The following is a 121,896-nucleotide window of genomic DNA, read 5'->3' as shown; positions in this document are numbered from 1 at the left end:
TGAGGAAATTAGTAGAGTTTTTTTGGGAATACAGCTCCCTTTATGGTTTCTGTGTGCGTGGGCCAGTGCTGGTTAAGAGATCATCCCCAGTGTGGAGGCTGCCGAGTTCTGGTGATGGGGGGAAAGTCAGTGCTGCAGGTATGAACCACCCCACTTCAGGCAGCTCTTTTCCTTTAGGTCCTGCTGCTGGAGAGGGTGGGAGCTGTACAGCGAACTGCAGGAATGTCTCGTGGCTGGGAGAGGCAGGAGCTGGGGCATCACTGGTCCCGTTCCCAACGCAGGCAGCTGGAGAGCGAGCGGAGCTGGGGGTGGAAATTGCTTAATTCCAAAGTTCAGTGAAAGCAGTGAAAGCAACAAACCAGCTCTTCAGGCTGACCCGTTCCTGTCGTTCAGCCTGTCCCTTTAAGCTCCGCCGCGAATTCCCCCAGTGCCTCCCACCGCCCCCGCCGGCGCCCCGCAGGCCGGGGCGGGTGAGCTGCCGGGGAAGGCACCTGGTGGCAACGGGAAAAGCAAAGCAGGTGAGTCCCTGCTCCTTCTTAGGAGCCCTTTTTACTTCCTTCAAGGTGCCGGGCTTTCTTGGCTCGGATGGGAAGACAAAAACCTGCACCTTTCCCGACAGCTGCACCCACCCCTGGATGCTCCTCGCCCCGCGGTCCCACCGCCCAGCGCGATCCCTCCTGCCTGGCTGGGGCTCAGGCAGCCCTCCTCTCCTCCTGCTCTTTTTTTCACCTCCTCCTCCTTCTGTTCTTCCTCATTGCTTCTCCATCAGGGTCAGACAGGTTTGCTGCCTGCACCCGCAGATTTTCAGTCAAGCTGGAGTTTGCTTCTCCACGCTGGATCTTCCCCCATGCTTGGGGAAATCCCTCGTGCTTTGCTGGCTCTGAGGAAACAGCCTGTTTCTGAATTTAATGCCTGTGGGGAAAACAGCTCAACTCACCTTTTACTGAAAGTGGAAAAAAAAGATTGAAAGATGAAAAAAACTTCTTCCTTTTAGTCGCTTATGGCTAAGTAGTTTTCCTTATGTAATGCTGGATTGCTTTTTAGTGCTTTTCGATTCCATGTAACTCTAACATGATTCAGTGACCTCTAGATCCTCTTCTCTGAAAGTACTGGTTAAGAGAAATATCTTAGTTACTTAAACACTTTGGAAAACAAATGCAGAGAATGGTCTATATTATTTGAAAGCTATAACAAATTAGGAAATATCCTAGAAAGAAAACTCAGGGTACTTCATGGGAAACAAAAAGTGCAATTTTGACCTAAATGCTGGAAAAAATCAATATTATCAGTGTAGGAAATATAAGCGTGAAACAGCCGTGGCAGCGAGCAGCTTCGACCTAGGCATGGGACAAACTCTTATAAACAACCTCTATGGGCTTATAATAGCACCATCATTGAGCCGGATGGTTCTTTTTTCCCCATGGTTGAAGGGAAGGCCTTGAGAGTCGCTGCTTCACATCCCCTTGTCTTGCTGCCCTGCAAAGAGCTCCGGCACAGCCCCCGATCCTGCCTGATCCTGCTCGAGGGAGGTCCCTATAAGCGAGGTGTCCATGCGGGGACACCGCCCAGTGCGGGGCTTGAGCAGCCGCTCTGTGCCAGCGTCCTGCGGCCTCTGCCCGCGGATGCCGCCCCAGGCAGGAGGTCTGGCCGAAGCTGTGCATAGGCACACAGCTTCGGCGCTGGAGGTCAGCGTGTGGCACTGTCCCGTATCGATACACGGAGAGTTTCACTCTGCGGCCTCTAATTGACTCAGGTGCTGTGAGTGCACTGCTTGACTGATAGCGTTCATCACTTACTGGTTTCTCTGTGTGAATTCTTCCTTTGAGGGAGCATGCATTGCAGGTAACTGATTTCAGGGTAGCTTGGGGGTTTCATATCTATGAACACTAATGCCTACCTGACAATCAGTAATAACAGCTGAAGCTAGGTAAAAATGTATTTTACACATTTCTTCTTATGTATGTAAGCTGGTAAGAAAGAATAAAATGTGATTATTTGCAAAATGAAGACCTCTGCTTTAGCCCCTGTTCCTCCAAGAGCCTCTGGTCCCAGTATGTCCATCAGCTTCATTGGCACCAAGATTTCTCCCACACCCTCTGCACTGGGCCAGGCGGTGTTCAAGGGAGGTGAGTGAATGTCAGTGAAGGAAATGCCATGAGTTAAGCATGTGAGTTTTTCTTGGCCATTCATGAGCTGAAAAGTATCAAATTATGTAGTGCTCCTATTGTGGAAAGTAACAGACAAACATGGACTTCCTGGCTTACTGGATACTCCCTATGTGTATTCAGTATTTACTATCTGTACTGAGTTTGCAAGCCAGCACAATTGCGGGGGGGGTAAGGGGGCAAGGCTGCCTTTATTTTATTGTGTAATCCATGGCTACAAGTTTAAGAAGCAATTGCAGGTACAAATCTGCCCAGTACTTTGTTACCAGAGAGAGAGCTCAGGACTGAGTGTCTCCAAGGTGGAAGTGATGTTAGAGCCTTTGTTACCCATGATAATACGAGCACTGGGGAGCTCAGCTTGTCTGTCATGCCCCAGCTGAGACTGCTGGGCTGGCAGGCAGGGAGAGGATCTTCTTACTTGTAAATTGAGAGACATTTGTAGACCAAGAGGGACAATAAACAAGGCCAGCACAGTGTCATTTGGCTTTCTGGGAGCAGGACTACACCTGAACCAGATGCATTCATGAGTGGTGCAGGTGAGCAGGGATGCAGGATCCTCACTGCTCTGAGTGGCAGGGGCTTTCAGATTTGCTCACTTGCATGATCTGGGAGCTTGCAGTGTCAGGGCTTTTCATTCACCTTAATAATAAGAGGTGTCCTCAGCTCAATCTGCACTCTCTTAAGTGACAAGAGCTTCTTTCTGCTTGAAAGTAGGGTTTAGCCTTTTAAATGCAGCACAACTGCTTCTAAATGTTAACCTGCAGAGAGATGGAACATGGATATGCTCAATACCTCAATTACAGAAACTGGAGATGAGTTAAAGTAAAATGATTAGAGAAATGCCCTGTTGGCACCTACCAGTGCTGTGATAGGTGAAGTTCATGTCACCCAAAACAAAAGACCACGTGGCCAAGCCTGTGTCTGCTGGTCATGGGAAGGTTTGACTTTGATGCTGAGAGCTCTGTCCTCTTATCTGTTTGACCAGTTGCTGCTGTCTCTGCATAGGCTTTTTTTTTCATGGCATAAGATCATCTCATCAGAAGGTTTAAGGGGAAATATATGGGCTCACCAGGAAGCAACAGTGTTGAGATAAATTCCAACACTCCCTTCACTGGAGCCCCACTCAGAGAGTGAGCCATAAGGAGGAACTGGCACACAGTTTTCGGCTTCTCCAGACCAACGTGACCTCACACTGCACCACCACCCAATAGATACCACTGGTTATAAATCCACTCCCCCACTAAAGTATTCTACCGTTCTCAGTACCTGCTGACACAAGTTCTGAGCTTCATTTCAATACAACAAAATTCCCAGCTGTAAGGATAAAATCACTAGGCTTGACCCATTTTAACAGAGATATTTGAGGCTGGCTGTTCCCACCACCTTGCTCTGCCAGCAGACCTGTTTGCACACCCACATCTCTTATCTCCTGTGGTCATGCTTCTCATTTCACTTACAGCAAATGAGTGTCTTCTCTCCTGCTCAGGCTCAGGGTTTGGTGTCATATATATGTCACCAAAAGTTTATTGTTTTGGCAGCTGTGATTTTTGGATGGTGAACCTACTAAGTGAGGCATATTGGAGTCTGCTTTCTGATTTTGGGGTACCTCCTTCTGGAGAAATATCCTGCTTCTGCTGTATTCCCCCTCTGAAGTGCCACAAGTCTTATCTTGGTGATAAAATCAATAGTCCTTACTTGCCTTTGGCCACAGACTCATTACTTGCTGAGGCTGCAGGCAGATCTGCTGCTGAGTTTGTGGTCTGCCTTGAGCAAGTGGCTTGTTTTTCATACCTGTGCCATCATTTTGAAAGGCTCTGTCTGGGTGAGGGTTTACAGGTCACAATGAGACAGTTTTACAACCCCTGTGTCTGAAAGCTCAGTAGACACCATATTGCTGTGTTAAAAGCCACACTACCCCATTATGGGATGAAGCAAATATTCCATTAACATTTGGTTATTCAAATGGTTGCAGCATATTGGCTGCCCTTTATCAACACAGTGTGGGAGAAACCAACCATGCTAGAATACAGAAATGCAGCACAGAGACCCCAGAGCAGCCCAGAGTCACCATCAGGGGGTTGTGTGGGGATGGGGGAGTGGTTTTCTTGCATCATCCCTTGAGGGACATCAGGGTTTCCTTGCATCTGTTATGTCTAAGTGAAGCTGACTTTTGAAAACATGAGTACCACTATTTCTTTCCTGTCTTTCTTTCCTCTGGCCAACAGTTCAGAGCAGGGCACCTCAGCTTGTGTCCCCATGGTCAAGGGCTGCTGGTAGGGGCTGGCAGACTGGGAATGGGAGAAGCTGGAGAAGAGCAGGAGGAAGCCTGGGGCAGTGCAGTGCAAGACAGGAGTGTAAACACGCCTGATGGGAGAGAGACTGGAGAAGGCTGGGAAGGCAGAAGAAAATGTCTCAGGAGGTGAAAACATGAAGGCGAAGACATGCTGAGGTGAAGGAAGAGATGTACCAAGCAGTGGAAGAAAGGTCAGGGTGTGTGGAGGTGAATGAAGAAAACCATTCACCAGCACAGTACTGGGAGGTCACCACTGTGCTTTAGACTCAGGAGCTGTGGCATTTTGCAGGAAGACAGTTTGTACCTGAAAACAGGAACCAGCACCATTTGTGCTGGAGACTGGGCCAGTCCTGCAGGTGTGTGTGGGATCCCCTGAGCTGGAGGGACACCTGGCACAGGGAGGCTGGGACTGCGGCCAGCGCACGAGCAAACAACCACGGGGCCTCTCCTGGGGCCCTGCCCTGTCCCTCTGCTGCTCCTGCAGGTGATATTCCCCCAGCATGACCATGCGTGTTCTCACACACACTGTGCATGCACAGAGACACACGAGAGCTCACACACACATGAGTTCACACACACTCACACACATGTTCACACTTACACACACACACTAACACACATGTTCACAGTCACACTCACATGTTCACACTCACACACACACTAACACATGTCCACATTCACACACACACACTAACACACATGTTCACACTCACACTCACATGCTCACACTCACACTCACACACTAACACACATGTTCACACTCACACTCACATGTTCACACTCACACTCACACACTAACACACATGTTCACACTCACACTCACACTCACACACACATACTCACAGGTTCACACTCACACACATGTGCTACTTGTCCTCTTTGACGAGAAGAGTAGGTGTTGGTGACAGTTTAGCTAATTGGGTAAAGGAATATTTTTACAATATTGCTTTATATTTTACAATTTCCCTACTTGAACTAGCTAAGAAATAAAAGCCATCTTCCAAGGAAATCCTATGGAATGACTCAAGGCTGCCCTAGAGAAAAATTCAGACTTCTGTGGAGAAAACAAACCCTGGGCTGCTGAGCAGCAGCAGAACAGGGGTGGTAACCAACTCCCTGCACCGTGGCAGATCCTCAGGGACAACCAGAGATGGTGACAGTCTGCAGGACAGTTCTTGCTGACTCTGCTGCACATCAGACATGCCTTCTCTGCTAAAATGTAGCAGTGAAGAGACACCCCACTGGTGTGGGGACTTTCTTAGCCCTGCTGACAAGGGCATCATATTTTATAACCACTCAGAATTTATAAGCTGACAAAAAACCCATAAATGTCCTTTTACTTCTCAATATTCTTATTCGAAACTCATGACAGTTAATACTCTCCCAATTTCTGCCCCACTAATGAAATCTACTTTTCACTCATCTGATTTTATGTCACAATATTTTTCACTGCATACAGCTTCTTGCCACAGATCTCCACTATGCATTTATAGATGATCCTTTTTATCTTTCAGGAAAAAAAAATTGCAATCTCTATTTTGCTACTGCAAAATGGGCTTTCCATTTACATGTTCTTTTAATTCTTTTTAAACTCACAGCACTGACACTAAAAGAAAATAAACTTTCCTTATGCTAAAAGGGAGAGCAAAGACAAGTTTTGACTGTTTTGAGAAGTGGAAAGTTTCTCTAAATAGTCTATTTTCTAGTTAAAATGCCTCTGCAATCACTAATACAAACTTTTTTCTAGGGTTCCAAGTATTTTTATTGTAGTATGACTTTTACATGCAACTAAGATTGTATTATCAAAAAAAAACCCAATAAGCCAGAGCCAGTTTTGTCTGCAATCTTTATTTTTTCCCTCAGATGTGTCTGTCCTACCTTTGAGGTCCACTGAAGTCCACTGTTGCACTAGTCAGCACACCTGAACTAGATTTCTGAGTGCCCACATTCATCACACTGCAAGAGGGACAGTGACTCCAAAACCTACCGAGAGAGGGAAGGAGAGATTCCTCATCTGTATGTATTCAGTGTATTCAGGCCACAAGGACCACTGGAAAAAAAGGTTCCCTACTTGTCTCCCCTTAGCCAGAGCTGAATTGTCAAACAGAGATGCTGTTAGCAGAACCTGGCGGCCACAGTGCTGATCTGTGCCAGGCTCAGTTACAGCTGAAAAAGAATATTTGGATGTCTGCTAGAAAAAAAGAGGCATCTTGGACAGACTCTCCCTTCCTCTCTCCTTTCTCTCTGTCTGCTGCCTCACAAAGAAGTGACCTTCTAAAATCTCTTATCTAGAAGCTTCGGTTTAAAGAGCTGCTGACGCCTCTTGGAAAACACTGAAAAGCTCTTCTGAAACAGGGAGCTGCTTCTCCGGGTATCCCTTTCCTCCCCTCTTCCTTTCATTGCTGGATGCATTTACATTAGAAAAGGCTGTTCCTCTGCAGCTTCTCTGAAGTCACAGTCTGATTTACAGTGGAAGGGAATTGTTGCTGTGGCTGCCCGACCTCTCACAGCACAGAGAGGATAGGAAGTGACTACATGAGATGTCCCTCAGCAGGACAGACTTTGGAACTGAAGAGGGAAGAGCTGTGTGGGTTTTGTACTCTTGACACTGTCGATACCGAGAATAAGTTTGAGAGATGATTGTGCCTTGCCTAGGCTTTTCTGGTGTCCCCTGTAAATCTGAGTTTCCCAGCAGTTAGAGGCTAAGTCCTCAAAAAACTCACTCTGCAGCTGAGAGCTCTGGACCCTTGGCCAAGAGGGATGGACTTCTGTGGATTTCCACTCTGACCACACAAATTGTGTGAGACTACTTCAACCTGCCAGTTTGAACAGCAGCATTATGCGTCTTCTTCATGCCTATGAGGGAGAAATATTAATACAGTAATTTAATACATTTTAAGACCACAGGAAATCAGTGTCCCTCCTTGTCTCATCAGGCTTGTTGCAGATACTAACCTGTCTGAATGATGTTATAACTATGTATGTTACAGGCTGTTTTCATTCCTAGTGATACCCAATTGTTGATGATGTGCAAATAAAGGCCAGATATAGTCTGGCTTGTACTAGCAAGACTGCAGAGGGAAAAAAAAACCCAAGAGAGATATTATTGCTATTTTTGGCATTTTTGAATTCACACTTGGAACACCATATCCCATCTGAGCATCTTCAGTGCATGAAAAACATTGACATACTGAAACCAGTCAAGCAAAGGAAAATGTGGAGGTAGAAAAGGTGACATGAAGGGGCTTTGCTTCTGGTGCAGGACCACTTGGGACAAAATACTGGAAGCACCTGTGCTAATGCTGGCCACAGGGAAGGAGAATCTGCTCATCAGGGTAGCAGCAAAGCTGTAAGCAAAGGACATATTAATCGTGCCACATTACTAGGCATTGGGAGCTCTCAGCTAAATGCTGTAAAGTGGTGGTGGGGGGGGAATCACCCACTGTGATTTTATAATTCCTCCAGAATTACTGCAAAAAATGTGGAATAGCATTGGGCTATATGAAACTTCACCCTGGAATCTGCCTTATGAACAACTGCAGGGTGAGGTTTATTACTTAAAGACTTTTAATCCATATAACATGCACCTTGGGGATATAAGTAGTCTAATGCCTAGACTTCCACAGCCAGGTCGGAATGGTCCAGCAGGAGCAGACAATGATGCTTCTGGGGTAACCTTAAGTGGCATGACAGATTTCATCCCAGTCTTGTCATTTTCCTTCTCTTCTTTTTAATCACAGAACCCATCTGTAGAGCTGCTCAGAAAGCATGGACCAGATAAAGCCAGGGCAAGGCACCCAGAGGAGGAGACTGGGGGCCTGCTGCTGGAAGGTAACCGCTGCTGCTGCCGTGGCAGGCAGCGCAACAGCCCTCTGCCTGGGGATCCTGCTGGGTGAGTGTGCAGCCAGGTACATTCCTTCAGTTTATCAGCTCCAAAAGAGAAGTGGTCTGCACTGCTTATAGCAAAAATCCTCCTACTGAGGACAAAATGCAGACACCTTTCTGCACAATGCACAAAAACTACAAGGGCTGTAGTCAGCTCATGTTCTCAATATGTGACTTTGGAGCACTTGTCTCATGACACATGTGCTCTATTCCTTTCCTGCTTGACCAATCTGATGTCTTTCTATCACAACATGACCTGCCTAGTAGATGAGGGAAAGGGTCTGAATCTGGTCTACCTCAACTTCAGTAAAGCCTTTGACACCATTTCCCATAAACATTTTCTTGGAGAAACTGGCTGCTTATGGCTTGGATGGGTGTGCTCTTTAAGGGGTAAAAACTAGCAGGACGACCAGGCCCAGAGAGTGGTAGTGAATGGAGTCACATCCAGCTGGAGACTGGTGACCAGTGGTATTCCTCAGGGCCACTTTGAAGCCAGCTCTGTGAAATACCTTTTTCAGTGGGGATCAAGGGCACTCTCAGTCAGTTCACAGACAACCCAAGCTGGGTGGGATGTTGATCTGCTGAAGCAATAGTGTGGCCATCAGGATCAGGCACAGGTTGCCCAGAGCAGTGGTGGAATCCCCATCCCTGCAATTTAAGCAATTTAAGAAACATGTAGATGTGGCATTAGGGGACAAGGGTTAATGGTGGCCTTGGCAGTGCTGGTGAAATGATTGGACTCAATGATCTCAGAGGTCTTTTCCAACCTAAACAATTCCATGATTCTATGATTCTGTCCTGTAATCTCTCTCAGTGACTTTGAATTTTTTTGCACTGTACCTTGCTGCTTCTGCCATTTCCTATCACGACCACTTGCAGCCACTGAGCACTACCTGTTTTACTGTCCCACTCCAGAGCATGGCCACCATCTCCCTCCCTCTTCCACCTCCCTCCTGCTGCTTCTGCTGCCCTATGGCCAGATGCCACCTCAGGCCAGCACCCCAGTGAGGACCCCAGCATGACATGACACATGCCACCTGTACAGTTACATTTTCTGAGGTGGCTTCAGTACCCAGCAGAACCTTCCCGAAGCTGTTTCTGCAAGGAAAGGGCCAGTCTCAGGTTGCCAGGCTATAACCATCTGTTCATGAATTTCCATCTCAGGCTTGACAAAAGTCCACTGTTTTCGAGTTCAAACAAGTTCAGTACAAAATGCTGTTACTGCACATGCGCAGGGTACCCCCATCCCATTATGGGGCACCCCTGAGGCAGCTGGGATGCTCAGGGACAGTCAAGCTGCTGAAAACAGGGGGTTTGAAGGACATGACGATATTAATGTTGCAAAGCTGTGAGGAAAGCTGCCTCTGACAGACACCTTCCCTTTCTGGCAGCCTGCCGTTCTGTGGAAGAGGCCAGCTTTGAGCACACAGTGGAGCTGCAAGGAATCACGTTCAATAGCAGCTTACAGACTGAGAACTCAGACTACTACAGGGTGCTGACACCTGCTCTTGAGAGGCTGGTGAGTTGATCTGGGCCTTCTGGAAAAACGCTTGTGAAATACTCCAGTGGTAGCACCAGCAGAATCTCTATGCCAAGGGCAGGAGTAAAACTAGGAATTCTTAAACATCAGCAGGGTACACTGTGGGGCTGAACTGCACTTTGAGAGGCCCTGTCAGGGCCCTGAGAGACATTCACGGAATGGGAAATGTGTGTTCAGGCCTATTCCTTGCATAAAAAAAAGATGTACTACCTCATGCCCTAAAAGCCAGGGTGGGAAAAAATTTACATATGAGCTGGACATGGGTGCTTCTGCTTACAGAGACAAGAGACCATGCATCAACAGCTCCACATTCCAGCAAAATCCCAGGCATCATCTATTCCCACCTCCTTGGGGTCCAGTAAGTGTGTGACCATCGCTCTTTGCTTTGCAGTTTCTGTCCAGTCTCCAAGACTCCCAGCTAAACTGGAGTTGCACTGGTTGCACCATCCTGGGCTACAGGTGAGTGTAGGCAGATCCTCTGCAGACCCTGCAGCTCATGTTTCAGACCATTCTGACAAGCCTCACCATGAAAGTGAATTCACACCTGTGCTCTTGTTCAAAGCTAATACAAAGAGAAACTGTTTTTTGGTCAAGGCTGTATTTTCATCTGGGATTGCAACAATGTTCTGGATTTTTTTAATTTCAAAATGCAGTTCAGAAAGGCAGAGGAAAACAATTTTGTTCAACCACAGCGCTGGGCCAAAGGGAAAAAAAATTCAAATGACCGCTTCAACCCAGAGCCCATCTCCAGAGAAACCTTAAATTATTAAGAATCAAAATATTAAGAATAAGATTTGTTTCCTTTGAGTTCCCCGTAGACAGCTAGCACAGGAACCTGACCCTTGTACTGATCATGAAGCCAAGGTCCCCCTTAATTCTCTGTCTCCCAATAGGAATGGAAACTCCAGTGTGATCGTCCATTTCCGCCTCCTCTTCACCCCCCAGGATTCCCAACCCCTGAGCTCTACCTTGGAGGAGGAAGCTTTCAGACATGGGCTGGCGGCTGCCCTGCACAAGCAGGGTTTCTCCCTGGCTGCCTACGGGACCATCTCCTCAGCTTCTCTCGCAGGTATGGCCCTCCTGCCACTGCGGCCAGGCAGAGCAGGGTGCCCTCTGCTGGGGTTTCTGCCACCCTGCTGCCACAGCTAAGCCACCATTAGGTTCAGCCAAAGTGCTGCGGGGTTTTAGCTCTGGATATCCAGTCAAGGCTTTGTGCCCAGCAGCAGTGTTAGAAATTGGAGTGCTGGCAGGCACCCAGCAAACTGATAAAATGATCTGCCTGGCTCCCAGCTGCTCCAGCTTCACCAGACAGCAGCAGAAACCAGCCTAGATCTTGTCAGCTTAAGGGACATTTGTGGGGTCCCCAGATACCCCTCCAACACTATTGCTGTCCAGCTGCTCTGCACTGCAAGAGCAGGTTGAGGGGCCCACAGCAACGACAGAACCTAAAGCATAAATTGCAACTGCTTTGGCTTTTCTTGCAGCACCTGGAAACAGTCTGAGGGACAGGGAATGAAGCTCCAGGAGGTTAATGGCTGGGTTATCTGTACCTACCTGTGCACAGCAGCCCTTAGGCAGACCTCAGAGCTGTAGCAATAACTACAGCTCAGGTTGCTATTTCTCATAGTTGAATTACTCTCTGAAACCACCTGACAAGAAATTCTCCTTTCCTTCTGTGACTGTGGAGTTGCATGTGACCATAGGACTCCAGATCCAGCCAATTAACAAAAACCCATAAGCCTGGGAAACAAGAAGGTGTGGGCTCCTCTGCAGCTCCCTCTGCACCCTCTGCCAGAGTGGGCAGGATCCCTGAATCTTTGGGAGCCTTGTGCTGTCCAAATGGAAGGTGCTGAGAGTCCCCTTGGCTTTAGGCAAACAGCATTCCATAGGTTCAGCCCCAGTCTACTCCTGAGAGGCAGCTCACTGCCACAGCTTTTGGGAATTTCTCTCTGCACGTGGAGTCACTCCAAAGCCTGCAGGGCAGTAGGGTGCTGCTTCTCCCCTGCCTCGTGGCAGAGCAGGGGTCCCCAGCAGGGACCTGGACCCTGCCTCACACTGGCCACGGGTGGGCAAAGAGATCACCAGGCAGGAAAGGAAGATGCAGCAGTGCCTGTGGCAGCCCCAGCCCAGGAACACAGCTCCAGGACCTGAGGCTGGGCTGCCCTGCCCTTGCTGATCCTGATTCCTTCCTCTTTGTCCCAGGTCCCAACAAAGTTTCTTCCCACAGACCTGGACTGAAATCAGGTAAGAGCCAGGCAGCAGGAATAATCACCTGCACTCTGCAACCTCCTTCTCTTCTTTCTCACCAGCAGCCTAGATACAGATACAGGCTTGGGCCCCATCTTGTTCATAGCCTGGTGGCCCAGGGGCCGGTAAGCTCAAAACAAGCTGCAGCTCTGCTCCCAGCGCAATCCTGCAGGGACTCTGGGGCAGCCAGGGAGCAGAAGGACAAGGATACAGTGGTGGTTGCCCCTGGGGAAGCCAGGGGAGGGTTGTTGTGTGGACTGCAGAAGACATGAGTGACTCAAGCCTCGCTGTCCCCAGGGAGCTGCCCTTGGGACACAGGCAATCACTTGCTCCAACATCCAGTATGTGAAAAGAAAGCCCTGAATGTGAGAGCCAAACAGGCTGTGCTGATGCCTCTGATGGAAGGGGCTGTGCTGAATCTCCCACAGCAGGTCTCCTGGACATAGAGGCCAGCCACAACCCACTGTTGGAGACCTTGACAGGCGGGACACCAGTGGCTTTCAGGCACTGAAGACAGCCAAGGATATGACATGACTTTTCAAGCCAATAGTAAATGGCTGCATTGGGATGAGGGACACTGTGCCCTGGAAACACCTTGGTCCCATCAACTGTGATGGGTCGTGACAAGGTCTACCTTCCTGGTGGGCTGGCACAATGGACAAGAGCCACATGTCCATGAGCTGCTGGAAGCTTATTACAAGGCAGTAGCTAAGCTCATCAAACTAGTCAGGATGCTGCTCTGCAGTTTCTTGCTCTAGAAAAGTTTCAGGGAGGATGCTGTGATGGCCCAGTGCTTTGCAGTGCTCTTCCCAAGCCTGCAGGTTAAAGGCTGTTCTGTGACATCCCAAGTACCACCCTGCTGCTTGAGCATATGCCAACAGCACACACAAAGCTGAAGCAGCTTTTCCCACTTGCCCCCAAGAGCATGTTGCTGGGGTGCAGTAGCAGGATCCTGATGCACTGACTTTCTCCTCCCTTTCAGACTGTGGGAGTCGCCCTGCCATGCAGACTGCCAGCAGGATAGTCGGAGGCTCAGAGGCATCCAGAGGGGAGTTCCCATGGCAAGTCAGCCTTCGAGAGAACAATGAGCACTTTTGTGGTGCTGCAATCCTCACAGAGAAGTGGCTGGTGTCTGCCGCTCACTGCTTTACTGAGTAAGTTTCAGTCACACCACTTTCCACCCTCCATCCCTGTTCCAAAAGCTGCCGTATCTGCTCAAGCTCCCATTGCACCTCTCTGCCCCACCACAGGGAGGATGAGGAGTTTCCATCACTCCCGGAGTGGATGGCAGGATGGGCAGTAGGCAGCTTGGGTTTGCAGGACAATGTTGTGGCTGCAGGCTCACGTGGACCCCACTGTCTCTCCTCTAGGTTTCAGGACCCAGCCATGTGGGCAGCTTACACAGGGACCACTTCCCTCAGAGGCTCTGATGGCAGTGCAGTGAAAATGGACATTTCACAGATCATCCCACACCCCTCTTACAATGCTGACACAGCTGACTATGATGTGGCTGTGCTGGAGCTGAAGAGACCTGTGACCTTCACTAAGTACATCCAGCCTGTGTGCCTGCCAGATGCTGGCCATCACTTCCCCACGAGCAAGAAGTGCCTTATCTCTGGCTGGGGCTACCTCAAGGAGGATTTCTGTAAGCAAAGCATGGCAGGCAGCAGAGGAGACATGGTGGGGTGTGAGTGGGGCAGAAGGCATCAGGGAAGGGAACTCGGACCTTGCTCTGGCCAGCTGAGGTGGGTTGTACCCTGAGCTGCTGATCCTGTGCAGGGCTTCCTGCACTGAGCTCACAATTGTCTTTTTCTCATTCAGTGGTGAAGCCTGAGTTCCTGCAGAAAGCAACAGTGGAGCTCTTAGACCAGAACCTATGTTCCAGTCTCTACAGCCATGTCCTCACAGACAGGATGATGTGTGCTGGCTACCTGGAGGGGAAAGTTGACTCCTGCCAGGTAAGCTTTGCCCAGAGAAGATGGCACACCTGCCCGCATAAGGCTTTTCCCTCCCAGTATGCACCAAGTGACACTTCAAGAAGCAGAACTGACACTATCGTCACTGTTTCCCATTGAGGTTTGAGGCCCTGCCTTGGACCCAAGCACGGATCTGTGACTGCAGAAGACACAAATGAGGATATGTTCTCTACTGCTTAGAGCAGGGCACTATTGTTTAAGGGGCTCTTTCAGCTAACTACTTTTCTCATCTTCCTGAGCTGTCATTAGTTCTGGCCCTACCAATATTCCACACAGGTCTTCAGATAAAAATCCAGATGGGCAAAGGGCAGCAGTGGAAACTAAAACATACACAACAGTTTTTGGTGAACAACAGAGTGGTTTTTTAGTTAGCCTTTATCCATCCTGGAACTGCAAGTGGTCAGCTGGAAGCAGACCTGCCTTTGATAGTATGGAGAGAGGAGAACTGTGATGCTGGAGGAGGACTGTGATTTCCAGGTCTGTCTCTGTGGTTTGGCAGGAACATTCAAACCAAAAGAAACCAGCTAAACAAATCTGCACTTTTCTGGTGGTAGTGCTTCGTATTTCTGCACCAAATACAGCACAAACACCAGAGAAGAGGCCAAGAATTGAAGATTCAAGGTTGGGTGATGACCGTGACCCATCTGGTTATTGATTACTGATCTAGAGCAATCTCATCCCCAGAAGGCATTACCAGCTTCACAGACACCACATGTCCATCATGATAGTCACAGGGCCCCACAAGAACCAAGAACTGACCAGGGAACCATAGGCCAAATCAAGAAAACCTGATGCAAACATTAATGTGGTCTCCCTGGGTTGTGTATCAGGCAATGAACACTCATCATCTGGCTGTGTACAGGCTTCTAGGATTAACCTTTATGAGGTTTAACAAATTATTAAAGCAGTAGAAATGCTTAATCCTAGATTTTACAGATTGTGTCCTTTGTTCTTCTGGCATATAAAGGGCACAAGGCTTCTGTGTAATAGCAGGACAGCGTGCCCACATGGAGAAACACCCAAAGGCCAGCACAAAGGTGCTCCACTCATCACTAGGCTGGAGCAAATATGAAGTGAGTTAGGATACACAGGGACAGAGAGACCCCAGCTGTTAGAGGGATGCTGAGGGTGGCCAGAGCAAGCTCAGTGCATCCCCAAGGAGAGCTCATCATCTGTTTTCTCTTGCAGGGTGACTCTGGTGGGCCTCTGGTTTGCCAAGAACCATCTGGCAGGTTTTTTCTGGCGGGAATTGTGAGTTGGGGTATTGGATGTGCTGAAGCCAGGCGGCCTGGGGTTTACACACGTGTTACCAAACTCAGAGACTGGATCTTGGATGCTATTTCAGCCTTCCCTACCTCCATAGCCCGTACTGTTCCTCCAATGCACTTCAGGACTAGCAGTAACATGATCAGTGCTGAAGAGGTCAACACCACCACCAGAGCAACTCCGACCACCTTAGCAGCCCCAGCTGGCAGCAGGCCAGTGCCTGCAGCAGGACCACAAGGTATGAGCACCCACAGCGGGTGTACCTTGGCAGGCAGACTGGCAGGTACTGGTCTAAACATCAGGTTCATTCCTCTGCTGACCTAAGCTGACCTTTCGTAGGGTGAGCCACACAACTTTGCCGAAGTGCTAAGGCACAAATGACACTATATGGCTGCCCTGGCTCAGTCCAGAGCAACCTTGCAAAGTCACTCAGTACCTCTGCAGTTCCATGCGCTCCTTTGCTTTTGTGACTGTGTAATCTTGCTGTGTAACTGGTCTGCTCTGGCAGGCCCAGAACAGGTCACTAAAGCACAGCAGCATCTGACAGTATTTAACCTGTTGATCACTTACTTTTGTTGGCCATCTAAGGAGCTCCCAGCAGTTCAGCACTGATGGCTGCCCCTTCACAGCAGCCATGCTTCCTGAAGGGAAGGAGGGCAAGTGTCTGCAGGATGACCTTTCCACTCCAAGGAGCGCTCCCAGCAGCTTTGCAAGGAGATGCAAATGAAGGGTATTTTTCTAAATCTAGAATAAACTTTTTATCTGGAATGGCAAGGCTGAGGCATGGAGCTACTGATTACTCTGCCTTCGAGAAAGGCCCAGGATTCACAACTTGCCAAGAGCAAGATGCAGAACAGCAGTTTGTGTGAAAGTCCGGCTGTATATGGCCACCATCAGGCACTGCCACTATCAGCCATCAGGGCGTGGGTAGATGTCTTACACTCAGGCCTAGCCTGTCCCTGCTAAGGCTTACTGGTTAAAGAGAGCAAAGTCTTTCCTTGCTTGTCTTCTGCTAGGAATACTCACAAGTCATGCTTTGACTTTTGTTCAGAGTGTGGAGGACGACCCGGGTTCTCTAAACCCAGTAGGATTGTGGGAGGAACAGATGCTTCCAGAGGAGAGATCCCTTGGCAAGTCAGCCTGAAAGAAGACTCCAGACATTTTTGTGGAGCCACCATCATTGGGGACCGCTGGCTGCTGTCAGCAGCTCACTGCTTCAATGAGTAAGAGCCCATCCCTGTCCCTGCTCCAGCTCACCTGCCCACTGGCACAGAGCTGTGCAACCAAATCCAGTGTGGCACTGGAGTCAAGAAATGGAAATCAAGAACACATGTTGGACATTAATTTTTGCTATAACCAGACATTCATAGCAAAAATAAGTTTGTGGGGAGGTTGGAATGAGGCAGAGAAAGGTTAAAGCAGCCTGATCAGGGAGAAAGGACAACATATTTAAGAGGAGTGGAAGAAAGTGCCACAAGAGAGTTTCTTTAATAAACTTAACCTTAAAAATTTGTCTGTAATATGTGAAATAGAGACACATGGTCAGTTGGTAAAGGGAAAGTGCTCAGTTCAATCCTGCAATAACCTGCAATAACCCAAGCCTAGGTTTATAAGTAGCCTAAAGTAGTGAGTAGCAAGAAGATAATGCTTGTCCAGAATAGATTCGTGAAAGCGGAAAAGGTGGCTTACTAACTCTGAAGGATTTTAAGACAACCTCATGCATTAAATAGCTGGGTAATAAAGGAGCAAGTGAAATGCAAGGTAGGCAAGTGTGAAATGAGGTACACTGCAAAACCAGCAGTGCTGTCTGTCTGTGAATGAGGATGTCTCCATCAGCTGTTGCAATTAAAAACAAGAGGTCAGAAACATGTGGATATTGCCCTGACAGCAGTGGTCCTGTGGCAGGGGCAGTGAATGAGCACAGGAATGCAGTAAAAAACAAGGGAGATGAGCGGGATGTTGCTGGTAATGCACAGCACACCAATTGCTCCAACATCACAGGGAGGGCAAGAGTAACACTGTGTGAATGTGTACACAAGGCTCAGGGGTGAGCAGGGTGTGGAGCAGCATCATAACAAGCACAACAAAATAGATCAGACTAGACATGGGAAAAAAAAAACAACTAATGGGAAGGCAGTGTTTGATGGGACTGTACAATAATGAAGGGTACAAAGTGTTTAGGGAATGTCTTCTGACTGTATTTTTAAGATCAAATCACCAAAAGTAGGTGGAAAACAATCAAAAGGAAGCAGTTTTTAAAACAAATGTCATTAAGCTGAATATTAAAAATTCACCAGGGGTAAAAAAAAAAAAGAATAAAACACAACTTTAGGAAAATCCAAATAAAACAAAAAAAATCCAGCAAGACCTACTGAATACAGAGACACCACCTGTGTGCTAGAACACTCCTGAAATCACAAATTTCTGGAGGTGAAGAGACGATTATTATTATTATATGTTTATTTGATCTTCAGGTAATATCCAACAGGTGCCACTGCTGGAAACAGTTCTTTGGGCCTGACTTAGCAGGACTGCTCTGCTGCATGCTGATCATGTAAAGCTGTCTGTAATTTCAATATCAGAATTCATGCCAGGGATAAGTGTGTGAGTATGCACATTTAGGTTTATGTATTTGCAGGACAATGCCAGAAGAGATTGAAGCCTATGTGGGAACAACATCAATAAATGGAACAGACGAGAATGCAGTGAAAGTCAATGTAACAAGAGTGATCCCACATCCCCTCTTCAACCCCATGATTCTGGACTTTGATATTGCGGTACTTGAACTGGCAAGACCTCTTGTCTTCAACAAATACATACAGCCTGTGTGCCTCCCACTTGCCATGCAGAAGTTTCCTGTTGGCAAGAAATGCCTCATTTCTGGATGGGGTGACCTCCAGGAAGGGAATGGTAAGCAGTAATGCATTACCTGCTGATTTGCCTTAGAGCAGTGATACCCTGAGCAGCAAAGCCTGTGCCACTGTGACCCACAGTCCTGGGAATGTACAGAACAGGGGTCAGTAACAGGGACAGTCAGGAACTGACAGAAACACAAGAATAAGCAAGAATAAAGGCACACAGAGCACTACCTTAAGCCACAGTTACCTAGGAGTCACCAGCAAAGAAGAAAATGGAGAGAGCAGCTTGGTGGGAACCAGAAGAAACCTGCTGGACTGCCCTCAGTAGCTCTACCGTGCTAAGCAAGGGCCAGGTGCTTGCCTCAGAGCCTGCTGCAGCTCTGGCAGGATGGTATGTCAGCCACAGCAGCCACTCTCAGTCACAGAGATGAGATAAGCAAAGATCCCACTATAGCGAGAAGGCCTGAGAGTGGCACATGTGATACCAAAGAAATCCAGCTGACAAGAAGCCCACAAACTCTCAGGAGCATGGGACACAAACTGTGTGCAGAATCCTTAGCACAGACACGAAATTGCACCCTGGGGGGAGCCACAAGCTTCAGAGCTGCAGAGAAACGCGTTATATAGGACTCAATTCCCATGTAGGATTAGAGCCTGTTTTCCAAAAATATGTGTTGAGTCAATCTAAAAGCCATTAGCTAGCTCCTTCTCTCTGCTGCAGTCACTAATTCTGTGGTTTTCATGCAGACACTAAGCCCGAGATCCTGCAGAAAGCATCTGTGGGCATCATAGAACAGAACACCTGCAACTTCCTCTACAACTTCTCCCTCACTGACCGAATGATCTGTGCTGGCTTCATGGAGGGGATGGTAGACTCATGCCAGGTAAAAGTGTGGGATTTCTCTACTCTGTAGATTGTTCTATAAAGCTGGGCTAACTCTGCCTTCAGCAGATCCTTGTGAAATATTTACTGAGCTGCTGTAATCTGGTTGTGTAATTCACATGTACTTGAGCACAAAAAACCCCAGCCCACTACTTTGGAGATTTAGACAAGTAAAAAAAGCTCCACCAAGTTGAGAATGACTTAAACCCAACATCCCACCACTCTGTCTGACAAATCCTGGATGAAGTAGGTCTCCTCCTGTGGCAGTGAGTCAGTGGCAGTTGGTGGCAGCTGTGGAAAGGTGCTGACAGGAGCCAGGTTGAGCCACTGACCCTAACTTCAATTTCTCCACACTCATGCCCTGCATACACACTGCATGACAGCAGACAGGCCCACAAGGCTGGAGAAAGAAGAGTTGGGGGTAGTTAAGTCCTTCTGGTGTGTCTGAGGGGCAGACCTGATTGGACTGAGCAGCCATTGCCTTGCTTCTTCTGCAGGGAGATTCAGGTGGGCCCTTGGCCTGTGAGGTGACCCCGGGAGTGTTTTATCTTGCTGGCATCGTGAGCTGGGGATTTGGTTGTGCCCAGGCTATGAGACCTGGTGTGTATTCCAGAATTACCAAACTCACAGACTGGATCCTGGACACCATCTCCCAGTTGCCCAGTGGTGGCACAAGCATCCCTCCCAGTTCAGCCATTCCTAGAACTTCCACCACAGCCATTTTTATCTGGCCCAGCACAGTGGCTGCAGGTCCAGCCAGCAGAACCACCCTGGGAACAAAGCTGACTACTACCATGAGTGAAACCTCCACAGCTCTGAGATCGACCGAGACTGCCAAGTCTACCCAAACCCCAGGTAAAACTGATAACTGATGCATTGACGTGTTAGCAGGAGGCCTCCAGCATAAAGGGTACTGAGCAGGTCATGGGTTATTGCCTTCCAGTGGTGCCTTGTACCAGCCTCACTTTCAAGTGCTCCAGCAAGGTGTGTATTGGAAAAGAAAATCCTGAATGTGATGGTGTTGTGGACTGCAGCAACGGCTTCGATGAGCACAACTGTGGTGAGTTCTCCTCTGTAGCCTGTGGCTGCTGCCAGCTATGCTCTACATGACCCGGACTCCACAGTGGTACCCACCGTATTCACACTGGCTGTCTTGGGCCCACACACTGGGGGCCTAGGTCAGCCCACTGTGGTCCAGATCGTACTTGCTCTGCCAGACCCTACACCAAGATAAAGCTGGATGAGCTGGATCCAAATTTACTGCCAGAAAGTACAGCCTCTTCTACTCTGCTACAGACATTAGAACCTATTTCCCAGCACACAGGCCTTTTGGCCAGTCAGTCTGGTAGCACAAGGTGGCAAGACAGCTCTGCACAACAGGGCAGCCCAGAAAGTGTCTTGGCGTCCCTGGGACTGCACTTCGGGCTGCACATTTTTTGCCATTTGATAGCTGAGCCAGTCCATCCAAACATCCGCTCCTTGCATACCACATCTCTGGAAGGTGTGATCTGTGATAACAAGTCTGCAAAATATACCCTGTCTGTCAAGCCTTGCCTCAGCTGGATGAACTAATTCATCAGATCCTACTGTCCTGTACATGCTCCCCCAGAAGACTGTCACACAGCACAGGTTAGGGAAGGCAGGAAGCCATTCCTTTCATTTATAGTTACTTAAAACCATGGTGCTTCTTCCTGTGTTCCAGACTGTGGCTCAACAACCGCTCTGGCCTTTAGCAAGATTGTGGGTGGCAGCAGTGCGGCTCGAGGAGAATGGCCTTGGCAAGTCAGTCTCTGGCTTCGGCGGAAGGAGCACAAGTGTGGGGCTGTCCTCATTGCTGATCGCTGGCTGCTCTCTGCAGCTCATTGCTTTGACATGTAAGTCTGAGATAAGCTAGTTAAGTCAGCTGGTTCTTGCCTCAGTCCCATCAGCCAACCTGCCCTTCCCTTCCCTTGTGGTCCAGCACCTGGCTGGCATGCTGTGCCCCACAGGAAGCACACACCCCCTATCAGAGAAATGCCCCTATAGGTAAGTGTGGAAAGGAATGGGTGGAACAAAGCCTGAGTACACCCACTGTTCTGGAGACAGGGGTCCTGACCTCCCAAGGTGTGGCCAACCCTGCAAGTGGAGGTATGGCCCTCCTTGTGAGGCTATGCTCCTAACAGCCAGGTTTGCTGTCTTTCTGCAGTTACAGTGACCCCAAAATGTGGGTGGCCTTTCTAGGAACACCCTTCCTGAGTGGCATCGATGGCAAAATGGAGAAAATATTTCGTATCTACAAACACCCTTTTTACAACATCTACAGCCTAGACTATGATGTGGCACTACTGGAACTGAGCACACCTGTCACGTTCAGCAGCACCATCAGACCTATATGTCTCCCAGACAATTCTCACATCTTCCATGAAGGGGCCAGATGCTTCATCACAGGCTGGGGCTCCACAAAGGAAGGAGGTACTGGCTAAGAGGGCCCTCCCACAACCATGATGGCCAAGCTCAATGCTTGGCCACCTACACTGCAACACTGCAACCCCAAACATCTAAGTTCCCACACCACTATCCCAAGCACTCCCATCCTAGGCCATATGCTTCAGAGGATACCAAGCTGGGCAAGGCCTGGTGTCACCATCATCTCCTCCCCAGCTACCATGCACACTACTCCTCCATTTTATCACACCTCTTCCCTCCTGAAGCTTTCCCAAGCTTTCTACATGCCAGCCACTGTGCTCTCCACCCCCACAGCAGCTGCTCCAGCTATGCTCCTGCAGTACAAGGACCAACCCAGTATCATTTGTGTCTGGTCAGCCAAGCTGCCTGACAAATGATATACCCAAGGGACCTTCCAGAGTTTGCTCTGCTGAACCAGGTGACTCACTTTCCCAGAACAGGTCTCTCCCTCAGGCAAGGAAGTAAGGCTGCAGAGACCCCACTTCACATGCTGCTGTTTCTCATGTGCTCTTTACCCAGCTAACAGCAATACTTGTCTCCTCAGGTCTCATGTCAAAGCACCTGCAAAAAGCAGCAGTGAACATGATCGGAGACCAGGCCTGCAAAAAGTTCTACCCTGTCCAGATCAGCAGCAGGATGCTGTGTGCTGGTTTCCCACAGGGCACCGTCGACAGCTGCTCAGTGAGTGCAAGAGCAGCAAATGCTGTGGCTGGGACAGAGCAAACTCATGACAAATCTGTAGACTATATTCTCTCAGGAGGGCCTTGCCCTGCCTCCCCTAGCTCAGATGTCTGTCCATTCATCAACTGGCTGCTGCTTTTATCCACGTCCATCCTGCATACACCTCGTGCTGTGCATGCCCCACCAACCTGTGACAGGTCAGGGAAATACACAGAGAGGTAATGCTAAGCAAGAGACCACATGGAGCCTGTTCCATGACCCTACTGTACCTCTGAACACATTCTTCTATGTTCCAGAACCCCAGGTTCAGATTGTTCATGCAGGTACATCACTGAGCAGTCCTCCAGCTTGGAATGGGGCTCCTGGGGAAGTGGGGAATAGGAGAGCAAATGCCCATACCCCAGAGAGAAAGAAGACTTCTTTCACAGCTGGGGGAGCTGCACTGCTTGTGGTTTGATACTGGATCCTTTTCCTCTCTCTGCAGGGTGATGCAGGTGGGCCCCTGGCATGTAAAGAACCTTCAGGGAAGTGGTTTCTAGCAGGAATCACAAGCTGGGGCTATGGCTGTGCCAGACCATACTTCCCTGGTGTCTACACCAAAGTCACAGCTGTCCAAGGCTGGATTGTGCAGAACCTCAAGCTCTGAAACTGCATTTCACCACTCAGGGAAGGCGATGAAGCTGAGGAATAACTGCCAGAGGATGCACTAACCCCGCAGCTACTGTACATATTTCTGATGTTGCAAAGGGGTGAAGACTGCCTTGCAGGTATTGAGCAAATGCCAGTGTTGTGTGACCTGCTGGTTGTTACACCAAGGCATTTGATAACTGCTTTGCATAGAAGGGTACAAATTCTAAACCTTTTCTATAAATAAATGAAGCCTGTCCCATCTTAAGACCTGGCCAAACACACTGCGCATTTAAACGTGACCTTCCTAGTTGGATGGGTGCTGGAAACATCTGCCAAAGATTCATAGAGTTTGGCTGACCTCTGCCTATGAGCTGTCATCCCAGCAACAGACTTGTGACCTTTGCCCCATCCCAAAGTTATGCCCTTGCAGAAGCTTCAGACCTCACTGATTTGATGGAGCTGTTGTGCTGTGCAGTGGCTTTTGGCAAGGGTGTGATGCTGTTTCCAATTAGTGTGTGGTACTGGAGAGCTCAGTGATGACCTCCTGGCTCACCATTTGATCCTAAGAGAATGCAGGACTAGAACACTTGGGAGTTCAGACTGCACAAACGCTGACCTGCACTAGAGTATAAGGAGGGGCTTTTCACACACCCCCCCGCACCTCCTTCTGCATTAGGTAACAGGTGATTAAACTGGCAAAGATTAAGGAATGGCCACACAGACCACTGTCTGTCTAAGCTAGGTGGGAAAAATTTAAATTGCTGAGATAGCAATGCAAAGTACACTTGTCAGGTCCTACCAGCCAGGATAAGACACATAGACAAATTTGTTCACAAGCAAAGAACTGCAGCAGAGTTCATGTGCCGAGTCTTGGGCAAAGCAGACTTAGACACATCCCCATCGATTCAGCCACCAAAACTGAACAGCTGCTTGTACCCCAAACCCCTTCCTCATTTTTGGCGCGCCAAGTTCTGCATCTGGGCATAACAAGAGGTTTCCTCCATCCCAAGCCCACTGACAGCAAGATCTGCAAATTTCTGAGACAGAGCAGCAGCTAGGTGGGAGACCTGGCTTCCAGGCATGGCTCAGCTCCAGATGGGTTCAGATTCATGGCTAGAACACCTGTGGGATGCTCCCATGAATGAAATGGGACTGCTGCACAGCCAGTACCACAGAATTCATACAGCCTTAAAGAAAAGTAAAAAGCTCCCTAAGCAAACATATCTGAAAGCACTTTTTTTTTCAAGTAGTCATTCTTAAGTGTAGAAAGGAAACTCCAGTTTCAGTAAGTCCAAATACTCAAATATATCCTCATATTATACCTGGTGTGAGGACACTTTAGGTTCTATGATATCCCTGTGAATGTCCTAGCAGGTACAGAGATGTCATTCTTCCAGTCTGTCTCTGTGTCCAGCAAACCATGAAATCTTTTATAAAATACAAAAGAGCTTCAAAAGAAAGGATTAAAAAAAAAACCAAAAAACCTCACTACATGGGCGCTGTTGATCTCCAACACTCTCCTCTTCCAGCTGTTGTAAGCACTGCTGACCAGACAGCATGAACCCACCTTTTCAGGAGCACTGTGGAAGCACAAAAATAGATTTGTGCTCCAAAGCAGACCGACATTCTCTGTTGCAGACATGCTCCTCCATCAAAAAAATTATGCTTAGGATATAGGCTCCAAGATGGAATATCTGTGCCAGAGCCAAACCAGAAACCACAGAGTATCACAGCCACACAACACACTTTATTCTATAAAGAAAAGAATCTAAGTACTTCCCAACCCTGCATCCCTAGCTGTGCTCATACAACTATTTGTGAGGCTGTCCTGCTCCCCAACACTGTGCTTGAGCTGAGTCAAAGCCTATGAGCCCAAAGACAGCCCCACAAAGCGCTATACACATCTAAGCGATGAAAGAGCCAAGGTGGCATGTGGACCATCTTCTGTCAGTTTTTCCACTTATGAAAAGGGACAGAGTAACAACCTTATGGATGGGTCCATGCTGGAATCCCAAGCAAGGGTACTGTGTTGCTGGCTTGGCCTGGCCCCTGTTTTCCACAGAAGGCTCCTTGCCTGTCACAGCCCTTTCAGCAGGGATTTATCAATTGATACAATGCCTTGGGCCAGTCTGGACACTTAGAAAGGTCAAGAAGTAAACCAAGCAGCTCATGGAGAAAAAAAAAAAAAATCACTCTCTCCTGCAGCTGGTACTAATAAAAGCCAATGGATGCAAAAGGTTCAGCGAGGTTTTATTGCTCTGCCATGGCAGGGGCTGGGAAGGCAGCAGGATTCACCCCTAACCACCTGGACTGGCCGCTGTCCCTTCCCCACATGGTCCCTCTCGGCCCGCAGGCCGGCAGGCGTCACATGTTGGCTCTCTCCCGCTGCAGCCGAGAATTGTAGGCTCGCGAAACTGTGTTCCAGGAGTCCATGTACCGGTCCATGCACATTGCGATGCACTTCTGCGGGACACAGAGCCTCAGCAGCAGCCCCGAGCTAAGGGGCCGCGGGTGCCCAGTTCTCCCGCCCGTCCTCACCTGCTCGGAGTTGTCCAAGGCGCCGCCGGGCTTCCCGATGCACTTCCGAAAGCACTTGTCCGTCATCCGCTGCGGAGAGAGCCCGTGAGTGGCAGCGCGGTCCAGGGCCTCCGGCTGCAGCCGCCGCCCCTGCTGCGAGGGGAGCGGGGCGGCCTGGCCGTCCCCCGCGACCTGCACCGGGACCGAGACAGCCCCCGCCCGGCCCCGCCGCCCCTTCTGACCTGCAAGAGCTCCTGTGCGTTGGCCACGGCGATCTGCACCTTCACCTGCTCCATGATGAGTCCCGGGTCTAGCTTGCCCCCGCCGCCTCCTCCGGAGCCGAAGTCGGAGCCGAAGCCGCTCTCCATGCCCAGAGTCACCGCGGCCGAGGCCCCTGCGCTGCCGGCGGGAGAAATGGCGGCGCCCGGCCTGCGGTTCCCGGCGGGCCCCGCGCTTCCTCCGCCTCCCGCCGGGCGGGACTGAGCGCTCCGGCTGCCTCTGCGGCCCGGGGCCGCCCGTCCCGCTGCCGCTCGTGGCCCGTGTCCCCGAGCGCTGCTGTCACCGCCGGCCGCGGAGGAGGCGGCCCCGAGCGAGCTCCCAGGGGACTCCACGGGACCGAGCTGGGCCCGGGTCAGACAGCAGGGTTCGAGTACCAGGGGTCAGCGCAGCCCCACGAACTGAGGGCAACAGGAAGGGGCTTTAAACCGGTATCACCAGAGACACAAACGCTGCCCAGCTGCACCCCGTGGTGAAACACCAGCTCTGCTGAGATCCCTGCAGAGAGAAACTCCCCTATGGGTTCTCTCTGGAATTCATCCTTCTGTTCTTCGAGGCTTTCCTCTGCTTTAGGTGACTCGGGTGAGAGGCCCATGCCCTTAAAGTCAGCTTCATTACACTTCCTTCCATTAAATAAGAATGCTGTGGGTCGAAGTAGAAGCGAATGGGAGAAGACCACGCTACGGAGCTCTTTCTCATGGGTGAGATGTGATGTGCAGGTAGGAGATGGCATGAGGGCACTGAGTACCACAGCAAAGCTGAAGCCAAAACTGTGCTCATCGTCAGTAGCCCGAGCCCACACTCAAGAGTATTGCAAACCATATCATCCTGTCTTTGGATCTACCCACTTCAAACAGAAGGCAATCCTACCACTCTGCAAGAAGCATCAGCAGCTAGTGCTAACAATGGGGCAGCCACCTAAGGTACAAGTTTAAAATGAAATGAGTTTAAGGTACAAGTTTAAAATTAAATTAGTTTAAGTTACAAGTTTAAAATTAATTTAAAATGCAATTTTAAAATGAATTTGCCAGTCTGGTTCAGCTTCCAGCCAACCTTTGAGTCCATCCTCAAAAGTGGGCTGGAAGCTGAGCCAGGCTGACAAATGCATCAGCCCGTGGCAATGCTTCTGTCCATCCCTAAGAATCCATCCCTGCCAGGGACTGGTTTCTACTCTCATTCTTTTTTAGCGTCAAGTAGGTTAAATTGAAAAACCCCTTCAGTGCAGTGGTGATGAGAAAGCAAGGGAAGGTTTATCTGCTCCAGCCCCAGATATTCTTCCCCCTGCTTTTGTTGGTACTGATCAGAGGGGACAGCAGGTTCCACCAGCACTCCGTCATGTTTAAGGAAAACGTTCGTTTGCTTCTGGAGCGCATCCTGAGATCCCTGCTGGGCCACAATTCAGCTGATCACTGTTAGGAGCACAGACAGCAGCTCTTTGTGTCCTCTCTCCACACTTAAAGGCCTCCTTGGATGAATCATCTAAAATAGCCCATGCTACCTGTGTGTTGGGTAATAGACAGAAGGAAACCAATAAAATGCAAAACATTTATTCGAGTGTGTTGTACAAAAAGTTTCCAGTCATAAAATGTATATTACAAATCATTGAAAAAGACAAGACATTTGGCATGCATATTCTAAAAAGAAAAGAAACAAACCACTTTGAAATGATAAAGTCTAGGTCATGATGTAGTTTTTCTAAGTTTCAAGTGAACACTTTCATTGTTTTGTCTTTGTGTTTCTGTTAACAGCCTTTTTCATAATTCCCTATTTAAAAAACTTGAACCTTCCAAAAACCCGTCTGCAGGAGCTGACTGGAGGCGGTTACTGCAGTGCTCTCAAGCCAGATCTGTCTAAATCAAAATTTTGTTAAAAAAAATTTAAAAATAAAAATCACAATTCAAGTCACAAGGCATCACTCTATGAAAATAAAGAGATCAACTGTATTTTGTGCCCAAATGGAAAGCATTTCAGCTTAAACTTGCTCAAAATAGATTATTGCTTGTAATTTTAGTGTAATGATCTGGGTAGCTGAATATATAGTAACATCTGCCTTACCAAGATGGACTTGGCACTTCAGTAATAGCTAACTAGAAAATCTGGAAGTTCAATAAACAACATCTTTTCTGGAACTCCAAGTCAATTCACTACTTGTGCTATTCTGAATGGAGTCTTTTGCATCTTTTTCACTCTAGACCTTAGCATTTCAAGAAAAGCATTTGTTTACAAATAATAATTGCATGTAAATATGGTGTTGTATAAAAAAAAAAAACAAACACCTTTAAATAATTTTAAACTGGTTTAAAGCTAAGCATATTGAAGGGAAAATAAAAATTCTGTTTCCCAGGCCAATATAATGAGAAAACAATCTCTCCAATATAATTTGTCCCGACATTCAGCTAAAACAGTGCTTTGAAAAATGCAATCACTATCTCACCTTCCACTCACTGGTTCACAAGGTTTTGCTCACACAGAGTTTAGACCCAACAGTGTCAGTAAAATGCAGGATAAAATATGGATATGCCTTTGTTTAGAGATAAGACTTTCAAAAGAAGATACAGAAAGAAGAGATAAAATGGTTTTAACAGTGAAGACATGAGAGAAGTGGCTACAAGAGATCTAGAACATACAGCACACATATTTTCCTGCAGCATCAAAACCTTTCTGATGTGCATAAAGGTAACAGATTCTCCAAGGTCCTGGGGTGTAGAGAGGATTTTTACAGGTCTCTTCTAACCTGCAACCTATGTTAAGATTGCAGTTAAAGGGCCTTTATACAGAATGAGCATAAAAAAGAAAAAGGATGTATAAAACCCAGTAAGATCCCTGAACTGAACATGAAGTGTCCCATTGCTCGAGGACACCACACAGTGATCTCCTTTCACACTACAGTACAATTCCCACACTGCTGTCAGCTTGCACACATACTCAGCTGGCTTTTACATCACAGGAAGCAGATATTTATATTCTTCCTGAGACTTTTGATTCCTGCTACAAACACAGACTATGCAGCCAACTGCTCTTCTAAGGGTAACACAGAGCTGAAGATAAGTGAGCAACATGTCAGTGCAAATGATGGGTTCTGTCAGAGCCAAGCTGGAGCCCCATGTAGGCATAAAGAGACCTGCTTGGAAACAGAGCTGTGAAGCAATAAAGGGAACAGGAAATACACCTGTGGCAGCAAAGGAATCACGGGAAATCCGGATGTTCAGGAAAAAGGGAATCCCAGCCACTCCACTCCTTGGAGTACATCACTGCAATGCAACAGTTAAAGCAACAAATGAGAAGCAAGGGAAAGAAAATGGCATGAAATGCCAGGGACTCTGAGACCACACCTCACTCCAGAAGGCACCACATTCCTGACAGGCCTGCAGATGGATGGACTTGTTCTGAGACAATCATTTTCATGTGGCAGGATGTGCTTATTGCATTTTATATGATATTCTGTTATGAGCTACACATAGGAAAAACTATTTACTATTTCATTCAGAGTAAGGTTATATTTCTGGAATAAGAACATCCATATGGATAGTTATGCTCAAGTAACTACTCTGACAAAAGCTTTGTTTAATCATTTTTCTCCAGACAAGTAAAATCTATTTCTCCTTCAAGCTTTATGCCAGGTACCAGCACTGAAGTAGAACTGCTGTCCACGTTCTAATTTCGTCAACACTGGTTCATATACAGGATCAAAGAGAAAAAGGGGGCACGGAGACACTGGATTTTATTTGAAAAAAAAAAAAACAAAACCTTTAAATATCCTGAAAATGGAAAGAAATCTTGGAAAGACAGAAAAAACAAACAAACAAACAAAAAAAAAAAACCCTATGCTTTTTGGAGCAGTAAACCCACAAAACTGCCTTCCAGTCTGGCTGGAACAGCACTGTTAGACTGAAGCTCAGCATCAAAAGCAAGAAGCCGGGATGGTGTCTGGAGAAGGCAACACAAAAAACAAAGTACATAGAATACAGTAGTTCTTCTGTGTCTTGTAATTTACAGCCAGGAGTTATTTATCATATTTGTAGTAGCCTATTAAAAAGCACTGTGGTAACAGAATCATCCACATTCAGACTTGGCTTTTCCCACAGCGTCAACACAGGTTTATTTGACCTGTATACACCTAAGCATGGTCCCAAAGAATCAAATAAGCTGTTTCCAAAGTTAAAGGACACAGTTCCAATTCTAAGGACAAATTCTGCAGACTGTTACTCAAGGGCACAGTGCTCATTACAAGAGATCTGCAAGCACCAGTTCTTAAGACTACAAGAAGACACATTCCTCATACAGTAGCTGTTAGGAAAACTATGGCTCAGGTAGCAAGAGGTTTTTCTTCATTTGAGCTGCCTTTCTGAGGCCATTCTTTACGGGAAACAAACAAACCAAAAACCACAGAAAAAAAAAGTAAATTAACTACATATTCATTACTTTAGTATTTAAGATTACAAAATAATCTTAAATTTACAGGACATCTTAAAGGAATAAGCAGTCTGAAAACTGGCCCATGTAAAAAAAAAATATATAGGAAATATATTTAGGGGAAAAAAAAAAGCCCTCAAACACTATGTCAGTATCTTATAGAAGCTGTGGGTCAAAAAGGGGAAATGGTGTCCAGTGGTTGGAAGGTGTGTTGCAAAAATAACTTTATATTGATTGCATTCATTTGCATAACAATGAATTTAGAAAAGGTAATTGTAACAGTATGTCTGAGAAACATAATTTCACTAGATACATCTTACAGAGAGAGAGAGAGAGAGACATGATTTACTACATATTTAACCTTCTACACAAGCAGAGTGGGAAAATTACATTAGAAAGATGGCCAAGTACATTAATGCAGTTATCCCATCAGCCCAAACAGCCCAATACTTATCCCGTTTTTTTGTAATGGGTCTTCTGATAATGGATTAAAACGTAATTCTAAATGTCTATTAGCTTAACTTCAGCAACTCAGTTATCTCACTCAAGGAGAGAAAAGTAGCATCTTTATTTTTAAATGACAAAATAAATCCTGAAGCTTAAAGCCCCTTTTGTTCCCACTCTGCTTGCATAACAAAGCCATCAATCCGAGCCACTAAACCAACTTTCTAGGTTATATCTGTCAGTCTCGATACTGTTCAGAGAACATAATGTCCAAAAGCCACCAAAAACATCCACACTTTGTCACTTGTCTGATGAGTTTTAACATTTTGAATGACACGATCAGAATTCAAGAGTGCAGGTAAAAACAGGATTCTATGCTGGAATCAAATGGTGTCCAAATTTTGTATCCAAACTACTAAGTTTGTTTTTCAGCTAGTAGTTGAAAAAACATTTGCATTCTTTGGAACAGTCAAGTATTTTTCCTCGTGCTTAGAGATGAACACTAGCCCTTATGGGATTCAGAGTTATCTCCAGAGAAATGCAGTGGCAGAAACCTTAAGCTAAATGGACACTATCAGATAAAAAATGCATCCTATTAAAATAAAAATCACCTGCTACCCATACAATGCATTTTTTATAAAAAACATCATTCTCCCTTCACTCCTTGTTAGACTTTGCTTTGAGCACTTGAACTGCTGCGTTGCTTACATCCTTTACAGAGGCAGTTCCTTTGAACTGTTTAAAAATCATTCAACTATTTCTGCTCTATTTTGCAAATATTGCTCCTTGGGATACCTGATAATGCCCCTTTGAAACTAAGAGAAGTATGAACAAGCTATATCTAACTCTGATTAAAAAGGTCAACATTTACATTGGTTAACCTTTATCACTGCCAAAAGTATAAATATGTTTTACTTCTAAAATCTTAATCAAACATTTAAAAAGTTGAATATGTCAAAAGGATTAAATTATAAATACTGAATACCACAATCTGTGTCCATGATTTAACTTGTGACAATGGCAAAATCCCCTAAAAATCAAACAGTTCATCCTCTGGGTTTGACACTTCCAACTTACGATGGTGTGTATATTCAGGAAGCAGAACCCACCATTCAACTTCTGAAATGATGACATGGAGCTCAGGTGTGACAGACCCAGATGTTTTACCATTAGGCTGTCAAATGTTCGAGAAAGACACAATGGCATGGTCCTGAGTCAAAAATGCCTAAAATGAAGCTTCCCTGTGTCATTGCAGTTGTGGAGCAGCACTTTGAATGAATCTGTGGTCTAATTTTCCTAAGCTGGGAATTGCTGAGGATACCAGGCAAAATACTAGCTTTTCTACAACTGCTGAGGAAACACTCTGTGAATCTTTCCCAGGGACACTTCATTAAACTTTTTTTCTGGGGGTATTATACTGGTTATCTATGTAATTCTAGATTTACCGTACACTCAAGGAGTCTCATCTCATTTTAGCTAAAAATCTCTTTTCTGCTTTAGGTTTCTATGTAAGACTTTAAATTCTGTATGGGGAAAAAATATTGTATTCCAATACAGTGTTTCAACAAAGAGGGAAAAATAAAGAAATCTATTAAAAATCCTGGCAGTTTTGTTCAGTAAAGTTTTTTTGAATTTTTTTATAAAAATGTACCAAGGAGTAAATGTCAAAGAAATCAGGTGATGCATATAAAAATAGTTTTCAGTGGCTCTGGAAGGAAAAAATAGCAAAAATAAAAGGAAATAAATGAAGGGGGAAAAGCGTAAATAATAGTTTCTTTCTTCTTTCTTCACATCACTGAGCATCCTCTAGAGGTTGTTCTGGGATCACCCTAAAATAAGATAGACAGAGTTGAATTCAGTTCTTACCAGCTATTCAGATTGCAAGCCTAAACTCTGGTTATCATCTCAGTTGCCAAAAGCACTTTTTTAGTAGTTTAGTTACATTAAGGGAACATCACTCCATAAGAGGAAGTAGAGTACATGCCCCAGTCTGCTGCCAGGACTGACACATTGCTCGTCTGGTTGTGGTTTCCTGCAACGGGTTGACTGGTTAGTCTCCATATTTCCAACAATGATACAGATGACAAATGAAAATGGTGATGTCATTAGCTAGAGACCAGCAAGTTTCTGTATTTCAAATGCTGATTTTGTTTGAGAGCGATCTCTGCTGTATAGCTGGTTTTTTTGGGGTAAGAAAAATCAGTTGTTTTATACTACAAATATGCTGCTTAATCTTCGGGACCAAAAAAACTTTGAGAACTCACCTGCAAACCTGCGCAGAATGGGTTATTTGTGAGAAGACCTACTAATGGCCATTGATCAGAAGAACAAATCCCTTAAGTTTAAAATTTAAAATATTTTCTGGTATCACCTATATATCTTTCTCCTTTTTTTGCTCTGTCAACTGCTGGTCGCTTATTTAACATTATTAAACCAAAGGTTATCAAAATATAAATGTGATATTATTAAGAAAAAACAAGTTTTTTTCAGATGTAGAAGCTATATAGCGTCAGAAAATAAACCAATAAACTGAAGCTTGCAGCAAGAGAAGCACCCCCATCCCTGGTTTCCAGTGGTTATCTGGTAATATCCTGCTTCCAGTAAGAGTGCCCCAGTTCTGTTGCACAAGGCAGCAGATACTGGGAGGAACACTGCCTGCTAATGCTGAAACTGTGTGATCTGAAGCACAGATACCCTGAGCTGGCATCAGCCACTGCCTGAGCTGTACCAGGATGGATCCCAGCAGTAATTCCTGGCAGCACAGCTCACATTGTCCTCTCTTGGTGCACTGCAATGTTGCAAGCAACCACTGGAAGAAAGGAAGAAAGGACTAGGAAGCTCAGAGTTGACAAAAGTTGAAGGGGGATCCCCCCACTAAATCTTATGCCTGATTGATCCAACTAATGAGGCACAAGTTAAACATCTGGTTTGTATCTTATTACCTGTTGGTTGAAAAGGTCTTCCTCTCCATATTCTGCTTCGTCTTCTTCCTCTTCATTCTCTCGCACGACTACTGATTTAGTAACACTTCTCACTGCAACTTCCTACACAAAATGACAGATAAGGAGATGGCCAGGAGTCTTTATCTATCTGTTAAGTTTTTGCTATATCATCAATATAATATCCTTATTAAATTTTGAAGAGTTTAAAGCAACTCGGCCTAGATTTAACCACTAGCTATGCAAGCAAATACCAGCAATATCCTGCAAACCACAACAACATCATTCCTATTTCTGTGCACTAAAAGGCATGGTAATGTAATTCAGTCGCTTTATTTTTTTTCATTTTTTTTCATGGGATTTAAGAGGAAGCAGACATGGTTCAGGTGATTGTAGTCAATTTTACACAAGGTCACAGCAGACACAGGTAGGAGCTGTCTGAGATACAGTGTAATGTGAGAAACGAAACTTTCTCAGTATGATTACACAACATAAAAGAATATTCCCAGTTTCTAATAAATATCCAGTGTTAATTGCATACATTGGTTATCAGCATGGTTTTACAAGCCAGGCACTAAAGAAACTCCAGGAAGCTTCCTTTATTACTAAATTATTTTTAACACTTCTAAATAGTAAAAAATTCTTCTGCCTACTTGCACCATAGAAATCACAGGTGAAAATCTCTAATTGTGGAAAAAGTTGCCCTCAACATACACTCCTAAGCACGGAATGAAAACAGACATGGATTTGAAACTTTTTCAGATACTGGTTTGACCACACAGTTTGAATATGGAAAGCATTAGCTTTCTATTTGTACAAATTACCCCCCTTCTGCCTCATCCTGCTCACAAAGTTCTTCCTGAAAACTGCGAGAAAGGCAACACAAAAACTGATACAACTGTGGTCTGTTTCCTTTTCCTACTGTTATCAGATTGTTGGGATAATGGTATGGTTATGAGTAACAGTCAAGGCATGATTCTCCCTTGCAAAAGTCATCTGCAGAGATGGTTTTAAAAAAATTAACTGTGGGCAGATGTAGGACAATGCAGAATGCTCAGGAACCTCTGCCAAATGAGAACTTATGATATGTTTCTAACATGGATAGGACAATTATCTTCTTACATTAATATTTACATTGCACCTCAGAACATCATAGGGACTATATAATGGAACTGTGAATTGTCAGAAATGGTTCTTTTCTTTTATTCTTCTGAAAGATTATTCTTCTACTCAAATTCCAAACAAATTCTATACTAGCAGGGTATTCTTCTAAACAGGAAATAAGTGTCTATGGGCATAATCATGATGATCACAGTTTTCAAAAATATCCCAAAAATGCCAGAGATATGTACATAAATAATATGTAATTATTTCAGTGTTATAAACTGTCATATTAGAAGACAACAGCAGAGATCTTACAATTGGGATTTTGTCATTGTGTCATGTCACCCCACCCTCAAATTAAGAGTTTGGGAGATAATCCAACCCATGGACACAGCCTACCTCTCCTTCAGAGTTGACGAGGTAAGTGCGTATATTTCCACCAGTGCCCCAGCTGCCTTGATTCTTCCACACGAGAACAGAAGGGGGACTATGAGATACACCTGCATCTGCACCCCAGATCTAGAGAGGATGACAATCTGCAATTAGCTGTTTATCCAATTTTTTCTTTTAAATATATATATCCCCCTAATTCTCCTACTTCTCTCTACGTACTAGGTTTCTTTTCTGAATTCCAATGGCAGTTTTACCCTAATTTTAACTACACTATTACTTGTAGTAAGGTATTAAAAAAAACTAATATTGCAGTCATGAATTCTTTTCTGAACAAACTTATCCTACCACTGTCTCAGTAACCATACTGTATGGAGGCAAGGCCAAAAGCAGCATGTAGTGCATCAACTTAATCTTTTATCCCTATCTGAACAATTGATACTTAAGTAGAAATAGCTGCAAGTGATTAAAAGATACATTTGTTTCTTCCTAATGAACTTCTGTTGCAGACTGAAAATAAAATGCAAAATTATTGAAAAGCAGCTGTTCTACAGCATTAACTACAGTTAATGCTAAGAATGTCCAGTCTTACCTACAGTTTGGATGAACGCTCTGAACTGTTCTCAATTCTTTAAGAGGTTGAGCAGGATTAGGGTTCTAAACCTGGGCAAAGGTGTTTAGCAACAAATAGTTCTTGACTAATCCCCCAAAATACCTTTTTCTTCTACTTTCTATGTGCCCAAAAAATAGTCTTAAATACTGAAGTACTAATATAGAAATTCATTTTTTTGTTTTGTGTTTTTATAACTGAAATCCTGCTCCTCTAGAGTGAGACCCATGAAATCAAATCAAGCTGTACCAGAGTTCAAGATTTCCAACTGCCACATCATCAACAGAAGAATATGTTGTTGACATACTGTAAATGCAACTTACTGTAACAGTCTGCCCAGCTCTGAGGACATACTTAGGAGTAAATTTGTAAGCAATTTCGTCTCCATCTCCAATTTGTCTTTTCAGTCTCCAGTTACCCAAAGACTGATCCTAATGGAGAGAGTCAGAAAGTTATTCAGAGTGAAGAAAACAGAACAAATAGGCATCAGAATCTAGGTCTTTGTTATTAAAATAATGGGAATATAAATTTATCTATATGGTTGTTAAACATTTGCAGTCTACCTTGAAAGTATTTGCCTATATCCAGTCAGAGTCTGAAGTGTAAATCCGTACGATCACTCAGCAAGATTTTAAAAGACAGCCATTTCACACAACAAAGTTCTGCTAGACAACAGGCTGTTTCTGTGAGAAATGTCCCAGCACACATTTATACATCTGGGACACAAATTGTATTATCTTCCTGCAGCATGTTAGCCCACCATTATGTTCAACTTTTCAAAGCCCACATTAATTCCTGCAGGATGCTGCACCTTGAGATGCTGCTCCTGCTCTCCACGTGGCCAAACCGACTCATGCTGCAAAGGGCTGTGTATCATCTCAATTTAGTTCCTGCTTGTTTTCTATGAGTTCTGCTGATGCTCACCTTCTCTGAGTTGTTCTTAAGCTGAACATACTTGCCCTCCAGGTCTATCTCTTCTATGCTGATACTTCCTGTAGCTGAAGCTTGCTGGGACATTTGAAAGCTACTGCTACTGCTGCTGCCACTGATACTTCCAGTGCCGATCCCACTAGTTCCACTGCCGGAAAGCTCCTCTGCTTCTATGCGTTTTCTCTTGCCTCGGGAAGAGCGAACAAGTGAAGTGCTGCTGCTGCTGCTGCTGGAGGTAGCCCGAGAGACTGTGACACGGGAGGAGGGACTTGGAGAGAGCTTCAACCTTAACACAACAAAGAAAGCATTTGAATTAACTCACCCAGAGAACCAAAAACCTACAATATCCTCAAGTAACCAGACTGTAATGCACTCCAAGGCTGACAGCATTCTCACTCTGTATGTCAAGAGGACTGCATACATGAGGAGGAGGGGGCTAAAACAATCCTGAGGAATGTTCTGGCAGTATGTCCATGTGACATGGAAAGCAGTGCTACTGAGAGCAACACAGAACCCTTAACCCTTCCCTCCAGTACAGCTACTACTGAACACACTATTCTTGAGCCTCATGATTTAAAACCATAGAAGTACAAGCATTTAAGTAAAAAGATGATATGAAGATCAAGCACAGAATGATATATTTCACTGTACTCCAAGACCTTTACAAAAAACCCAAAATAACCACAGTGTTCAGTTGAGAACAAGTGTTCCATGCAACAGCATTGTGGTGTGAAACCAATATAATTTCAGTGAAACGTAATCTGGGCATTCCTGTTCAAGTGGTAAAAAAATAAGGGCAAGAAATGAAAGTAACACTTAAGAGTCCTTAGAAAAGAAAGTGGAATCTTTACACACCTTTCCTCTTCTCCTTCCAGGAGTTTTCGGTAAGCACTGATCTCCATGTCCAGGGCTAATTTAACATCAAGCAGCTCTTGGTACTCCGTAAGCTGAAGCTGCATCTGGTCCCTCATGTCTGTCATTTCCCTCTCCTTTGCATCCAGCATCTTCCTAAACTTCTCCCGCTCGCCAGCCATCATTTCCTCCAGTTCCCGAATGCGATCTTCTGCTGCACTGGCCTGGGCACACAGCACAAGAAAAGGCCACCTGGCATCCATGCAGGTCCACTCAAAAAGTTAAAACCCTTCTCCCTCCCAAATGAACTTAACAAAGATTTCTCTGTGCAAAATTCAGAAAATATGAAGGGTCAGAAATGTTAATATATTCACACAAAACAGCTGTGTGTTTGAGATGAAAGCCAGTTTAGTCCCTTTACCTGTTTCTGAAGACCGGAAAGCTGGTAGCTGAGAGCTTCTATCCTCATGCGAGCCTCCTTCAGCTCCTCTCGAGCTGCACCAGCAGCTTTGTCATTTTGGTCAGAGGACAATTTGGCATTCTCCAGCTGGAATGAAAGCTTTATATAGCTCACATGTACTGAGTTAGAAATCCTGAAATATCCTTTTGGTAAAAAAATAGCATCTATTTAATTTTAGAAAATTTTAAATGGTCTGGTAAGTTTAGGATAAGCACTGCATAACATTAAGGAATGCCCTAAGGACTGAAGGAAAATGTATTTCAGGATTCACTTATGCTATTAAAAAAATACTCTATTAGCCCTCCCATTATACAAGCAACCTTAATTTCCAAAAAAGCTGACCATGTGCTCTGCTTGTTTGTCCTAAGGCAAATCACACTGGGTGACAGCAAAGGCTGCCTACCTAATTCATGTCCTGGTCCAACAGTTCCCTGGAGGCCCAGAGACAAACTCAATAAAATATTTCACGGGTATTATGTCTCTGCTGGCTATGTGCAACTCAGGGACTTTCTCAGTCAGGGACAATATTTTACTGCTTACTATCTCTCAGTGGATTTCTCAGGCAGGAATTTGTCTCTGCTTTTTGAATTTTTGGGGCAATGAGTTTAGGTCTATATTAAAGAACAATACTTTCTGTTTCTTCTCTATCTGGACATTCTCACTGGACATTCACTGCCCCTGCTCCTACTGGAAAAATAACAACCACTCCTCATTCACCTTCCCCCATGCTATTTATCCCTTTACAGACATCCACTGTATCTTTCACTTCTCTCAATGTATCTCTTTTCTAGGTGAAGTTTTACTTAAAATTTTCTCATGCATGACTTGTTTCCCACTCTAAATTGTCTCTGTCAACTCTGTAGTACCTTTGCAAATAAAACTACTCATGGCACTCCAGGTGACATCCTGTCCCAGAGGCAAAACAATGGGTTTGGTTTTATTCTCTTTTCGTAATAGTTGCCAATAAACTATTTGGTTTTAATTTTTTGTTAAATTCACCTAGTGAACAAGCTTAATTTCTAGTGGTTAATTTTAACCAAAGCAGAGCAAAACCAGAACTCTTACATGGTAAGTTTCATGAAAGCAGAGAGCTAGAAAAGCCATCCTTTGCATGCCTCAGAGCTGGATTTCAACAATTTTGCCACACCATGGAATCCATTCAAAAACTAAACTGATCTAATTCTAAGAACAGTTACAGGCAGAAGATGTTCTTTAGCCACACAGCACAAAGATTTACAAAATCAATCTTCACTAGCTCTGCTGTTCACTAGGTTCTGAGCAGCACACACAGAGCCTTCTTTAGGCTACAGATTTTGAAGGAACTTCAACTACACACTCCATTACTTCTTGTAAAGTTTAAAACTAAAAAAATATTTGAAGTCTGACAACCATTCACTACCTTACAGTCATGCTGGCATACTGCCAAGTACGCATACTTAGGATTTCTATTGCTTAATATCACAGACCATAATGATCTTTCTTAGAAGCCGTTTTTAAGTATTGAAAAGTCACAATAAGGTCTCCCTGGAGAATTCTCTTGTTCAAGCTGAACACCCCAGCTTTCTCCATAAGAGGTGCTCCAGTACTCAGGATGACTTTTGTGGTCTCGTTTGGACTTTCTCCAGCCACTCCAAAACCGCCCTGTGCAAGAAGTGAGCTTTTACCCAAGACCATCTCATCCTCTAGTTGCTCAGTAGCTAAACCTAATGATTTGCTTTGACATAATAATCCTCCCCAGCTCTGGCTCTCTAACAGGGACACGTCTTTGTTCAGAAATCACAGAATTAAGTTCACAGCTAAACCCCTTACCCTCCATACTCCAACTTCACTGATAACAACCACCTCTATGCAGGGAAAAAGCAGCTTAATTTGTTCATTCCCCTGTTCAAAGCTTAGCACTTTTTCATTCTATAAGTCTGTATATTGCATCCTTTTATTTTTTTTTTTTTCTACTAAGCATCTTCTATCCTGGACCTCCTTCAGACTGTGACAAGTCAATCCAAATAGCTCCTTGTATTAAGTATTACATGTTCCAGAGTTCTGTGAATAATTCCAACCCTGTCAATTGTGTTGGGTGTTTTAATTTTAATTTTGGGGTTTTAGTATCTATTATCTCTAGGGTTGCTGCTGTAAGTAATAGTTAAATATTTGTAGATCAGTATTTCTCAAACCAAATCATCAACCCAAAGAATTCAAAGGGAGTCTCAGGGAAGGCTGGGAGAGAACAATGTAAGCAGTACCATCATTCTTCCAGCAAAAGAGAACAAGAAGTGACTGTAACTATTGACAAGTACTTTCAACAACAAGAATTGCCAGGATGGGGCTCTGAGCAACCTGGTCTAGTTTAAAGACATTCCTGTTCAAGGCAAGGGGCTGGACTAGATGGCTTTTAAAGGTCCCTTCTAGCTCAAACCACTCTACAATTCTGTGATTTCCAAATTACATACCATGGTTTTCATCATCAAAGCTGGTCAAGAAAGATCTGATATCTTGCCTGAAGTTTCCCTGTCACCAAAGAATTCACAGCTGCATCTAGTAATTTTCCAGTTCAGAACTATCTTAGACCATTGAAATGTTGCAAGGCTTAGACATTTTTAAAAGTGTATTGGCATGATTAAGAACACTGCAACAGCCACAGTAAGAGCAAAGTGACAATGCACCCTTAGATAAGAAGCCCCTTTCCAGTGTGTCTGTATTAGTTTGCAAGCTCACTGCATCCAAGCAAAAGCCCATACTGAGACACATCCACTTCCAAGCTCTCCAATCCCCCCCTCCAGCTTCTTATGCACAACATATTGCACGTATTGCAAGTTTTCCCAACCCCCTCCATTTGTGAAGAAAAACTGGATCTACTGATGTAAGAAAAGAACCCTTATAGCAGAAGACATTGTCTAATCAGCTACTGTGTGACATCCACTATTCCCACTGTGTCTTCTGCAGAGACCAACAACAGCTCCACATGTTTTCTCACTAACTGACCTCTCTTGGCTAAAGCTATTGCTTGCTGGCTATAACCTCCCTGGAAATGCACCTTCACACAAGTCCCACGAAAAGCATTTGAACACTAAGACAAACTTCCTCAAATTATAGTTACTTGTCTCCTTAAGACCAGTAGAGCTGGTAAAAATGGTTTCTATCTCAAAAACTGGGCTTCCAGTCTGACAGTGCTGTGGACAGCAGTTGTTACCTTAGCCTGATATGTCTGCTCCAGCTCCATCTTATACAGTTTGACTTGTTCATCATGTTGATTTCGCAGATCCTCCAGAGCCTGAGTCATTTTGGATTCATACTCCTGTTGGCGGCTTGTGTCCACCTCAATCAAACGATGTTCATGTCGTTTTCTTGTTTCCCTTATTTCCTACATACACACAAAAGAAGAGGGACAAATTCCCACACTAAGGTAAACAGTACAAGCAGTTACATTCAGACAACAATTAACTACTGCAGTACTAACTATTTAGCAGAATGGAGCTACAGTATTACAGGCATTTAAGCCTGGGAATTGCTGCTTGCACTAACAGATTCAAGTTACTGTTCTCATTTGTCAGGATGTAATTCTTCAAAGTGATCCAACTTAACACCAGCTTCAAAAACAACCATATACTGTCTAAGTAAGGGGCTGGTTTATGCTGCAAAAGTCAACATGGGGGGAAGGGAGGTGAAAACACCATCAATTTTTACATAGCAAAGAGATTCCATATGCTTCACTACAAACCCTGTGCTTCTCAATAAGCATCCTGACATTACAACAGCAGTCTACAAAGAATCAAATGAAAATTAACACCATTTGTGAACATCATATATATTAAAAAAATTATAGAGGAAGAACGGCATCTTCAAATTTCACTCTTGAGCATATGTGGGTCTCATCCATGTTCTATATACTTGATGACACTTTCTTACTAGATTTTGATTACAGTGTTAATAAAGCAGCAATCTAAGAAATCCTGAAGACATAATTTTTTATGATCAGAGTTTGCACTAAGAAATTCTCATTTTTAGAATTGTATGAGTTTTCTGTGCTTAAGAACACTGGTTGCAAACTAGTAAGGTAAGACTTACTCATGCACTTATTCATGCAGAGACCTGGCCAAGTCTGAATGTGTGGTATGAGAAAAATAATTTCTTCCTTCAGGGCATGACAAACAACCAAGGAGTGGTTCTGGGTACTGGGAGGAGGCCTGAAGTTAGCAGCAGGGCCATGAGGAACAATAGCAAGTGAAGCAAGGCTTAATTCTGCTAGACTGGAGTCATAGCAGGCTAACACATACTCAAAACAACTTTACTAGTTGTTTTGTAGAAATGCTCTACATCTAAAATAGATCCCCAGAAACGTGTCTTTTTACTAGCAGTAATGTGCCCTGAGGTGATTTGGAATAAACTTTTCTTTCTGTGGTAAATTTTTACACCAAGAAAACTAGCAAGCAGCAGTCTCTCAGTAACTGTAGGCAATGACAGCTCAGAAGCTAAAGGAATGTCGTGGGGGACTACAAAGGATCAGGTGAAGGGCTGAGCTGATCCAGCAGTTCAACACCACTAGAATAAGCAGGCCTCACTTGCCACACTCCCAGTCACGATGACTCAATTCTAATGGAGATTTGGACCCTTCAGTAAACCAAATAAATTCACTAACGTAAAGGAAATCAATTTATTGCTTCATGTGTTGAATTGGTGCATACAAGAATCAAAGAGCTTCAGGGATGGCTAAAGAACATACCCTTGAGCACAGCAAGCTTTAGGATTAGCTTCTGCTGTCTCATTTAGTTTCACCTTCAGTCAATAGCAACACATTCTTCCCAAGAAGAAAAGTTATTTTAAGGTCCTACAACCAAATAAGGATCTGTCACTGCAGTCAGTGTACCAATCCAACCACTCCAGGGCAAGGAAGTGAGACAATGGTCAGTACATCTCAGGCTGATCTCCCTGGTTGGTTTGTTTGCCCTGCTCCAGCCCCTGTCTCCTGTCCTTAGCCACACAGTTCTGTCACATCCCTTAAACCAGTCAGAGCACTCATTTGGATTCTGTGGTAAATCAACTCAGCCAGTAAGCAGTCAAAAATTAAACTCAACCAAGAAAACTTTAGTATGTTTCTAGTTAATCTGGTTGAAATGGTTAGGTGAATGGTGAGCCAAGCATCACACCTAGAGCAGGTGAAATGAACAGTGGAAGCAGGTGACGACTGCTCAGCAGCCAGTCATTGAATGAGCTAGCAGAACCACCAGAGATGGAATAAACAGACATAAGGGTTTGCATTGGGTACAGAGAGAAAGTCATGCTTTCCTCTCCCAACTCCCACTATTACAAAAATTTTGGTCTTTACTAGAACCATTCACTTAACAGGTGGAAAACTACCTCTGCAATAAGCAAGGCAGTTGCATACTATTCTAGTCAATAAAAACAGGTTATAATCAGGTCCAGCAACCAAAGCTGGTGTAAGTAAAGAGCAGGGTCATGCAACCAGGTCCAGAGAGAGGGAAAAAGATTTTCCCTTTCCCACAGCAGTTAGCTGGCTCCAGTTCACCTGCCCATGCTCTTGTCACCTGGTTCTCATACTGATTCCACCACTGATTTACCATGTAAAAAGATATAAAACCTTCACCTATTTTATTACTCAACCCATTTATAGGAAGGATAATACTGATTTTCTCTACCTGGACTAGTTAGTAGTTGCTCATAGTCAATTTGATTAAAAGCTACATTTGGACAGTGGCAAGATTACTAGATTGATAATACCTCCTCAAATACGTTCTTCCTGAAATCCAGATCCTCTTGCAAACTCTGGCACCGATTTTCCAGGTCCACACGCATGAGTGTCTCCTTCTCCAACTGCTTCTTTGCCACAGCATGACCATCTTCAGCCTTGTAAAGAATTTTAAAGATAATTTTGTCTGGATTCCTATCTTCCATCCATAAACCTTTTATGGTCTTCATCTGATGTTTTTGGAGGAGTTACTCACAACAACAAAACTAATGTCAAGCCACTGATTTAAAGAAAACCAATCCACACCACTGCCAGAAATAAACACAATAAATAAATAAAAGCCCCACAAAAAAAAAAAAAGAACAAGCGTGTTCATGTGTGTTAATTGGTATTTAAACCAAGCTTATATGTTTGCATACCAACTATTTAAAATGTAGGATTAGTTCAATACATTCTGATACAGGGGCCGACGATTATTAATTCCTCAAGCACAATACACTGCACTTTCTTTTTCTTGCTAGCATGGTCCCACTGGGTACTCCAGCACAAGTGTAAAATTATGCAGGACCTTACAAAGGACAACATTTAATGACTCAAGGTATAGAAACATTAGGAATTTTAAAGCAAAAGCTTCTGACAACCAAAATGTCTAAAACACTGTCTTGCTTTGGTTGTTTTACATAGATTTTTTTAGAATTTAGTTTTTTATCCAAGAGGGGCAGCCAAAGATTCACCAGTAAGCAAGGTGCATCACTGATGTTCAGACTATAAACTAACTACAAAGAAAAAAGGGAATTTATCTTACACAGCCTGTCCTGTGCTGAAGCAAGAGAGCATTCCCTACCATACCTTAGCAAGCTGGGCACGCAGGTCAGCCACCTCTGCTTCCAGACTGCGTTTCTCATTCAGGACAGTATTGAGTTCTGCTTCACTTCTATGGAAGAGAACTTCCAGATCCTTGATACGACCCTGAGCCACAGACAAATCTGCATCTTTCTTCTTGTAGCTGGAAAAACAAAAGTACGTTATACTTATATATAGGTGCACACCCACCCTGAGCATGTCCTGGTTACAGCCACAGGTATCTTGTTATCAGACACCTTTTATCAAGCCCAGCTCACCACTATATGGCTCCTGCAGTAACATGCAAATGCTGCTGGTCATTGACCTGAAACACCCACAAAACGTGGAGGTGGTACCATGTTCTGTAAATGCATGGCACAGTAAAAAACACGTCATGGACAGACAGAAAAACGAGAAGGCAACTCTGGCAGCTAAGAGATGGCAACACACACAAAGTGTAAACAGTACTTTTTCACCTGGCAGCTACACAGCTGATATCTTTTACTTTGGAGGACAGCTCACAAAGCAAAGAGCATGCAATTGTGGTGTTACATTTTAGTTAAATGGTATGCTCTGTCTCAGCCCTCGAAAATGTACGGTTTATTCCAAGCCTGTAATGCTCCCCTAAAGCATCATGTACCTGTACTCTCATTGGCCCAAATCTTATTCCGTGCCCACTTTGAATCTCCCTGTTAAGTGTGCCGGGGAGACCAGGCTCTCTCTTTGGTTTATTCCAAGCCTGTAATGCTCCCCTAAAGCATCATGTACCTGTATTCTCATTGGCCCAAATCTTATTCTGTGCCCACTTTGAATCTCCCTGTTAAGTGTGCCGGGGAGACCAGGCTCTCTCTTTGGCCCTTTGCTCCCTAGCTTCTCCCTCTCTCCCCCTCCCTCCCTCAGAAACCATGCTGCCTCCCGGGGGCAGGACCCCCAGTAAACCCTCATCTAATGAGCACCCTCAGAAGCCGTGTGGAGTCTCCTTGCCTGCCTGCTGCTACCAGTGAACTCACAGCTTGGGGGGGGTCCCCCGGGGACCACAAACGCACCGCAACACGCAATGGCCAAAGAGGCCTGAACATCCCCAAGGGTTTGCATCTCATGTGGTCAAGCGTATTCCTTATGATGTATTCCCACAAGAAGTAGTAAAATACAATAATCCACTATGGAAATGTGGTCACCTTTCAGGAACAAACCAGTATTTCTTCAGCAGTATTCATTACAGGCAAAGCATGTCCAACTGCTTTAAATATCATTATTTGAGCTATATCCAACTTGCAGATATGCTCAAGATAATCTTCCTTCTGCCCACCAAGTAATTTTCACTCTTTTCATCTAACATAGTGACTTTCTGCAGCTTTTCTCAGCATGTATCATTAATGTTATTAAAAAATGGATCTGTTATGTGCTATAATCCTTCCTTGTTGCTGCTTAAGCTCGCTGTTCTAGTCTCACACCACATGGGATGGAGGGAACAATTTATTTTTTTCTCTTTAGTCATCGTAGACACTTTTTCTCCTTTCCTTTCTTCACACTTCTAATCTATAGATCTGTAGTTTGCACTTGTGGTCCATAAGCTGCTTTAAGGGACCACAGAAATAACTTTGAAGAGAATTCCTACTACATACAGGCTTTTAAAAGCTCTGTATTTAATCTGCATCTCCAAACATGGAAAAAAACTATTATGTTTTATGTTTGCAAAGAGAAAAAAAAAAAAAAAAAAAAAGCTGAAAACCACTGTTCTAGATTAATACAAACCTTGCTGCCCAGCCCAGATCCTGAAGCTTGGTTCCCAAAATCCTCATCACTTGTACTGTCTTCTTGAATTTCTGATTCGCCTGAACTGGCCAGAACTACTTTACAAAAATCCTCCATTATTGGGTATTGATGTGCCCTACAGACAATGCTTTACCTTTGGCTCATACAGTGGTTTACCAATGGTTTACATGGTTCAGCATGATGTGCAGCTTTTTCTAAGCTGACATCTTTATTTTGTGATGCATTCAGCTTTTGTTTTCTCTCTGCATTTCATGGTGTAGATCTTGGAATTTGTTTTTATTTAACTGTAACCAATTTTTCTTATCATCAGTCCTATCTGTCACTGTGAATTCTGTTCTGCAACATATGTGCAGTGTCTTCACACTCAGCAGCTTGCTGGAGGCACAGACAAAACATGGCTTCTATTTAAAAGACAGTTATTTAGCAGTAGTCAAAGTTACAAGCACTATGTTACACATGTGTTGTAAAACAAGCCACTGTGCCTGTGTCACAACCAATCAGACCTGGGAGCCTTCTGCCTGTGCAGGACTCAAAGAGCAAATGTCACTTCACTCTGATCATGAACAGCAGTATGTGCTCACACAGCCTCCTGCTTCCTCCCACCTGCAGAAGCCAGGCAGCAAGCGAGTGCTTCCAGGGATGGGAATGAATAGAAGTGTTTGATGTACAGCTTGAACCATAGAGAATTCTTGACAGTGGTAAGTAACTCTGGCCCCCTCAAGGACACTGACAACACAGCAAGCCATTTTAACTTTTATTTTCACTTATAATTTCAGTCTGGTTTATTGCCTTCATGCAAAAACGCAACAGAGGTTTTACAAAGGTACAACTGCTTTTGGGGGGTCTCTGAGATTTTAAAAAGTTCCCCCAAGTAGTCAATCCACCTGGTGAGATGTGTCAATGCTTCAAGGAACACCAAGTTAGGGTAACTTTTGAGAGCTCTTTTTTCCCAGAAAGAGCCAAGTTTGCTCCAGGGAAATGTTTCAGTGACCACAGAATCACAGCATTGTTTGGGTTGGAAGGGACCTTAAAGCCCATCTCATTCCAATCCTGTCATGCTCCAAGCCCTGTCCAACTTGGCCTTGAACACTTCCAGGATGGGGCAGCCACAACTGCTCTGGGCAACCCATTCCAGGCCTTCATCCCCCTCACAGGGAAGAATTTGTTCCTAATAGCAAAGCTAAACCTAGTGTGTTTCAGTCTGAAGCCACGCCCAGTTGTTCTGTCCCTACTTGTGGGGTAAGTAGCAGGCAGAGGAAGCCACAGCATGACATTCACCCCTCTCAAAGCCAGGAGCATGCAGCTCCAGCAGGATTGCTAAAACAAGCAGAATGATGGAACCTGACAGATACTGAGCTTCAGATCTGGCTTGACCTGGGCAAAAGTGACGCCAGTAAAGATATGACCCGACACTTCATGAACAACAGGACAGGAGACTTTCTTTAACCATGCCATCAGAGTTACCTCTGCTATCAATGAATGGACCTTATTCACTTCACCAGGTCTGGTTCAACAGTCTTGTGGGAGGCTGGTTTTCTACCCAAGCAGAAGTCTTGTGCACCTCACCAGTAAATTAATTATTCCCATCCATACCTCCGCCACTTATCCCCTCCCTCCAGTAGTCAAAAGTTTTGTCAAACAGCTGAAGATGAAAACAAAAACACTGGAAGCCATTACACAGCATATAGGATAGAACCATACACGCTACAGAATTATATGAGACTGGCTATTTTTACAACAATATTTTAATTCTAGATTTAAAAATATGTCCCTACTCCTGATACAAACATCTTTAAACTAAAAGTTAAGCTGTTCCTTACATCATATAAATGGTGTTTGAATATCCTAAAGATATTTAACTTTCTATAAAGTGAAACTAGCCAACTGCTTTATGAACTTGGTTCAAAAGAAAAAAAATTACATTCATGAGTTGAATTCAAGTACAAATAGTACATTCATATATGTATGGTAGATGTTGTAAAATACACAGAATCACAGAATGGATGGAAAGGACCTTAAATCTCATCTAGTTTCACCCCTCCCATGGGCAGGGACACCTTCCATTGACCGGGCTGGCTCACAGCCCCATGCAGCCTGGCCTTGAAAACTTCCACACAGATAGGGCAGCCATAGCAGGTTGGATATTATGTTCTTCCCCCAGAGGGTGCTGGGGCATTGAACAGGCTCCCCCAGGGAATGATCACACCCCAAGGCTTCCAGAGCTCAAGGAGAGTTTGAACAAGACTCTCAGGCACAGGGTAGGATTTTTGGGGGTCTGTGCACAGCCAGGAGTTCATTTGATGTTTTTTTTTTTGTGGGTCTATTCCAGCTCAGGATATTCCATGATCCTATGACTGAGTGCCTCACCACCCCCACATGGAAGAATTTCTTTCCAGCATCCCCTCTAATGCTGCTCTGTGTCAGTATGAAGCCATTCACCCTTGTCCTATCACTACTGCCTTGTCCTAAGTCCCTCTCCCTCTCTTGGAGCCCCTTTAGGCATTGGAAGGGACTCTGAGGTTTCTCTGGAGCCTTCTCTTCTCCAGGTGAACACCCCCAGCTCTCCCAGCCTGGCTCCAGTGCAGTGGGGCTTCAGCCCTTAAAACAGCAGAACATGTAGCCTCCTCTGGACTCACTCCAGTAGCTTCACATTATTCTGATGTTGGGTCCCCAGAACAGAATGCAGTACTCCAGGTGGGCTTGAAGGGGCAAATCACCTCCCTTGACCTGCTGACCACACTTTTGATGCAGTACAGGGTTTGATCAGCTTTCAGGGCTGCAAGTGCACATTGTTAGCTCAAATTCAGTCTTTCATCCATTGATACTTGTTATCTCCTCAGGGCTGCTCTTGATCCATTCTCCACCCAGCCTGTGTCTGTGATGGGAATGACCAAACACATATGCAAGACCTTATACTTGGCCTTGGTGAAATTCATAATGTTCACACAGGCCCACTTCTCCAGCCTGTTCTCATCTCTTTAGATGGCATCCCTTCCCTTCAGTGCATCAACTGCACCACACATGTTTTAGTTGGCTGCTCTTTCTCGTTAGAAGGAAGTGCTTCCAGCCTCTTTCCCCCCTCATGCCCTAGTTTCACATTCAGTTTCAGGGTACTCTGGAAGTCTTAGAGATGATAAGCTGGTGGCTCCTGAGATAATAGGAGCCAACAGGGAAACACATGTGAAATACCGCCAAGCAATTAAGGGGCATTCATCTAAGAAGACGATATAGCCAACAGTCCAGCTGTTTCTCTATACCAATGTATGCAGGGTGGACAATAAATAAGAGGAGCTGGAAGCCACTGTGCTGCTGGAAAGCTGCAAACTAGTTGCTGGTGAAACTTGGTGGGATGAATCACATGACTGGACTTCAACTATCAACAGCTACAGGCTATCAAGAAGGGACAGGTGAGGAAGGAGGGGTGGAGGGGTTACACTCCCCCGGAAGTGGACTGAATGTGAAGGGCTGTCTCTAAAGAACAGCCATAAGCATTTGAAAGCCTATGGGTAAGAATCAGAGACTGAGGCAACAATGGGAACCCTTGTGGTTGGCATCTACTCCTGGCTGACTGATCAACTGGAGCCTTTTTGCTCCAGCTACAGGAGGCATTGCACTCATAGACTCATCCTACTGTGGGACCTCAATCATCCCAGCATCTGCTGGAAAAGTAGCAGGGCAAGCTGTAGGCAATCGAGGAGGCTGCTGGAGAGCACTGAGGATAGCTTGTCAAGCCAGGTAATAAACAGCTCTACCAGATGGGATGACATACTGGACCTGATGGTCACCAACACAAATGAGCCAATCAGTTATGTCAAGACAGGAGGCAGCCTGAGTTGCAGTGATCATGCAGTCCAGGAGTCTGCAGTCCTCAGAGACATGGGTCAAGTAAAGAGTGATGAAGAATTAATTTGAGGAAAGCAAACTGCCTACTGTTGAAGGAGTTGGTCAATAGCACCCCCTGGGAAACTGCCCTCAGGGACAAGGGAGAAGATCTTTTAGGAAATTTTCTAGATCACAAGAGCTCTTGATCCTCAGGACTGGAAGGTAAGAGAACAGCATGGATGAGTTGAGACCAGCAGGTGAAACTAAAAGGCAAGAAGATAATGAAGAGGCAGTATTAGTACGGGCTGGTATCCTGGCAAGAGTATGGAGACATTGCCTAGTTGTGTAGGGATAGGGTCGGTAAGGCCAAGATGCAGCTGAACTTGGCAAGGGACACCAAGAATAACAAGAAGATCTTCTACAGGTATGTTAGTCAGAAAAGGAAGGTCAAAGCAAGTTACTTCTTTGATGAACAAGACTGGCAAAGTGGTAATAACAGACGAGAAGAAGGCTGATGTACTCAACAACTGTTTTGCCTCAGTCTTCAATGGCAACCTCTCCACTAGATGGACCACAAAACAGGAACTGGGAAGGTAAAATAGCTCAAACTATAAGAGAAGGTTAGGTCTGTGACCACCTGAGAAACCTGAGTCCCAGTCTATGGGACCTGACAAGATGCACCCCAGAGTCCTGAGGAATTGGCTAATGTAGCTGCCAAGCCACCCTCCATGACATTTGAAAACTCACAGCAGTGAGATGAAAGCCCAGGTAAAAGGGAAACATTGCACACATTTTTCAAAAGGATGGGGAGGAGGACTTCAGGAGTTACTGACCTGCCAGCCACACCTCCATACCTGGGAACATCATGGAACAGATCCTCCCAGAAGCTCTGCAAAGGCATACAGAGCACAGGGAAGTAATTAAAGACATCCAGTACAGCTTCTCCGAGTTCTTGTTGACCAGCCTAGTGGCCTTCCCTTGCCCACTGACGGAGTCACTTCATCATGGAAGGGCTATGAATATTGTCTGTCTGAACTTCTGTAAGGCCTTTGATAAAGTCCCCCCACAAAATCCTCTGATAATTGCACAGCTAAAATTAGAAAAAGGCATCAATGAAGAACAGTAATGGGTACATGTATAAACATAAAAGAATTTGAAAATTCAGAGCTAATTTGGCTTTGGTAAAGGAAGGCAAGGAGCATAAGCAGGGGTAGAAACCCTGCACAGAAGGTCTCTGAGAGGGCCTTACTTCACCTCTGCCTAAAGAGGCCATAGCAAATCTGGTTACCCCAAAACACTTCTGAGTTCTGTAGCATTCCTGCCACTCACTGGGGTCTTGGGAGACATCTCTGAGTCTGATGTAAAATACTACCTGGAGCTTACCCTTCTTCGTACATCAGCAGCTCAGAAGCACTCAAAATGCAACTGTGTTTGAGAAACTACTCATAAATAAAATACAGTACAAGACATAGAACATTGTTATGGTACAACAGCATCTCGAATGCTGGCTGAAGTTCCAAGCCTGCAGCTTTCCTTCCCAAGAGGATACAGTAAAACAGTAAAAATGACAGAGAGGATAAAATGTTGATTGAAAGCACAAAGCAGCTTCAGAAGTAGAAGCAACTAAGGAGTAAGATGTTTCCACTTGAAAAAAGAGATCATTAAAGAGAGAATCTTAGGAGATATGAAGGAGAACACAAAAATAAAGGGATAAATGAACAAATTAAACTGGGCATGCAGATTGAATAACATGTTTATACAATACGTAAGTAAACTCAGAATCCCCTTGCTATGTCTAAGAACTCCACAAACAGCTGGTCTCAGAATACTGGTCACACTATGAAATGCAAACTCATGATGGCTATTACACAGAATCCAGCCGGACATCAGAAGTCTCTTAGCTGAAGGGAATTGTTGAAGACTGGAAGAGTATTCCAGAGAACTGCTGCTTTGCATGTTACATTCCTCTCTTCTCTAGACAAATAGCTTTTAACAGAGATCAATTAATGGGCTAAGTAGACCTTTGGTCAATTCAATACAAACTACTCTAGAAAAAGCCTTCAGATGCTTCTTGTTGACTTAGTAGGGAAAATTACATCCAATTATCTCAAACACTAAAAATCCCCCAGAAAATGTTACAACATTGGTAACACGGTAAGAGAAAAAAAATCTAAACTAAACAAATATGTGCCCCAGAATCCAAATCCTGTGAGTTGAAGTTGCACTCATGCGGAACCCTGGGGTAGTGTTACCAGTCAGTATCTGAACAAGGCACAGAAAGACATGCAGAAGTTCTTCCTCTGAAGTCCATTCCATCTACAGAAAAACCTTGTTCTTTCCTAGACCACAGGCCCTGTCCCAAATCCTTGTGGCCTATTCCAAGGTTCTTGATGCAGGTTGGTCAGCTGCTTCGCAAGTTGAAATTGTGCAAGTAGACAGCCCAGGAAGGAACTAAAAAGCAGGGTAAGCCTCAGGCTCCTTTGGGCACAAACTAGGCCTGATGTTACCACCTCCAACCATACCCTGTGGCTTCCCTGGAGTATCTTCAGTGCCTTCAGGGCTTTCCAGGCTCACAAACCCAGGCTTTGGGAGAAAAAAAAAAAATGGGGAATCTGCTAATAAACCAGGAGGTTGACTGTGATCCTATGTTGCGAGGGAAGTCTATTATCTCCTGTCCCAGCAACCCAACCTATTCCAAGCAAACAACAGAATGGCAGCATTTGGGATCACTCCTGGCCAGACTTTTCTGGCATCCTTAAATCTCTCCTCTGTTATGAGCTTGAAAGATAGAGGCAATAGTAGTGAATATAAACTTATGCAGTAAGGTACTCTTCCATTACACAGTTCTCAAAGCAAGTTTGGTCTGAGAGAAGCATCATCTGACTGTCAGCATAGACAGGGAAGCTTCAGTAATGAGCTAGATGTCAAGTGAACACTGCAAACCAGAGTAAAAATTGAAAGTTGCACTTACAAGAATCATATTTAAAATCTGGCCACATCACAAGCTAGACACTCCACGAACACTCCAAGAACATTACAAGCATCTCAATGGACTAGAAGGAATTAAGTAGAAGAAACTCTGAAGCTGAGGAATTCAATTCTACTGCTATGAACTATAAACACAGAGAGAAACCCAGAAAACCAGGTATTTTTTCCCTCATCTATCGCAGAAGACAAGCAAACAAAAAGATTAAATTAGTTTGGTAGAATTGATCAGTGAAGTGACTGGTAAGGGGCAACTCAGTTGTCCAGACAATGGATGAGGGAGTGATCCAAGGGAAAACACCATCTCCATCACTTTACATGCACAATTTTCCACAACAAGGTATTTGTAAAATCTCTTAGGGTTATCAAAAGTCTAAAGAACAGGAATCAACTGGATTCTCACTACCTGCCAAGTGAAGATACTTCTAAGGATACCTTAATCAAAACAGAGAAATACCATCTTGCAGAACACGAGAGGTAAACCAAATTCCCAGTTACTACTGTTGCTCTCTTATAGAGTTTGCTTTAAAAGCCAAGCAAGAAGAGTACATGCTGTCACAAGACGAGAGAGACAACCTTAAAGTCCATGTGATGCCAACTGCCATGCAAAATATACTAGCCAAAATAAATGCCAAGACTGCTGGCCTGAGGCTTTGAAGAGGAAAAACAGTCCCAACAGGAACATCCCAGTATGGCCAGATGGGATTCACCTCACTGCACTTCAGGTGTTTTACAGCTGACCTAGTTACCGAAGGGGTTTTTCATGGTTAACAAAAGCTGAGTCAACCAAGTCCACAAATACCAGCACACAGCTTGCCTGACCACGTGCAGGCCTATGATATTAGCCATGCTTCAACAGACTTTACACCGACTCACTCAACTGCAGATGCTTACACTATTGCTATTTCATGTTTGGACAGTTGTTTTAGGACAAATTCCAAAAATATCTCCAATGGCTGACTTTAAAAAGAGGGCCCAGCAGAGAAAATGAGTATCCAGTGATACAGCAAAATTTACAGAGAAAACATGAAATACATTATCATAAATCAACTAGCTAGTCAGAAAAAAAAATAAAAGACAGGAGAGGGAAACACTTAAGTCCTTTTATAACCACTTAGCTGCAAATGAAGAGAGACGAGAAACTTAAAGTAGGCCTTAATGGCACTGCCAGATTAAAACCTATTTTATGGCTGACAACATTGATAAACAGGTGATGTACATAATGACCTGCTCAGGAAAAAATCTGTAATTCACAAATCTTATATATTAAAATAGGTAGCAAAATTTAATTAGAAGCAAAAATTTATTTTTCCACTACATATATTAACTTTTAAATGAAGTTTCTACTGCTAAACAGTATTTGATTACAAATAATTCCCATGGGAATTGAAATAATGGATTCTACTTGGCTTCAGGAACTAGTTTATTATGCCAATACTCTGTGATGCAAACTGAACAGCAGTTTAAAAAAATTTAGTCAGTACAAGGTCTTCTCCCAGCACATTTACATTGTAGTTTCATGTCTTTTCAAGGCAACGCTGCTTCCATATTCCCAAACTGCTCAGGGCCAACCTTTTCCCTTTTCTTCCACTTCTCCCATCAGTCATACAGTGAACCAGACAATAAAAATCATTAACCCTCCTTGAATGGATCAATTTTAATCTAGACCTCTTTCTCAATCCAGTTTACCAAGCAGCTGCACACATGCACGTTCACATAAGGGGAGGACAGGACAAAGCAGGCACAGCCATTTGCTCGAGTCTCATATCACATGACATTCATCTTACATTTACAAATACACTTGTGTATATACTGCTGGAATTACCTGTTCTGACCAGTTGTACCAACAAGCTGAAAGATTTTCCCTCTGACAAACCTGTATCTTCTCATGGATCTGCTTCCAAAAGGCGTTTTAAGAAGCATCATTAATATAATTTCCACAGCAAATATTGCCCACTCTAATTGAAAGAAAAGAAATTGAATACTCTCCTTACCTTTTATTGAACTCCTCAAGTTCTGCTCTCAGTTTTCCTATTTCAATTTGTAATCTAGCCCTCTCTTTGGCAGTTTCATCCAGAACTCTTCGAGCATCAGCCAGTTCAGACTCATAGAGACTCTTGATTCCACTCACCTAAGGCGAAAAAAAAAGTATTTGGGTATGAGAACATCACAACAACTACCAAAGAACTGAAACATAGGACCAGGTTACACACAAGTTTCTTTGAAAAAGGGTGCATGATATGATTTCTGCCATTTAAGAACATTCTATATTGAACATTTTCCATTAACGAGCAACCCAAAGATTTAGTTTTTATTACCACTACAACAAAGCATACTATGTTTGAAATGTGCAAACCTTCCCAAGAGATAAACTGAACTAGATCAGTGCACCTTACAATCTTAACTTCAATTACTTGCCCTTATTCCCAATACTGCTGCTTTGGGAGATTTTTTTTTAAACACGTGAAGACATTTTGTGGAATAAAAGCCCAAGGTCCCATTTTTACTCTGCTGTTCTTCCACTACAAAGCTATAAAAGGTCTGAAACCAGATGAACTACAGAAATGTGAACTGTTCGGAAATGAGCTTCCACTCTTGTTCTCTATCTCAGAGGGTAAAGAACTACAGACTTCTCCCTGTCCCAAAATAATCTATCATATAATCAGCAATACAGACTGCATGAGGCACCATGAAATCTTCTATACCTTTATATTTTTTATAAGGCATGATTATTTCAAAGTTATACCAGACAGTTAAAATGTACAGACCATGTAAGATTGCTACTTTTGCTTCTGTGAAAGGATACCAGAACAACTTTCATAGAATCATAAAATATGCTGAGTTAGACCTGTCAGGAGCATCGAGTCCTACTCCTGGCACTGCATAGGGTACCCCAACAATCCTACACTGTGACTGAGAGTGTTGCCCAAATGCTCCTTGAGCTCTGGCAGCCTTGGTGCTCTGAGCACTTTCCCAGGGAGCCTGTCCAGTGCCCAACCACCTCCTGGGAAAAAACCTTCTGATATCCAAGCTAAACCTCCCCTGACTCAGCTCCATGCTGTTTCCTCAAGCTCTCTCATTGGTCATGAAAGTGTACAGACTGGTACCTGCCTCTCATGAGCAGGCTGAAGACTGCATTGAGATCTCCCCTCAGTCTCCTCCAGACTGAACAAACCAAGTGCCCTCAGCAGCTCCTCATACAACTTCCCCTCTAGACCCTTCCCCATCCTTGTGGCCCTTCTTTGGACACTTCTCTATTAGCTTAATGTCTTTCTTATACTGTGGTACCCAAAACTGCCCCCAGAACTCAAGGTGAGGCTGCTCCTATGCAGAGAAGAGAGACAAAATCCCCTCCCTCACCCAGTTGGCCTGATGCCCCTAAGGACATGGTTGGCCCTCCTGGCTCCAGGGCACTGCTGACTCAGATCCAAGTTGCCATCAACCAGAACCCTGAGGCCCCTTTCTGTAGCCCCTCTTCAGCTTCTTGTTCCCCAGTCCATCCACACAACCATGGCTGCCCCATCCTAGGGGCAGCATCTAGCACTTGCCCTTGTAAACTTCCCATGGTTGGTGATTTCCCATCTCTCTGACTGGTCAGCATTTCTCTGGAGGGCCTCTCTGCCCTTGCAGGTGTTGACAGCTCCTCCCAATTTAGTGTCACTGCCAAACTTTCATAGAATCCCTCTGAGTCCTGCATCCAAGGATCACTGATGAAGATGTAGATGGGCTAAGGTTGGAGACCCATGGAACTCCACTTGTGATCAATGTCAGCCTGATGTCCCTCCATCACTATAACCCATTGTGCCCAACTCACGAGCCAGGTCCTCACCCAGCATGTGACAGGGTTATCCAGCTGTACGCTGAACATTTAGTCAGGTGGATCCTGTCTCTCTGAAGCAGTTGTAAATCCTGAAAGACAGTTCCACAGTCAAAGAATCAAAGAACGAGTTGGGTTGGAAAAGACCTTAAAAACCATTTCATTCCATCCCCTGCGATGTGCAGGGTCACTATCCCCAGTTGTTCCAAGCCTCAATCTGGCCTGCACACTTCCAGGGATGGGGCAGGCACAGCTTCTCTGAACAGAGGAGAGGTGCAGAATCCCCCTCCCCTGCTGCCCACACTAGGGGCTCAGCCCATCACAGAGGGGGTTTGTAGGGGCTAGTGCCCATGGTCAGGGCAGGTTGAGCCTCTCACCCACCAACACCCCCAAGTCCTTCCCAGATTTGACTCTCAATCCATTCTCCACCCAGCCTAAATTTGCACTTGGGGTTTTTGTAGAATCCAAAACTCTGCTGCCAACAGCAGTTGTGTAATCCAGAGTTGCTCTGCAGGATCTGCTTGGCTATCCTCAAGCCCTTCACTCTCCCCACACCACCTTGGCTCTGATGCCACTGACAATCACTGTCTTGATTTGAAAGACAGGTGTCTGCCAAGGAAGGCAGAAACCTCCCTAGGGATGGAAAATGTGACCCCATTCTCCCCAAATTATTATAATTTTGAAATTATGGGACTTTCAGGCAAAGATGGGAAAATGAATAACAGCTCTTTACTAGTATGTGTATCTATAACAAGGCAAACAAACAACAGCAGCAGCAGCAACAACAAACAGACGCAGTGCCGGCCCGAAGCACAGACCCAGTCCCGGCCTGAAGCACAGACCCAGTGCCGGCCTCTCCCGGCCACAGGCACTTTCTCCTTTGGTGCAGTTCCGGGCACAGCCGGCAGGGGCGCCGGTGGCTCCCGGTCGGGCGGGGCAGGTGCGATGATTCCCCCGCGGCTGCAGGGGGCGCTGTGGCGCGGGCTCAGCCACCTCTCCACACGGCAATGGCTGGCGAGAGAGGGAGAAGGGGCTTCGTTTGCAAGCCCTCAGTGGGCAGCCGGTCTCAGCGCCACTTGGGAAGCTGAATGGCCTGCAGCAGGGACCTCAGGGCAGCAAGCTGGAACAACAGTGGCAGGCTGGAACAGCAGTTGCCACCCAGGGTGGCAAACACAGTGTAGCAAAAACTCAGGAGCTGTGCCAGGAGAGGCCGGGGTCAGGGAGACCCAGGGAGTGTAGCAAAAAGCCGGAAGCAGACCCCGAAAACAGCGAGGCTGGGCAGTGGCAGCTGGGAGACACTCCTTCCCAGGAGCTCAGGGTTCCAGGTTTTCCCCTGGGGCACCCGAGTAGATGAGGGTCCTTCCCAGTGAGGTTAGTGTTGAAAAAGGTCACAGTTCAATGGCTGCTCTTATAAGCAAAGGCTTATACATGGCAGCAGAAGCAGTACAGGACAGAACTCCACGGTGGCAGCAAATTCCCCATGCAATAGCAGCAGCCCAACTGCCTGCCTTCCGACCCCGAGAGCGAGTGAGGAGCTGAGCCCAGCCCCTGAACCTCCAGCCAAAATCTCATAATGTCTCTGCACTTCTCAAGAGAAAGCCCTCCACCTTAGGTACTGCAGCGAGCTGCAGCCCTTCTGCACATCTTGACCCTTGTCTTTCTCAAGTATCTATAGTTCCAGTCTCTTAGGTAACAAATGGGAGAAAAATTCCATAAGAGAAAGAAAAGGGAAAAAACCCAACAACAACAAAATCCAAAACCAAACCAAACAAAAAAAAAACCCTCCAAAAAAAACAAACAAGCAAAAAAAACCCAACAACAACAAAATCAAAAACAAAACAAAAAAAAAAACAAAAAAAAAAACAAACAAAACAAAACAAAAAAAAAAAAAAAAAAAAAAAAAAAAAAAAAAAAAAAAAAACAACAAAAAAAAACCAACAAACCAAAACCAAAAAAAGCCAAACCAAAAAAAACCCAAACAAAACCCACCCCTAACCTCCAACAATCACCTGGAGCCATGCAATTGTGTCTGATACTCTTCAGGTCCCTCTTGTCACTAGCACTGGTCCCTTTGTTGAAGAGCAGAAGGGATAAACTCATGGCCACGTGAGCTTCAGCAGACTCTACAATGCCCAGAATACAAACCCTGGGAAGCAGCAATGAACATTCCCAGATGACAGGTTAGGCCAGCAAATGGGTCCCTCAACTGAGAAAATGGAAACCCCATCTGAAGGCAATGGAAAAAAGCCCAAAATGTTCAGCAGAAAACAAAAGGACATCCTGCAGCCCAATCCACTTCATGTCCATGTGCGCCCAAGCGTAAATCTTCCTGCATAGAGGCAAACCTAGACACCCTTATTGCACTACAAATGTGCTTTCATTTTTTTACCCCTTCTTTTGCTGGCAAAAGAGCCTGTGAGTTTGTAATTGGGCAACACAGGAACAAGGAAATAGAAAAAGAAAACAGAGATGCTTCCATAGCAGCCTCTGAAAGATACAACTGCTGGATGCTCTCACCTACCTCTGCTGGGAGCATTCAAAGCTCAGCAGGCAGTGGGTCAAGGGCAGACACACCAACACAGACCCTCTCAAAGCAACCCCACTCGAAACAAGCTGCAAGATGTCACTCAGTGAAGACTTGAAACGCGTCAAGAAGGCACTGAACCAACATACTAGGCAAGAAATATGTTCCAGCCAACCACAAGTGACTCCAGACAAATTTGGTGATGAAACATTAATCTCATAAGAATACATTAATGTGCAAAACACAAGTGTATTCCCACCAGGTGTAGCTTAGTTTGTTCTTATTTAGCCAGTTATAGATTGACAAAGGACTGCCAGTCAGCTATGGCTCAGGCCCACCAAGAACATCAGTCAAGTTCTCAAGAACAATGAAGATGTGCATTACGTCACCTCACAGATGACATCTACAGTGCCAGAAAACCATTTAACTCAATATTTCAGAGGATGCAACTTGAGCGACCCAATGTCCACAGGCAGCATCTAAGCATGTATTTTACAGGTGACGACTAGGCAACACCAGGCCCTCATATCCTGGTCATGACAGTAGCTCTGGTCACCACACATGATGCACACAGAGGGCATGGTAGCTCTAACACTGGCAGGTAAGAGGAAACCATGTGAGATTGCAGCCATCTGCACTCACACCCACAGAGATGGAAAGACATGGATGAAGAGGGAACCCCATAGATCCTGCTTTTGTTACAAGGGCAATCGCCATCAGCAGCTGAGGTTCCCAAGGATCTTATTTTTCTAATTCTCCTTTAAGGGAGTGAGCACAGTGGGGTGTCCTCAGAACAGTGCAGTAATCCCTCCTGTCCCCATCAAAACATCTGTTCAAGAAGGCTACAACCATAAGCACTGCAGGAGAGGGCACGGAGTTAGTAAAAGGGAATTGAGGAGAGCTCCAGGACTGTTCTCTTACTTCTTCCAGTATGTCCCCTCCCAGCCTCACAAATTATGTTATTGCAACAGTGACCCCAACACAGTGACAACAGCATCAGTCATGTACTAAGGATGTAGAAAAACAAGGGGATAAGCTCAATTTCTCTTCTTTCACAGGCTAACTTACACAAGGACAGTGATGGAGGAAAGCAGAGAAGGAATGAGGACAGAGGTTCCCTCAGCCACAACATCTACATTTGTCTGAGGGCTTACAGCATATACTTTTTATCTGTCTAGATGCCTACTGCATACAAGTAAAGCAGCATTGGACAAGGTTAGGAAAAAGGCTATAATTAATAAAGAACTAAAGATGAATCAACTGCAAAGCTCCTTTTCTCTGCTGTTAAAAGATGGCAGCCCTGTGTTCATCAAAAAGAACAGGAATGAAATTTTTCTACGACCATGCTGAGACTGCCACACAAACAGCTGCTTTCTGCAATCTTGTTCAAATTGGTGATTGAAACAATGAGGAAGAAGAACATCCTGATCAGCTGATGATTAAAGAATCTCTGGCAGAAGAATGACTACAGTCCTTGCCTGATCAGCGTTAGTAGAACTTCTCTCATCCAGAAGACACTACCCTAAACCAGAACTTTGAGCACAGATCAAAACTATTCCCACACATGCAGGGTGGGGGCAGGGGGTGTCAGGAACGGTCACCCATTACCAAGGACATGTCATGTCAGTAAATAAGTCTCACCCAGCTCAGGTATGGTCCCTGTGGGACACTGGAGTGACAAGCAAAGAACAAACATCTCTCTCATGATAACCACGGTTCTGTATACTGCTTGCCATAGCTATCCTTAACCTTGAGAAATCCACCTTTGATCATGGACCCCATCATCTGCTCTCTAGGCAAAAGTCTCAGGTAGTAACCAATAGCCCACTGGTGACCAGTTCTTCCTGTCTGCCTCCCACAATGTGCAGGATACCACCTACGACAGTGGCAGGTGATTTCTGCCATTACCAAAGAAAAGCCAAAAATAATAGAATATTCAATTAGGTTTTATAAATAATAAATAAGATCAGACTCAAATTTACACACAGTTGAGGACAACAAACACGAACTTTCATTTTGAACGCTGTGGAAAAAGAAAATAGTCTCCTATAAGCATGCAGAGTGTAGATGCTTACATATATAAAGATTTAATAATGCAGAGAGAACAGTATGCAAATTTCACTGGACTACGTTTCACTGTGCTTCTACACAGAAGTTAAGAGCTGCTTTGGGGTTTGTTTGGGGGGGGTGTGGGATTTGGAGGGTTTATTTTATTAATATCTTATTTCACACTAAGCCTAATCATTTTATGAATGCAAATTCCAACAGTTAATAATTGTTAGAATTTGCTGAATTGTCAGCAGAAAATCCAATTTACTAGGTTAGTCCCAAAAGTGAAAGGACAGGATTCTTTCAATCCAATAAATTGAAAATCTGACAACTATGTGAAGGCTTACTGCTTCCACAGTCCTAAACCAATGTCCACTACCCAGTACTAAAACAATAAAACTATAAAGTTTCCTTTTGTGCACATATACAAAGAATAAATAGAACTTCCTAAAGGGATGAGGAAACTATTTAACAAAGGTGGTCCAGAAAAAAGCCAAAGCATCAGTGCAAAAGAAGAGCCTGATGATTCCTGAAGAAGTTTATTATGTCTAAGGATTAAGACCTTTTTGAATCTGGATGAAAAAATTGGAGACAGAAAGCTCAAAGTAACCAAAAGGTTAAAAACTAACCAAATATTCTCCAGTTTACTTTCTGATTACCGCATCAGAATACTTTTCAGAATTGCTCACACAGAACTCTGTTACAAGCTGGGTTACACTCATGTTAAAAGTCGAATGAAATTATATCTACATTGTCTGCTTGTCCTCTTACTCTTGCTACATGTGTGCTGTCAGTAGAATTACAGTCTGCCTCTCGCATTTCAAAGGGATACACCTTCTAGCCTCCGGCGATGTACAGCTTAGAAGTTCCCTAAATTAGATACGTTTATTTTGTTTATAGTATGATTTCACACGGCAAGTGAAGTTTCATGCTTAGCGATTTTGAAAACATGGAAGTTACAATATATCATTAAGTGATACAAAAGGACTTTAAAGGTACTTCGGTTTTGGGCATATATGCGCTGATTGCAGGTACTCCAAACCATCTCCAAGTAAGACACTATAGTACCTGCTCTGCTTAAACTAAATTAAATCAAACCCTCCTCCCAACACCCCGAGCACCATTAAATCAGCATCTCAAGGGGTGAAAAAAGGAAAAAAAAAATTTAAAAGCTACACAGTGGCACAGCGATCCATCACATCCCAGAAGTTATAATCCAGGCTGTTTATTGATAGGCTTTCCACAGCATCTTAACATGATCTCAGTGGTGGGAAGCCGCACCTTGCTGAGACGCTTTGGGCTTGCACAGGACGGGACTGTCCCCAATGTGTCACCGACTACATCCTTCCGCCATAAGGGAACGAGAGTACCGCGGAAAACAGACACCACAGAATAGGAAAAGGCAAGGTTTAGAGAAAAAAAAAAAATCACGCAGTTTTGCTGCCAAAATTCGAGGAAAAATCAGAGTCGCTTACACGGACCTGATTCCGAGTATTTAGGGAGTCTGTAAAAGATTTCCTACTGTCAGAGGCGAAGCCAGTTTAAACCCTTTCAAATCTCCCATCCCATTGCATCAGCCATCACAGGGGCCGTAGGGGACACCCGACACACCAGTACCAGAGTACGCGTGTGCTGTGGGCGCAGGACATTGGAGGGCTCGGACGGCCCGCGACCCCGGCCGAGCCCCGCCCGTGGCCAAGGGACCCGCAGCGGCTCCGCGCTGCAGCCCGGTCGGCGCGGGAGCCGCCAATACCGCCCACAGCGCCGCGTCCGCCCCGCTCCACTCCCGCCACCTGCACGGGCTCCTCCCCGTGCCGAATCCCGGCCTGAGCCGCCTTGAATGTGTCGCCAGTGGCCCCTCAGCGCGACACCGCAGCCAGAGAGCCCCCGGCCGCCCCGAGGGGCCGCGCGGGTAGGGGCTGGGTCTCCATAGCCCCGCTCCCCGCGCGGCGGACGGGCATGGCGCGGCGGCCACACGGAGCCGCCACAGCGCACCCCGCGCCGCGCAGAGAACGGGCGGGAACTGGCCGGGCGAGACCTGGGCCGCGGACCTGCCCTGGGACGGAGGCGGGAGGCGCCCCACGATCAGTCGCTGCTGGCCCCCAACTGCGGCCGTACCTCCCGGGTGGTGACCTCCTCCTTCTCCGATATCTTCAGCAGCAGACGGTCGTTCTCCAGCTCCAGCGCCCGCACACGGTCAATGTAAACGGCCAGGCGGTCATTGAGCTGCCGCAGTTCCTCCTTCTCCTGCAGCCGGGAGATGCGGGTCGGCGACAGCGGGGTCCCGCCGGGGGTGCCGCGGCTCGGAGTGCCTGACATGGCGCTGGGCTGGCAGGCGGGCGGGCAGCGACTCATTCAATCCCGCCGCACCGGGGGAGGGAGCGCTAAGATGGCGGGCGGGCGGCCCCTTGCGCCGCGGTGCCGCCTGGGACATGCAGTCCCGGCGCAAAGATGGCCGCGAGTGCAGCGCTGCCCACCGTTCTGCGCCCGATCAAGGCTCGCGGTTGCCGTTTGGACTGCGCGTCAAGGACAAAACCGAGCGTGGGGTCGGCTCTGAAGCGAAGAGGTTTTGGTGGCAACTGCGGAAGGGGCCGGAGCGACCAACAGGACTGACCCTCACCCGCTCCTGCTGGAGCAGCAGCCCGGATCCCTCACGGGGCTCAGGCCCGTGGGCTGATGGGTTCCCTGAAACGGTGTATTTGTGTGTTTTCACTGTAGTTCCCTAAAATATCGTCCACAGCCGCCTGTGCGCTGTGTGATTTTGCTCTTCTCTGCTGTCGGCTCTGCACAGGATAGGGTCCAGTGCTGAAATGGAGAAAACATGGATTGGACGTCCCCAAGGTTGATGTTTTTAGGAGTACCTAAAGAGTGATGGTTTTTGGCTACGTAGTCAAACTTTGTACAAACTAAAATTCACTGAGAAGTTTTCTGTTCTTGAATATTTGGAGTTGTATTTTTCCCCAAAACCCCAAATTCTGTCAGTTCTTGTGCATTAACTAGTATAAACTGGATTACCATTCCCAAAAGCTGTTCCTGGTCTTGTGTCTTTCAGCTAAAAGGGAGGGCTGAGAAAAAGAAGTTGAAAAAACAGATTGAAAAGATAGACTGTCATCTGTATGAAGAGCAAAAAGAAAAAGTAGCAAGAGCATTATACAAAGATGGGAGTATAGGTCTGGATAAAGAAACAGAAAAGACAGCAAGAAAATACAACATACAATGTGAAAACTTAGGGACCCAGGGCGAAAAAGTAGGTAATAGTTATTTGGTCTCAAAATAGAACTAAAACTATCCTCATGTGAAATCCTGGTATCAAGTACACCTCAAACTGGAAAACTTTGGAATAAAAACAGGAATTCTGGACGCTTAATATCCGTGTGGGCAAATAGCTGTAAGTCTCTCTAGCAATCACTACGTAAATCACAGTTTTTCACCTGAATGCATTTGCCTCAAAATGTGCATGTGATAAAAAACTGGCTGTCTTGGCTGTGTGAGACAGCAGAGTGCCTGTCCCACCAGCTCAGGCATCACCTCTCCGGGGACAGTGCTGAGCTCACCTCTGTCTCCTACAGAGAGCCAAGGGTGGGAATTTCCACACCAGTCTGTGGAGTTGTGGGTATCAGTGGGTTCCCCGGAGGGTGTTTATGAGTGACAGCTAAAATGCAAGCAAGACCATTCCCCATGTACTTTCTGAAAGGCACAACCTCTCTACATGAAGGTCACTGCCGGCAGGGCGCTGCCAGTGAGATCTGATGATATGATGAGCGAGTTAGCGTGAAATTCAGCTTTCTGCCTGAATCGGGAAAGGAAGCAGAGAGCAGAGACTACAAATCCCAGGATGCTGTGGTTGCTACTCGCAGGGAGGTCGGATCCTGCCCCATCCGCCTCCTGCGCCTTGTTCCGGCCTCACTTGGGAGTTGCAGTACAGTACCGTGCGTGTTTTGAATTTTGGCGCCTGTCTGCAAACTGTGACCGAACTGCTGCTGGACCGACTCCAGCCCCAGCCCCAGCCCCGGCCCCTCCTCCTGCCTCACGGTCATCTCTAACCCCACTGTCTTCCCCCGAGCAAACCTAAAACAGACCCCTGAGCATCGAGCCCTGCACTTAGAGTGACCTTTTTCTCTCTTTAACATTCAGTTTCCAACACTACCAAATTTGTGGAATACCAGCTATAAACTCTGTTTGTGTTAAGACAGGAAAAAATATTTTAAGAATGCTGAAAACCTCTGTATAAGCATTTTTGGGTTAGTTAATTTCTCTTCTTATTTGATGTGATCATCTGTGCATCTTTCATATTTTAGAAATTATTTTAAGCTTTTTGCCTAATTTTGATTGATAATGTAAACCAGATGTAAATCGCCTTTGTTCATGAAGTTGAGAAAATGGCTTAGAAACTTTGTTACAAGAGTTTGTGCGCTTTGGAATTTGTTGGGGTTTTTTGTTTGGTTTTGGTTTTTTTTGTTTGTTTGTTTGGTTTGTTTTTTTTTTGTTGTTGTTGTTTGGTTGTTTTTTTGTGGTTTGTTTGGTTTTGGGCTGGGGGTTTTTGTGTGTGTTTTTTGTTTGTTTTGGTTTTTTCTGTTTGTTTTTTTTTTTTCCTTCTAGTGTTACTGGGTATTTTCATAGTGTTGCTATCAACAGTATTGCAATAAGGATTTTTTTCAAAATATACTTCCTGAAATATGCATTGATAATTACACCTGATATTTTCTACATTTTTTTAGAAAGTCCCTTTCTTTAGCAGTAACCTGGACACTTGCACAATTTCATCTTTGACACCAATCTCCACTTGTTAACAGAATATGTATGTTCACTTTTCCTATCTCTTCTAAAATGAAGAGAATGGTTTGGGGGTGAGATGGGGAGAGGAAGCATCAAGGAAGAAAGGGAAGTGGAAAAGCTGAGTGGCCACTCACCAGCTGTGTTTCAGTGCAACACATGTTTCAGTTGTGGTTTTGGCATCTGTTTAATTACTGGTCCTCTTGGATCCCTCCTATGACAGGGATTTAGTATTGAACCATAGTCAATATGGTGACTCATCTCTTAATATTTAGCAATTAGTTTTTCATTAGAGACCTTGACAGGTCTCCGCTACCCAAAACAATTTTACAATAAACTCCTTCTGGTTTGAGCAGGTAGAATGGATTTGTTACCCCAAGACAAAATAATTTTGTGTTTGACCAAGGGATGGTATAGGGCTGTGTCAGCCTCACCTAGCTGGGAAAACAGAAGATCATGGCAATCCCCGGGGCTGCATTCCTGGGCATTCAGATTGGAAACCTGTTCTGAGTACAGTGCAGCTCCTGCTTTGCCCACTCTCCCAGGCTTTCCCTTTGTGGAAAGTGGAGCAGAGGAGGAAGCTGCTGCAGGTACACGTCCCACCGTGATATAAAGTCAGGAGCTTGGAAGAGCCCTGGGCTCAGTATTGAAGCTCTAGCTCAAAGACACTTGCAACATATCTGACTGTGTGCATAGGATAAGAATAAATTTTGGGATGTCAGACACAGACAGTAGAGATTGGATCTGTTTAGGTCTGGAGTGTTTCTTCCACTAAATAAATAATGGAATTGCTTCCAGTAGGTAATAAAGACAAAGGAAAACCTTGTGTACCCTTTGATGCAGAGCATCTTCTCATTCTTTGACCAGTTTCCTGTACATTTGGGTGTAACAAATTTTCTGATGCTATCTGGGATTTCATAATGACTGACATTTTCATAAATCTGGAGATACAGGATTTCCAATGCTATTTCTTAAGTACTTTGGTTTCTCAGCAGTTGCTGCCATGGTCTCCTGTTTCTCATTTTACACTCTTGTATTTGTATGTCTTGAATAGGATTATTTCTAGCTTTCCTGTAGTCACCTAACTCCCCCTCTGCCTCATGTTCTTCACCTTGCTCAAACAGCCAGACAATGTTTCATTGATTGTCTCAGATATTGCCATTAATTTCAGGAAGGAGAAACGATTGAACATATATGACATAACATTTTCCTATCAGTCCAAATTCAATCTGGCCTCAGCATTAGTGCTCAAAAAATTGCTAGCAATGAGTCCAAGTCTGGAAGAAGTACTCATACCTCACCACAGAGTTCTGCTCCTGAATTTCATCTTTCATTGAATAACACTGTTTCCAGCAGTGTCAGGACAGAAAGCACTAAAGCAAGTAGAGAAAATTAATGGTATACCATGAGTCATGGATGAAAGCTTCTTCATGCACTACGAGAAAGTTTGCTGAGATGTAAAAAAGAGCAAAGAGGAACATGACACACAATTGTGGGCTTAAAGCCCATAGCAGACTGCCTGTAGGACAAGGGTTTTTTTCAAGACAAGACATCACGCTGTAATGTGTAAAGGGTGTGTTTTTTTCTGAATCCAGCATCTACTGTTTGACAGGAGTTTTGAAAAATAATATTCTTTTGCTACAGCATTTACCTCCTTACTGAGGCAAAATTCAAACCATATCACACTGGAGGAAGTGTCAACCAAGTCTGGACAGAGAGAATTCTGGTCTGTGCTTGGAATTGTTCCCTCTCTCGCAGGAAGGCGAGTAACTTCTAAGCATGGCCCTTTAGACTCTTATACTGGAACCAGACCTTGGTCTCATGTGATCAGAAAGAAATTATAATTTAATTTAAAAACACTACATATTTCCCAGCATTTCAACAGAAAAGGGCTAAAAAAGATGCTGAGGGGTCAGTGCTCAGGGCCTCCCGACTTTCCACAATCCCACGTTGTCATTTTTCTACAGAGTGATTTGTTTATAATAGCATGTTGGAGGTTAGGGTTTTTCCTTTTGTTTTTCTTATCTCTTAGGGAATTGCCTCCCACCCCCTTTCTTTTGGTAAGAAACAATAACGATTGGGTACTTAAGAGGGGCAAAATAAATTGCCAAGCTCAGTGGAGAGAGAGGGCATCTGGCTGCACTTCTCTGAGGGTTTCTGAAATCAGAGGGTTTCTCTCAGAGGGGCAGATACTGCGGGAATTGGGCTGGTGAAAGAAAGGCCTGGGGCAGCTGCAAGCTCGCTTACTCTCTTGGCTACGGAGGAAGAGGGCTGGAGCTGCTGCTTGGGGGAGGAAATTCGCTGCCACTGCAGGAGCCCATCTCGGTCCTGCTTCTTCTGCCATGGGGTGAGGCTTTTGCTCGTGACAGCATTGAACTGGGACCTTATTAACACCCTCCCTCACCAGAAAGGACCCTCACCATCATCTCGGGTGCCTCAGGGGAAACCCCAGGATCCCCAAGCCCCCTCCCCCTCCCAGGGAGCCTCTCCCAGGGGTGTTCGGGAGCTGAGTGGCCACTGCTCAGCCCCGCCGCTTCTCTGCCACCGCTTTGGCTTTTTCACTGCCCTGTAACTCAGCAGCTGCCTGCCGGGACACCCCTCGGCTCCTGCTACAGCTGCGGAGATTCTGTTACATTTTGTTTGCTACTCCGGAGTCTGCTCGTCCCTGCGGTTCCAGCCACCGCTCTGAGGTTCCTGCTGCAGCCCGTTTTCGCCATCCAGCCCACCCGCCATTGTCGTGTGGAGAGGCGGCTGAGCCCGTGCCACAGCGCCCCCTGCAGCCGCGGGGGAATCATCGCACCTGCCCCGCCCGACCGGGAGCCACCGGCGCCCCTGCCGGCTGTGCCCGGAACTGCACCAAAGGAGAAAGTGCCTGTGGCCGGGAGAGGCCGGCACTGGGTCTGTGCTTCAGGCCGGGACTAGGTCTGTGCTTCAGGCTGGGATTGGGTCTGTGCTTCGGGCCAGGACTGGGTCTGTGCTTCGGGCCGGGATTGGGTCTGTGCTTCAGGCTGGGACTGGGTCTGTGCTTCGGGCCGGCACAGGGTCTGTGCTTTGGGCTGGGATTGGGTCTGTGCTTCGGGCTGGGATTGGGTCTGTGCTTCGGGCCGGGACTGGGTCTGTGCTTCGGGCTGGGACTGGGTCTGTGCTTCGGGCCGGGACTGGGTCTGTGCTTCAGGCTGGGATTGGGTCTGTGCTTCGGGCCGGGACTGGGTCTGTGCTTCTGTTTGTTGTTGCTGCTGCTGCTGTTGTTTGTTTGCCTTATTTTATATATATATATAAAATATAGAAGTATAGAATATAAAGTATATATATATATATATATATATATATATACTATTAAAGAACTGTTAATCCTTTTCCCATATCTTTGCCTGAAAGTCCCAACATTTCAAAGTTATAAAAATAATTTGGAGTGAAGGGAGTCATATTCTCCATTCCAAGGGAGTTTTTTGCCTTCCTTGGCAGACACCTGTTTTTCAAACTAAGACATAGCACATGTTAAAAGAGCTCCATCTGTAACACAGGAGCGACAGAGAGGCTTCTTGCAGTACAGCTCATTCACGGTCTTCCCCAGGTGCAGGAGGAGGTGTATGGTGGGATACACCAGCCTTCAGGGTAGCATCTCCTATGGTCTCTCACCCCCACTGGCTCCCCAGGATTCAGGAATTCTTCCAAACTAATAGGAAAACAGATTTCTTAGCAGCTGAATACCATGAAAGCACCAATGAAAACAGATGAGCTGGCCAGGTAGAAAAATGCCTTTGCTTCCTTCCAGTCAGACTGTGGCAGCCTTTGGAGCCAGACCATGGGCATGCCTGTGCAGACCAGCTGCTGTTTAAAGAGATAAATAGTAACATTATTCTAAAATCAAGGAAGGGATTATTTACATCACTTTTAATGAACTACTGCGTCAATAATCTCTAACATTGTGAGTTTTGTCTTTCACATACAGAGCTGGATTTTATTCTTAGACTTCCAGGGATCCAGCTGTCAGGGTAGCCCCAGTTCTCAGCAACCTGTGGAGTTCAGGTTCCCTCATTTCACGTGCAAGCCCCTCATCATTTAGTCATTTGGCAGTTTGGAGAGGACAGTGAAGGAGGGTGGGGCTGGCTCTGAATGCAGTTCCTCTGAGTTCAAAAAGCTCACATTATCAACCAGGAGCAATCCCAGCTCTGCTCCAAGAATCACGTAAATCATTGCTATGCCAGTAGAGCTGTGGGAGGAGAGCATGCAATGCTCACACCCCTGCATCGTTATCATATAAAGCCTGGCACTCATCTGCTAAAGAAAGCAAACCCAGGATTTTTTTAAAAAAACAATTTGGCACTTAATTTTCAAATCGACAGCCCAACTGCATCTGGCTAGGTGCCCACCACCATAAGAGTTAGTTACATATTTTCCTCCAGCAGCTGCAGTAACCTGTTCTGTTCTTCATGTCTAGCCAGGCTGGCTCAGCCTTTGTCATGGTCTCACTGGAGAGAAATATTTCAGTCTTATGTGATACTTATCTCTTCAAATCAGGTCTCATAAGCTCTCAGAGAAAAGTATCACACCTGAGATAGCTCAGCTACCTCAGATGGCATAAAAGTAGTAGGATGGCTTTTGAGACAAGTGTTGGAAAAAGAAAAGTCTTAATGAAAGGCAAAATAATAAAGCTCTTTGCAGAGAAAACCCGAGCCAGGGCAAGAGGTTCTTGCTCCTGGTAAAACACTTCACAAAAGCGATTACTACTTTTGTTCTCTTCTTTTTCTAGTGAATTGCTTAGGCGGGACTTTTTGGCTTCTGTCCAATTGGCTATCCTTAAGTTTGAGGTGAAGTCCCCAAGGTCCTATGAGGTGTCTTTTAACCAAATTGAGGAAACTTCTGGGCTTTTTTCCTTTTTAAGGCGACAGAGGGTAATTTGGTCACTCCTTCAAAGGGGGCACATTCCTACACTTGTGCTATTAAACAAACAAACCAGCTCCCACTGGAGTTCAGTTTTTAGTGTAGAAAGGTCAAAGCAGAAGCTTTTGGTTCCACTTTGAAAGAGAATTATCTACTTATCCCATCATGCACTGTAACATGCTACATGTGTTTGGGAGTGCTGATTACGTAACCTAGAGGTTCTGTCAAAGGTAAAGTTTGCAGAGTAAAACATGTGAGAAGGAAGAAGACAGGCCTAGGGAGATAATGAGGTATGTGCATGGGATCAGTCTCTCTTGGATATATTACATGATTAATCAAGGAGATGAAAGGAGTGCTTTCTGCAACTCCAAAGTGTGCTCCACTCAAGATCTCAAAGTATTTTACAAAGGATAATTCATTAAGCTTTATAATGATCTTGCAACAAAACTAAGATGACCATGAAGGTTTTTCAGTTAATGTCTATATGTTTAGAGTTTCATGGAGTAGCTCTTTAAACCTGGCTTTCACATCCCAGAATAATAGAATAACAGATTGATTTGGGTTTGGATTGGAAGGGACCTTAAAGCTTAATCTTGTTCCAACCGCTTGCCATGGGCAGGGACTTCTACCTTCCATAGGTTGCTCCAAGCCCCATCTAGCCTGGCCTGGGACACTTCCAGGGATGGGGCAGCCACAGCTGCTCTGGACAACCTGTGCCAGGACCTCACCACCCACACAGGGAAGAATTTCTTCTCAATATCCCATCTAACAGCCCTCTGGCAGTTGGAAGCCATTCCCCCTTGTACATGCCTTTGTCCAAAGTCTCTCTCCATCTCTCTTGGAGCCCTTTTAGGGGCTGTCAATACATCTGTGTAATTGGAAAATGTTTTTCCAATCCACAGCTGGGGAAAACAGCAAAGTCCTGAAGCACCGCCTCAGTTAACACTTGTGTTGGAGCTGTCCGTAAAGAACAGCCCCAGCTAACCATGAACCTACAGCAGGAAGCCATTTGCTGTCTTGAGTTTGGTACAGTGTTGTAGGTTGATAAGGAGGCGAGGGAAGTTGTGGTGAAACCAATCAGTGGTCAGATTTGAATATTGACACCTGGTGTAACCACTAGAGACATTGGACATGCCTCTGAGAACACAGGAGGTTAAAAGCAGAGAACTCCCAGGGGAACATTCTCTTTTGTTCCGGTCAGTGAAAAGTTCAGACATCCCCTGTCCAGCCACGGGGAGGGAGCCCAGGGGAGGGGAAGCCATGCGGCCTAGGAGAGGTAGGCCAGGGGGTGAAGGGACTGGAACCGAGTCAGCCTCTGCAGGACGGAAGGGTGGAGAAAACTGAGATGTCTTTGCTCCCTCCCACCTCAGAGGGGGAGAGAGAGACAGAGAACCTGTGCCACCTGGAAATTTGATATCATGTGCCGGCAGAGAAGGAGAAGGCGGGGAAAGGTGCCCAGCTGTGGGAGTTCTGGGCAGTCGAGATTTCAGTTGTCCTGGGAGCCTGAGACTTTTAACCCTTTCTTAGGCAAAGGAAGTTTTGTGAAACACTACTCCTCCTCGATTTGAAAGAGAAGAGAGACAGTCTGGGACCTGACATGTTAGAAGAAAATGGAAAAGAAATCCTAGGTGGGAGGAGATGATGGAGTGGCCTTTGGCTGGACTTTTCTTGTATAGCCACAAACTGAACCAGTTCTCCCCAACACAGAGACTGCATTTAGGGGGATGCAATTATTTGAGCCAAGAGAGTGCAGGAGTGAGAGTGGCCTGCTTCAGTGAGTGACGTCATGCGCAGGAGTGGAGTGAACAGAGAAAAGTTGAAGAGGGTGTGGTGGTGCCCTCTGTTTTCAGGGAAGAAGATCTCTGTTCTCGACACCCTTGGCCCCAGGGGAGGAGAAAATGGGGGAGACTGTCGTCCCAAAATGAGAAACTGTTTTTCTTTTCGTCCTTGGCAAAGCATCCTTAAAGGAACCCTATGAGCAGTCTCGGTCCATGCACGGTGGTGAGAGCACTGTACATGGAAGGAGGATGTCACAATGGCAGATTTTCTCCCGGCGGTGCCATGTAAGACATGGAAACATTGGGAGGCTTCAACTGTGTTTCCTGTGTAGGACTATGGTACAAAAGAGAGTCCTCTCTCCCTTGATGAACTGAGAATTGATTATTTGAGTGGTGGTAACTTGATCAAGGGTCCAAGGTTTTGTCTCGCTGTGTTTTGGTGGAAATTGAGTGGGGGGAGGAGGAATGTTTTGGAAGGTTTTCATTCTGAATTCTGTGTGTTCCTTTTATTGTAGTTGTAGGTTAATAAAGTTTTTTTCTTTATTTCTAAGCTTGAGCCTGCTCTGCTTTGTTTCTGGTTGCATCTCACAGCACTCATTTGAGAAAAATATATTTTCATGGGTGCACTGGCATTGCGCCAGCGCCAGCCCATGACATACAGTCAGGAGAGACTGTGCCCTACTGCACTCTCTGGCAGCCTGTGCTCTGTAGTGAATTTTGAAGTCTAGCAGCATCACATCACTTCTTTCTTTACCATGAGAATGCATGTAGATGAGCAGGTGCAAGAATCAGATGTTTTGGGCAGCCATGAAAGAGATTTACTTGAATGGAGTAAATGGGCAGGAACTACAGCAAATGAGGAAAAGCTTTTATTTGATGGTGATATTTGCAGGCTTCCTCTGCACTGTTAAACCCCAGTTCTGAGTATGAGAATAGCATAGATTTGTAGGATTTAATTTGTTTTATACTGTCTGCAGAAATTTTGAATGTACAAAAAAGATCAGCTTAAGCATGGCCCTATGTAGTGTAGTGTGACAGGCTGGCATGCAGAAAACTGTGCCCTGGAAAGATCAGGGCCATTGCTCGGGGGCTGGGTGGATGTCCTCGCTGGGTGGATAATCTGCCCAAGTGCAGGAATTTAAGACTGGGCGTGTTCTGACTGAACCTCTGAGCTTCTTCAAGTACAAAAGGTATAACCCCATGGAATCCAGAAAAACAACTGCTGTGTTCAAAATGTTGGGCATCCCAGACTGTGGAGAACTAACAAGTGGCATGGATTCACTGACAGTCCTGCCTGTGTGCCAAGGAGACCAGGCCAGTTGTCCTTCAATATGCCTGGAAATATTGCCCCAGTTTCACAGGCACAGTGTCCACCTCTGTCTCTCCCAGCAGTGTGGACAGATCTGTGATTCTCCCATCATAAATGATCATCCATCTCTGGGGATTTACTCACACCATTAACAGAGATGATCCCCAGCCCAGTGCATGTGTGTGAAACCCCCATGGCACATGTGGCCAGATCCTTAAGGACTGCTTGAGGTCTAGCACCAATTTGGCAGTTATCTTGGAGAACAGTCTAGCTGAAAACACCTGTCTGACATGTGAGACTCATACTCGACTTTAAACATGGAATTAATCTGGTATTTGCTGGGTAATAAGGAAGCATTTTATAAACCATGATGCAGCTGTTCCTTCGGTTTGCATTTTTATATTATGTTTGGAGTGGGAAGCCAGCAAATGCTAGGAAACTGCAGATACTTAAATGGTCTCAAAATGGAGGAAGTAAGAGAGATCAGTTTGAGGCTACATGGCCAGTGAGGCTGTTCTGGTTTGAAAGCAAAACCAGCGAGAGACTCCAAGTCAGAAATACAATTTATTAGGAAAAGAAAAAAAGACAAAAATACATGCAATGATACAAAAGGAAGACCACTGACAAAGTCAGAATACAACCTGACACCCCTTTGGCCAGCGTCAGCAGTAGCAGTCCAAATTGGAGTGGCAGATGTGGTTGCTGTGTCTTCTCGGAGAGGAGAAGGCTGCTTTTCTGTCTAGAAATCCCTGGATTTATCCAGGTGGGAATGCCTAGCTTCTCTCCCTGGGCAGAGCATCTCACAATGGGCTGATGTTATTTTGAGTCACAAGGTGTGTTCTTAATCACCTGTTAAACAGAACTGGCTCCTGGAGAGTGTTATCTCTGAGTCATGTGGCAAGACATTGATGGGCCCATTAACAGGAGATAAGGAAAACTGTCCAGATGCTACTCGGATGGTAATAGGAAACGTCTTGGTGCTCAGTCTTGGACATTATCCACCCCTTTTCCAATTTCCATCTGCATCATGATGAAACCTTACACATAGTCCTCACTTAGGACTAAGTTTCCTTGTGGTACACAACGGGTTTCCCCATCCTTCTGCATTACCCACCAAGTATAACCGGGTCCTTGAGCAAAAACAACCCCACGGATGGGTTTGTCTTTGCCTGGGGTGGGATTAATCCAAACAGTCTTTCCTAAAATACCTTTCATATGTACTACAGGGACTTTATCTCCATCCACTGTGTGCAAGGGTTCAGATTGGGCAGGACCAGCTCGATTGATGGACCCTTGGGTGTTGACCATCCAGGTAGCTTTTGCTAAGTTCAATTCACAATTCCTGAAGTTTCCCTCACCGAGTGCCTTCAGGGTGGTCTTAAGCAGTCCATTGCATCGTTCAACTTTCCCGGCAGCTGGTGCATGATAGGGGATATGATATATCCACTCAATGCCATGTTCTCTGGCCCAGGTGTTGATAAGGCTGTTCTTGAAATGGGTCCCATTATCCGACTCAGTTCTCTCAGGGGTGCCGTGTCTCCACAAGACCTGCTTTTCTAGGCCTAAGATGGTGTTCCGGGCAGTGGCATGAGGCACAGGGTAGGTTTCCAATCATCCTGTGGTTGCTTCCACCATGGTCAGTACATGGTGCTTGCCTTGGCAGGTTTGGGGAAGCATGATATAGTCAATTTGCCAGGCTTCCCCATACCTGTATTTCAGCCATCGCCCACCGTACCACAGAGGCTTCATCCGCTTGGCCTGTTTGATTGCAGCACAGGTCTCGCAGTCATGTATGACCTGTGAGATGTTGTCCATAGTAAGGTCCACCCCTTGGTCACGGGCCCATCGGTATGTTGCGTCTCTCCCCTGATGACCAGAAGCATCATGGGCCCAACAAGCTAGGAATAATTCTCCCTTATACTGCCAATCTAGGTCTACTTGTGATATTTTCACCTTGGCAGCTCGGTCTATCTGTTCGTTGTTGTGATGCTCTTCAGTAGCCCGACTTTTGGGTATGTGTGCATCCACGTGTCGGATCTTCACAGTCAGCTTCTCTACTTGGGTGGCAATGTCCTGCCAGATCTCGGTGGCCCAGATGGGTTTCCCTCTGCGCTGCCAGTTGGCCTTTTTCCAGCGACTCAGCCATCCCCACAGAGCATTAGCTACCATCCATGAGTCGGTGTAGAGATAGAGCCTCGGCCACTTCTCTCACTCAGCAATATCCAAAGCCAGCTGGACAGCTTTAAGCTCTGCAAGCTGACTCGATCCACCTTGTCCCTCAGTAGCTTGTGCCACTTGTCGTGTGGGGCTCCACACTGCAGCTTTCCATTTCCAACTAGTGCCTATGATTCGGCAGGAACCATCTGTAAAAAGGGCATATTGTCTTTCAGTTTCCGGTAGCTCATTATATGGTGGGGCCTCCTCGGCACGTGCCACTTGCTCTTCTTCTTCAGAAGACAATCCAAAAGTCTCCCCCTCAGGCCAGTTTGTTATAATTTCCAGAATCCCAGGGCAATTCGGATTTCCAATACGGGCACGCTGAGTGATGAGGGCAATCCATTTACTCCATGTGGTGTCTGTGTCATGATGTGTGGAAGGAACCTTTCCTTTAAACATCCACCCCAGCACTGGTAGCCGGGGTGCCAGAAGCAGCTGCGTTTCGGTGCCAATTACTTCTGAGGCAGCTTGAACTCCTTCATAGGCAGCCAAGATTTCCTTCTCTGTGGGAGTGTAGTTTGCTTCAGAGCCTTTGTAGTTCCGTCTCCAGAATCCCAGTGGTTGACCCCGAGTCTCCCCAGGCACTTTCTGCCAAAGGCTCCAGGACAAACCATTGTTCCCGGCTGCAGAGTACAGCACGTTCTTTACCTCTGGTCCTGTCCTGACTGGGCCAAGGGCTACCGCATGAGCGATTTCCTCCTTGATCTGGGTGAAAGCTTGTTGCTGCTCAGGGCCCCAGTGGAAATCATTCTTCTTGCGGGTGACCAGGTAGAGAGGGCTCACAATCTGGCTATACTTGGGAATGTGCATCCTCCAAAAGCCTATGGCACCTAGGAATGCTTGTGTCTCCTTCTTGTTGGTAGGTGGAGACATAGCGGTGATCTCGTCGATTACTTCTGTCGGGATCTGACGACGTCCATCTTGCCACTTGACTCCTAGAAACTGAATTTCTCGAGCTGGTCCCTTAACCTTGCTTCGCTTAATGGCAAAACCAGCTTTCAGCAGAATCTGGATAATTTTTTCTCCTTTTTCGAAGACTTTATCTGCTGTGCTCCCCCACACAATGATGTCATCAATATACTGTAGATGTTCGGGAGCCTCATTCTTTTCCAGTGCAGCCTGGATCAGTCCATGGCAGATGGTGGGACTGTGCTTCCACCCCTGGGGCAGTCGGTTCCAGGCGTACTGCACTCCCTTCCAGGTGAAGGCAAACTGAGGTCTGCATTCTGCTGCCAAAGGAATGGAGAAGAAGGCGTTCGCAATATCGATGGTCGCATACCACTTTGCTGCCTTGGGCTCCAGCTCATACTGAAGCTCCAACATGTCTGGCACGGCAGTGCTCAGTGGTGGTGTGACCTCATTCAGGCCACGGTAATCCACCGTCAGTCTCCATTCCCCACTGGACTTGTGCACTGGCCATATAGGGCTGTTGAAAGGTGAATGGGCCTTGCTGACCACCCCTTGGCTCTCAAGTTTACGAATCATCTCATGGATGGGGATCACAGAGTCTCTGCTGGTACGATATTGCTGATGGTGTACTGTTGCTGTGGCAATTGGTACATGTTGTTCTTCAACTTTCAGCAGTCCCACAGCAGAGGGGTCGTCTGAGAGACTGGGTAAAGTATTCAGCTTCCTGATGTCTTCTGCCTCTACAGCAGCTATTCCGAAAGCCCAGCGATGTCCTTTTGGGTCTTTGAAATATCCATTTCTGAGACAGTCTATGCCAAGGATGCATGGGGCCTCTGGGCCAGTCACGATGGGGTGTTTCTGCCACCCATTCCCAGTTAAACTCACTTCAGCCTCCAATACAGTAAGCTGCTGGGATCCTCCTGTTACCCCAGAAATAGAAATGGATTCTGCTCCTACATATCTTGATGGCATCAGGGTACATTGGGCACCGGTGTCAACCAAAGCTGTATATTTTTGTGGTTCAGACGTGCCAGGCCATCGAATCCACACAGTCCAATAGATCCGATTGTCCCTGTCCTCTACCTGGCTAGAGGCAGGGCCCCTCTATTCCTGGTCATGGTACACGTTGCTCTCTTCCTGTAAATAGGTTCTTGAGGTTCCTTCAAGAGGATCAGTTATATCATCATTCCTATATTGTCTGGAATTCTGTGTGTGAGAGACTGGAGCAGCATTGACTCTAGATGAGCTTTTTGTGTTAGGTGTTCTTTTTAGTTCACGTACTCGGGCTGCTAAAGAAGAGGTGGGTTTTCCATCCCACTTCTTCATGTCTTCTCCATGCTCCTGGAGAAAAAAACAGAGGTTTCCTCGTGGAGTGTATCCTTTCTCTTTGGCTTGGGAATGCCAGCTCCTAATGGCAGAGACTCTTGTTGGTTCTGGTGAAATATGGTAGACTTCTTCCTTAAGTTCCTTTTTTAGTTTCTGATTACTCTCTTCAATCAAGTCCCGGACTTGCTCAGCCAACCTTGTTTCCACAGACGAGACATGGGTACGAAATGGGGCGGTGACAGTATCCTTGTAAATTCTTAATTTATTAGCTAAGATGCCCACCCTGTCTTCGCCTTCCCTCCACTGCAGTGTTGCCAGGTAACGGGAGTACATCTCTGGTCCGAGCTGTGCAAATCTCAACCACATTTGCGATGTGCACTGGAAACAGTCTGGACTCTTAGGAAATCTCTCGTCTTCTGAGAAAATTATTTCCAACACAGCCAATTCCCTCAGGCATCGGATACCTTGTTCCATGGTGTTCCATTTTCCTTGGTGCACCTGGAGGTCTTCTTTACAAAGGTATCTGTCCCTCATACTTGCAAGCAGTCGCCGCCAGAGGCTGAGAGTTTCTTGGGTTCTCCCGATCCACTGACCAATGACCACATCCCGGGACAGTGATCCCAGTTGCCTGGCCTCACTTCCATCCAGAATGGTGTCATTGGCTGCAGCATCCCAGATGCGGAGCAGCCAGGTCAGGATGGACTCGTTTGTCTGGCGGGTGAATTCCCTCCACAGGTCACGCAGCTCACCCAGGGATAGAGAGCGAGTGATGATCTCTGGTTCTGTTTCTTCTGCTGGGTGCGAAGGTCCTGCAGTGTCCTCATCAGTCACTATGCGGACTGATTTGCTCCTTGATTTCTTCTTCTGAACGGGGGCAACTACTATTGGTTCAGGCTGCTCTGGTTTGGTGATGGTTTGTGTGGAGATGCTGATGGCGCTTTTGGTTCCTTCCTCCTCTGTGTCGGTCTGTGTAGGCATAGACACCCCTGCTTTGCTTTTGGTTTCCTCCTCCGTGACAGTCTGCGTAGACACGGACACTGTTGTTTTGCTTTTGCTTCCTTCCTCCTCTGTGACAGTCTGCGTCGACATGGATGCTGTTGTGGCATTTTGTATGGACACGGACACTGCTGCTTTGCTCCTTGTTTCTTCTTCCTCAAGAAGACGCTGCATCACACTATGTATGTTTTGCTGCATCACACTATGTAGTGTTTTGTTTCTAAGCATGTTGCAGACTGTGCAGAGAAGACAAAGCAGAATTAACAACAACATTATGCTGTCCTTGGCATCCAGAGGGAACTTAACATTTTCAAAAACTGCTGTGTCAAGCCTGAAAGGCTGGAAAAAAATCAATCTTTACCCCTCCCCCCAAGGGCTGGGTGTGGTTGCCAAGGCCCCAGACGTAGCAGCCTAGATTAGGACAAGCAAACAGAATTGAGTACATATTCCAAATAATGTTCATTGCCTCAGAGGTTATAATGCAATAGACATAATAGATCAATAAAGCAATTCTCATACCATACCCTGGTTTACTCATGAGCATTACAACTGCCAGATAATTCCCCACATTCGGGGAAATATGGAGAGCTAGATATAAGACCCAAAAAAGCATGTTAAGCATCATAATGAATAGGTACCCTCTACAATACAAAACTGTAATTCTGACTTCTCTCAGTACCTTCTTGCCCCACTTTGGGCGCCAAAAATATGTTCTGGTTTGAAAGCAAAACCAGCAAGAGACTCCAAGTCAGAAATACAATTTATTAGGAAAAGAAAAAAAGAAGACAAAAATACATGCAATGATACAAAAGGAAGACCGCTGACAAAGTCAGAATACAACCTGACACCCCTTTGGCCAGCGTCAGCAGTAGCAGTCCAAATTGGAGTGGCAGATGTGGTTGCTGTGTCTTCTCGGAGAGGAGAAGGCTGCTTTTCTGTCTAGAAATCCCTGGATTTATCCAGGTGGGAATGCCTAGCTTCTCTCCCTGGGCAGAGCATCTCACAATGGGCTGATGTTATTTTGAGTCACAAGGTGTGTTCTTAATCACCTGTTAAACAGAACTGGCTCCTGGAGAGTGTTATCTCTGAGTCATGTGGCAAGACATTGATGGGCCCATTAACAGGAGATAAGGAAAACTGTCCAGATGCAACTGCTACTCGGATGGTAATAGGAAACATCTTGGTGCTCAGTCTTGGACAGAGGCCATTGATTTAACTTAAAAAGCAATAAAGAGTTAAGTCAGTGATGCATGGTGGCATCATGTAGATGAGCCTCCACTAGCAGGAATCATAGTGGCAATGGCTAGAAGTGTGCATCTTCTCATCTGTGCCAGTATTGGGCTGGTCTGACTGGGCCTGGAGGAGTAGAAGCTCAGATCTGCTCAAGCCTGGCAAGTTTGCATGTTGCAGAACATAAATCACTATTTGCTCTCTCTACCCCTGCTAAGCAAATATGTTTGGATGGTACATCCCTGGCTGTTCTGGTTCAGTGGCCATCCCACTCTGCGGCAGGGTCTGGAGGACTGGTCTGAGGCCAGTGGGGAGAATACCTTCACCTTACATCTGTCAAGGAGCTGGGAGTCCTTCTAGTATAATGCCTAGAGGTGCTCAGCCAACCTCAGGATATATTTGGCTTCATAACTAGGACTCCCAGAAGGAGAAAATTCTGTGTGAAGAATCCATACTTATGTGGGTCACCTATGGGCACTGTGATTACTGAGCCCTTTACTTTAGCTCTATTGTTACATAAATCTGTTGAATTTTGTTTACTTTTTCATCTAGTTTTCTCCTTCTCACTCTGCACATTTCTCCTTTGGTGTCAATGACAGGTAGCACCCTGGCCACACCAGCCAATTCATGACCAATTTTCCTTTTAGTTCTTGTCAAAAATACCTTCTTATATAAAAGAAATAGCAACATTTGCTTTCTACAGAACTCTGCTGTTGGGATATATACAAGAAAGGACCAACACCTTATTGGAAGATAAGATATACCCCCATTACTCTTATTTTCCCAGGAAATAGTCTTGCCAGGTTGTCCCTGCAATCCTTGGCCCATTAGTGAGTCTTCATCTGAACGAATTCACTCTAGGAAGGACCTCTCCTTTGCAGTTCCCCCATCTTCCTCAACCTTTGCATCATTCTTGCTGATTTTCTGACTTCCTTTGGCTTGAGTACCTCCGTGACCAGTGGCTATTGCCTGCCCTGCAGAAGGTCACTGGTATGCCCCAGAGTCTGCCGATGCTCCTAGTCTGCAAGGATAAAGCGTGGGCAGGTAATCCATCCATGTGAACAAGAAGCAAGAAATGTTAGAGTTCTAAGCTTTTGTTAACCATGTTGTGTCATGAGATCAGTCACAAAAACTGCTTTGTAGCTGCCTGATGGCATATGGTACAAGCAAATAGAACAGCTGAGAGCCAGCTCACACACAGCTGCTCCTCTGGAATGGTGTCACTGGAGAATGAAGAGGAGCTCTTCTCGCCTCCACTGTGGCCACTCAAGGCCCTCTTGGGGTGGGTAAGAGATGTGCCATTGCTCAGCGGGACTCAGCCTGGGCAGGCAGTGTTCAAACAGCTTCTCTTACAAGAAGCACCTGGGGATGCTCAGGTAAATGAGCCCAAATCACCTCGAGGCTGCAGGAAAGCTTGTGCCAAAATGGTGAAGGATCCTTCACACAGGCACTCTGCCTCTGCAGATATGCCTCCTTCCTCTGCAGCACCTATGTGAGTCCATCTGCGCAGGGCACAGCAGTTTGCAGTAATTGTCCCCTTCCCTGGCTGTGACTGCTGCCCATGTCTCTTGTCCATGCTGCAGACTGAGCATCTCAACCCACCTTCCCCTCCAAACTCCCCTTCACAGTCAGGTTCCCCACAGGCTCATTCTGGCAACCCGTTCTGCTGTGCCCTGTTCCTGCATAGCAAAGAGCTGTATGCTGGGCCTGGAGGAGTGCTCCTGACTGGGCCCAGAGCACCATGCCTAGGTGTCAAGGTTTTACACTGGCCAAATGCCAGGCACCAACAAGAGTCGTTCGCTTACCCTCTCCTGCTACAGCTGGGCAAAGGAGAGGGAAAGAAATGAACAACAGGCTCATGAGTTGAGATAAAGACTAGGAGAAAAACACTCTAAGAGTAAAACAGGTTTAAATTTAAAGGTACAAATTAAATTTATTATTAACAGAGTCAGAGGAGGATAATGAGAAGTAAAATGAGTGCTTAAACCACCTTTTCTCCCCCCAGCCCCTCCCTCCTTCCCACCAACAGCACAGGGAGACAGGGTGTGGGGGTCTTGGTCAGTTCATCACTCAAGATCTGTTTGTTCAGGGATCGGAGTCTTTTTTCTGCTATGCCATGGGTTCCCTCCCACAGGCAGTCATCCCAAAACTGTTGTGGCACAGGTCACTCATCCCTTAGGGGTGTAGTCTCTTAAGGATAGGCTGCTCTAGTTTGGAAGCAAGGGCTCGCTCTCTCTATCTCTGGAAACTGGGGCCCTCTCTCTCTATTTGGGTCTCCCACTGGATCACGGCTTTCTCTGGCATCCACCCGCTCCGGTGTGAGCACTTTTCCCACGGGCTGCAAGTGGCTATCTCTTCATCCCCCATGGACTTCATGCATTTACAAGGGGACAGTTTGTTTCACCACAGTCCTCACTACAGCTTGCAGAGGAATCTTGGCTCTGACGCTTGGAGCACTTCTTCCCCCTCTTTCTTTATCACTGACCTTGGTGCTGCCGTTTTGTTTTTCCTCACGAGTCCTCACTTCCTCTTTCTCTGACTAGAAGAAGAACTACTGCTTGTAGGTACCATTGCTAACAAGTTTTACTAATTCAAAGATTCCTGCAGGATCCTGCAGGGCTGAGAAGTTGATCTCATCTAGGTTCCACATTGGGGAATCACTTGTCATGCTTCTGCTGCCAGCCATGCGGCCCTGCCACTGTCTGGCAGTGGTGGCTGCCGTGGCACTGGCACCATTCACTGCCTCTCCTTGCACAGGGCACCGGGAAGGAGAAACTGCCGCCACCCCTGCCCTTCTGCCCGTGGCACAGCTGGCTAGGAGTGGCCAGGCGGGCGCAGCTTGCCACGGGCTGCACCAAGATGGCAGCAGCTACAGCGGTGCATTGCTACACGCTACACCAGGGATGCCCCAGTGGCGGTGTTTCACTATCCCTGGAAAAAGCAGTGTGTGCACTGTGTGAATTTTCTTCTTAAATATGTCATCACAGAGGAGTTACCAACATCTGTAATTGGGCCAGCAGCATGTCCATCTTCAGAGCCATCAGAGATTGGCTCTGTCAGACATGGTGGAAGTTCTAGCAACCTGTCACAGAAGCTACCCCTGTCCCCCTCCCCAAACCCCCACTCCTCACTACCAAAAACCAGGCTGTGCCAAACCAACATACTGGGTCAGGGAGAGGTGTGGGATCCAAGAACAGACTGAGCTAGAAATGAGGACCAGCTTCAAACCTTTGTCTGAAATCTGAGGTCCTCAGAGGCTCCACTGAGATGCCATTTTGTACTCTTGCTTCTCTCTGGAAGCTCTTTATGCCTGGACAGCCTAGGATCCCACCAGTACAGAGTGACAATTGGGCAGAGTTCATCCAGCCTCCTGGTGCTGCCCAAAGGGGCAATGCCCCTTGGCTTCTCCAGCCACATCATCCAGCCTGCTCCCCCTTGACAGCAGTGACTTTCAGCTGGCCCACCAAGGGACTGAGGTATGGCCTCATGCCCACAGAAGCCATTCCTAGCTACATGGCATCTGGCCATTGCAAAGCACTGGCCACCTTGTAAAAGGCAGTAGGAATACAAATGGAACTTGCATTTGTCCAAAGTGACTACTTACAAGGGAAATCTGTGGGTCTATAAATGGCATTTCCTATCTGATAAGGGTGAAACATTTCCATCCCCAACAAGACCAGCAAGGAGGAAAGGTCAGTTTCAAATGGTCGCACTGCACCATGCCCAGAGGAGCAGCAGTGTAAAACTCCCTGTACAGTAGCTGTAGGGGAAATCCCTTTTGTGTGGATCCCTCAGAGAAGGCAGGACATTGACTTCTCAATGACAAAAATAAATGTAGTTTATCCGAGGATATAATTTTAATTTAGAAGTGATTAGCAACTTGGAAGACCAAAGCTAAGGCATCTATAATTGCAGAAGTGGATACAAAATCAGGGAATTCCATCGCATGGCAGCAGAGGTGGGGCTGTTAAATCAGTGTTGTAAGGCTCAACGCAGCTCCACAAGGGTTAAATCCTTTCCTTGAGAAGACAAGAGCAGCCTGCCTGAACTGGCAGCTGCACATGGGCCCTCTGCTCAGGCAGAGCAAGCAATTGGACTGGCCAGGTGGTCAGAAACCATAATTCAGCAGAGGCTCCAAGGCACAGGCAAGGGTTGTTTTCCAGTTTTTCCTAGAACAGCTGGATTTGGGAGCAGTTGCTGTCTGTGGCAACATGGGTGACAGCTTTAGCAGTGTGCGTGTGCTGTAAAAGTCCTTGCACAAAACAGAACAGCAGAAATACAGGCACCTGTAATACCTTGTTCATGCGTGTTATATGTGGTGACCAGGGAGCTGCTGCAGGGGCAGCTGCCTTTCTCCTCCTCACAGGAGGGCACTTGCATGGCTCCTCTGTGTGTGTCTGTGTCCATGCACATGTGCTGCTCCAGAAGGGAGACAATGACTTGAGTAGAGCTGCTGGTGCCCTTGTGTGTGGGGTGATGTAGGAAAGGATTTCGCCTGCTGTTTCTTCTGGTTTTGGTGATAGAGGCTGTTGGTTTCTGATCTGGTTGCAAAGTCTTGAGTCTTGCAAGTTATCAAATACTCTGGGGAAGACTGTCCAGACCTCAGTTTACTTACTAACAGCAGCATTTTCTTTAAAGTCAGGGTCAAACTCCTTCACCTGAAAGACCCAAGGACCACTGTGAAAACTGTCCTATGTTGTGATGTGATGTGATGTGATGCAATGTGATGATGTAATGTGATGTGATGTGATGTGATGTGATATGTGATGTGATGTACAGGGCAGTGTTTTGTTTAAAAATGTGCTTGAACCTAACTAATAAACCACCACCAAAGACAGTAGTTAGTCTCTGACTGCCTCAAAGCAGGGCTTGAAAACTCTGAGAAAGCCAGTGAGGAACACAGTAGCTGCGCAGCACAAGGCAGCTAGAGGCTGGCCTGGCTGAGTTGAGATTGCTGCAGCAGCTCCCCATGCTGCAGCAGTCACCATGTGGGAGAGAGACAGCATCCAAAGACAGCAGGGTCATTCCAGTGGGAGAGGGCTGTTTTTATTAAAAGAGGTAGCAGTGAGGACTCTGTGGTGACCTTTACTTCCCTACCAAGGAGTTTAAACAAGGAAGCCTTGTGGATGTGACAGCCTTGTCAGAGAGAGAGAAAACTAGTAAGTTTTCCCAGAATTGGCTTGAGAGACTTTAGGGAGTTGAAGATAAACAATGAGAGCTTGTTACTATAAACAACCTGCAGGTACTGTTTTCCTACTCTCTGCTTTCTTGTTTTTCTCAAAGATTGTTTATAAGAAAGGTGCCTTGTTAATTAGCCAGTCAGGTGAAATGTGTTGATTAATTGACCAACTAGGTCTACCTGTATCAGAACAATGTATAAAAAGAGAGGATCTGAAGTAAAGGTGAGGTGCTATGCAAACCACCCTTCTGGTGAGTTTGTGTAGTTTCTTACTCAATAGCAACAAATCCTCAGTTTGGCTCCGATTGCTCCCTGGTTCTATTACACACCAGGGACTCTTCCACCTCTGTCATCTCACCAACAGAGGCTGAACAGACCCTCGTCCAGCTCTCTCCTGCCCAAAACAGGACAAGGAAGGAGCACAGTGGAGCATTAGTAGCAATTACCATCAAGTGCCCAAGTAGGGCCATCACAGCACTACGTGCCTATAAGAGAGGCCTTGCTCATCATCATCACAGGTTTTGTGTCTCACAGCCACAGCCACTTCTCAGTTGGTAAAGAGAGATATCATTTGTGTTGTCTCCATGCCCTCTTTTTGGAGCCATGTTCTTTTGTGCATGGGAGTAATTCAAACCCTGACTGAGAGGGCCACAGTTGCAGAAATAGTGTGTGTGATGAACCCTATGCAGAGATTTTTGCTGGCTGCTGTTGTAATTATTTCCTGGAAGACAGAGAGGCTTCATCGCGTGGTGCTGCCATGCCCACCCTGAAGCCCCCTGGCTTCACCTGCCCGGCCGAGGCACGGTCAGCTGCAGAGGATACTCCCCTGTGTCTCGAGGAGAGTCGGGGAGCGGCTAAGACAGAGCGCTTCGCTGTCTGCCTTGTATGGAGGAGAGGCGACGTCCGAGGAGGTATTAAGGGAGCCGACTCAAGGCTGGGGAAAAAGTCTCAGGTTTAATCCGTGCTCCGAGGAGCCCCGAATGCCATTGTGTCTGACAGCCGAAATTGCCCTCAAGGCCTTTGCAACATCGGGGAAGGGACACCCATTTACTAATGCGGAGATTTGGGGGAGTGGAAGGCGGAAGGACAGACAGATACATAAACCAATGGGGGAAGTTAAGGGAGGAACCCCTGGCCCTTGTCCAAGGTGGATGATTCTGGGAGAGTGGGATGAGGAGCCAAGTGATGGACAGGGTGCCAGGGAGGGGATAGGGGAATGACTGAGCATTTTCAGGGAGACTGGCATTGAGGGAAAGGCGAGAAAGCTTGGGGTGGAACCACCCCAAACGGGGGGTGAAGGGGCAAACCATTACAGAACTGTTACAAAAATATAAAAACACAATACAACAACGTGGGGAAACACTGCATGGACATGTGAAGCACAGGGTAGAAGAGACAGCCCTGAGCTTTGCAGAAGTGAGTGGGGCTTTCAGCTGTTTGAGGTCCAGAGGCCTGAAGTGGGACAGCCAGGATGCACTGGGGAAGAGGAACTTCTAGAAGAAACCAGACATTGAGAGCAACACCCTTTCAGCTCATAGGGAAAGCCTCTGACTACCTATGGGAATGGTGCTGAAGTTCTTTCACATTGGTTGCTATGCATATTTTGTTAATTAACATAAGATAGTAGCCTCTGAATTTAAGGTAGCCTGAATTTAAGCATGAGGCTGAGCCTGTCTCCTGCCTGCCTTCCCTATGAGCAGTCTCTACTAGCTTCCTTGGGGCTACTGGCTTATGGGGTGACCCATGCTGCCTACTGGAAGACATCTAGCAGAAAACTAGGTCTAGATCTTGGCAAATGCAAATACCTGCACCTTGCAAGGCCTTAGCGAAGAAGGGGTAAGAGAGGAAGATGGAGCACTGCTGAACAGTATCAGGCTATTGTCTTGCCTGTCCTCCTCCCTTCTGGGAGATGATTAAGTTAATACTTGGAAACGACAGGTAAAGGGCTTTCCCCACTGTGCCAGCTATGGGAGCACATCCTGTGAGAACATCTTTCATCCGATGTTACACAACAATTTGTTGGTGGGTACAGGTTTCACAATGACCCTCTGGGAATTCTGGCTCCCCTAGCAGAAGGGAAGGGAGCTCTGCATTTCCATAGCTGCATGTGGTGGATCTTGGAAGGTGTGTGTGGTTTTTTGGCCATGGTGCCATGAAAGGGGCTGGCTGAAAGATGAATGCAGTCAAAGGGACAGGTGGAAATCAGTTTATATCTGTTGTGTTTGCCTGCTTTAAGAATCCATACCTCTGCCTTGAGAAGGATGAGCTTCAGGTTCAGAAGACAGTGGGGTCCCAGGGACCACCATATAGCTGTGCATTCTGTGCACAGGCAGGCCATAGGTTGTGCTGATTCTGTATTTGGAAAAGAGGAAGTACACTAAAATAAACTTTGTCTGTCTTGAGACAGAGAAAGTCTCTGTCTTGGTTTGAAAAACAGATGTCTGCCAAGGAAGGTGGGAACCTCCCTTGGAATGGAAATTGGAATTTTCCCCCAAAAATATTTTAAATTTGAATTTACGGGGCATTCAGGCAAAAATATGGGAAAAGGAATAACAGTTCTTTACCAGAATGTATAACAAAGCAAACAACCACAGCAGCAGCAGCAACAGAACCACAAATCCAGTGCCAGCCCAAAGCACAGACCCAATCCCAGCCTGAAGCACAGACCCAGTGCCGGCCCGAAGCACAGACCCAATCCCGGCCCGAAGCACAGACCCAGTCCTGGCCCGAAGCACAGACCCAATCCCAGCCTGAAGCACAGACCCTGTGCCGGCCCGAAGCACAGACCCAATCCCAGCCTGAAGCACAGACCCAATCCCAGCCTGAAGCACAGACCCAGTCCCGGCCCGAAGCACAGACCCAGTCCCGGCCCGAAGCACAGACCCAATCCCAGCCTGAAGCACAGACCTAGTCCCGGCCTGAAGCACAGACCCAGTCCCGGCCTGAAGCACAGACCTAGTCCCGGCCTGAAGCACAGACCCAGTCCCGGCCTGAAGCACAGACCCAGTCCTGGCCCGAAGCACAGACCCAGTCCTGGCCCGAAGCACAGACCCAGTCCCGGCCCGAAGCACAGACCCAGTCCTGGCCCGAAGCACAGACCCAGTCCTGGCCCGAAGCACAGACCCAATCCCAGCCTGAAGCACAGACCCAGTCCTGGCCTGAAGCACAGACCCAGTGCCGGCCTCTCCCGGCCACAGGCACTTTCTCCTTTGGTGCAGTTCCGGGCACAGCCGGCAGGGGCGCCAGTGGCTCCCGGTCGGGCGGGGCAGGTGCGATGATTCCCCCGCGGCTGCAGGGGGCGCTGTGGCGCGGGCTCAGCCGCCTCTCCACACGACAATGGCGGGTGGGCTGGATGGCGAAAACGGGCTGCAGCAGGAACCTCAGAGCGGTGGCTGGAACCGCAGGGACGAGCAGACTCCGGAGTAGCAAACAAAATGTAACAGAATCTCCGCAGGAGCCGAGGGGTGTCCCGGCAGGCAGCTGCTGAGTTACAGGGCAGTGAAAAAGCCAAAGCGGTGGCAGAGAAGCGGCGGGGCTGAGCAGTGGCCACTCAGCTCCCGAACACCGCTGGGAGAGGTGGAGGGGGAGGGGGCTTGGGGATCCTGGGGTTTCCCCTGAGGCACCCAAGTTGATGGTGAGGGTCCTTTCTGGTGAGGGAGGGTGTTAATAAGGTCCCAGTGCAACAGATACTTGTATGAGCAAAAGCCTCATGTATCGTAGGAGAAAATAGTAACGGGCTGGACTCCTTAGTGGCAGCAATAGGAGCCACTCAACTGTTCCATCAAATCCCAAGATTGAGAGAGAAAAGAGCTGAACCCAACCCCTCACACCCCAGGCAAAATTTCATATCTCTGCCCCTCCAAAAGAAAGCTGCCTCAGCTACAAGAGTGCAGCTGCACCTTTCAAAGAATTCAGAATTCACAGAATTATTAAGTTGGAAGAGACCTTCAAGATCATCAAGTCCAACCCATGCCCTAGCACCTCAACTAAACCATGGAATTGAGTGTCATATCCAGTCTTTTTTTTAAACACATCCAGGGATGATGATTCCACCACCTCCCCAGGCAGGCCATTTCAGAACTTTATGACTCTTTCCGTGAAAAACTTTTTCCTAATATCCAATCTATATTTTCTTTGGCACAGCTTGAGACTGTGTCCTCTGGTTTTGTCAGTTGCTGCCCGGTGAAAGAGACCGACCCCACCTGACTACAACCACCTTTCAGGGAGTTGCAGAGAGCGATAAGGTCATCTCTGAGTCTCCTTTTCTCCAGGCTAAACAACCCCAGCTCCCTCAGTTGTTCCTCATCAGCCTTGTTGCCCTTCTCTGGATGCACTAAAGAATTTCAACATCCTTCCTAAACTGAGGGGCCCAGCACTGGACACAGCACTCAAAGTGCAGTCTGACCAGTGCCGAGTATAGGGGAAGAATGACCCCTGGTTCTGCTGGCCACACTATTCCTGATCCAGGCCAGGATGCCGCTGGCCTTCTTGGCCACCAGGGCACACTGCTGGCTTTCCCTCCACCTTGGCCACTTCTTTCTCTATTAAGTGCCAGTCGTTATCGTCTCTTAGCAATAGATGGGAGAAAAATCCCTGAGAGAAAAACAACAACCCTAACCTTCAACAGGCTCTCTCTTCATAAACTTGGAGTAGCTGGGGGAGGGTAAGGCACTGTTTTCCTTCTTTCCTTGGTCTTCAGTGAGGTCAAGAGGAACTCTGGCTTTTCCAGTTCTGTTCCTGATGTCCTTGCAATGCCTGTGTATGTCTCTTGAGTAGTTTTGATGCTGCTTCCACCCCCCACGTTCTTAACTTTTGTATTTAAACCTGATCCAGAATTCTCCACTCAGTCTGTCTGGCCTCCTGTTGTAGTTGCTGAACATTGGGATGGATCACTCTTATACTTGTTCTCCATTGGTTAATCAGAAATTCAGGTGGCTGTTTTACATCTACCTCAGCTCTCTTCTACTTCTCCAGGCTGAAAAAGGCTCGTTCCTTCCATTGCTCCTCATGCTCCGGGCCTCAGATATCTTCAGGGCTTTCCTCTGAACTTATTCCAGTTTATCCAAGTTTTTCTTGCTTTGCAAGGCCTGAACACAGCACCACTGGTGTGATCCAGTGAGTGCCAGGTAAAGGGAACAATCCCTTACTGGCCCCTGACAGGTGCATCTGTCCATGCAGCCCAGGACATCACTGCAGCAGCCAGGAGATACTGCAGATGTTCATCCTATTAATGGTCCACTGAGCCCTCCATATCCATTTCAGCAGAGCCTGATGGGTAACACCTTACTTGTAATGCCTTTTGGAAAGTAATGAGGCAAAGAGTGAAGAGATGCAGAATCCAAAGAAAGATCCAGCAGAGATGCAAACCATTTGCAAATGCTGGGAATGTGAAAGAAGGCACTTAGCAATGTTGGAATGGGGCAAAAACTTCTGGAAACTGAAACCCTGGATGTTCCATTAGGGACTTGTGCAGGCAACAACAGTAGGCAAGAACTCTTGTCTAGGGAAAAAGGCAGGATTTGAGGGGTGTCCAGTGCATCATAGAAAGATCAAATTATGAGAAACGCACTGGGAGTCTGGGAACTGTAGATCCATATGTTTCTGCATTAATGGAAAAATGTCCTGAGAGGAAGGTAGCAATAGTCAGGGTGTGAGAGGGAAGAGCCCCACGCAGATGCTGCTGGTGGGCTGGTGCTCACAGACCAGGCAGAGGGAAGCAGCAGGTGCCACTGCCTCCTCTTCCAGGGTAATGTTTCTTTTAGGGCCATCTGTATTTGATGAGGTCACAGAGCCAGAGCAGGTGAGGCCCCTTCTTCGGCACATCCAGAGGTGAGTGAGCAGCCACCCTAAGGCAGCTCCGTGCACATCGGCAGTGGCAGGAAAGGCGACAGGAGAGGTGATACCTCCACCAGCTGCAACAGTTCCTCCTGTGAGGAACCCTGAGCTCATGGATGGGGAGACCTTTAGCTGCCTCATGTGATGGTTCTTAGTAGCAAAGATGATATCAAACTCTTGTTGATCTCAGAGGTGCAGATTGACAACAAAACTGGCATTCATAACTTTTCTTTGTTGACTTTCAGAAACATTAGGAAATATTTCAGAAAGTCAGTTCCTTCTGCCTGTGTAGGACCCCCCACCCTGTGGATGCCTGTTCATACTCTGCCCTCCTGTGGAGAAAGGCATCGGAGTCAGACCTGTCCCATCATCTAAGCCATGAACATTCCTCACTGCTGGAATCTGTGCCATGAGGGGGTGACAGAGTCCAGCAGCTCCAAGTGCATGAGGTAGGACCGCTGCCCTAGGATGAAAGGAACCAGTCGTGCAAATACAAGCTCTACAGCAGGATGTAGAGTTCTGCAATTTGTTTCAAAAACTAAGGTTTTCAATTTCAAGTCAATATTTTCCATTTCAACAAATTAAATGAATTATCTTTGAAAACAGAAAACAGTTGAGTTGCACACGTTCACCTTAGCTCTCTTTCAGAGGTAAGAAAATCCAGTATCTTTTATTCCAACAAAATCGTTTAATCTATTCCTTTAGGTTTGTCTGTGAAACGTTATCAAATCCTGATCAAGTTATACCAAAGTTGTAATTTATGAGGAAAAATTCTGTAAGTGCGGGGCTGTGCGGCTCCGTACGGTGGGCACCCAAAGCCCCCCAGCCACAGCTGAGGGGAACTAGCAGTTCTGTCGGACCACCCGCTGCGGGGTGACCCTCCTCTCGTCCCCGCTGTCCCCTCACATTCACAGTGACCCCACCGCGGGGTGACCCTCCTCTCACCCCGTTGTCCCCTCACACTCACAGTGACCCCACCGCGGGGTGATCCCGCAGCCCCTCACAGCACCGGCCGTGCGCGCCCTTCCCCACCTACACTCCCCCGCGCGCGCTCTACCCCGCCCACCGCCGGAACTGGCCACGTCCCGGAGTCCCGCGCGCGGTCATTCCTTCCGGTGCGGCGCCATCATTGCGGTGCGGCTGAGGCGGAGTGGGTCTGTATCCATCCGTGTCCATCGGGCCCGAGCGCCGTAGCCATGGCCATCCGCTACCCAATGGCCGTGGGCCTTAACAAGGGCTACAAGGTGACCAAGAACGTGACCAAGCCCCGGCAGTGTCGCCGCCGCGGGGTGAGTATGAGACTCTGCTGGCGCGTTGTGCCCCGGGCCTGCCTCTCGTGGGGGCCGGACGAGCCCGCTGCCCCAGGTGCGCAGCGTGGTTGTGTTCGTGTGTCTGGCGCGGAGCCGCCCATCGCCTCCGGCCCCGTCCCGCGGGTCTGCGGCTCGCGCTTTCGCTGTGGGAAGACGGGAGGGCTCAGAACCCGGCCTGTGACTGCGGGGCGGGCCGGTGGGCTCGGCCGGGCAGGGCAGCGGGTAGCTGTGAAAGCTGTATGCCTTCTAGAGTCTCCTATTCGGCTTCTCTTGGTAACAACAGGCAATCTCTCACAAAACTACCCCGAGTTTTCCTACTAGGAGCTGTCCAGGTCCGATAGATGCGTGTTACGGGACATGAATGCATCTGGGCTCATTATTCATTCTTACTAAATGTTTTGTGTAGCTGTGATGTCCGACGTGTGTTGCAGTGCACACCTTGGCTAGCTCATAGACCTGTTTTTTCAAAAAATGCTGGTCTGTGCCAGTGTGTGACCCATCTAGACCCAAGCCTGAAGAGACTGGCACACTTAGCCGAGCTGATGTGCTCCGCAGCATCTGCCAGGGATGAAGTTTTCTTGGCACATGCCAACAGCATAGGCTGGTTTTGAAGTCTAGCTGAGAGTATGCCACAGCCCCTTGCAGTCCCCTTTGCATAGTGCCTTGTAACCTGCTGACCAAAGTCCTCCCTCCCTCCCTTCCCACAGCGCCTGACCAAACACACCAAGTTTGTGCGAGACATGATCAGGGAAGTCTGTGGCTTTGCACCCTATGAGCGACGTGCAATGGAGTTGCTCAAAGTGTCCAAGGACAAACGTGCTCTGAAGTTCATCAAGAAGCGGGTAGGTCAATCAACTAACAAGGGATGGCAGAAACTACTGTGTCAGTGTTCTGCCTTCCCCTAGGAATAGTTGGCTTTTTAATTAATTACCTTTATTTTTTTCATTTGTTTTGGAAGTAACTGGTGGAATATGATGGAGTGGAGAGAATGTTCCTTGGGCTGGGTGGGAAAGCAGGAGATGGGTGCAGAGGTACTTTGCTAAAAAGGCCCCGAACTCAAGGATTCAGGCTTATCATGCTATTTTCCCATGGTTTTCGTGTCAGGTGTAGGGAAAATGAGAGCAGCTCTGATGGAGGTTGGGTGCCATTAACCAGGAGACTTCAAATAGGGTACCTTGTGTTGTAATGATTATGAGAGCTGAAAGCAGCCCCTTTCATGTCCAGATAACTGTTGAGGTACTACTGAGACATGATGGCAAACTCCTGGCCGGAGGTTGAGTGTCTCTTTCCAGAACTTTACTGTTCTGCGTGGTTTTGACGGGTGTGACGGCAGGGACACCTCCAGCAGTCCCAGTCTGTCCAGATGAGTAAAGACTGACAGCTCTGCTTTCTCCCTTTCTCCAGGTTGGCACTCACATTCGGGCCAAGAGGAAGCGGGAGGAACTCAGTAATGTCCTGGCAGCCATGAGGAAAGCTGCTGCAAAGAAGGATTGAGTTGCACAGGCTGCAACACAATAAAGTCCTTTCTCCCAAAACCAGGGTAGTGAGTGTTCTTGGTATACCTACTTCACTGAGTGCTGCTGGGGGTGCTGATAAGGTCCAGAAGTTCAGCCATCAAGAATTTGGGTCAGTGGTGTATTGTACCTGCAGGTGGAAATGCTGATACTGGTGCTGCTGTGACTTAATCTAGAGGGGAATCCTCTATGACTGTGTGCAGTCTCAGGATGTGGAAATCTCTGGAATAATGCCTTCTACCTCCTAGTCTGGCTTCAGACCTAGATGGTAGCAGGAGGGAAGTCAAGTGGGTAAAAATGGCCATTGAAAATAATAACTACTTTGCACTTATTCCCCAGGGCTCATCAGCCCATTCCTTATGCAGCTTAGCCTGCTCCTGTGTTTCCCCTTGTGCCCTCTATTCAGGCCTGTGTTCTGCAGTGTGGTAGCAACTCATGACACCTAGAGTCAGCAAGAGCTCCCTGGACTTCAGTAGCTGGATTCTTTATTCTCCCCTAAGTCCTCCCTTGCTGATATGACAAGAGCTATTCTTGGCTCAGAAAATACTTTTTCTTAGTGTTCATTCAAGTTCTCCGGCCCCCAAGCCTGTGTTTACTGATGTACAACAGTCAAGATACTTATTTCCTTTTCTCACCCCCTGAATATGATACAGCTGTTGCAGAGGCACAGGCCATTTGTGGTGCAGCACAGTGCTGCTGACTGGTGATGCTGAGCACGTTACTGATCTGCCCTCTTTAAACCTGGAGTTTTTTCTGGTGGTATTGACCTGGTGACTAAACCTAGAGAACCTAGAGTCACCTTTATCAGCTGACTGTATCAGCTCTGCTGAACTATCTTAGGATTTCAGTGTCCTTTCAGCCCAGCCCGGGCTTCTAAACAGAGACAGATTCTGAGAGCTACTTGCCTTCTACCACATCAGGAATAACAGCTGTACATCAGCCTAGCTCTGGGTGTACTGTTCAGTCCTTTTCCACAAGTCATATGGAAATTTACAGTGAAATGGCTGAAACATCTTCAGTGAGAAAAGACCAGACTAGCCCCACTGCTGGTGGCTGATAACATGCCTGTTCCTTTGGCAAAATTGGAAATCCTTTATTGTAGATCATAATTCAGTATTAAAGACTGAGAAATACTTTATTCTAGCAGAGCCATAATTCATCTTGGCAGCTGCGCAGCAGCAATTGCTTCATGTCCCACTACAGGATTGCCCCGAGTGCCTGGGGACAGAACACCTTCCAGCCATCAGGGCACAGCGTGTCATCCTCCAGTGAGATCCTGCTGTGAAAATGCTATATCAAATACCTCTGTGTAGTGCTCCACAAAATGCACTTCCAGTCCTTCTGTAATGAATCCAGCCAGGTCATAATAATCCTTTTTGTTCTCTGATGGCAGAATGATGCAGGTAACACCGGCCCTCTTTGCCTGTGGGGAGAAAAAGTTGGGCTGTTGAGTCCTAGGAATCCTTCCATGTACCGGAAACACCCTTCCCCATTTCTGAAAGCAAGAGCAGTTATTCTGGAGCATGATCCAGCTTTACTCTCTTCTATGGAGAGCACCAAGGGCATTCCTGACAGATATCATGTCATGTTCTAGATGTCATATCATGTTCTAGATCCCCGCCTCAAGCCCCAAAACACATAGTCTCCAGTGCCATCTCAGCTGCAGGGACAGATGAGGGAGGGAGGCATTTTAGTTGGACTATGTCAGCAGCTCGGGGGATTGTTCAGAACATTCATACTATTCTACAGAGTTTTAAGTATCTGTTTCAGCTTGGGTGACAATAAAGCCTCAGATGAAAGCAAAGTTAAGAAACAGCTTGTCAAACTAACCTACCCCGTCAATACCCTTAGCACAATTCTACAGAACCTTTTGATAGGGACATCTGCCCTGGAAGGAGCACAGAAGGCAGTGCTTCTCCCAGGACAGGTTTGTACCCATTGCTTTAGGGGTGATCCTGTGTTTAGGCCTGTGGCCACTCACGCTCCTCCTGCAAGTGCAGCCAGTCAGTGCCATAGCACAGGTTAGTCCTGTACTGACTACTACAAACAACTACTCGTTTTTAAGTCATACAGGGAAAAGAAATCGCACTGCAGAAGGCTGTAGCCCAAATATATCTGGGGGCAGAACACTGATGTGAAGCCCCAGCTCAATGGAGGAAGACCTAATAACATTCTTGACAGAAAAATATGTGGTGCAAGGCTTATATAGGCCAGAATTGTGCAGGTGAAAAGTAGGGAGAGAGACTGAACACTTGGAAAGGAATTCTGAAAACTGAAAATAGATGAAACCAAAAATATAAATACTAAATCTAAGATCCTCTTATCTAAGACATCTGTATAAAATGCCAAACAAATTCACACTGGAATTAGGGAATAGAGCCTTGATTTTAAGAATTTACCTTAGAGATGCTGTCAAATCTCCACTTGATGCCCTAATGAAACAGGCAATTCAACACAGCACAGGTGATTGAACTGTGCTAGTCTGACAGAGCAGACTTCTTTGACAGCCAGTTAAAGCTGTCAGTCACCTTCAATTCTTCCAGTGTAGGTGGAATTGAGCTAGTGCCAACATACATGCCCTGGCACAAAGCCTGGGGTCCCATCCCTTTCCTCACAGCCAGAGACACAGTCAAGATCCCCATGTTCCCCCAGAGACTTTTCCAACCTGTGAATGGTATGAAATCTGCCTCTCCCAGTTCAAGGAGCAACCTCTCTCTGGCTGTCCCTGTCCCCACCGAGCCCAACCCAGGGCTCTCCTGTGGACAATGCACAGAGACAAGAGAAGAGCTCTTACTGCAATAGTCTTCTCCTTGATTCCACCAACAGGAAGAATTTTTCCAGTCAATGACACTTCTCCAGTCATGGCTACATTCTGCCTCACTGGGCAATTCATAGCCAGGGACAGCAGAGCTGTTACTATGGTACATCCTGCGCTTGGTCCATCCTTCGGGGTTGCTCCCTGTTTAAAAAAAAAACAAAGCACAACTCCCCTGCTCATTCAAGAAGCAGCATAGTCAGACAGTACCCTTGTACTTGTTGTTTTAACATTGTCCAAATTTCGTGAAGCCTCACAAAGGTTTTTGCATGTGTGAGTGATGGAATCCTGCTATCTGAATTGGCTGATATATTAACAACTGTGACATTCCTCACTTTATTAATGAGAAATAATCCACAAATGAGTCCACAAATATGGTTTCTGGCCTGATGCTACCACCATACTCACTGGGCTCAGGTCTTTGAGTAAGCAACATCAGGGAAAAAAGAGGACAAACACTTTGAAGCTCTCTGTTAGACCTAAGTCAACATCACAAGGGGAGAATGTCAAGAGTAACAAACTAAAGGAGGACAATATCAAAAATCATGCAAGGCAGAAAAAATCAGTATATAAAGCCCCACAAAATCCAGGCCTGAACTAGTGACAGTCTGGATTTATCTGAGAACAAACCGCTTTGTGGTAAGAGCAGAGGAAATCAATATGAGAGGGAGTAGAGACAGAGATTATGTCTGCTGTTTTCTCATCTTTCAGGAAATGAATTCACAGACAACAATGCAGTACCTAAACAGACACAGAGCAAGCTGCAACAAAGACATTGCACAAAGAGCACTCAGCAGTCCAGATGTAAAGCTGGGACACAATCACAGCTCAAAATCTGTCTTCAGTAAAGCACCTGCCAAAAGCTTGTTACACAGCATGTGAGCCACTCTGAGCACTGTGGGCATTTATTTTCAGCCCCAAATATTGGACAAAAGCAATCACTGCCATTACATGGAAGCATGGCACAGAGATCAGGAGTAGTATTTTCAATTATGTGTAAATGACTTGAGGCCTTTAATATGTACATATGTACAAATGAAGAGCCTTCCAGCTTTACATCTAAGGGAGCAAACCAGCCGGGTTGCTGTGCATGCTCTGTGAACTCTGTATCAGTTTACCTCTGGCACATGCAAGTGGATATGAGAAGACATAAGAAAATCATTGTTGGGGTTCTTCTGCATCAGAAAGGCTCTTGCAAATGTGTATGCAATTTTGGCACTCTCTTTCATTACATCTCCCAGTTGCCCTGTTACTTCAAGTGACCCATCCTTGTTTTCCTTGTCTTTGGGTCGCCTCAGAGATGTTTCAATAAACAGAGTGGAACCTCCTAAAAAAAGAAAAGAAAAACATCTGAAAAAAGTTAAAGGAAAATTAAACTAGAAGGTTTAGGTGATGCAGAAGGTATGTCAGGCATTTGGAACTGATGCTCTCTGATGAGACACTAGCCCTTGAGTAGACAGCAGCTGAAACCTGTTCCTTAAATACCTTCAGGAAGGCCAGCTAAAAACCTCAACAGTCTCCATTCATTGCTTTTTTTGGACTTCACCTTCTAGGAACATAGATGCAACCCCTAGTTAATGGAAATAACCAAGTTCTTATAATGGTTTTATGTTCTTTGTTTCCTCCAGAGAGTAAGCTGAGTTCATAAAATACTTTTAGCCACTTCAATTCTCCAGTGCCGGGAAATCTATTTACCTTCTCCACCATACTGATAATTTCCCTTTTAACTACTTGAATTCTACCCAAAGTCAATTAGAGTATGAAGAAGTCATCTCCTTTGCTGTGTGCTGTATTTCCATCCTGTAGTGCACATAAGCCCACAAGTTACTAGGGGAATAATCCAATGAATGGTAAGCCGCCAACTGCACCCACTCCACAGAGTGCTGGAACACCTATACCTGCCCTCAGCACCAGAAGTCAAGTCAGTGCTGCACATCACTGATGAGACACAGCATTCCTCAGCTGTGCTGTGTATCACAGTGGCACCCTCCTGCTGCTGATGTTCCTAATGTATGTCATTTGTATGGGATATGGAGCTGGAAGAGAAAACATGCTGGCCCTAAGCTAAGATAAGCCTGGTAAGGGCATAAGAAAGGCTCCCTTCTTCTAGGAAGTAGTATTCAGGATCCAAAGGCCAAAGGAAATTCCTTTTACTAGTGCCTGTAAAAGAACATCACTGGACTCAGTTCTATTTGACTATTACATTCAACTTTTGAAAAATTACACAGAAATGTAGGCATTAACCCCAAATTAATTTTGTCTCACCCATAGCTGTCCAGGCCAGACCCATCACCACTCCTGGGGGAGTGGTTTCATACATGCGATCCACAGTGAAGATGGGCTTTCCTACAAAGTCCTGCAGGTTTTCAGGTGTTATTTGGACCATCTCTGCTTCTCCACTCACAATTTTATAGGCAGATTTCCTCAATACCTGGGTGAGATAGTTATTTATCTCTGTAAAAATGCTGAGAAGGCTGATGCACAGTGGTCACAAGCTACATATAACTTCCCCATACCTTTTCTACTTGTTTCTGCAGATTCCTCACCCCACTCTCTCTGCAGTACTGCTTGATGAGAACAGTCAGGACATCTGATGTGATTTGAGCTTTGTTTTCATCCAAGCCACACAGAACTCGTGCTTGAGGGACCAAATATCTCTGAAAAAAACAATCCCCCACATCCTTCTCTTAGTATTTGTGACAAAAGCCGAGTGGTTCCAATTCACTCGATTTTCTGCTGTTACCTCAGTGCTGCTTTCTGGTGTCCACAGCCTATGGACACTGGAGTTACTTTAACTATGTGTTCAAATCAAAGGAACACTGTCCAAAATATCATGTATCTAATTTTTCTGGACATAGTTGGATGTAAATATGTAAGCCTGAATCTGCCAAAAAAAAATCCACCAGATGTAATTCACATAAAGCACAACAGTGATTTCTCTTACCTCTGCAATTGCAAGTTTCTCTTCTGCTACATATCCTGACACATTGATCACTTCCATTCTATCCCGCAGTGGCTCTGGAATGGTTTCTGTTACATTGGCAGTACAAATAAAGAGTACCTGGAAGCATGAAAAGATCCTATTAAGAACTTTCATTAACCAGTTGCTTTACTCCAAGTACTAGTTCCCAAGTTCTGCATTTCTCTGTCTGAAGCGCTAGAGCAAGATCACCCTCTCTGTGGAATTAGTTTTTATTAAAAGTTTGAATTTTATAACTATGTAATAGCATGTTCCCTACCCCCAAAATAAACGTTTAGAAATACACAACACACAAACTGGGAAATCAGAATGCTTTGATAGGGACCAGAAAATGGAAGATCTAGATCTCACTCAGAAGTTCTTTCTACCTTCTAGGAAATTAGCTCAGAATGACTCAATTATCTATACCTATTCCTAATGCGTCAATTCTGTAATTTATGTCAGCTGCACAAAAAGTGCAACAGTGTGTAAAGAAGACCAATTTCAAAAGCTTCACAGCAGCATTAGGCCACCTCCCTTGACAGCAGCTCTGCCAATCATCATGTAAAGGACAACTCTTGCCTTTTCTAGTGGAGACCACACATCTGTCCCTGGCTCTACAGGGAATTAGGACATATGCGGGTGATCATGTTCTTTCATGTACAGATACTTCAGTTAAAAGCAACTCCTGCAGAGACAGTTGTGTACCATTTATGTTCTATCTGATTTTCCAACTGAATAAAATGTCAGCATCTTTTCATGGACAGGAAATCTCTGCATTGAAACACATTCAGACATTCTGGCTCTACAACCTCTGCAGAAAAGAGAAATACCTTTGACAAATCTACAGGAACATCAAGATAATGATCCAAGAAGTTAGAGTTCTGTTCTGGATCCAACAGTTCTAGAAGGGCCGAGGACGGATCCCCTTGATAGCCTCTTCCTATTTTATCTACCTGTGGGAGAAAAGAATTTAATACTCTAAGAAGTTTCCTACTATGATAAATTCTCAAGCAAGACTTTTTTCAAGGCTCCATCTGAAAATGTTCATGAGTGTTCATTAACATCCAGTACCAGTCTACCAGTTTTCTGTGCACTCATCCAAGTCCCCACTATCTTCCAGTGTAAGCACATGACACAGCTGAGAAGACACAGGATTTTTGACTGTTGCAGAAAATCACTATGAAGTCTCAGGCAACGTGCATACAATAAAAAGCACTACTACTGGTGGCTACTAATTGTTAAGCTGAGATAAGCTATAGGCACAGACCAGAACACTTACTCCACTGTGAGAGGACTAGAGAGCTAGCTTACACCACTTCCCTAATATGCAAGGCCAGACCTTGCCTTGCTCTGGCCAAGATGCAAAAAGCCTACACACAGCCATTCAAGCAGAGCTAGCTTAGTGACTTGAAATAAAGTAACTTGACTGAGGCTCATGAGGACTTCCTGAAGTCATGTTGAACAACCTCACTGGTCACGTAGGACTGCTAGAGCCAGCTGCCCAGGACCATGGCCAAGGTCATTGACTCGTCCAGCACCGTGAACTTTGCTTCTGGGGATACAAACAGGGCCACCAGTTCTTCTCCCTTAGGAGTAGCGTTAACTGCATGGCCTTAATGAAATTTGCTGCTACAGCCAAGGCAGGGCTTCTGGCCAACACCACTGAAGTATCATAACCCACAGGTTCCATTACCCTTCAAATTACCATACTCATTGGTTACATCATGCTGCAACGGATGACAGTTTATTGGTCCCACATACCATTCCTTCCAAGAATATGCTGTTGGTCCTTCCCAGGTATGGCATACAAGAAGGCCAGAACGACCTTCAGTCTATTCTGAACACCTGCTATTATATCCTGTCCTTATTTGCATTAGGCTGGTAGCTTTAGACCTACTGAGAGAGTGTCTCTTGCTAATAATCACACAGGCAACAGTGGATTTGTGCACAGTGACGTGCTCACACCTATGAAGGAAACACAAGAACTACAGAAACTCTGAATATCCAGCCAGGTCCATTAGGATCCAAACAGCTATAATTTAATCAGAAGGACACAACTAGAATTGTAAAGCTTGAGTCTGTTATAAGGAGAGAAAACAAAGCATCTAAGGTATCAGTGTCACCCAGAGAACTGGAGAGCCCAGCCTCATATAAACAGAAAGATCATGGGATTTTTCAGAGTTACTGCTTCACCTTTTCTCTGGGGATCACGAATTGATACAAGTCTTTAAGAGCAAAGCCTAGAAGAAAGACCAAATACTTCACCTCGTCAATCAGTATAAGCGGATTCTCTGTCTTGGTCTTCTTCAGACACTGGATGATTTTTCCTGGCATTGCTCCAACATATGTCCTCCTGTTTTACCAGAGATTGTATTTAGGGAACTATTGAAAAGCACAGCACATATCAGAGCATACATCACACAGTGACAGAACAAGTATATCCTGCTGGGAAATAAGTCTTTATTTCTTCAACATCTATCAAAAGCATTCTCCATCAACATATTAAGCACCAAGACCCACCCACTCTGTTTCTAGTAAAGAACTGACAGGAATTTTGGCAAAATACTCCTAGACTACAGTTTCTATCTTTAATTTAAACCACTTCTCAATTAGAGAAAAGCAAAGAGGTTAGGCTGAGAATAGAGGTATTTGAATTTTCATGGCTTTTGGGAAAGAAATGTTAGAAGGGGTAACATTTCACTTCCTCACTTGATAGGGACAAAAAGACCAGTGTAAATCAAAACATACTAAAGGAACAAGTTGCTAATAGGAAAATATAACCTTCCTGCTAGAGATTGTTTCTGGTATCCAGAAACAAGCAGAAGCAAAGAGGGTAAAAACAGAGTGAAGGCCGAGAGGCACAGAACAGAGAACATCTGAAAAACATAGAAAATATTTTTCTCTGCTTCTAGGTAAGGCAGAGCCCTGCAGGTTCAATTTACTCCGCAGAATGGCTACTCTTACTGGTTTGAAAACACCGCTGGTTTTAATTTCAGATGCAGACCCTCCCCTCTGCTCTGGTGAGGCCACCTGAAGTGTCGTGCCCAGTTCTGGACTTAGGAATTCAAGAAAGACAAGGAACTCCTGGGGAGGCTCCAGTGGAGGGCTGTGAAGGTGATGAGGGGGCTGGAGCATCTCTCATGGGAAAGGCTGAGGGAGCTAGGCCTGTTTAGGCTTCAGATGACTGAAAGGGGATCTCATCAATGTGTAAAAATATCTGAAGGGTGGGTGTCAAGAGGACAGGGCCAGACTCTTGCCAGTGGTGCCCAGTGACAGGACACAGGCCAATGGGCACAAACTGAAACACAGGAAGTTCCACCTGAGTAGGAGGGGAAACTTCTGTACATTGAGGGGGGCAGCAACCTGGAACAGGCTGCCCAGAGAGGCTATGGAATCTATTTCTCTGGAGACATTCAAAACTTGTCTGGACACCATCCTGTGCAACCTGCTATAGCTGAACCTGCTTTACACAGAATCACTGGGTTGGAAGAGACCTTCAAGATCATCAAGACCAACCCAGGCCCAACACCTCAACTAAAACATGGCACTGAGTACCACATCCAGTCCTTTTTTAAACACATCCAGGGATGGCGACTCCACCACTTCCCTGGGCAGACCATTCCAGAACTTTATCACCCTTTCTATAAAAAACCTTTTCATAATATCCAACCAATATTTCCCTTGGCGCTGCTTGAGACTGTGTCCTCTGGTTCTGTCAGTTGCTGCCCGGTGAAAGAGACCGACCCCACCTGACTACAACCACCTTTCAGGGAGTTGTAGAGAGCGATAAGGTCACCTCTGAGTCTCCTTTTCTCCAGGCTAAACAACCCCAGCTCCCTCAGTCATTCCTCAGAGGGCTTGTGTTCCAAGCCCCTCACCAGCCTTGTCAGCCTTCTCTGGACGCGCTCAAGTGTCTCAACGTCCTTCCTAAACTGAGGGGCCCAGAACTGGACACAGCACTCAAGGCGCAGCCTCACCAGTGCCAAGTGCAGGGGAAGAAAGACCTCCTTGCTCCTGCTGGCCACACCATTTCTGATCCAGGCCAGGAGCCATTGGCCTTCTTGGCCACCAGGGCACACTGCTGGCTCATGTTCAGCCTGCTGTCGACCAGTGCCCCCAGGTCCCTTTCTGCCTGGGCACTGTCCAGCCACACTGTCCCCAGCCTATAGAGTTGCAGGGGGTTGTTGTGGCCAAAATGCAGGACTTGGCACTTGGACTTATTAAACGTCATTTTACTGCACTCTGCCCATCTATCCAACCGTTCCAGGTCTCCCTTTACAGAGAGCCCTCCTACCTTAAAACAGATAGACACACGCTCCCAGTTTAGTGTCATCTGCAAATTTACTGATGAAAGACTCATCCTCATCCATGTCATCAATAAAAATATTGAACAGAACTGGCCTCAGCACAAAGCCCTGAGGGACACCACTGGTGACTGTCCCCAGCTGGATGCAGCATCGCTCACCACCACTCTCTGGGCCGGCCATGCAGCCAGTTCTGAACCCAGCACAGAGTGCTCCTGTCCCAGCTGTGGGCTGCAGCTTTTCCAGGAGTGTGCTGTGGGAGACAGTGTCAAAGGCCCTGCTGGAGTCCAAATAGACACATCCACAGCCTGTCCCACATCTACCAGGAGGGTCACTTGGTCATAAAAGATCAGGTTGGTTAAACATGACCTATTCCTCCTAAACCCCTGCTGGCTGGGTCTGACACCCTGGCCATCCTGTAAGTGCTGTGTGATAGCACTCAGTATGAACTGTTCCATCACCTTACCGGGTACTGAGGTCAGGCTGACTGGCCTGTAATTACCAAGATCCTCCTTCCCACCCTTGCTGTGAATGGGTGTCACACTGGGCAGCTTCCAGTCATCTGGAACCTCACCAGTGAGCCAGGACTGCTGGTAAATGATGGAGAGCAGCTTGGTAAGCTCATCTGCCAGCTCCCTCATCACCCTGGGGTGGATCCTATCTGGTCCCATGGATTTATGAACATCCAAGCAGCTCAGCAATTCTCTGACTGCCTCCCCCTGGATAACTGGGGGCCCATTCTACTCCCTGACACCATCTACTAACCCAGGAGGAGAGGACAGTTGTCCTGAGGACAAGCCATATTTCCACTAAAGACTGAGGCAAAGAAGGTGTTAAACACTTCTGCTTTCTCCCCTTCTCCATTCCACTCCCCAGCAGGGGAATGGTCTAGATGATCTCCAGAGGTCACTTTCAATGCCAACCATTCTAGGATTTTTTTAAGTGGAAGGAAAATAAACCTATGGAAGGGTCAGACCTACCCATTTTTTATTAACTTCTTGTTTTCCCCATGAATGTTCTTGTTTCCAGGTTTTCCTCATGCAGCATCTCCATCTTGATTATTTGGAAACCAAGTCTCAATCACACCTGAACACACATGTGAATAACCCTGTTCAAACTGTCACCATTCTCTAGTTCTGACATCTAGAGACATGCATCTATTAGCATTTGTCATCAGTCCAGTGGTTTTGAGTAGCTCACTCAGCTTTTCAAAGCTGAGAATACACAATAAACAGGGAGCAACTGCACTTAAAAGCACAAATATAATTATCTTCCAAACTCCACCCTTTCCTATCTTTTTCACCTCTTTCTTTCTTTCTCTTCATCTCAACTCCTGTCAGCAAGGGTTGGCAGAACAGAGATGGGAATTACATACATTGTCCAACTTCAGTTAGATTCCTATTTACTTTAGTAAAAACTGCTGGATAGAGAAATTTCTCAAGTTACACTGACCTGTGTCCTTTTATTTCTGCTACATCAGTCATCCCTCCAACACTGAAGCGGAAGTACTCTCTGTTTAGGGCTCTGGCAATGGAGCGAGCAATACTGGTTTTGCCAACTCCAGGGGGACCATAAAAACACAAAATCTTCCCCTGGGTGGATCCTCGCAGCTGGCTGACTGCAATAAATTCCTGTAGAACAGATAAAGCACCAGCAGTGAACAGATGGGAACATCAGCAACACCAAAACACATTTGTTATCAGGTCAAGTAGTGATTACAAAACAAGCATCATACACAAAACTGGTTCTCAAAGGACTTGGGGGAGGACAAGGGGAGAAGCTAAGTCAGGATACTGATGCATCTGTTTTGCCTCTGGTTATTTATATGCTTGGTTGTCCCCAGCTTCTGTGCTCTGTATCATCTCATCAGAAGAAGCAGTCTCTCTCCACTGCCTTGGAGTGAGAAGACAGATTTCAAGTTCTTCTCCCAGCTTCTCTTGTTCTCACCTGAGTCTCTCAAGCTACATGTGAGCATCTCCTACTGTACCAATCCCATGTGCTAAGTTACGCTTGTCTTATTTCACACTTCTGTGATAGACAACCCTCAAGTAACACTGAGCAGTTGAGAAATCAAAAGATCACAGTTCAAAACTGAAACCTCAACTGATTATACACTTACAGTGAATAAATGACTGTGCAAGTGGGGAAAAAAATCAAGAGACTGCTTCCCTGGGATGCTTACTTGCCCAGCATTTAGTACAAACCAGAATATTACAGTTTGAAATGAGAATGTGACCTTCATTGCCACAAGTAATTAAGTACATTAACTGATTACCAGAACATTTGGGTCTTTCATGCAGCTTTCTGTTTGATGTACAGTTTGATGTATGAATTAACACCAATTAAATGGAGATTGCAATCTGAAACACATCCAAAATGCCTGATGTTAAGCAGTGTGAAATGCGACACATGGCCTACTCCTGCCTTACCAGAATTCGCTTCTTGACGTCATCCATTCCATAGTGATCCTCCTCCAGAACCGCTTGGGCTCTAGCCAGCTCCAGGTTCTCCTCGCTACACTTACCCCATGGGATGGATGTCAGCCAGTCCAAATAGTTCCGTGTAACACTGACAGAAACACACAAATGAGAGTGATTGACCAGCTCATGTCTTCCTCCACCACCTTCCAAAACAACCTCATCCAGAACAAGGGGGATATAAACTACTTATGGAAGAGAGCCTATGAAAAGATCATCACTATTTGGGCTGTCACTGCCAACCTTTTTCACAGTCTTCAACCTCCCCCCACAAAAAAAAAAAAAAACAAAGCTTTTTTCCCCAGCTTTTGCTTTTCTGAAACAAAGAATCTCTAACACCACAGAGGAAGATTTAAGATGAAGAAAATGATGAAGAAAATGATGCCAGTATGGAAGTTAACAGTAGAGATAATCAGCATAAACAAACTGAAGACAACACAAGTGTGTCAAACCACTATTCACTGTTCTAAAACTATGCACTTAGATCAGGAATTCAAGTGTACAGGAAGGTCTGCACAGTGCAGTAACTATCAAGTTGTGCACAGTCATGGACATAGGGAAGCACAGCCAGGCTGTCTGAGACCAGGATCCACCTGAGGACAACTGCCATGCCACCAGAGCTTTGGCTTTTTTCTGCCAAGTACTTGCTTTGCAAATTTGCAACCACTGCTAGAACTCTGAAGGTAAGGGAAAGGAACTAATGCAGCCTGTGAAGCCCAGTATGTCTTTTCTATGACTGCAAAGATGCTGCTCATCCAAAGGCATGCTTGCCCTTAAACAGTCTTTTACTTTGTAAAAGATACTTTTAAAAGCAGAGACCCAGAGACCCCATTAAGAGCTGATGAGTACACCAACTGCTGTATAATATAGCACACTCTGACTCAACAGACAAGAAACGTTCACTTCAACCTTAGTTTCTAACAATTCACATCACAAAACAATTGTCACAGAATGACAATTCTAATTGTCATAGAATTACAAACTATTCATTCATTCCTTAGCAATTCCAATACTTCAGGGACCACCTCAGGTAGCTTAGCCAATGACATGTATTAGCTTCTCTCACATCTACTGAAGACACTGAAGTACAAGAAAAAAGAGCCAAAACTGAAGGCAGAAAAAGAACCACTGCACACTTCATGAGGAACTAGCTGCACATGTTGTATCTCTAGCATCAGACTGCAAGAGAAGACGGAAGACCTAAAATGATCAAAAGAGGTAGACTACATAAGTAAACACAGGCAATTTGGAGAAAAATCCTATAATGTAATGATATGCTATGGGGAAGGGAAGGGAAGGGAGGGACTAAAGTAAGTGCTTCACAGAACTGCACTGATGTTTCACTCTCACAACAAACCCTGACAGCATGACATGGCCATGCACTCACTTGAATTCTGAGGAGTGATTATCCAACAAGCCCAACTTGTTCAACTCTTCATCAATCACATCCATGACATGCTTTGGCACTACCAGCTCCTTTAGTCGCTCACGGAACTTCTCTTCTATAGCATCCTTGTCCTCTTTTTCCAGACCTAGTTCTTTCTTAATGATCTTCAACTGCTCTTGAAGAAGATACTTGCGATGTGTTTGCTTGATCTTCTCTTCAACCTAGACAAAGCAACAAATACAGTAACTAATGTGCTCCTGGTACAGACCATCTAACATCAAACACTTCCAAATACTTCTCAGTTACGACGTTCCCAGCAACTGAAAATACTACTTGGAACACATCTGCAGTGTATTCTAACACCAGAAGTGACTTAATAACATACTCCAGCACCCTCCATATCTTGGTGGCCTTCACTGGCCATGATTCAGTGCTTCAATGTTTGTGTTGGGGAGACCAAAGGCTGGGCAGAGTAATCCAGATGTAACCTCCTTAGTACCAGAGAGGGTTAACCACTACTCTCTACCTGCTGCCTACACAGGGAAACTGAAGCCCAGTATGCAGTTGGCCTTCCTTGCCACAAGGACAGTCTACGAATTCATGGTGAGCCTCCTTCATATCAGGGCTTCAAAGTCCTTTCCTGTATAGCTATTTTCTATCCCGATTATTCCAGACCTCGTCTATTCATAGGGATTATGAATTTCTCTTAGCCGAACTTAAGTAGGTTCTTACTGACTCCCCGAGGGGATACCACTAGTAGCTCTGGTTGAAGTTAGACTTTACCATGTTGATCACAACCCTTTCTGCCCATTAGACTAGCAAATTTTTTCACCAATCTCATACTACATACTTCCAGTCTGTAACATCTCAATTTAGTCAGAATACTATTATGGTTGACCTCAGCAAAGGCCACGCAAATGTCAAGGTATACAACAATCATTGCTAGAATCATAGAATCATTTAGGTAGGAAAAGATGTCTGAGATCATTGAGTCCAACAATTAACCTAGCCCTGCCAAGCCCACCATTAAACCATGTTTCCTTTCTGTATTCTGGGCCTTCTCATAGGAGAAGACAATTAGGCAGTTTGCGTTTGGGAAATCCCTTCTAGCTGTTCCAAATCATGTCCTTTTTCATTTGCCTGTACAGGACTTATTGGAGAATTTTCCCCATAATCTTCCCAGGGACTGGGGGCAGGCTAACATGCCTACAGTCTCCCCGATTCTCCTTCTTGGAGATGGGCATGACATTTACCTTTTTCTGCTTCCCAGGAACCTCTCCCATGACCACAGTGCTTTAATGATAAGTGAAAAAAACGAAATAATGACATTGATAAGCCCTCTCAGCATCCTTAGATATATATCTGGTCCCAGAGACTGCATCTGTTCAATTCGCTTAAGCCAATTCTCCAGCCATTCCAACCCTGGTCCAAAAGCATTTTGCACTTAACATGAATTCTAAAAGCCCCAGTTACTGGGAGTTAACAAACAAAATATGACTCAGTATTCTCAAATATTTGTACTTCACATACTTCATTACCATTTAGATGCAGTTACTGTACTCTGATTAAATCTTACAACAGACAGGAGCTATTGCAGTTCACAAGAGTTAACAGAAGGTCATTTGAAATAACATTGTGCAATTTACACTAGTACATGCTATATACAGTATTAGGCTGTATATTGTTACACGGATGCTTGGTAAACTGCAGACCTCTAGATTTATCTGCTTGCATGAAACTACAACTTAGACACAATTTAACAGCAAATGCTGTAGCCTTGTATCTTCTTACTTCTACCATGTGCATGAAAAAAAACATTTCCAACAGAAAACCTTAAATCTAAATAATGCACCCTTTAGAGCACTACATACCCATATTAAGCATCACAGTGGTGGACACAATATAAATACACACAAGGTATTTGTTACTCCAGAAACTTACCTCTCTTCCAAGACGCTGCTGAAGTTTGCTCAGCTCATACTCCTTTTTCAGAAGGGAAAGAGCTTTATAAAGCCGTTTGGGAATCTGGAAACGATAGACAAAAAATGAGTTTTGAGATGCCATACCCTTGTTAAGTAACACACACACACATATATATACACACACTTTCTCCCTCCTAGAGAGAAAGACAGAATAAAAAACTCTAACAGGTTGTGTGGGAGAACTTTACAGCACTTGTAGATGTGGAAAGACCAACATGTAGCAACTCCACAGCATGTAAAGAAAATTACATGCTGCCAAAGATGCGGAGCACTCCGATTTACCCACAGAAAATCAGTACTAATGATCTACTATATCCTTCAACAGGAATCTAGTCACTGATACTAACGTATCATCAAAAGCAGCACTGAAGTCTCTTCTGTACTGAGGCTGGTAAAGAAAAGGTGACATACAACAGATGTACTGATTCCATTCACATTGCCTGAGCTAAAAACTTAATCTTACACTGGTTTCTTCCAAGATGTCTTGAAGTTCGTGTGACTCTGCCCCTGTTAGGGCTGCACCCATGTCACTCAGATAGATAGGGTTATCTACCACACGCTGTCCAGCCTGCATCATCTGAAGTACAGACTCTCTGCAAATAAAAGGTAAAAACCCCAAAATGCTCTGTAAATTTACATTCAAAATGGAATATCCTAATTTACTTGTTATGACAGTGCAATAAAATGAAACACAGCTCAGTTTCACAGCAAACTATTTGCGAAATTTGACTGTATCAATACTCAGTAACAAACAGATAAATCACTTGGTTTAGAGGAATGATCACTAATATATAAAATTAAGTATCTGAAATGCTCTCCAAACAGTTATGTAGGATTTTTTTGTGCCAGTAGTCCAAAACTTCTATCCTGCTTGTTAAGACATGGATCAGATCATGATGCTTATTGCAGTGGGTTTTATTTAGACCCTGCCTTAGGACTTAACTGTTCTATGTTGTTTCTAAATTGCACACCAGGTTTTCAAAACTTTGATTCCAACAACGGACAGAGTTTACATCTCAAACCAAAAATCTATGTGACAATTCAGCAAATATCTCTACCTCATTACAACAGAAAGACAAGTGGTATAGAAAATGTCAGTATCTTCCAGCCTGAGAACATGCTGTTCCCAAAGCAGGGCAGCATGGGAAGGACATACCTGTACAAGGGGTTCAAGGCAATGATATCCCGGATTGTTTTAACGATTTCTGCAGTAAGTGCCTATAGACACAACAAAATCTAATCACCAAAAGAATGGAAAAAGATAGGCAAGATCACAGTACAAATATGAAATTACCCAGAGTCCAGCCACTCACTGCAGTGGTGGGCTGTGATGGGTCTTGGTGCTGGGGCAGTTTCTGCTCACAGGAAAGGCAGCAAGGCCTATAGGCTGGCTTTCTGCATGCACAGAACTTGACTGGCTCTTGGCCAGAAGATACGATCAGGTTGAACACCCAAGCCAACTTCAAAGAAACACTCAGTTTGATGGAGGTCATCACACAGATTTAAGCACAGACTAGCCTCTTCATTCAGCAACTTCATTTGAAGTCAACAGTTTTAAGGAACTGAGCTGTTATAATGAAAATTCTTTACTTTCATATAACCCCCTTGTGCAGTGACTGTGAGAAGGAATTAGTTTCTGCAGCCTGAAATTAGAGCCTGATTTTAGAACTTTTCCTTTTGAGCAAGAAGTGTAGGTGCAATTCTACAGGACAATTCCAAGCTTAAGTGAATTAGTCCAACTAATTCACTTACTTTAACCTCTTCTGTGATCTGAAAATCTTCATGAACCACATTCTCTACTTCTACCATGAGAACTTCCTTCGAAGAAGCAGCTACAGGATCTAGTACCAACTCCACAGCTTGGTCCTTTGCTCCAGGCTCCTCTTCAGCCTCCTTTTTAGATCGCTTCTGTTTCCTTCTAATTTTTTGTTTGTTCTCAGGTTCCTCAGGCTCAACCTCTAGTTGCTTGTTGATACGAATCCTGAAAGCCAAAAGAAACCAGCAACAATCTATCTCCCTGTTACATGTGATTTCAGCTCTTCAGCATGAAAAGGAAAGTCTAAGCTGTATTTTGAACAAGCTAAAATTTAGAAAGGACACACATTTGCAAGACACCATGTTTCATTATTTTGGCTTTTATACAGGAGTTTCCTTTTCTATGTGTTTCCCTATAAATGCTCCTCAAATCTGGTATCTAGTGTGGTTCCTATGGACATGATTGACCAGTGCTTCATGTCTCAATCAAATATAAAGACTAACCCTGAAGTTATATCATAGGAATACCAAACCCTTCCAAGTTATACAGAAATATTTCTATTCCAAGTAACCCCAAACCAGTAGCTTATTTCCAAAATGAAATCAAACACGGCTGTGCTTTGATAATGCAGCAAGAGGTCTAAGACTTCATTTGAAAAGGAATTGACTTGTGAATTCATGCAAATTTAGCTTTGACAGGACTGCTCATTCTTTGCTGTCCAGAACAAATGCAAGTGAAGAAAAGTGAGAAGGAAAAAAAGCCATGCTTCAAAGCAAAACCCACCCTGGATCTGTCCCTTTGGCCATGTTTCTGTCCTTGTATTTTTCCTTCTAATGGAAATTACTTATTTGATGCTTTTAAAAATATAATTTCTTAACTTAGTTAAAAATATCCGGAATAAATGGGTAAAACTAGATTTTCAGCAATAATCATATTTTCTTCAATTCAGTTCTGGGGCAAAATTATGACTGGGGCAAGACCATTAAAATTCTGGGCCCCCCCTCCTTTTTTTTAAAGCAAAAATACCATCTTGAATTAATTGATTCCAATTACTGACACTCTCAGGATATGGCATGGTAGCAAAGCAAAAACTTGCCATACACAAGTTGTGTAGAAAAAAGTGCATGTATGTAGTGAAACTGATAAAGGATATCTCTGTTTAAACAGTAGTCTGGTGAGATGCAGTGAAGTACAAGTAACCAACCTTCGGTGTCCCATGACTATCATACGCAACTTGTCTCCAAGATCCTGCATTTCATGAATCTGGACAAAAGTTCCCATTTGGTATATTTCATTCAGATCTTCCACCACATCAGATTCATTACTATTGAGCAAAAAAATTGGAGTAGATATTCAGAAACTTGAGATAGTAGGTTATATTAAAAAATAAAAAAAAAAATCACTGGTTGCAGAACTTTAAACTGGACTTAGGGGCAAAGACACTTAATCCCCATTGCTACCACCATGTAACCCCTTTCCAAATCACCCAAGTATCTGGACAGCTCATCTCCTTCCCGAACAACAACATCCTTTTCTAAACCAAGACTCCAGTTCCCAGCAGTGCTGCTGGTGGCAACAAAGACTTTCATAGCATGAGGATGGTCCAAGACCAGCCACAATTTCTGCAATGCTATCCAAGGCAGGGCATTTAGGATGACAGCTTTTAGTGTAAATGCAACCTGGACAGCTTATTTTTGTATTTTTTAAAAAGATCAAGAGAAACAACTTACTTGTCATCCTTTTTAAGAAAAACACCAGCATAAGGCTGGGCAAGACGAACTTTCCTCCTCAGCAGTTCAACCAGCTTCTTATTTTTCACCTAGGACAACAGGTATGCAATCAGAGGTGGATTTTCTGTAATCTTTGCACTCCCAGGGTATAAGGCCAGGCATGATGACACCCTACAACTAAATTATGAAGTCGGAGCTTGTACAGTTCTAGTTTCTAGTCTCCATTAATGGACAGTAATATAGAACAGGAAAACAAGGTAGAGAAACATGAAACTTAAGTATTTTGACCAAGTCACTTCCTAGTCAAGATAAGAGAAGCTCAAAGGCTGGGGGGGGGGGGGGAACTAAACCTAATCTGTACAAATCTTACAAGCAAAAAACCTGAGTTACTTGAAAAGTATCTTATGAGTTTCTGTTGTTATCACTGTTCCCTTCCCCTTCCATACCTGTGTGTCCTAGCTCTCTGCTCCTGATGGGGAGCTAGTTCACCCTTCCCTATCAGTTGCCTGAATTCTGCCCAAAAGCCCTAGTTAAAATCCTCTTCTCCAGAGCCTTCTCTACTCAGTTCCTCTCCTACACCCACGAGTCTGAGTTCCTGTTTTGAGTTTCAGCCAGTATTTTCTCCTAGTTTACTTTCTTACTGCCCTCCGATCTCTAGACGCCACACACCTGTCCCTGGCAGATCTCCCAGCACCACTGGAACTGTTATCACAGCAGGCTGAATCCTCAGTAACCAAGAAGGTAACTCCTTGTGAATTCTGCTGTTGCATCAAGTCACCCTGCCAACAACTGAGCGCTCTTCAAAGTGATGGACATAAGCTGCATTGCTCAATGCTTTACTAACAACCAGCATGGTTCTGTCAGAATAGCACGACTAATACCACCACTGTTGGCCTATTCTAATCTCAGCATACCTATTCCAATTTTGTGCAATGTTTAGCAAAAATACGCTTACCAATGTCAGAGACATTAAAAGGAAGAAAATTAGTAATTCCATAGGCACTGTAGAGACTCGACCTTGTCAGGTTAATTGCAGCACAATGAATTCACAGTGTAAGAGAAAACGTTTAACAATTCTGTGAAACATTGTTGACCCAAGCATTGAAATTGATGACTTTTGTACATAAGTCTTATATGACTGCATGCTCTTAATAATATATAACCTTCTCCTTCCCCTGACACCTCTATAAAGACACTAGAAGCTGAACATATTAGATTTGGACATGCAGAAAAACACTACAGCAGAAATAACATTATGTTAAATAATACTACAGGAACAAGAAAATATTGATTTATTTCATACTACATTTACTTCAAAATCAGACTGGCAACACACCAGAGAGGCACAAAAATACAAGTACTTGTTCCAGATTGGGTTCATTTAAGGAAGAAGAAGTATTTCTGGCCTGTAAGCTCAAGTCACACATCAGTGAAATAATTCATAACTCTTAAAGTCTTTATGGGGTGCAGACGGAAAAGATCACACTCGGAAATGATGATTGCCATCCCCATCCCTCAACACCTTCTCCCACCGCAGATGTACTGCTCTACACCGAATTCCTGCTTTTTCCTTGCAGCTCACAGCTTGCTGCTTTCACCAGCACGGGTCTCGGTGCTCTGACACCAGCCTACGGCACCGAAACAAGGACACGTTTGCTTAACCTTCATCACAGAACACAAAAATGACAGCGAACTTCGAGAGAGTGTGTGTGAATCGCCGACCTTCTCTGCTAGAAGCAGAGCTGCTGACGCAACAACTGTGAAACTTCAACTGTCCCAAAAGAAACCGTTATCCCGACAGGACTGGGTTACAAAGCCCGAGCTAAAGGCCGAGCAGCGGCTGCCCGTGGAGGTCACGCACGCGGCTGCCTTGCTCTGCAGTTCAAGGAACCTGCCTAGGCAAAGAGAGCGGCCCGGAGATGTGGCACCGCCAGCGGCGGGGTCAGTCGGTGACCCCCGCACGGCCTGGGGTGATACCACCCCGGGATTCCCGCCTGAGGCCGCAACACTGGGCTGAACCGCCTCCGGCCTCTCTGCGAGCCAGCCCAGAGCACCTCCCGCCGCCGCTCCGGTACCTCGCGGCAGCGGCAGCTTCCGCCCAGGCCGGGCCGGCAGAGCCGAGCCCCGGGCCCGGGACCGAGGGCTCGGCGGCAGCTCACCTCGATGATCTTGATGAAGCGCGGGAATACGGGGTTGCGCGTCACGGCGATGAGCGGGACGTTGGGGAAATGCTCCGGGACGAGCAGCGGCGTCAAGGCCGTTATGACGGGCCCGGCCCCGCCACTGTCCGCCCCGCCACCGCCACCGCCGCCGCCGTCCTCGCCGCCGCCTTCCAGTGCGTCGCCCCCTGGCAGACCGCCGGGGCTGCGCTGGTGCCAGCGCGGGCCGGCGCTGAAGGTGGCGCGGGGCGGCGGCGCGGAGCCCAGCGGGGCCGGGACGGCGGCGGCGGGGGCCCAGAGGCGGCGCCGCGCGGGCCCCAGGGCGGGCCCGGTGACCGCAGGCCGCCAGCGCCCGCACAGCCGCCACCAGCGCGCGGTCGCCATGCTGCCGGCGCGCGCGCCTCACTTCCGCCCTCCCGGCAGCGCCCGCCCCGCCCGCGCGGGGTCGCGTGGCGGCGCGCACGTCCGAGCCCGCCCGTGAGTGCGAGTTCGAGCCCAGGTCCCGGTCCCGGCCGGGCGGGTGCTGGAGGGAGGGAGGCGGTCGGCATGAGTGTGGCTTTGGCCACTGCCCGGCCTTCCTTTTCCTCCTCGGTTCCCTGCAGTCGGCTGCCCGGACAGCTCCCGAATATCTCCAAAAATGGAGACTTCATAATTTCTCTAATGACACTGTGCCACTGCTCCGGCAGCTTCTGTTTAAAAAAGTCTTTCCTGATACTCCGAGGGAGCCTCCCGTGTTTCTTTTTGTGCCTATTGCCTCTTGTCCTATCACCAGGCACTACTGAGAAGAGCCTGACTCTTCACACCTCCCCTAGGTAGGTATTGCTCTACATTTATGGCACCCCTGAGTCTTCCTTCAGCAGGCTGCAGTGCCAGCTCCCCCAGCCTTTCCTCAGGGGAGATGCCCAGTCCCTCCATCATCTCTGCAGTTCTTCTCTGGACTCTTCAAGGTGTGTCCGTGGGTGCTTGTAGTGGGGAGCCCACAGCTGGACACAGGTTGCCCGCCGTGGCCTCAGCAGTGCTGAGGGAAGGCTCCTGTCCCTGAACCTCGCCAGGCCAGGCCAGGCAGGGGCACAGCAGTGGCTCGGGTTCAACTCAGGGTCCAGCAGAGCCCTCAGGTCCTTCTCTGCAGAGCTGCTCTTCAGCAATTTGGCCCCTCGTGTGTCCTGGTGCATGAGGTTATTCCTCCTCAGGTGCAAGACATTGCATTTTTTTTTCACTGAACTTCATGATGATCCTGTCAGCCCATATTTCCATCCTGTTGAAAGATTAAATTAAATTTAAAGATTCAAAGGAGCCTTGAGACTTGTCTCAGTGGTATTTGGTGAAACGACAATAGGCAATGGGCACACACTGAAAAACAAGAAATTCTATTTAAACAAAGAAAAGCATTTTTACAATGGGAGTGATTGAGTGCCGGAACAGTGCTGAAACAGAGATTTTTGGAGCTAAGTTAACAAAATGAATTAAGCATTTATAATTTAGCTTGTAGAGTTATGTATTGAATTTTAACCTTTTACTTAAGAAACCTCTGCCTGGTACAAAGGGCATAAGAAAATGCAAATTTCTGAAGCTTCCTCCATAAAGAACAATACCAGAAGAGGCAAAGAACCCAGATAAAGAAGCTCCCCTGTCTCCAAGCCTATCGAGACTGACAGACATACTCAGATAAGCACCAAAGGACCAAAAGCGCACGCCTGCAGAGAGGAAAAGTTCAAAAGTTCAGTCATGAGGAAGACCACAATCTTCAGCCTCAGGACCACCGAGAGACCCCCATACGACCACCACAGCAAACCACGCGTGCCCAGAAGGGCGTGGACTTATTTAGCATGAGAAGCGAGGACAGGCGGGGCCAGGGGTTGAATATGCATGAAAAAGTTGTACAATGTATTGCATATGGAACATCTTTGGGAATAAAGGTGTGGGTCAGACTGAGGCTCAGGGCACAAGTTTTGGAGAGCTATCTCACTTGTGCCGGGTGCTGACATACATACCCACTTCATAACTACCCCAGGTTATGGAGTCTATTTATTTATTCCGCGTATCGCTACAGTGCGTGGAATGTGCATCCTTGGAGATGTTCAAAATCCAATCAGACAAAGTCCTGAGTAGCCTGTGCAAGTTGTTTCTGCTCTGAGCAGAGGGGTTTGACTGGGGATCTTCAGAGACCCCTCAGCCAAGCTGCTGCTGCCACACAGGAGTCTGCACGGCTGGGGGGCAGGAGGGGTAGGCTAGATTGCAGATGTGCCCCAAGTGGTGAACTATTAGGCCTTAATGGCCTTGGGCAGCCTCCCTTGGGACCCACACCTCAGACCTGTTCATAACCTGCTGTTGTCTTATGATCTGACTTCTGAGTCTGTGCTGTTGCCCTTCTTGGGTGCTGTGGGACTGGAGATGCCCTTTCCCCAGCAACCCTGCTATTCAGCTTGATTCCTGTCCCTTAGGGAACGGAAGTCAAGAAAAAGGGATATCAAGGGGAGAACAAACAGCTTTCACTTTCTGCAGATGCCTTGCCATTAATGCAACATTTTAGCAAGTAATGTAAACCCATTATTGTTTAAGCCTCTGAGACCTCTTCCACATAACCTTTTTTGGGGCGGATTTTCCAGATGGAAGTATGTGCCTATGTGTTATCTGGTGCAGTTGAAGCAAACCTTCATGTAGCTTTGTCAGTTTATGGACATATGCCAAAGATGGCATCAAAGAAGAAGCTTTAGGGAAAGGCCTTGTCAAAATCTGAAATTAGTATTTCATCCATGAGGTAGGCACATGGAGATAAGAAAGTATAATACATCCTGCGAAAACTCATGTCTCTGACTTTGAAGGTCACAGTACTGGGGAAAAATAATAGAAAAAAAACATAATGGAAAAGTATTGTGGAAAAAATTCCCTTTATTTTTCAAATATGGAAACTATCTGTATTAAGACTGCAAATAACAGCATGAAGAAAAAGCCCTCAGGAATTAACAGAATCAAATTGCACGAATGCCATGAACATACTGTACAGTACTGATTTCCAGTTCTTCTTTGGGCAGAGCAGAAAGACATACAATTTCAGATCAGTTTTCATGGGCAGCTCTGACTCCTGGAACAATGTGCAACATACGTAAAGTGACATGTGGCCTAACTGAAAATCCATATTCTTCCTGGATTTTCTCTCTTCAAAGTAGTATTGACGAGGTGTGTCCTTATTCAAGAGCTACTTGTGTATTTATCATTGAGATAGCTCTCTGTTTCATCCCATCTGTAACCATTAGGAAGAGATCTGTTTGCAAATAGGAGAAACTTAGAAAGTTTCTGCAAGTAGAAACAGCAGGACTGCAGTAAAGACTGCATAAGCTCACAAATATCTGGTAATTTTAAAAGACAGTGGATAAAATTACAAAAAACCTTTCAATTACCCAGTTTTGAAGGCTGAGTTAGTACAAGGTCAGCACTGGATTTGGAAGAAGTACAAATGCTTTAGTATTCTTGACTGAGCTCTGAAAGCTTGGCCTTTGCCAAGATTGATGCAGAGACAAGGACACAGTGGAGAGTTTTTTCTATACATCAAGAAGTTCTCATTTATCACCAGAAGTTGCAAGTCTAAATTGGCACGCATTGAGCTCCTTTCTGGGAAATCTGGCTTTGAAAGACTAATTTCTGGAATGAAGTAGAACAGCCTCAGGGTTTTTTTTTTAAGTACAGGTTTCGATGAGTAAATCAAGGTGGGCACCAAAATGAAATATGCAGCTTTACACATAGTGAGACTGTAATATTGGCTTTCCTTCTTGGATTAGTAACAAAAAATTTGACTCTATGTATACATATGCTTGCACACATGCACCTCTTTCATATATATGTATAGATATATATGTAAGTATATGCAAATTTCTGACAACATTTTGATGTTCAGGTACTGTAAACAGATAATCCCAATCATAATTTGGTTAAAAACATGGGTAAACACCAGAGCTAAAAGCTATAAACTGAATTCTGAAATTTCCAAAGGAATACTGGTTTGCATTGTTGGAAAATGAGGCATCTAGTTGTTTGTGCTCTGTTAATCTTGTGTGGAAAGCAGGAAATCACAAATGGCAAGGCATGGTGCATACTGCTTTGTGGGAACATCTGTGAACATGTGGATGCAATGTGGTATGGAGAGTCCCTTTTATGATGTGTGTACATGTCTGCTAACAGGAACTGAAAACAGGTTAGACTCCTGCTGAGTTTTATTAAAGTATCATTAGAATCCTTTCAGGTAGCTTTAAAAATGATTGGGTTGGAAAAACCCTTCGCAATATCTCTAAGCCAGAAAGCACGTGCATATATTATAAAGCCAGAAGGGACCCTTATGACCATCTAGTCTGTGTAACCCAAACCATAGGACTTCTCAGAATTAATTCCCATTTGAGCTAGAATCCAATCCAACAATCTTCTGATTCATCCTTCAGTTTGCCCTTTTTATACAGGAAGTCACTTCAGGATTAGAATTCAATGTTTTCTTGAAAAGTTGGACAAGTAGTCTGAAAAAAAAAAAAAAGAAAACCAAGAAGCAGTTCAATATGGACAACTTGAAATTACTATACTTCAATAGTAATAATCAACTGCACAAACACAAGCTGGGAAATTGCTTGATAGGCAGCAGTCCTGCTTAATATGATGTGGGAATTATCATGTATTACCACTGGACTAGGGTCAATGCTATCATGCTGTTGTTAAAAAATAAAGCACTTCATGGGGTTTTATAAGCAGGTCTGTTCTTTATGAAGGTTTAGACTCATCAACTGAGCAGTGTTATTGATAAGCTAGTGCTGTCTTAGCTCACTATAGATACACGCTGATGCAGTGTATCTGAAAACTCTTTGATTAAGATCCAGTCCTCAGATAGAGCCATCTCATCAAAGTAAGAGTCTAACCTTGCTAAGAGTTAGGATAAGATGAACAGACTTGAGTTTTCTCTATGTATGCATCAGAGGCAGTTATCCTGATCAGCTGATGCATAGCCTGCTAACAACCATGGTAACATGAGTCCAAGATCTAAATCTTAATGTACAGGAAATATTCTTTCCTCAGTGCTCAGTAACAATAAATCTTTAGTTGGATTGTTGTGTCAAATTTTAGTCATTCCACTTCAAGAAAAATGTGGAACAGCAAGGAGAATGTCCAGAGGAGAAGAACATGAATGATTATTACCTGTGATATATACGGGATCTGTTTAGTCTAGAAAGGAGAAGAGCAGACATTATAAAAGTATTCAAACAAGATTTAAAAAGTCATACAAAGAGCATTTGTTATCCAGCTCACTTGCCTTCTGCTAGAGTAGATCTCTTGTCAAAATAAGCAACCTGGCTTCCACAGTCAGCAAACAACTTGCTGCCTTACAGTCTGGAGCTAGCCACTACTAAACAGAACTACCACACACTTCTAGTTACCCTGTTCTGCTACCAGTCTTACATGAAAGAGATGCATTTGTGCATTTATCTCAGGTTCCAAATAATTGTCCAGCCCATAAAAATAGAATACTCTGCCTTCAGGATGTGTAATGTAGCAGCACCAATATATAACCCTGCAGTTTCTGAACAACTAAAAAGAGCCTCATGATCTGGCTTTGAACATCTCAAGAAATGTGTTTGAGGAAGCTTTGTTAGTTCTGGGGAGGGCAGCATGGGCAGGTGTGTGGTTGTGATTGGCAAAGTTTACTCCAGCAATGCCTCTGAGTTGCACTTCTGAGTGTATGGATATGGCTAGGGATGAAAAACATCAA

General features: G+C 45.7%; 6 protein-coding genes across 11 annotated transcripts in view; 2 read left to right on the top strand and 4 right to left on the bottom strand.

Annotated features, from left to right (window-relative positions):
* The first annotated feature begins 381 nt into the window (after window positions 1-381).
* Window positions 382-23,150, top strand: TMPRSS9 (transmembrane serine protease 9). Of its 4 annotated transcripts, none has more exons than XM_053966017.1 (19): window positions 382-518; window positions 8,199-8,350; window positions 9,735-9,862; window positions 10,275-10,342; window positions 10,777-10,952; window positions 12,086-12,127; window positions 13,113-13,284; window positions 13,501-13,775; window positions 13,952-14,088; window positions 15,295-15,610; window positions 16,424-16,595; window positions 18,011-18,282; window positions 18,978-19,114; window positions 19,611-19,968; window positions 20,057-20,173; window positions 20,816-20,987; window positions 21,416-21,564; window positions 22,103-22,239; window positions 22,724-23,150. In XM_053966017.1, the coding sequence occupies exons 2-19, from the start codon at window positions 8,227-8,229 to the stop codon at window positions 22,883-22,885; spliced, it is 3,114 nt and encodes a 1,037-aa protein (XP_053821992.1). In that variant the 5' UTR covers window positions 382-518; window positions 8,199-8,226; the 3' UTR covers window positions 22,886-23,150. The 4 variants fall into 4 exon arrangements, with proteins under 4 accessions (XP_053821992.1, XP_053821990.1, XP_053821993.1 ...); XM_053966015.1 differs by having other exon boundaries at window positions 21,299-21,564; XM_053966018.1 differs by lacking the exon at window positions 21,416-21,564 and having other exon boundaries at window positions 22,724-22,812.
* Window positions 23,151-25,098: 1,948 nt separating this feature from the next.
* On the bottom strand, window positions 25,099-25,904 carry TIMM13 (translocase of inner mitochondrial membrane 13). Its single transcript, XM_053965777.1, has 3 exons — window positions 25,629-25,904; window positions 25,408-25,476; window positions 25,099-25,332 (listed from the first exon to the last, which is right to left on the bottom strand). Exons 1-3 carry the CDS (start codon window positions 25,752-25,754, stop codon window positions 25,234-25,236), a joined length of 294 nt encoding a protein of 97 aa, XP_053821752.1. The 5' UTR covers window positions 25,755-25,904; the 3' UTR covers window positions 25,099-25,233.
* A 1,289-nt stretch (window positions 25,905-27,193) lies between these two features.
* LMNB2 (lamin B2) lies at window positions 27,194-64,191 on the bottom strand. Its single transcript, XM_053965776.1, has 12 exons — window positions 63,440-64,191; window positions 54,926-55,062; window positions 44,355-44,511; window positions 43,538-43,663; window positions 40,992-41,162; window positions 37,766-37,891; window positions 37,348-37,568; window positions 36,487-36,778; window positions 35,886-35,993; window positions 34,962-35,081; window positions 33,462-33,563; window positions 27,194-32,348 (listed from the first exon to the last, which is right to left on the bottom strand). The coding sequence occupies exons 1-12, from the start codon at window positions 63,674-63,676 to the stop codon at window positions 32,307-32,309; spliced, it is 1,839 nt and encodes a 612-aa protein (XP_053821751.1). The 5' UTR covers window positions 63,677-64,191; the 3' UTR covers window positions 27,194-32,306.
* Window positions 64,192-92,848: 28,657 nt separating this feature from the next.
* On the top strand, window positions 92,849-94,602 carry RPL36 (ribosomal protein L36). The gene is made up of 3 exons (XM_053965913.1): window positions 92,849-93,046; window positions 93,775-93,909; window positions 94,472-94,602. The coding sequence occupies exons 1-3, from the start codon at window positions 92,954-92,956 to the stop codon at window positions 94,559-94,561; spliced, it is 318 nt and encodes a 105-aa protein (XP_053821888.1). The 5' UTR covers window positions 92,849-92,953; the 3' UTR covers window positions 94,562-94,602.
* A 1,047-nt stretch (window positions 94,603-95,649) lies between these two features.
* Window positions 95,650-116,351, bottom strand: LONP1 (lon peptidase 1, mitochondrial). Its single transcript, XM_053965934.1, has 18 exons — window positions 116,154-116,351; window positions 113,995-114,083; window positions 113,469-113,588; window positions 112,261-112,489; window positions 111,665-111,726; window positions 110,972-111,101; window positions 110,468-110,551; window positions 108,527-108,747; window positions 107,092-107,230; window positions 106,115-106,293; window positions 102,624-102,711; window positions 101,189-101,311; window positions 100,341-100,457; window positions 99,913-100,053; window positions 99,662-99,827; window positions 98,515-98,723; window positions 97,376-97,540; window positions 95,650-96,004 (listed from the first exon to the last, which is right to left on the bottom strand). The coding sequence occupies exons 3-18, from the start codon at window positions 113,543-113,545 to the stop codon at window positions 95,840-95,842; spliced, it is 2,295 nt and encodes a 764-aa protein (XP_053821909.1). The 5' UTR covers window positions 113,546-113,588; window positions 113,995-114,083; window positions 116,154-116,351; the 3' UTR covers window positions 95,650-95,839.
* Window positions 116,352-119,022: 2,671 nt separating this feature from the next.
* The window catches only part of LOC128800530 (excitatory amino acid transporter 4-like), a 24,368-nt gene continuing 21,494 nt past the window's right edge, over window positions 119,023-121,896 (bottom strand). For 2 of the 3 annotated variants that reach the window (XM_053965781.1, XM_053965782.1), the window contains exons 11-12: window positions 121,326-121,352; window positions 119,023-120,655 (exon numbers count right to left, since the gene is read on the bottom strand). In XM_053965781.1, the coding sequence (XP_053821756.1) occupies window positions 121,348-121,352 (5 nt within the window). In that variant the 3' untranslated portion in view covers window positions 119,023-120,655; window positions 121,326-121,347. The remainder of the gene's footprint in view (window positions 120,656-121,325; window positions 121,353-121,896) is intronic. The other variant, XM_053965780.1, reaches the window with a different exon arrangement.

The sequence above is a fragment of the Vidua chalybeata genome, chromosome 27 (genome assembly GCF_026979565.1).
Source record: "Vidua chalybeata isolate OUT-0048 chromosome 27, bVidCha1 merged haplotype, whole genome shotgun sequence".
NCBI classification, from domain to species: Eukaryota; Metazoa; Chordata; class Aves; order Passeriformes; family Viduidae; genus Vidua; species Vidua chalybeata.
Note: the sequence above shows the minus strand (reverse complement) of the source record. Positions and strands in the feature narration are given on the sequence as shown.

Coding starts and splice junctions, on each gene's coding strand:
- TIMM13 (XM_053965777.1), bottom strand. CDS start 25,754: ATGGAGAGCGGCTTCGGCTCCGACTTCGGCTCCGGAGGAGGCGGCGGG. Junction 25,477..25,628: donor ACGCACAGGAGCTCTTGCAG/GTCAGAAGGGGC, acceptor CTCTCTCCGCAG/CGGATGACGGACAAGTGCTT. Junction 25,333..25,407: donor CCTTGGACAACTCCGAGCAG/GTGAGGACGGGC, acceptor TGTGTCCCGCAG/AAGTGCATCGCAATGTGCAT.
- TMPRSS9 (XM_053966015.1), top strand. CDS start 8,227: ATGGACCAGATAAAGCCAGGGCAAGGCACCCAGAGGAGGAGACTGGGG. Junction 10,343..10,776: donor TGCACCATCCTGGGCTACAG/GTGAGTGTAGGC, acceptor GTCTCCCAATAG/GAATGGAAACTCCAGTGTGA. Junction 20,174..20,815: donor CTTCGATGAGCACAACTGTG/GTGAGTTCTCCT, acceptor CCTGTGTTCCAG/ACTGTGGCTCAACAACCGCT.
- LMNB2 (XM_053965776.1), bottom strand. CDS start 63,676: ATGAGTCGCTGCCCGCCCGCCTGCCAGCCCAGCGCCATGTCAGGCACT. Junction 37,892..40,991: donor AGCAGACATATCAGGCTAAG/GTAACAACTGCT, acceptor CTTTCATTCCAG/CTGGAGAATGCCAAATTGTC. Junction 35,082..35,885: donor GAGCTGGGCAGACTGTTACA/GTAAGTTGCATT, acceptor CATCCTCTCTAG/ATCTGGGGTGCAGATGCAGG.
- RPL36 (XM_053965913.1), top strand. CDS start 92,954: ATGGCCATCCGCTACCCAATGGCCGTGGGCCTTAACAAGGGCTACAAG. Junction 93,047..93,774: donor GGCAGTGTCGCCGCCGCGGG/GTGAGTATGAGA, acceptor CCCTTCCCACAG/CGCCTGACCAAACACACCAA. Junction 93,910..94,471: donor TGAAGTTCATCAAGAAGCGG/GTAGGTCAATCA, acceptor CCCTTTCTCCAG/GTTGGCACTCACATTCGGGC.
- LONP1 (XM_053965934.1), bottom strand. CDS start 113,545: ATGGGAACTTTTGTCCAGATTCATGAAATGCAGGATCTTGGAGACAAG. Junction 106,294..107,091: donor ACGTCAAGAAGCGAATTCTG/GTAAGGCAGGAG, acceptor TCTGTTCTACAG/GAATTTATTGCAGTCAGCCA. Junction 100,458..101,188: donor TTCCTGTAGATTTGTCAAAG/GTATTTCTCTTT, acceptor TCATGCTTCCAG/GTACTCTTTATTTGTACTGC.